The sequence below is a fragment of the Schistocerca americana genome, chromosome 3 (assembly GCF_021461395.2).
Source record: "Schistocerca americana isolate TAMUIC-IGC-003095 chromosome 3, iqSchAmer2.1, whole genome shotgun sequence".
In the NCBI taxonomy this organism is placed as follows: Eukaryota; Metazoa; Arthropoda; class Insecta; order Orthoptera; family Acrididae; genus Schistocerca; species Schistocerca americana.
In genome coordinates, this window is record NC_060121.1 from 363914875 (window position 1) to 364059053 (window position 144179).

Below are 144179 nucleotides of genomic sequence, written 5' to 3' on the forward strand. Positions count from 1 at the left end.
GACTGAGCAGTGGAACGTGTTACTTTTACACATAAACAAGAACGATCTGTCACACTACTACACCTTAAAACACAGTTTATATGTAATTCATGTCACACAGTCTCATACGGAACCTACATCCACCTTCTTTTATTTACTGTATATGATAAGATACTGACATCCCCCTTCCCTTCTGTGTGAGAGGATGAATGAGCAAATCTATTTCTAGTTGCATGCTTGATAGTAGCAGACAAACCTGTCTGCTAGAGAACAGTAGGACCAACGTCGGTACAGGTAGCTACGCTTTCTAAAAGCAGAGAGGTTTATATTCTTAGTATGGTCCTGTCCGTCCCTTGTCATGTTGGTATAGGAAGCTGCCTCTCTGGTCACTTTCATTTGTATCTGTTAAGCACGCTCGGTAGGGGTCCAGGTCAGTCTGTCCGCGGCGAGCGTCTGAAGTGGTAAGATCTCCAGCTAAGTGTGTGTTTGCTAAGTCCGTAGGAGAATGGATTTCTTAAGTTCAGCCTAACTGAAAATTTAATCACCTTTATTTTAGGTTTAGCTCTAAAATATCTAATGTTATCTTAAATTGCAACACAGTATAATTCGAGTGTGAAGTTCAAAATATCTTCCGGTAGTTGCTTTGTCACTACTTTGTGAGTAAAGTGGAACCACGTGTTGATCAGTAACTCTAACTAAGATCATCAATCTTAAATGCGAATGTGCGTGAGATTATAACGTCTCGTCTTGACAATATTTTTCAATATAGCAACTTTTCTTTATGTTCAACCCACGTGGGGTGTACTTTTTGAGACCAGTACCAAGTGCTTATACAATTGTTTGACCCATCAGGTTAATAGTAAGACGATAGTAACCAGTTTGAGGTTTATTTTAATTATCAAATTTATTGTGGAGTTACACTCTTTGTGTAAACCAAGTTGACCACGTGAAGCATGTGGTGTAGGCATCAAAGTAGCCCTCAGCTATTCTTTTCGGGAAGATTTCACAGAGAGTTACCATGAATTTAGTATACCAGTGAGTGGTAATTTCATGACGGACAGGATTGCGCTATGAACGTAACTTCTTTGGGTGAAAATTGAATCAGTTGGTTGTGGTTAATTTCCTCTTGCATATGTTTCAACGTTCTTCGTGTGTTATTTTATGAATGCAGTGTTGTATGTAGTCTCCCAATCTTGGCTCCCTATTTGATGTGTTCCGTAAGATTACAAACTCACATTTACACAATCCTAAATAAGGCACCAGTTTAGTTATGAATCAAGTTTGATATGCTGAAATTTTAACGGAACAATGATCAATGTTAAAATAAATGTCCAAATATAAACTGATGTATTTCTTTTTATTTAAATTGTCTTTTTATATATATATATCACCGGTTATCGTAAGATGAGTACTAAAAGATTATAATTAATGTTAGTCTGGTTGGGAATTTTGTAAGCTAGACTGGATACCTGGTGAAACAGTTGCGCAGTAATGCAAGGTTAACTTCCTCAGATAGCTGACAGCTTTTAACCCACTTTTATGGTCTTGAATATCAGCACCGCTTTCAGAACAAATTAAAGCAACAACATTACAATAGGTCTCTTAATACAACCTTTCTGCCCATGCGGATGACCTGGCCATTTTTGCTAACAACATAGAGTCAGCAGTCAACAAGATCAATAGGCTGTCAGAAATTGCTGAAAAAGTTGGCCTCCACATCTCTATTCAAAAGACAAAATATATTACCAACATCTGCGATGGACCTGAATGGATGATCACCAATCTGGGAAAAATCGGACGAGTTAAGAATTTCAGTTATCTCGGTGAAGTCATCCAGCAGAATGGATTAGAAGAAGAAGTAATTAATGTCAGGATGAGGAAGTTAGACCAAGCATACCAACTACGAAGATTACCTACAGCAAAAAGTCTATGAGTATAGGAGCCAATTTCCGACATTACAATACAGTTGTAAAACCTGATGGCTTATATGTGTCCTAAACTTTGACCATGAATAGACAAGATCAAGCTGAGTGGCTGGAAAGCGAGAGCGTAGGATATTAAGGAAAATCCTAGGTAATAGATGGGTTGGTTGACAATGGCGAATGAGAGCAAGTGAGGAATTGTACAGCAAGACAGAGCCTGTCACAGCATCCATTAAGAAGAGGCGATTGTTATTTTGCGGTCATCTCATGAGGATGGACGGTGACCGACTAACAAAAAGAATATGGAGGTTCATCCAAACTAAGAAAACAAGGCCAAGATGGTTCGAAGAATGAGAAAAAGATCATAGGCAGATTGGTAACTCAGAGAGAAAAATTCCTGACAGGAACAAATTTGGAAGATTGGTGAACAACTACCAAGGTTTTAAAATCGCACCAACGTTCAAAGGACGGATCCGAAAAGCATAACAGGCACTTCTTGGTGGGCCCAGAAGATACTGGTAGGAAGTCAAAGCTGGAACAAGAACAAGATCTAGACACTAAAACGAAAGTGGTTGTTACCACGCAGTCCATAGAGGCTCAACTCCATAACAAACACACAAAGAAAATAAAAAAAGACAAGGTGTACAGCAGTAGCCCCAAAACCATTGCCGAAATGAAAACAACCTTTCAAGAAGTTACCGACAGCATCGATGTTCCGACACTTCATCGGGTCATGCAGAATTTCGCTATTCGTCTGCGTCACATAATAGCCAATGATGACTCGAACATGTCATAACCTAAATACGAACATCTGAGATAAAACAAAAACGACGCACCACGAAGGAATTATCCGAATGGGAGGGAAATCCGTAAATGTGATCTACATGAACAGACAAACAAATGATTATTTTAGAAAAAAATGATGATTTATTCAAGAAAAAGAGATTCACAAACTGAACACGTCGTCCACTTCCGGCCTATGTGCAAGCAGTTATTCGGGTTTGTACTGATTGACAAAGTTTTTGGATGTCCTCCTGACCTCCTATGGGATATCGTGCCAAATTCCGTCCAACTGGCGCTCTGAAACATTAAAATCCCGAGATGACCTGAGAGCCCTGCCCATAATGATCCAAACGTCCTCAATTGGAGAGACATCCGGCGACCTTGCTGGCCAAGCACGAAGACTAGCAGTAGAAACTAGACGTGTGCGGGCGGGCATTATCTTGCTGAAATGTAAGCCCAGGGTGGCTTGCCATGAAGAGCAACAAAACGTGGCGACCCAGAATCTCACTGACTGAAATATAAATGTCGTCAGTTATGGTCCCGCTTCGAACTGATGCTTGGTAACCCGCGAAGGCGTGTCTGGAGACACCCTGGACAACGGTGGGACACCAACCTGATTGTCGTCCGCCATAGGGCCCAACCACCAGGAGTGATAGTCTGAGATACCATTTCTTTTCATAGCAGAGCTCCTTTGGTTGTCCTCCGCGGCATTCTTACCCCCTTTCGTTGTTCTTCCTGGCAAGCCGTCCTGAGCTTACATCTCAACAAGATAATGCCGGCCCGCACACGGCGAGTCTCTATTGCTCATGTTTGTGCTTGTCAAACATCATCTTGGTCAGCAACGTCACCGGATCTCTATCCAACTGAGAGCGTTTGGATCATTATGGGAAAGGCACTCCAACCGTCCCAGGATTTTGACGATCTACGGAGCCAGTTGGACAGAATTTGACACGATATCGCTCAGTAGGAGGTCCAGAAACTCTATTAATCAATGCCAAGCCGAATAACTACTTGCATAAGGACAAGAGCTGGACCGAAGCGTTACTGACTCGCTCAGTTTGTAAAGCTCTTTCTCTTGAATATCTCATCCAATTCTTTTGGGCTGTAATCAGTTGTCTGCCCATACATGTACATAACATCTACCGATACCCGATAATTCGCTTATATACACACATATATATATATATATATATATATATATATTTATATATATTTATATATATATATTGTATCCCGCCTGGGAGGCGGCGCGTGGGTAAGGAACAGGAACTGGAAAAGGTACTAATCTCTCGGTACTGCAGATACAGTTAAGGCACCTTTACTAGCGGATAACATATGCAAACATACACTCCTGGAAATTGAAATAAGAACGCCGTGAATTCATTGTCCCAGGAAGGGGAAACTTTATTGACACATTCCTGGGGTCAGATACATCACATGATCACACTGACAGAACCACAGGCACATAGACACAGGCAACAGAGCATGCACAATGTCGGCACTAGTACAGTGTATATCCACCTTTCGCAGCAATGCAGGCTCCTATTCTCCCATGGAGACGATCGTAGAGATGCTGGATGTAGTCCTGTTGCTTGCCATGCCATTTCCACCTGGCGCCTCAGTTGGACCAGCGTTCGTGCTGGACGTGCAGACCGCGTGAGACGACGCTTCATCCAGTCCCAAACATGCTCAATGGGGGACAGATCCGGAGATCTTGCTGGCCAGGGTAGTTGACTTACACCTTCTAGAGCACGTTGGGTGGCACGGGATACATGCGGACGTGCATTGTCCTGTTGGAACAGCAAGTTCCCTTGCCGGTCTAGGAATGGTAGAACGATGGGTTCGATGACGGTTTGGATGTGCCGTGCACTATTCAGTGTCCCCTCGACGATCACCAGTGGTGTACGGCCAGTGTAGGAGATCGCTCCCCACACCATGATGCCGGGTGTTGGCCCTGTATGCCTCGGTCGTATGCAGTCCTGATTGTGGCGCTCACCTGCACGGCGCCAAACACGCATACGACCATCATTGGCACCAAGGCAGAAGCGACTCTCATCGCTGAAGACGACACGTCTCCATTCGTCCCTCCATTCACGCCTGTCGCGACACCACTGGAGGCGGGCTGCACGATGTTGGGGCGTGAGCGGAAGACGGCCTAACGGTGTGCGGGACCGTAGCCCAGCTTCATGGAGACGGTTGCGAATGGTCCTCGCCGATACCCCAGGAGCAACAGTGTCCCTAATTTGCTGGCAAGTGGCGGTGCGGTCCCCTACGGCACTGCGTAGGATCCTACGGTCTTGGCGTGCATCCGTGCGTCGCTGCGGTTCGGTCCCAGGTCGACGGGCACGTGCACCTTCCGCCGACCACTGGCGACAACATCGATGTACTGTGGAGACCTCACGCCTCACGTGTTGAGCAATTCGGCGGTACGTCCACCCGGCCTCCCGCATGCCCACTATACGCCCTCGGTCAAAGTCCGTCAACTGCACATACGGTTCACGTCCACGCTGTCGCGGCATGCTACCAGTGTTAAAGACTGCGATGGAGCTCCGTAAGCCACGGCAAACTGGCTGACACTGACGGCGGCGGTGCACAAATGCTGCGCAGCTAGCGCCATTCGACGGCCAACACCGCGGTTCCTGGTGTGTCTGCTGTGCCGTGAGTGTGATCATTGCTTGTACAGCCCTCTCGCAGTGTCCGGAGCAAGTATGGTGGGTCTGACACACCGGTGTCAATGTGTTCTTTTTTCCATTTCCAGGAGTGTATTACACAACTTTTCAAGGTGGTGCGATGCTGAAGCGAAGTGTCCTGGCTGGCTGCACCTGATCAAATGGGCTGAAGCAGTTGCGGAGCTCGTAGACCTCGACAGCGCCGGCTAGAGGCCGGTGTCGTCTGTGTCTCTCTTAGTGCCAACCTAGCAGAGCGGACCTACGTTGTGGCATCGTAGCTATCGATACGACAATATACCGCACACATGCCATTTGGTAGCCGTAATATTAAGGATATGACTAGAGAGTTTACCATTCTTGACATGTACTCCCAAGTGTTGAGCCACTCTTCACCCAGTTCACCCATTATCATCCCACATCGTATTCTCAAGAGTCGGAAAGGTAAGTGTCTCAGGAATCTTTCACGAGCTCATCTACGAACACATTGGCATCGACCTCGCCGTCACAGACAGTTGCGATAACAATGGCTCAATCTCTCTTCTGACAGCCCTATCAAAAATTTTTGAGAAAGTAATGTATTCAAGAGTAGCCTCCCATATTTGTAAAAATAAAGTACTAACAAAATCTCAGTTTGGTTTTCAGAAAGGCTTTTCAACAGAAAATGCTATATACGCTTTCACTGATCGAATATCAAATGCTCTGAATAACCGGACATCACCCATTGGTATTTTTTGTGACCTCTCAAAGGCCTTTGATTGTGTAAATCATGGAATTCTTTTAGATAAGCTAAATCATTATGGTTTGAGGGGGGCAGTGCACAAATGGTTTAATTCATACTTAACTGGAAGAATGCAGAAAGTTGAAATAAGTGGTTCATGTAATGTTAAAACAACAGCTGATTCCTCAAACTGGGTGGGGGGGGGGGGGGCTATCAGGTACGGGGTCCCACAGGGTTCGGTCTTAGGACCTCTACTGTTCTTGATGTACTTTAATGACTTACCATTCCACATTGATGAAGATGCAAAGTTAGTTCTTTTTGCTGATGATACAAGTATAGTAATAACATCCAAAAACCAAGAACTAAGTGATGTATTTGTAAATGATGTTTTTCACAAAATTATTAAGTGGTTCTCAGCAAACGGACTCTCTTTAAATATTGATAAAACACAGTATATACAGTTCCATAAATGGCACAACTCCAGTAATAAATATAGACTTTGAACAGAAGTCTGTACCTAAGGTAGAATTTTCAAAAATTTTAGGTGTGTCCATTGATGAGAGGTTAAACTGGAAGCAACACATTGATGGTCTGCTGAAACGTCTGAGTTCAGCTACGTATGCTATTAGGGTTATTGCAAATTTTAGTGATAAGAATCTCAGTAAATTAGCTTACTATACCTACTTTCATTCACTGCTTTCGCATGGCATCATATTCTGGGGTAATTCAACGTTGAGTAGAAAAGTATTCATTTCTCAAAAACGTGTAATCAGAATAATTCATGGTGCCCACCCACGGTCATTCAGCAGACATTTATTTAAGGATCTAGGGATCCTCACAGTAACCTCACCTACCAAATAGCATCAAAAGCCTGACAGATAGCCAACCTACATTTAAAAATAAATTAAAAGAATTTCTAGATGACAACTCCTTCTACCCATTGGCTGAATTTTTAGATATAAATTAAGGGAGGGGAAAAAAAAAAAACTTAAACATTAGTGTCATGCAATATTTTGTGTAATGTAATATCTTGTACAGACATCTTTTATTAACCTGACACGTTCCACATCATTACGAAGTGTCGTATTCATGATCTATGGAACAAGTATTAATCTAATCTAATCAACACCACAGAATTTTAATCAATGTGCAAGCTGTCTCTGGCTCTATACCATGGTTTTTCAGAATTTACGGTACGGCTTTCCTAGGGGCATCGCTACTTTTCAGTAGTGGCGCCGCGGTGGCTTCATAAAGATAATATTTTAGTTTATTCCCTTTCTGAGCAAAGGAACAACGTGTGCGCTAGTAGTAAGTCTAGCGGGACGGCAGGTGAGTGTTGTCTCTCTAGCAGCGTGGCAGATGCGGCAGTCCAATCATACTAGGTGATATACTCGCTTTTATTCAGTAAGAGTCGGTTTGAAGGTAAGTTTTGTCGAATGGAGATCGTTTTTAATAGTCGTTTGTCTTCTGCGATTTGTTTTAGGCCTTATACAAAGATAGCGACTTGAGTCGAGGCGTTTTTAAGAAACCTGTGTTGATAAGGGATCTGAGTACATATCCCTAAGTGATTACTGTAACCCTCGCTGGCTGTCACATAGGAATATGTTGAACTCAGGAACGAACTTTACTCTCATCTTATTCAAGAGAAAAATTTAATTTCCGAAAAGTCGTAGAGATTCACTTTGTTTTGAAACTACATCTCTGAAAAACTCAGTTCATTGAATGTATGTATCTTTTCAAATTAATCGGGCCAACAGTCTGAAACTGTCATACAAAATTGTGGTCTTTAGAAAGAAACTACTGTTTTAGAAGAAAAAGTGGTATGTAGCGTACATTACGTTTTCCCTACGTCTCACATGGTTTCAGTGAAGAACTGAAGTCTATGTTTGCGGATCATTTAACTAAATTCTGTGACTACTTTCCGAGGTACTTTCCAGACAAGTTGGTCGACACAACTGGATCGAAAATACTTGCAGTGCATAATGAGGTGTCAGGTCAGAGGGGTGTTCTGAACACAATTTCGACACAAAGCAGCTCAATAGGCTGTGGAGTGGAAGGGGTAGGCTAGCGATAGAACAGTGCATCACCATTGACTAGACACTCATTTATTCAACACATAAGTCAGATAATACCCAAAAGGAACAATCAGTACAAATTACAAAATAATAGTCTTTTCCTTTAAGTCACTCAAACATTTAAACAGGCAAATAGCAATCATTTAAATGAAAGCCTCTTAAGAAAGCAAGCCTAGAAAATTTGAATGATGAGCTAAAATCATATTTAAATAGGCTCGGACCGACCACATATTTTAAAACTAAATACTTCCTTTAAGGAACCAGCGATCAAAATTAATTACATAATCCTCAACAATCATATTACATTCAAGACATTAAAGATAAAACAATAATATATAACATCAGAGAGCTGCAGTTCCAAGTTGTAAGCAGCACGTTTCAGATGGACTGCACTGCAACAGTACAATACAAGTCCCTCAGAGGATCTCCCCACACAGGAAGTTATTACCGCAATCGACAAAATATCAGCATCATTTCATGTACAGATCTAAAACAAACTAAAAGCTCCCTTAAGTTTGGTACAGTTAATTCCCTTTCAGCATAACATACATCACAAGTCTAGCCCTAGGACGGCACCGACACCCCGCAATTTAGCACGCGAAAAACTACAGCGATGCACTCGTCACGTATCCTTACAAAATCCAAGAACAGAGAGCTGGCTCCCCAATAGCGGAACATTTAACCACGCGCAGCGTGCGGGTTTGCGGGATGCTGATCTCGCCCTTAACCTCAACACCTGTTCAAATACTTGTCAGCCTACAATCCTGAACCACCATACACATTCCTTTAGTTACTGCATAGAAAGCCAATGTGATAGGCAAACAGACCAGCATGTGATAAAAGCTTAAGCAATTTCATACTAGACAACCCTTATGAATAGTAGCCGTAATTGTTTTTTCTTTTAAACGTGAGCACACCCACAATCAAAAGACCAACAACGGCAGTCATAAGGACAGTAGCACATGAGCAAGTAGCAATGGTAATTTCTGCTTAGATTGGCTACAAATCAGCGCGTGATTTAACACACCAGCGAACAGTCTTTAACAACATAACCATCAATACAATAGCAAATTACTCACACGTGTATTCCCCCACGATTTCGATTCGCAAAGCCATAGACAAAACGTGGAGAACGTATCACTTAGACCAACATAATGGTGCTCCCTCAGTTACCCCAAAAAACTGACTCCCTTAGTTGCACAGCAAAGAACCAGACCTAATGAAACCACCTCAGTTTTCGCCTCTAAATTGTCACAGTACACGTGAGACTCAATCACAAATGTAATTTTACATCACCAGTTCCCGTATGGTCAATACAAGCGCCTGATTTTCACCCGTTTATAACGACAGGCAGCAACATCGTACGGAAAATAGCGTAGACACAAGTTCTTACCAATTCTCTTCTCCGAAAACAGCCACCGCAACTCTCGGGAATCACTGGGACATCCAATGCAAAAATCGTTACTCCTTCACACAAATTACAGGACGCCCGCTTCCCGCTGCTTGCTATGGCGCCTTCCGTTCAGAGCCAACTTGTATATCTCCATGCGATAGGTTCGGTCCCACACTCGCTGCGTCAACCCGACAACCGTCTTCCACCACGTCCCGGAGCACACGCCCCCAGGACCTCGCCTCGTTACTCCTGGCATAGGCCCCAGAGGGCGCTGCTTACCGCCCTGACCGTGGCAGGAAAGATAAACCACCAGAGTGGCACTATCGATATGAGCCGCCACGGCTGACGTTACTTCCAGTGAATATGACCACTGAAGGACACGAGCAATTTCTTGATATTTCTTCAGACTTCACATTGCGGCCGAAGTTAGTTTCCACATAACTGCTTGGATTTTTGAGCTTCGTGAAGCAGGAGTATTCACAATTAGGTAACAAGGCCGTACCAGTTTTGATATACTTTGCAACATCCTACACACGTGAGGTAGCATCTCACCATTGGCAGTCATCAACACGAAATATAGATCGCGAATGAACGTGGAGAAAGAGTTGCGAGTCACAACTTCCTATCATGTACCGAGATTTGAACTAGTGATGAAGAAGCAAGCTCATCACTGATTTCATTGCAAGAATAAGACGTAATAACATTAAAAGTTGATTAAAATGTTAACAGTTAATGAGCAAACAGTTACTCTTTTTAATATTTTTTAAATCTTAAATTTATTTACACTGTACTTCGGGTCGAGTGACACTTTTCTCCAAGTCTGGAAGATGACGTAAGCTGCACGTTCACGTTATCAGATGATGATGTATTGCTATATCCAACTGATAATTTCTAGTAACGTTAGATTCACTCGATAGCCATAATGTAATCACACATGTCTTCATCTGTAAGAACAGTTTCTTTCTGTGTTGTAAGTGCCAAAAATAAGCTCACATACACACTGCCTATCGAAAAAATGTGAAGCATCCACAAGGGAAGGAGGAAACAAAACTTCATGGGTTTAGAGGTTATGTGATGTTATTTCAATGGTTATAAATCACGCCAAATGCATAAAGAAACTAGCTGTTTGAGTCCAGTTACCAGTGTCACGTTGCAACCCTTCTGCCTGTACATATGCACGGATCCCGTTAGAAAGCATGTCGTAAAGCTGTTCCGTCGTTCCCTGAGGCAACCTAGCCCACACCTGTTCTAACTGGCCCTTGATAGCCTGGGCACTGTACCAGGACGGAGTGGACGTCGGAGCTAGTCCAACGTATGTTCTACCATGGACAGGTCTGGGGGTCATGCTGGCGACGGGACTACCTCGGCAACACACAGACAATTCGTTGAGCCACGTCCCGTCTGTGGACGATCATTGTCCGACTGAAAAATGCCACCACAATACCCTCAGGCGAGACGTAGCACACAGGATGTCCGCGAAGTACTGCTGTGCAGTCAGAGTTCAAAAAATCACTATCAGCTGTGACTTGGTGACTCCACACAGCGTGACAGTATGAATAACAGCACAGTCTCGCCAAAATACTAGAAGGATGGGACCGTTCTACATGTGACCACAATAGTAGCTGTCGGTGGTTATCGTTGGTAACGCAGAACCGTGATTCATTACGGAACGCAATGAAAAGCCATTTATCAGCAGTCCATGCTCCCTTGTCATGGCACAAGTCCAAACGCCGGATGAAAAAAAAACACCATTTCTATTTTGGTGTTAACGGCAGCCTACACACGGTCCTAATCTCTGACCGTCGTGTGGGGTTACACAGAATATTGATATTGTTGGGTCGTTACTTGTTTTCGTATGGCGGGTACAGATGTGAAGGGGTTACGTGTGATGTTCTTGGTGAACAACACTGCGATCCTCCCTTGTGAAGGCCAGACGTAGTGGACCGCTATCTTGATGAGTATTCCTGCTCTCACATTTCATGCAGTCGAACATGAGGCTGTTGTCACATCCAAATGACACACGAATCTGGACATGGCACAATTCAATCAGCTCACCAAATGGAGACTCAAAATGAGGCCCCTTTCACATCCTGTCAAGTGCTGTGTCACATGAGCACACGGCATCTCCGTCTCCTTCACAGCGATCACTTCACATCTAACGCTGTTCAAATCTCTTATACAGCCGAAAGAAAAATTCAGTATCTTAGATAAATTGTATGCGCAGCAACATACTATGTAATAAGCGTGAACCGTGAATTTACTTTCAAACACTTTTTTTTAAGAAGTTGCTTTATTTACTAGCGGTTCATCAAGAACATTAACACATTTAATCACACTATGTGAGCGTGGAAGTAGTTTCCAGTGGGTAACTGATTAAAACAAATCCAATTTCTTTCAACAAATGGAAATTTTATTCCTGAAAACATTTTTTTTAAACAGATTTAAAATTATAATCAGAAAGCGCCCTCTAAATATTAAGTCACAATTTAGTCAGAGGCAGAAAGAAATTTCTGACTGTATGAGCTTTCGGGCTGAGAACCTTGCCGCTCCCTTTTCACGAACGCTCACAACAACCTCTGAAAGACTACACTGGTGCAAATCTGCAACACACCAGATTACTTTAAACTAAAAGATTTAACAACTCACGCAAGCACATAAACTATGCACCCCGTAGGGGGGATGGAACTGGTACAAAACACTAACATTGAAAGATCAACTTGCCACCGAAGGTACAACTTGATTAAAAAAAAAAAAACACTTACAGCGGAAGTGTGACAACTTTATATACCAAAATGACCATTTAAATAAAAACCCATGAAATGCAGTCTTGCATAAAATATACAAGGTTGGCGAAACATGCCCTACATTACACATATACCGCCTCTCAAGATGATAGGCAAGATAAAAACATATTTCAGAAATTCGGCCGTTACACTTCAAGCAATAAATTCGTTAACACCGAATCCGACAAACATGACAGAGGCAGCTATTAACGTATGGCAGATTTACAGGGAGATTACTGAACAACCCGAACCGCAGGTTGCTCTAACCCGCCCCTGCTCCACAAGGGAAAAACGAGCCACCCAATTCATAAATAACCACCTCCCCGCGGGTGGGCAAACGGAGAAGAATTGTGGGACGACCCCATAACAAAGCGGCTGGTAACCTCACCAAGAAACAAGTAGAATTTAACAAGTAAATGAAACAGCATATCTCCAATCACTTAACTTGTAATAAACTGCGATTTCTGGCGAAGACCTGGCGCAGCACCCCCAAAGCGCTCTCCCGAACCGTCCCCTGCCAGCCGCTTCAACGGACGCAGGAAGGCGCGCCGATCTCCCGTCTCACGGCGTCGCAGCTCGCACCGGCCAGACCGATGTCGTGGATTGACTCCTGTTGCTCTCGTGTCGACCGGGAAGCCACTACCGCTCGCTATGCGGCGCGGCCCACTGGACTCACGTGGCGACCTCACATGCGCCGACGCTCAAGGCAGACAAGTCATCTGGTGTCTCAGTGCGCCACCGACCAACCGATCGATCCAACCGCCAATGACCGTTGCCCGAGCAACTCGAGCAGACTGGCGGCCTAACGCGCAGACTCAGATGCAGGAACTCAGCCCCGACCGGGCGACCACTAGCTGAGTTCTGTTACTGGCGGAGTGGCAAGACTCTCATTTTTCCGGCTTTAAAGTTTGATCCACACGGCAGACATACTAGCACTCCGAACGACAGACAGACACTAACTGCCGCACAAATGCGAACGAGAGACAGACCAGCAACTGGTGACGAGTGACTGACCCAGACTCACTCCGCCTGACCAACTGACCGACTGGCGAGCTTATAGCCCGCCTTAAAATGCACGTGAATAGGCAACCTTCCCCTTTCCCACCAGAGGGAGACACCAAAGCTGCGATTGCCACAGCGGCGCAATCGCCAGAAACGGAGGGCGACTGCTTCACACAACGCGCTGCGGCGCGCTCTTCAAAACAGCAATTTTTTTCCACGGCTCAATGCGCCAGGTAGAAAATCATAGCGCCCCTACTGTCCATAGTAAACTTTTTCGAATTTCTCACAGTATCTTATTTAAAGGCAAATATCACAATAACTGTAACCACTAAAGAAATGATGGGAACTTGATCATGAAAGTGACATATAAAGCTGTAGGTAACTGAAAAAAGAAATTTTTTATCGAATAATCTTTGTAAAATCGCTTGAGAAAGATTTAGTGCATGTGACTCGATTCCGTCATCGCAATGCAAGACCTGGTAACAACAGTAAACACAGACACACACTGGTAGCCATTCTACCTCTCATAGAGAATTGTTACTCTAATGATTTTAGCACCAATCATTGGTATATATATTGACAAAGTTACATTGGCATCCGACCAGTATTCTGGGTGCATCATTTTTCTTTTGTCAGACAGTGCAGGTGAACTTTAACCTTCTTGTCGAAGAGGCTTGGAAATACTGAAGTATCAGTTCGTTAGCGTTCGGTCAAGGTTTTCCTTGGCCTTTGATGTACGAGGGTCACTCCAAAAGAAATGCAAACGTTTTTTTTAATCCATCTTTTACAGAGTGTAGATATATCCTTTAGCAACAATATTTTCATTTCTCCATACAGTTCCCATCCCTCTCACCTGCCTCACGCCATCTTAGAACCAGCGCCTGTATACCAGCATGGTAAAATTCTGGACCAACCTGTTGGAGCCACTGTTTGGCAACGTGCACAAAGGAGTCATAATCTTCAAACCTTGTTCCACGAAGAGTCTTTCAGTTTCCCAAAGAGATGATAGTCACATGGAACCAGGTCAGGACTGTAAGGCTGGCGTTTCAGTGTTGTCCATCAGATTTTTGTGACCGCTTCCATGGTTTTTTGACTGACATGTGGCCGTGCATTGTCGTGCAACAGGAAAACATCCTGCTTTTGCCGATGTGATCGAACTCTATAATATTTGATGAGAGCTTAAATACGACAGTTCGTTCACTGTGATGCGTTCATCAGCAGTCACCAATTCGTTAACTCTCTGCACATTGTCTGGAGTGTGTGCAGTACGAGGCCTGCCGCTGCGAGGACAATCCTGAATATTGCCGTGCCCGCTTTCATCACGTAACCTGCTTGCCCACCGAGTAACTGTTTTGCGATCGACAGATACACCTTTTTCCACCTCTTGTGGATGTTTCCCGCTGTCTCGTTTTGACAGCACAGGAATTCTATGACAGCACGTTGCTTCTGACGAACGTCAAGTGTAGCAGCCATCTTGAAGACATGCTGCGACGGCGCCACTCACGGTAACAGGTTGAACTAAGTTTGAATGTATCTACACACTGTAAAACTTTCACACATGCAGAAAGAAAACTATTTTTTACAAAAATAGTGTGCATTTCTTTTGGAGTGACCGTCGTATTTAAAGATGAAAAAAATAAAGACGAAAAAATATTTAGCACGAAATAGGAAAAGGAGAAGATCCGGAGGAACCCAATGGAAAAGTGGGGCTTTAATTACGAGTAAGCCGGACTTTTTTTGTCACCGAGGAGACGCAGAGAAACGCCACATCATTTAGGACGTTGTTAGTAAGTCGAATAACCATTAAAGCATGTAGAAGTCTCCGACGAAGCGCAGCTGGTACTCGTTGGGTCTGTCGCAAAATGCCTCTGGCTCTCAGGCCGTACGTCAATTACGGCTGACGCTCCTCTTTTATGTGGCGGCGACTTATCCGCCGGCACACTGACGCAAATCGTCGCCATGTGGCAGCGGACAGACAGCGCAGAGCGCGCCGGACCACACGCAAGCTGCAGCGGCGGCGGCGGCGGCGGCGGCGGCGGCCATTAGCACAGCGCCTGTCCCGTGCCGGACGCCGTGGAATCAGTAACGAGGAGACGCGGCACTTGATTTATTGGGCAGCCCCTATCTGCCCCAGGGGTCAGCCGCCACACTCGTGGCAGGCGCTTCTTCCGCTCTGGTCACGTAAGCAGTGAAGGTCGCATTCCTAATTGTCGCACAGTAGCTATTCTCGTAAACTACAAATACGGAGTTATTATGTACTGGAGAGGAAAGAATGACGTCTGTCCGTGTACCAGCGACGTGCTCACGTCTTCTCATTTTAGACAAGAAGTTTCACAGGTGATCTGCGACCATCATTAGCGGTGAATGATAATACACTTGCCTTGGTCAAGATTATAATTTTTATTTATCATCATTTCGTGATAACCCCATCGTCAGATATGTGGAATGAAAAATACAATTTTAGACAAGTTGTTTAAAGACAAACATTACAATAACGACGTGAAGTTAACAAACATACTTGTCAAAATCAATACATAGTATACTTTCGCCTCCATTATCAGTGCCCAGACTGACAGAAGCATTTCAACGTGGTACAAAGTAAACAATTTTGCCAGCAGGTGGCATCAGTGACAGTACGCCTATGATAAAAGGTAACAACTGTTACATGACAACGCTTATTAAAACGGGAATTACATAACTGAAATAAATATATATAAATTTTAATTAATAAAAGAATAAAATTATAACACGGTCACGTCACAGCTATAACATTCCAAGCTGCTAGACTTTGAATATAACAAGTAAATAGGCCAACACACGCCCAGTGTGTGTTGTTCAATAGTGAGGATTGCGCAATATTGACCGTCTGAGAGCAGTATTGGTACTTTGTGTAATATATTTTAGGAGACTGAGAGCTTTATAAATACAGATGCTCTCAGGGTAGTATTTTGCAGCACACAACCGTTCCTGACGAGACTTCGATTTGTGGATGTATTAACAACTGATCCAGCGACGCCATGTGAATACGACTATACCAGGAAACACAGATGAAAGGTATGATTTGTTGAAGTTCATTCAGGCGCATTAGTTTGTTTACATACTTAATCCTTATACACCAGTTAGGTGTAGGAACATTCGACAAAGTGTTTCACCTGGAAAAAAACATTGGAACTGCGTCTTTATTTCGTTTCAGAAACTTGAATTATTTATTGTAGAAATGCATAGTAGCATTAGCTACAAACCGATTCTCTACAATAGCGTAACTTAATCTTTTCAGTATTGTAGATCACTGCCAGCAATGTGGAAAGTGAAATCAGAAGAGTATTTGAACAGGGGCTTTCAAAATTAGACCTGCAGCGACCTCCTGAACGTCTATGAAGCAGGGTACCCATCATCTACGAAGGAAGATGTTGGGTAGAAAAGAAATACAATTGGCTACTAACAAAGTTTCGGAAATAAGTGAAAAAAATCAACGACACAAAATCAGGAAGCATTTGAGGAAACTAAGTTCCTTATTGACAAGGAAACGCCCGATTCCGTGTTGTCCGCAACTACAAAGGAAAGTGAAGAACATAGCGTCATGACGGTAAGCAGAAACGTTTATTTTACTTGTAGCGGTTTTCAGATTTGGCTAATAAGACCACGTCAGTTGTCCATTGAACGTATATGTTTATTTTTCTTGCATATGTTAGCTTTCAGTCAGCATCATTGGTTTATTTCGTTTGCAACAGTAGTTACAGTGAAGACATACGTTGAAAACAGCGAATATACACGATTAATTGTACGGTTAACATGCTTAATTTGTAGTAAGTTGTTTTTATGTTTTACTGAAAATGTTGTCGTTTTTGACAGTCATACGAATCTCCAATGAAAAGTTAGAATTAGCCCTTCTAAGCCGTCACTTGAAGTGCTTTATCCTAGCAATACTGCTGATTAATAATATCACTTAACTGGACACTTTCTGTTGATAACTCGTCTTAATGTTTCACTATGATTTAGTCACACTCACCCCCGTCAGCACCAGATTTCTTTGATTTTGGGATTATTATATTTTTACTGAAGTTTGACAGTATTTTCCTAAGTTGCGACATGGTCGCGGATTAAAACAGTGATCCAGGAAGTGTAGAATGAATTTCTTTTATTCCCGCCAATTGTCACTAAATTTTTGGTCCATATTAGTTTAGGACATGTTATAAAACAGATCTCAAGATGATGGTCACTGCCGACCGAAACCAGTAGTCTTTGTCCGAAAAGTTTTGTGATCATTGGCAGAAATAAAAGAAATTCATTTGAAAATATTTAGCCTGTATCATACAACCCTCATACCAAATTGAACAGTTTGTTAACCTGAATAAACGTTCGACAGTGTGAAATGGTGCAAGATGTTAGAAATTCTGAGAAAAATAGGAGTAAGCTATAGGGAGGTACATGTAATATATAATATATATAAAACCCAAGAGGGAAATAAGACCAAGAACGAAGTGCTAGAGGGTTAAAAAGGTGTGATGGAACTAAAAGGAATATTCATTAATGGAATTAAAATTCAAGGTGATATCAACGATACCATTTGCTGATGACATTGCTATCCTGAGTGAAAGTGCCGAATGAAATGAACAACCTATTGAGTACAGAATATGGATTGAGAGGAAATCGAAGAAAGACGAAAGTACTGCAAAGTAGTAGAAATTAGAACAGCGAAGAACTTAACATCAGGATTACTGGCCAGGAAGTAGATGAAGTTACAGAAATCTGCTACCTAGGTAGCAAAATAACCAATGACGGACAGAGAAAGGAGGACATCAAAAGCAGACAAGCACTGGTAAAAAGGGCATGCCTTGGCAAGAGAAGCCTATTAGTATCAAGCATAGGCTTTAATTTGAGGAAGAAATTTCTGAGAATGTACGTTTGGAGTACAGCATTGTATGGTAGCGATACAGGGACTGTGTGAAAACCTGAACAGAAGAGAGTCGAAGCATTTGAGATTTGGTGCTACAGACGTACGTTGAAAATTACGGGAACTGATAAGGTAGGGAATGAGGTCCCGCGCAGAATCGGAGAGGAAAGGAATATGTAGAAAACACTGACAAGGGGAAGGGACAAGATGATAGGACATCTGTTAAGACATGAGGAATGACTTCCATGGTTCTAGAGGGAGGCTGTAGAGGGTAAAAACTGTAGAGGAAGACAGAGATTGGAATACGTCAAGCAAATAATTGAGGACAGAGGTTGCAAGTGCTACTCAGAGATGAAGAGATTGGCACAGGAGAGAAATTCGTAGCGGGCCACATCAAGCCAGTCAGAAGACTGATGGAACTAATCTATGTCTGTGATTGCATCGTAAAATGATAGCAATTATTATTAACGTATTTGCCTCGCCGCTTCCTGCAGTGTCAGTCTGAGCATATTACTGCGCATCATGCGAAGTTGGGTGTAGTAGTCAGCTCAAAATAACTCTCGGCAACGTAAGTATGAAAAAGTTGCACACATGTCTTATCTGCTGTTCTTGGGCTGAGAAGAATGAGCGAGACAGGAATGCATCTGTGAGTTAGCGACGCGCGCTAGAGAGGGAAGTGCTCGCCGCTCTATAAATATTGTCGCAAATTTCATTACGTGGAGATTGTAACTGTGACTGACGAAGAATTCCAAGCGACGTAAATACATCAAATCGTCTCACCTCTGCAGTGCACTGATACTTCCGGAACAACATTAGTTAAATTCTTGATTTGCGTATACGTGATATCGTGACTGGTGTATCATTGGTTTGTTAAAACTGGTATTGTGTGCGCAACATTTGAACTAACGAAATCGCGATGTAAATTCCAGTTTATTCGCCGATTTTTTCGTTCGTTTCTTGGTTACCGTCTGGATGTGACGTCTACATTTCAGTAGACCTTTCATCTGTCTCACTGGCGCATCAAAAATAAAAGAAAATGGGAGACCAGAAATGGCGAACACTTAAACACAAGAAGGCTGGCAATATGCAGTTCCATGAAAGCACGGAACATTTTCGTTGCGCGTTCATTGTTAGTAATCTTCATTATTCCAAAAGTCATATAAATAATTTCAACAATTTACAGCGTGCAATTAATTGTTGATAGCTATCTGAATTTGCCAGTGTGTTGAATACGATTGAAAATACGGAAAAGTGAGTTTCGTGCTGTTATTAAACATTTTCATTTGAAGGGCTGGACTGCCGCACAGATCAAAACAGAACTGGATGAAATTCGCGTCGGCTCTGCATCGTCATTGAAGACCATTTACTTTTGGATTAATGAATTAAAACATGATCGGACGAACCCGAAAGACGAAGCGCGCTACGGGGTCCAGGCAAGGTGGCCACAAAGGAAACCATTGACTAAATCCATCATATGGTAATTTAAGACTGCCGAAAAAAATTCGTGAGACTGCTGAGACTGTAGATATCTCAGCTGAGCAAGTGCATAATCTTCTGCACGGAGGATTGGCTATGAAGAAGCTGTGTGAGATGGGTGCTGCGACTGCCCACAGTCGACCAAAAAAGCACATCGGGCACAACATTTTAACACAATGGCTGGCGATGTTTAATCTGTCTAGAAGACTTTTTGTGCCGATCCGTGACTGTTAATGAAACCTGGACCCACCATTACACACCAGAGTCACACGGCAGTCAGAACAAAGGATAAAGCCTGGTGCAAGTGCACCAAAGCAGGCAAAGGCTAGCTGGTAAGGTGGTGGCCACTGTTTTTTGGTGTTCCCAAGGAATAATTCTCATAGATAACTTGTAAAAAGGCAGAATCATATCTGGACTCTACTATGCTTCATTGTGAGATCGTTTGAAACCTGCGTAGGCTGAAAAATGATCAATTTTGGAACGCTGATAGGTGCCCTTTCATCTGGATAATGCACCATCCCACACATGAGCGATAACAATAGTGAAAGTGCATGAACAGGGCTTTGAATTGGTTGACTTCTTCCTGTTCCCTGACTTCAAACTTTGACGTGATGGGAATAAATTTTTATCAAATAAATATATTCAGTCAGCGAGTATTTTACAGAGTTTGACAGAACCTATTTTTCTGACGGAAAGGAAAACCTGGAGGATCGCTGGACCAGGTATATATCTCTTAAAAGGAGACTGTGTAGACTTGCTGGGTAGAAATTTTTATCAGATAAGTTATAGCTGCAGTCAACAAAAATTATACGGAGTTTGACAGAACCTATTTTTTTGATGGGATGAAAAACCTGAAGGATCGTTGGATCAAATGTAACTCTATCAACGGAGACTATATCAAGAAGTACCGTGAGTTGTTAAAAACACTTTTTTTTTTGCTTTTTTGCCAGACTTACCAAACTATCCCCGCAGCGTACCGGTAAGGCAATATTTTTCTAACGGCTAAGTAAGCTAAGTGTAAGTTTTCTATCCATTCTGCATTTTCCCTTCATTTTTAGGGTTCCTTAATCGGTAAAGATGGAATCCTTATAGCTTCACTTCGTTGTCCATCTATCTGTCTGTCCGATTGTTAGAAACCGTTTTTCTCCGGAACGAGTTTAAGATCTAGAGTGCCTTAGCTTCTAAGTCAATGAAATCAAAAGATACGGCCATTTATGTCACATGCTCGCTGATCAAAATCTGTAGGGTATTTCTCGTTCACAGTAAACTAAAAGAAAAAGCCGAATATTGCTAATTTGTAATTGTATCACACAAAAAATGTCCTGTGGTTTATTATCCGACTGTCAACCTGTCAACCTGTTAAGACCCCCATTTTCTTAGGTAACATAAATTAGAGGTTGATACGTCTACGGTCTCTCGACGGTGTAATAAATTTAAGCTTTCAAGTCAATGAAATTAAAAAATACGGCTATGTACGTGAATTATTTTGATACTCAAAAGAAATCCTATAAGGTGCTCCCCGTTGTCCTAGAATCATGAAATTCGGCAATAAGCAAGGTTTTACACTATGAAATCGTTAATTTGTGGTTATCTCAAACGAAAAAAAATATTCTTTGTCATTTGTTATCCGACTGTCTGTCCATCGGTCTGTTAAAGCCCCTCTTATCAGGAACAAGTAGACAAAAAATGGTTCAGATGGCTCTGAGCACAATGGGACTTATCTGAGGTCATCAGTCCCCTAGAACTTAGATCTACTTAAAGCTAACTAATCTAAGGACATCCTACACATCCATGCCCGAGGCAGGATTCGAACCTGCGACCGTAGCGGTCGCGCGGTTCCAGACTAAAGCGCCTAGAACCGCTCGGCCACTCTGGCCGGCACATGAATAGTCAAACCACAGTCTTACAAGTGCCTTAACGACACCGAACGCGACTATTCCACCAAGTTAATAATAACACAGTAAAAAAAATACGGAACATACCACTAAATGCTGTTACACAACCAAACTGACGAGATCGTGTTGTTCAGGTCCCAGAAGACCACATATACCAAGCAGCAGTAATTCACTATGTATATACTGTACAAAACCGCCCTTCTTAGGCAGACTTTACCTAACACATCGACTGCCGAATGTACCATACATGAACGCAATTCCGGGCAGGACTCCAGTTGAACAAATAAACTAGTACCAACAAATATCGTAACGAACCACAAACACAGCAAAAAGTTCCAACAACACCGTCCCACATCAGAAAAGTTCAGAAACCGCTGCTGGAGTTTCCAGGGGAAAATCTGAAGAGCCAACCGAGCCCACACCCTAACCTGGCAGACGACTCCAAAATTCAGCAACTATTTGTCCCCGGGCCAGAGTATCACAGGACCCCCACTGGACCTCCACATCAGAAAGGCAGACAGAACAAGTATGCCGACTCCAATTAATCACCACCGCACGGCCAGCACAGCGGCGAGTCGCCTCCGCCCCAGACCATTCTGCTCATATTGCGAGGAACAACAACCTTAAGCCGTCGGCACACGGACCGTCCATCAGAACGTTGAGCGTCGAGCGTGCCGAGTTTTTGACGTCATAGCGTTGAATAGCACGTTCGGGAGTCTTTCCGAACGTGTAGAGCAATATCTGGCATGTCAGATACTCTGAGCGTACGTCTGAGCGTTGACCAATGAGATGGCACAACGCCACCTACGTCACACGCACGCCATTTCCCTTCAGTACAGAGTTGTGAGGCGCCATATTGGCATTCATTTCAAGCCAATATGTATATATGCGGTTTCTGAGCATCCGCAAATTGAGAATCACTGGAAAACCCGTTGTTAGTTGTATTACTCGTTCCAATAAAATAATGAGAAACATCACATTCGTGGCAAAAGAATTTTTGTAACTTGCGTATTATGAGAGTAGGCTATTTGAAGGCAGCGACACACTGAAGATCCAACCAAAACGCATTGTTCTTGGTACAATTTGTTATAATTAAATTTCAATTAGTAACATAATTATCTACGATTAACGTTTTTAGCAAGTGGTAACACCATGTGGCTAAGAATAACGAGTGTGTTGTTGGTTTAGCGTGATGAGAAACGTCTCTGTTCAATAATGTTAGCTCAGCGTGTTCGGTCAGAGGGTTAGCTCCCTCTGTAATAAAAAAACTGAGTTAATCGATCAACAACGAACTTAAACGGATGTCTTACGACATCCGCCCCTAGCAGATGCAACGAACAAAATCGAACAAAATGAGATAGCGCGCACGGTAGTAATAAAAAAGCTGTGTCAATCGATCAACAATGAACATAAATGGATGTCTTACGACGTCCGCCCCAAGCAGATGCAACGAACAAAAGCGACCAAAATGAGACTTTTTTTTAAAAAAAAAAAAAAAAAAGGTTGCATCTCTGTTCAGTAATGTGTTTAGGTTGCAGCGGTGGTTCGCGTTGAACATTTCCTAATTTTTTTCCTAACATTCGCGTTTTTATTAGGTTCTAATACTTTATTAATAGTTTAATATAAGTATATGTCATAATATTTGATGTTATGAAAATATAAGCTCACCTTTTTTTGATGGGTGGCTTTGTTCGATTGGCTTAATTACAGGACAGCTTGGGCTACTTTTATAAAGATATTTTGCTCCTTTTTCTTTTACGCTCCGTAATTCACATGTTGCAAAGATTCTGCTACTGGGTAGGAACAGCGATCAAGTAAGACTGACCTTGGGATTTTACTAAAATGTGGGAATGATGCAATAACGTTTATCTTATGCGGAGAAGTATTCCAAATTTGTACCTCACTGTTTGTAGTGGAACTTTTATAAGCCTGTGTCCTTATTGATTGGACATGATACTTTCCTTTTCCTGGACGATGAAGGAAATGTGCATTTTAATAGAGCTAACGTGCGAATTTTACACGCGCCCGTTGAGTAAACAGTGTGACTTACGAACTAGAAGCATCCCTCAACTGCCGCTGGAGTGCGTTGCGATCGCTTATACCGCGTCGGGGTCCACGTATCATATGCACGAGTCGCATCACTCCTGAGCGTCCAACAGCACGTTGAACTTGGCACGCTCAACGTTGACGTTCGACAGCACGGTCCGTGTGCCGACGGCTTTAGTGCTAGTCACTCGCAGGTCAGGCAGAGCGAACTTCACGTTCCGTGCAATCCCCGGAAAACCAACCACCCTCTCGCTTCCCGCCGGCCACCGCAAACACACGCCAGCGACGTCATAGCAAATCGCCACCGGAGCGCCACCCGCACAAGGACAGCGAACTACAATCGATTACAGTGCGCGCTCTGAACAAGATCTCAGGATAACGGCGCGCGCCATATCACACACATTCACGCAGTAGTATCTCACACACCCATGAGCGCTGTCTCTGGTTGCCATGGTAGAGAAACATCGGTGTGCGAGTCCTACGCCCTCTTGGTCAATTTTTCATTTATCTAAGACCTCTCTTCTACATCTACATTTACACCTACATGATTACTCTGTAATTGACATTTAAGTGCTTGGCAGAGGGTTCATCGAACCACAATCATACTATCTCTCTACCATTCCACTCCCGAACAGCGCGCGGGAAAAACGAACACCTAAACCTTTCGGTTCGAGATCTGATTTCTCTTATTTTATTTTGATGATCATTCCTACCTATGTAGGTTGGGCTCAACAAAGTATTTTCGCATTCGGAAGAGAAAGTTGGTGACTGAAATTTCGTAAATAGATCTGGCCGCGACGAAAAACGTCTTTGCTTTAATGACTTCCATCCCAACTCGCGTATCATATCTGCCACACTCTCTCCCCTATTACGTGATAATACAAAACGAGCTGCCCTTTTTTTGCACCTTTTCGATGTCCTCCGTCAATCCCACCTGGTAAGGTTCCCACACCGCGCAGCAATATTCTAACAGAGGACGAACGAGTGTAGTGTAAGCTGTCTCTTTAGTGGACTTGTTGCATCTTCTAAGTGTCCTGCCAATGAAACGCAACCTTTCCTTCGCCTTCCCCACAATATTATCTATGTGGTCTTTCCAACTGAAGTTGTTCGTAATTTTAACACCTAGGTACTTCGTTGAATTGACAGCCTTGAGAATTGTACTATTTATCGAGTAATCGAATTTCAACGGATTTCTTTTGGAACTCATGTGGATCACCTCACACTTATCGTTATTCAGCGTCAACTGCCTCCTGCCACACCATGCAGACATATTTTCTAAATCGCTTTGCAACTGATACTGGTCCTCGGATGACCTTACTAGACGGTAAATTACAGCATCATCTGCGAACAACGTAAGAGAACTGCTCAGATTGTCACCCAGGTCATTTACATAGATCAGGAACAGCAGAGGGCCCAGAACGCTTCCCTGGGGAACACCTGATATCACATCAGTATTCCTCGATGATTTGCCGTCTATTACTACGAACTGCGACCTTCCTGACAGGAAATCACGAATCCAGTCGCACAACTGAGACGATACCTCATAGGCCCGCAGCTTGATTAGAAGTCGCTTGTGAGGAACGGTGTAAAAAGCTTTCCGGAAATCTAGAAATACGGAATCAACTTGAGATCCCCTGTCGATAGCGGCCATTACTTCGTGCGAATAAAGAGCTAGCCGCGTTGCACAAGAACGATGTTTTCTGAAGCCATGCTGATTATGTATCAATAGATCGTTGCCTTCGAGGTGATTCATAATGTTTGAATACAGTATATGCTCCAAAAACCTACTGCAAACCGACGTCAATGACAGGGGTCTATAGTTCGATGGATTACTCCTACTACCCTTCATAAACACTGGTGCGACCTGCGCAATTTTCCAATCTGTAGGTACAGATCTATCGGTGAGCGAGAGGTTGTATATGATTGCTAACAAGGGAACCTCCCCATCACACCCCCCTCAGATTTAGTTATAAGTTGGCATAGTCGGCAGGCCTTGACAAACTGAACACAGATCAATCGAGAAAACAGGAAGAAGTTGTGTGTAACTATGAAAAAAAAGCAAAATATACAAACTGAGTAGTCCATAAGCAAGATAGGTAACATCAAGGTTAATGTTAGCTCAGGGGCGCCGTGGTCCTGTCGTTAGCGTGAGCAGCTGCGAAACGAGAGGTCTTTGGTTCAAGTATTCCCTCGAGTGAAAAGTTTAATTTTTTTTTATTTCAGACAATTATTATCTGTCCGTCCGTCCGTCCGATGCGAGGTAACTGCGCCGTAGTATGGGGACGCTACACCTAAACAAACATCGAAACAAAACATATGTTTTGACAGAACACAGGGAAAATTGTGCTACTGTGAAACTGTTGCATTCATTTGTTGCAATTTATGTGACAAACTCTTATGTTTTCATCACTTTTTTGGGAGTGATTATCACATCCACAAGAAAACCTAAATCGGGCAAGGTAGAAGAATCTTTTTACCCATTCGCCAAGTGTACAAGTTAGGTGGGTCGACAACATATTCCTGTCATGCGACGCACATGCTGTCACCAGTGTCGTATGGAATATATCAGACGTGTTTTCCTGTGGAGGAGTCGGTTGACCTATGACCTTGCGATCAAATGTTTTCGGCTCCCATTGGAGCACGGTTTTGCGGTGCAGTCGCAAAACGCAGACACTAAACGTATTACAGTGAACAGAGACGTCAATGAACGAAAGGACAGATCATAACTTTGCGAAAATAAAGAAAACTTTTCACTTGAGGGAAGACTTGAACCAAAGACCTCTCACTCCGCAGCTGCTCACGCTAACTACGGGACCACGGCGCTCCTGAGTAATGCTGTCCTTGATGTTTCTTATCTTGCGTATAGACTACTCAGTTTGTATATTTTGCTTATTTTTTACGTAGTTCCACACAACTTCTTCCTGTTTTCTCGATTGATCTGTGTTCAGTTTTTCAAGGCCTATCCACTGTGCCAACTTACTACTAAATCTGAGGGGGGTGCGATGGGGAGGTTCCCTTGTAAGTAGGGAGTTATTGTATCAGCGTAATCTGGAAGGAACCTAATCGGTATACAATCTGAACCTGAAGACTTGCCCTTATCAATCGATCTGAGTTGCTTCGCAACCCCTAAGGTATCTACTTCCAAGATACTCATGCTAGAACGTGTTCGTGTTTCAAATTCTGGAATATTCCATTCGTCTTCCCTGGTGAAGGAATTTCGGAAAACTGCGTTCAATAACTCCGCTTTAGCGGCACAGTCGTCGGTAATAGTACCATCGGCACTGCGCAGCGAAGGTATTGACTGCGTCTTGCCGCCTGTGTGCTTTACATACGACCAGAATTTCTTCGGATTTTCTACCAAATTTTGATGTGATTCCTGTTCTTTGGTAGAAGTCGAGCGTTTTTTGTACGAGGAAGTCGCCTCGGGAAACTTGTCGGAAACTAGTGCGGAGGTCTAGCTAGCCGCGCTTCCTGGGCCAGGCCCGGCCGGTCCGTTTATTAATAAGCCGCGGCCTCGTGGGGAGCCCCGGGCGAGGGGCGGCAGGGCGCGGTCAGCCCGTTATGGCCGGCGGCGCGGCCCGTGACCCAGCGGCGGCCGCCGCCGGCCCACATACGGCGTTCCCTGCTGCCCGGGACCGCGCATCACTCGCCCGCAGCGCGGCGCACATCTGCATGCCGACAGCGACGTCTGCCGCCGCCCGCATCAACCGCAGAGGGGGATTCCCCACACCTGCGGACTGCTGCCCCCAGCTGAGCTGGGAATCCTCGTCACACGAGACACTGTTGCACCAGAACTGCTACAGATCCCAGGTGATAGCTGATAAAAAGTACCTAAACATCTACTATTGGACACTAATAGGGGCTGTGTCCAGCCTTCGCCTTTATGACGGCTTAACTCTCAAATGGTTCAAATGCCTCTGAGCACCATGGGACTTAACATCTGAGGTCATCAATTCCCTAGAACTTAGCCGTCCGGTGTGGCCGAGCGGTTCTAGGCGCTTCAGTCTGGAACCGCGCGACCGCTACGGTCGCAGGTTCGAATCCTGCCTCGGGCATGGATGTGTGTGATGTCCTTAGGTTAGTTAGGTTTAAGTAGTTCTAAGTTCTAGGGGACTGATGACCTCTGATCTTAAGTCCCATAGTGCTCAGACCCATTTTTTGAACCCTAGAACTTACAAGTGAACCTACCCATCGCTCCCCCCTCAGATTTAGTTATAAGTTGGCACAGTGGATAGGCCTTGAAAAACTGAACACACATCAATCGAGAAAACAGGAAGAAGTTGTGTGGAACTATGAAAAAAATAAGCAAAATATACAAACTTAGTAGTCCATGTGGAAGATAGGAAACATCAAGGATAGCGTGAGCTCAGCAGCGCCGTGGTCCCGTTGTTATCGTGAGCAGCTGCGGAACGCGAAGTCCTTGGTTCAGGTCTTCCCTCGAGTGACAAGTTTAATTTTTTATTTTCAGACAATGATCTAAGCTCAGGCACTCACACATAATCAACTTCGCTCTCCAAAATTCCAGGACATGTTCAGATTTGCTTGGACATATGCAGGATTTGACGGTCTACACACGGAAAAATTTGAAAACGTTAAAAACATGTTTTGACAGAGCACAGAGAAAACTGTGCGACTGTGAAACTGTTGCATTCATTTGTTGCAGTTTATGTGACAAACTCTTATGTTTTCATCACTTTTTTGGGAGTGATTATCACATCCACGAGAAAACCTAAGTCGGGCAAGGTAGAAGAGTCTTTTTACCCATTCGCCAAGTGTACAAGTTAGATGGGTCGACAACATATTCCTGTCATGTGACGCACATGCCGTCACCAGTGTCGTATAGAATATAACAGACGTGTTTTCCTGTGGAGGAATCGGTTGACCTATGACCTTTCGATCAAATGTTTTCGGTTCCCATTGGAGAGGCACGTCCTTTCGTCTACTAATCGCACGGTTTTGCGGTGCGGTCGCAAAACACAGACACTAAACTTATTACAGTGAACAGAGACGTCACTGAACGAACGACAGATCATAACTTCGCGAAAATAAAGAAAGTAAAATTTACACTCCAGGGAAGACTTGAACCAAGGACCTCTCATTCCACAGCTGCTCACGTTAACCACGGGACCACGGTGCTCCTATACTTATACTGTCTTTGATGTTGCGTATCTTGCGCATGGACTACTAAGTTTGTATATTTTGCTTATTTTTTTCATAGTTCCATACAACTTCTTCCTGTTTTCTCGATTGATGTGTGTTCAGTTTTTCAAGGCCTATCCGCTGTGCCAACTTATAACTAAATCTGAGGGGGGTGCGATGGGGAGGTTCCCTTGTTAGAACTACTTAAACCTAACTAACCTAAGAACATCACACACTTCCATTCCCGAGGCAGGATTCGAACCTGCGACCGTAGCAGTCGCGCTGTTCCGGACTGAAGCGCCTAGAACCGCTCGGCCACAGAGACTGGCGGCTGAACACTGCTGGGGTCACTTTCACTTAGGCGTCTGATTCTCAGTGGCAGAATGTAAGCCCGTTCGCCCTCAAGACCCAATCCCTGACAAGATATTGATGAACACTGGGGTACGAAGCGAAGTCGACGTGTTCCCTCAATTGGCCTGAGAATCCTGTGACACGAGAGACACTGTTACATCGTAACTGCTACACGTAGCATGTGCTAGCGATCTGATCAGAAATATCCGGACATCTATTATTGGACAGTAATAGGAGAGTTTAGCCTTTGCCTTTATGACGGCTTCAACTCCACTCGGGTCGCTTTCAATTGGGTGTGTGAATCTCGGTGCGGGAATGGCAGCCTATTCTTCCTCAAGAGCCGAGACCACAGATAGTAGATACGAAAGATGCTGGGCTACGAAGCGAAGTAGACGATTTCACTCATATCGAAAGTAAGCCAGTTTATTTGCAAGATGAACTAAATCATTTGCGAACAGCTTTTAAGGAAAATGGATACGCTGACAAAGAGATAGATCGATCACTTCATCCCAGAAGAAAAGTATCTGACAACATTCAGCAACAACAACTGTCGGCTCGAAAAGTTTTTCTTCCATTTACTCGCAATATTACGCACCGTTTTCGGAAATAGCTGGCCAAGTTTCAAGTTCAAACCATCTTTAGACCCACCAAGAGGATTAGTGAGTCTTTAAGATCAGCGAAAGACGCACAACACCCCTTAGCAACCCCTGGTGTGTATAAAATTCCGTGTAACCGTGGGATGGTTTATATTGGAACAACGAAAAGAAGTGTCAGTACCAGCTTAACCGTACACAAAAGGAACTGTCGACTGCAACATACCGATAAATCATCTGTAGCGAAACATGTTTTTAAAGACGGTGATCAAGAAATAAAATTTAGTGAGATGAGCGTGCTAGCCAGGACATCGCATTATTATGCACGTATGTATAGAGAAGCTATAGAGATTCAGAAACACCACAATAATTTTAATAGAAAAGAGGAAGGCTTAAAGTTAGACAAGATATGACGGTCGACTTTGCACCAACGATGTGACAGTCGATTACCTTCAATCGATAATAAAGGCGTTAATCAGCTACAGACTTACAGTCGGCCCTACGTGACGTATGGTGGTGCTCTCTATGCGCTCTATACAGTGTGTTATAAAAAGGTACGGCCAAACTTTCAGGAAACATTCCTCACACACAAATAAAGAAAAGATGTTATGTGGACATGTGTCCTGAAACTCTTAATTTCCATGTTAGAGCTCATTTTAGTTTCGTCAGTATGTACTGTACCTCCTAGATTCACCGCCAGTTGGCCCAATTGAAGGAAGGTAATGTTGACTTCGGTGCTTGTGTTGACATGCGACTCATTGCTCTACAGTACTAGCATCAAGCACATCAGTAAGTAGCATCAACAGGTTAGTGTTCATCACGAACGTGGTTTTGCAGTCAGTGCAATGTTTACAAATGCGGAGTTGGCAGATGCCCATTTGATGTATGGATTAGCACGGGGCAATAGACGTGGCGCGGTACGTTTGCATCGAGACAGATTTCCAGAACGAAGGTGTCCCGACAGGAAGACGTTCGAAGCAATTGATCGGCGTCTTAGGGAGCACGGAACATTCCAGCCTATGACTCGCGACTGGGGAAGACCTATAACGACGAGGACATCTGCAATGGACGAGGCAATTCTTCGTGCAGTTGACGATAACCCTAATGTCAGCGTCAGAGAAGTTGCTGCTGTACAAGGTAACGTTGACCACGCCACTGTATGGAGAGTGCTACGGGAGAACCAGTTGTTTCCGTACCATGTACAGCGTGTGCAGGCACTATCAGCAGCTGATTGGCCTCCACGGGTACACTTCTGCGAATGGTTCATCCAACAATGTGTCAATCCTCATTTCAGTTCAAATGTTCTCTTTACGGATGAGGCTTCATTCCAACGTGGTCAAATTGCAAATTTTCACGATCAACATGTGTGGGCTGACGAGAATCCTCACGCAATTGTGCAATCACGTCATCAACACAGATTTTCTGTGAACGTTTGGGCAGGCATTGTTGAAGATGTCTTGATTGGGCCTCATGTTCTTCCACCTACGCACAATGGAGCACGTTATCATGATTTCATACGGGATACTCTACCAGTGCTGCTAGAACATGTGCCTTTACAAGTACGACACAACATGTGGTTCATGCACGATGGAGCTCCTGCACATTTCAGTCGAAGTGTTCGTACGCTTCTCAACAACAGATTCGGTGACCGATGGATTGGTAGAGGCGGACCAATTCCATGGCCTCCACGCTCTCCTGACCTCAACCCTCTTGACTTTCATTTATGGGGGCATTTGAAAGCTCTTGTCTACGCAACCCCGGTAACAAATGTAGATACTCTTCGTGCTCGTATTGTGGACGGCTGTGATACAATACGCCATTCTCCAGGGCTACATCAGCGCATCAGGGGTTCCATGCGACGGAGGGTGGATGCATGTGTCCTCGCTAACGGAGGACATTTTGAACATTTCCTGTAACAAAGTGTTTGAAGTCACGCTGGTAGGTTCTGTTGCTGTGTGTTTCCATTGCATGATTAATGTGATTTGAAGAGAAGTAATGAAATGAGCTCTAACATGGAAAGTAAGCGTTTCCGGACACATGATCACATAACATATTTTCTTTCTTTGTGTGTGAGGAATGTTTCCTGAAAGATTGGCCGTACTTTTTTGTAACACCCTGTATAAAAGGGACCTTTACGGCCTGGCAGCCAATCGTTGACTTACCTCGGAAGATGTTCGCCGCAGTTGACAACGAAACATCGGGAAGAAGTAGTTTCATAGATCGAATACGGCCTCTCAGCCCTGAAGTTTTAACTAATGAAAGTGTATTTTACCCACGTGTGCGTTTTGTGTTGTAGTGAGAGGAAACCGGCCACCCACCTATCATACCACCCTTTCCTCATCCAGCCAGGAACCGCAAAACATTACAAGAGGGCACAGCCACAACATAAAGTATTTACAAGAACCAACAGAGAACAATAAGACTGGACGCCGAAGACCGAAGTGCTCGGATTAGAAAGTATGTAATACAAATATGTAGTCTTCCATCCTTATTACCTAACCTGTAAATAGAAGAAGTAATGAGGCAAATAAAAGAAAGGTTCAAGCTGGAATTAAAATTCGGGGTGAGAGTTTATCGATGATACGATTCGCTGATGACACTGTTGCACTTAATGAAAGTGAAGGAGAATTACAGGGTCTGCTGAATGGAATGAACAGTCTAATCAGTACATAGTATAGACAGAGAGTAAACCAGTAAAAGGACAAGAGTAATGGCAAGCAGCAGAAATGAGAATAGCGAGAAACAACACTGAACTGGGTTAATGAATTCTGTTACCTTGGAAGCAATAAATGACGAAAGAAATAAGAAAGACATAAAATGCAGACTAGCACTAGCAAAGAGAGCATTTCTGGCCGAGAGAGGTCTACTGGTGACAAACATGGGCCTTAATTTGAGGAAGAAACTTCTGAGAACGCACGTTTGGAGTAGATCAGAACGTAAATCGCCTGAGATGTGGCGTTGCCGAAGAATGTTGAAAATCAGGTAGATTGATAAGATAAGGAATGAGGAGGTTCTTTGCAGAATCGGCGAGGACAGGGAACACTGACAAGAAAAAGGGCAGATGACAGAAAATGCGTTAAGGTGTCAGCGAATCTCCTCCACGGTACTCGAGGAAACTGTAGGGGGTAAAAACCGTAGGGAAAGACAGAGACTGGTATACATCCCGCATATAATTGAAGACGTAGAATACAAGTGCTACTCCGATATGAAGAGATTGGCGCAGGTGTGAAATTCGTGGCGGACCGCATCAAACAAATCGAATACCGATGTCTCAAGGAAAAAGAAGAGTTGAAATTTTCATGATGAATTTCTTAAGTGGCGCCCAACGACTAGTCCATCTTCAAAGTCCCCGAGTTCTCCTGTCCGGCCCATTCCGTCGCTACTGGTTCTCTACTACTATTCCAGGCCCCTTGTTATACTGGCGAGTTGTCTCACGTAACATATAGTGCTCTGTTTCGCATTACATAGCGGTGTGTGAATACTTTTGGACAGATAGTGGCAAAACATAAAGAACAACACATTTTTTTTATTTCCTAGGTACAGTGTCTCTGTCCCGTCCTGCGGACACATCTTCAGATGCGGGCGTCATCAGTTAGCGTACCGTAATTTACGTCTATGTTCAGTTAATTTGCTGGGTGTATTTACAATGCCTGGTAAGCAATAGTGTGCCGAAACCAACACAGCTAGAATTAGTGACGCCAAGACGTAAATAATAATTGCTTCTACTTTACGATGCAGTAGGGGAGCAAGGGAACAATACTTTGAGCTAAGTGTTGTGATTCGTTTTATTGAAAAGCCAAATATTTTAAATGTAACGTTTAAAAGGAACTGCCAATATTGTTCCGTGTGTAATGGGAGTACATTAGCTAACTATGTAAAGATCTATTTGAGTTTAGACGCTTGCCGCTGTGGCCGAGCGGTTGTAGGCGCTGCAGTCCGGAACCGCACTGCTGCTACGGTCGAGGGTTGGAATCCTGCCTCGGGCATGGATGTGTTTGATGTCCTTAGGTTAGTTAGGTTTAAGTAGTTCTAAGTCTGGGGGACTGATGACCTCAGATGTTAAGTCCCATAGTGCTTAGAGCCATTTGAACCATTTTTGAGTTTAGAGACAACAGAGTAAATATGGAAGCAGTGTTATCTATAGAACTGATTATGATGTGAAAAAGAAATGAATTTTAACAAAATGTATAGCGTCTGTACCTAGTGAAAAAAGTGTGTGGCAGCACTCAATTGGACAGAGCGTTGCAAATACTGAAAGCAGTACTCATGAATCTCACCTATTGTCTGTCAAAGTAGAATCGGAACAGAAAAGTCGATTCTTTATTGGCTAAGAAACTAATGAAATGGAGGTGGATCTGTGTTAATTAGTCTGCCGCTGTGGACGAGCGGTTCTATGTTTAATTTCTACCGAGAGGAAGTTTTACTTGCTGTCAGAAAAGTTGTCCAAATAACACTTTATAGTAAAAGAAAAGATGTGCCAATTGCACTGCTGTTGCCCAAAGGCCTATATCCGTTGTCCCCAAAACCTCAGTTGCTAAGAGGGTTCGTTCAGCCATGGGTACTTTCGACTAAGGGGAAGAACCTACATCCATGGTTTTTGTATTTCCATCCTTTTGACAGAAGGTCTTGGAGACGACGGCCATTTACTATTGTGAGAAAATGAAACGCCTACAGCCGTCATTATGATTTTATTTATTTTGTAGCTACCAGTTTCGGCTCTTGAATGCGCCATCTTCAGGCTGTAGTTGACGCTGAAGGGGTGTCAGCACTCCTACTATCAATGGTTGAATCACTGGGACCACAATTAACGCTGACAGATACTGTGAGACTTCGGAAAAACTCAAACGGGCAATTCAGAACCGGAGAAAAGGAATGTTGAACAAGGGCGTACACATTCTCCATGACAACGGTCGGCAAACCGTTGCTCTCCTGCCGGCCGGGGTGGCCGAGCGGTTCTAGGCGCTACAGTCTGGAACCGCGCGACCGCTACAGTCGGAGGTTCGAATCCTGCCTCGGGCATGGATGTGTGTGATGTCCTTAGGTTAGTTAGGTTTAAGTAGTTCTAAGTTCTAGGAGACTGGTGACCTCAGAAGTTAAGTCACATAGTGCTCAGAGCCATTTGAACCATTTCGTTGCTCTCCTGCAACAGTTTCAGTGGAACATAATCACCCACTCACCCTATAGTCCTGACTTGGCACCCATTAACCATCACCTGTTCCCTAGGTTAAAAGAACATTTGGCCGGAAAGCGATTCAGCTCCGACGAGGAGACGAAAGAAGAGCTTCATAACTTTCTGAACAGCATGGCGGCGAGCTGGTATGGCATGGGCATAGAAAAACTGCCACAGCGTCTACAAAAATGCATCGACAGAAATGGTGATTATGTCGAAAAATAGCTAAATGTTCAAGTTGTAAATTGATGTAAACTATTGTAGAAATAAACAGGTCAATATACTTATAAAAATAGAAGACCTAACTTTTGGGATTACCCTCGCAAATAAAATCTTAAGGACGGTTGTAGACGTTTCTCTTGTTGACAAGAACGTCCCAGTTTCATCCATGTCACTGCAACGAATGCAGTCTTCTTTCACTGTATGAATGTCACTCAGTCACTCCCTGTACAAGAACTGACTCCATCCCGCCTACAGCCCACTCGGCGTTCTGTACATACACTGATGACCAACTGCTTCGTGGCGAGTTGGTGATTCTGCGCGACATGGATTCAACAGGTCCTGGGTAGGTTTCCGGAAGTACGTGGTAGCAGATGTCTACCCACAGGTCACGCAATTCCAGTAAATTGCGGGTCGCTGGTTTGCGGTCGCGAAGCTGCCACGCTCCTGAAACCCATGCAGCACGATTCTAGCCTTGTGACAGTTATACCGCAGAATCATGTTGTCACAACCGGGCAAGAAATAAACAATGAAAATATGCAGGTGGTCTGCAGTATTCTTCACGTAGTCGACAGGTTTCATGTTTGCTTCGATTATTACCGTAGCTCCCACGAAAGCCAAAAAGAACGTTCCCCACATTATAATACGAGAGGCGTTGAATAAGTAGCGCAACACTTTTTTTTCGCGCAGTTTTAGGTCGTAAAAATGGGGAATTTCTTATGGGACATCGTGGAATATTCGCGCTTCAGCCGCTATAGTGTCATAAAGTTATGATGTGTGGCGGCGCATTTGAGATGTGGTGCTATAGACGAATGTTGAAAATTAGGTGCCGGCCGAAGTGGCCGTGCGGTTAAAGGCGCTGCAGTCTGGAACCGCAAGACCGCTACGGTCGCAGGTTCGAATCCTGCCTCGGGCATGGATGTTTGTGATGTCCTTAGGTTAGTTAGGTTTAACTAGTTCTAAGTTCTAGGGGACTAATGACCTCAGCAGTTGAGTCCCATAGTGCTCAGAGCCATTTGAACCATTTGTGGCGGCGCAATACGTAACCTTCAAAATGGTGAATGTAACCGAAGTGTGTTCCAAGTAGAGAGCTGTCACTGAGTTTCTTTAGGCGGAAAACCAGAGCGTCGCAGATATTCATGGGCGCTTGGAGATTGTTTATTAAATTGATTGGCGCCTCCATGGAGTGCTGTGTGCACCACGACAATATACGTGAAATTAGAAGGAAGGTCAACGTTGGCCGTAATATTGATGGTTTATTGACAACAAAATCGATTTTCAATCACATAGTGATCATCTTCAGTGCTGTGGTGTACAAATTAAACTCATAGGCACTGGTATCAAGTTATTATCAGTAACCAAAGCTAAGAAGCGATAACCATAACAAGTTATTGTCATCGTTTCTTAGCTTTGGTTACTGATAATAGCTAAAACCAGCAATACATGTGCAGCCGATATTTTTGTAAGCCGCTTCGTCGATATTTTCTCCGTCTTTAAATCGATACTTATTTGCGACATATCGACGCGCGATCTCGACATCTATTAAAATATCGATTTATCGCATTCCCCATATTTTTAAAAATATGAACAGTCCTAATGACTATGGAGACCTAGCAGTTGAAACCTTCCCGTCTCCTCTATATCTCTTTTGTCAATGATAACCTTCCCTCTTACAATAACCTATAAACCTTCCATTAGGATTTCTATCTCTTGCTTAATAATAACAAATGAAATCTTCCCTTTGAAATTTATTCTCTTTGTCAATCTTCGCATACAAAATTAATTGCTGCGTTTTAAAAGTTATTTTCGGATTATCTCGACGAAACATAGAATGTGTCGTTGTCGTGTGGCCCTCAGTCGTTATCTGCAGTAACCCAAAACTGTTTCTTACCTTTTTTACTGTTACTGGATCGCCTTCTGACTGCTACATCGAACTGCGACATGAATATACTTACTCTGTTTTACTTTACTGTATTAGCTGCTTGTGGGCTTTCATAATAAGTGGCTGTAGTTATTACCAAAGCTGACGTTTTTCTTTAATTAATTTGACTGAAGTTACGTAATTCATAGTTAAACTTTTTATTGACAACAATAAAATTTTGCAAAGTTTTACGTTGATGGTTTTTGGGATGGATTATAATTAGAAATCCAATATTGCTCGCAAAAGTAAATTATATTCTGAATGAAATGATTTTACAAACGTTCAAATGGGACTTACATTTTGCAATAATCTTACAACTAGCATTGCGCAAACATACCTGTAGTCTCGAGTTTCGCAAAGAAAGTAATTCAACAATATTAGTTCCTCTTATGATAATAGTTAGTTAATGTCTCTGTACATCCGTTTATAATCTCTTGTAAATCATAGCTGGTGGCTGGCAGGCACACTACTACTCTCAACCTCTCGCTTCAGACCTGCTACCAACTCGCTTCACATCTCGCTTACTACTGACTTCCTACGAACGTTGAAGTGCGGTCTCTCCTGCCAACAATGCTTTCTGGTGCAGACAATCCCTGCTACCATTACAAAATGATCAATGCGCGGTCTTTCCCGCTCTTTTTTTAAAATGTATCCATACGCGGTCTCTCCCGCCCTTTTTAAAATTATAACAATTTGCGGTCTCTCTTTCCAACAATACTTTGGTGCAGACGTTACCTGCTACCACAATTATTTCCAACATGACAAATATTAATTATTCCTACTTAATCCTATCAATAAAATATAAACATCTTGCATACACTGTCGTTTGACAACAGACAATAGAAATATACACGTCTTACACAGTGAAAAAAAAAAAAAAACCATGCCGGCCGGTGTGGCCGTGCGGTTAAAGGCGCTTCAGTCTGGAACCGCGTGACCGCTACGGTCGCAGGTTCGAATCCTGCCTCGGGCATGGATGTGTGTGATGTCCTTAGGTTAGTTAGGTTTAATTAGTTCTAAGTTCTAGGCGACTGATGACCTCAGAAGTTAAGTCGCATAGTGCTCAGAACCATTTGAACCATTTTGAAAAAAAAACACGGTGAGTTGTCGGGCGACGCAGCTGTCAACATCGCAACGAGGTCGCGCAAATCCGTCCGATCTCCCGCGTGCCGGTCGGGCGTGCACAGCTGTGACTCCTGCAGTGTTGGAGTGTGCGGACTCCGTCAGTTCTCACTTGACGTCATCTATGCACACAATCAAAGAACTCGCTGCACAATTTGATGTCTCTGTTGGCAGAGGTGATACACTCGTCCGCCAATTGGGCTACTCAAAGATGTGTGCTCGCTGGATTGCTCGCCACCTAAAGAAGATCGTAAACAGTAACGAAGGACCATCTGCGCTTTACGAGGCTCATCGTGATAATTTCTTTTCGAACATCGTCATAGGCGTTGAAACATTGGTTCCTCACTTCAAACCGGAAACAAAATGGCAATCCATGGCGCGACACCTCTCCTCCGAAGAAAAGTTCAAAGGCGCACCGTCAGGCAGCAAAGTTACTGCGACTTTCTTGGACTCTGAAGGGGTTTATTCTGTTTGATGTCCTTCCTCATGGTACAACGATCAACTCTAAAGTCTATTGTGCTACCCTCAGGAAACTGAAGAAGCGACTGCAGCATGTTCATCGCCACAAAAATGCAAACGAACTTCTCCTTCTCCATGACAACAGAAGACTCCACACAAGTCTGTGCACCAGAAATGAGCTTACAAACCTTCATTGGACTGTTTTTCCTCATACACCCTACAGCCTGGACCTCATACCTTCCGTCTGTTTGGCCCAATTAACGATGCATTCACAGGGGAGAATATTGATTCAGTAAGACGTTTGTTCTGAAGTCAACCAGCAGAGTGCTATCATGTGGGCTAACAGCCCTGCCAGTAAGGTTGCGTAAAGTCCTCGCATTGGATGGAAATTATCTTGAAAAATAAGGTTTTGTTCCATGGCTTGCACCACACGGTATATATGGGTCCCTCATTATTGCAATTATCTTGTAAACTATTATCTGCACCGAAAATTAAATTAGGATTTTCTGCAGAATTCTTGTGTAGCTGTTTGGAATTGTGATCATATTTTATTTTCGCAATTTGACATTTTTTTACAACAATAAAATTTCCCCAAGTAATATTTTTTTCGCGAAATGTTGCAGAACTGTTTAAATTTTGTACAGAGAACTGGATTGTGGCATATTTGAGGAAAAACATCGAACTCATGTCACAAGAAATGTGATTCATCCCAAGAGGTCAATGGGTTTATGTGGGAAAATGTAGAACTTCTCTGTTGCAGATCCCCATTTTTAACCATGTTACTGAACAGTGTACTCTAAAACACTTGTGCCTGCACCAGCATTGCACTCTGTCATCAGATCTGCCACAGACCATCGCCTATCCCACTATACAGAGCTGGAAAATCTCCACAATTGGCCAGCAGCTATCGTCCATTTTTGTTTTCTTTTGTGACAGATTTTACTTCGTCTCTTCCTGGCTGTGATGAGGAGTGGACGCCATACACCCTACCGCCCACCCGTAGTTTTACCATTCTTCATCCGCTTTCTATAGATACTCATGGCTGTAGCACGTGAAGAGGCGACCATTTTCGCCTTTCCCCAGGTGCTTGTTTCCTGGCGCAGCACAGTGGGCCAAATCGCTTCAAACCCAAAGAGAACAGAAAAAAAGTTGCGCGTTCCGACTTAAGTCCCGCGAAGTCTCGTGTATATTTCACTGGTGCATACTTTCCCAGTGCTGCGGTATCATTCCAGTCTCAAATCAGTAAGACACGAGCCGTGACTGTTGGCTGTAAACAGTGAATCAGACGACACGTTTTTCAGACATTGTTTAAAATATGATAGCGATCCTGCCTTGTTTTAAGGATGACGTAAGATGGGTAGTACTCCAGAAGGTACGTTTGTGACATTTTTAACCGGTGTAATGACGTATATCGACTTTAAACCGATATTATACGAAATTATTCAAAATAATTGCACTGAGCACTATGGAGCTTAACATCTGAGGTCTTCAGTCCCCTAGAACTTAGAACTACCTAAACCTAACTAACCTAAGGACATCACAGACATCCATGCCCGAGGCAGGATTCGAACCTGCGACCGTAGCGGTCACGCGGTTCCAGACTGAAGTACCTAGAACCGCTCGGCCACTCAGGCCAGCTGCGAAATTATTCGCTAAAAAATTTCCTCAGCGTGGCTCCACTTTTGTAAATACCTCTCCTGCTGTCTTAATAGTATATTTAACGGGTTCAAATGCATTTGCGTGCACATATTTGCACGTGTTTCGTGGATGATCATGTTTGTGCCGTGCGGCAGCGCCACACGGCATTTACACCACTGGCCATGAGAATAGTAACACCACGAAGATGACGTGCTACAGGCGCGAAATTTAACAGACAGGAAGAAGATGCCGTGATATGCAAATGATTAGATTTTCAGAGCATTCACACAACGTGCTGAGCGATTTCTCATACACAAACAGCAGTTGACCGCCGTTGCCTGGTGAAACGTTGTTGTCATGCCTCGTGTAAGGAGAAGGAAATGCGTACCATCACGTTTCCGACTTTGATAAAGGTCGGATTGTAGCCTGTCACGATTGCGGTTTATCGTATCGCGACATTGCTGCTCGCGTTGGTCGAGATCCAATGACTGTTAGCAGAATATGGAATCGGTGGGTTCAGGAGGGTAATACGGAAAGCTGTGCTGCAACCCAACGGCATCGTATTACTAGCAGTCGAGATGACAGGCATCTTATCCACATGGATGTAGCGGATCGTGCAGCCATGTCTCGATCCCTGACTCAACAGATGGGGACGTTTGCAAGACAACAACCATCTGCACGAACAGTTCGACGACGTTTGCAGCAGCATGGACTATCAGCTCGGAGACCATGGCTGCGATTACCCTTGACGCTGCATCACAGACTCGAGCGCCTACGATGGTGTACTCAACGACGAACCTGGCTGCACGAATGACAAAACGTAATTTTTTCGGATGAATCCATGTTCTGTTTACAGCATCATGACGGTCGTATCCGTGTTTGGCGACATCGCGGTGAACGCAGATTGGAAGCATGTATTCGTCATCGCCATACTGCCGTATCACGCGGCGTCACGGTCACCTCTTGTTCGCATTGACGGCACTTTGAACAGTGGACGTTACATTTCATATGTGTTACTACCAGTGGCTCTACCCTCCATTCGATACCTGCGAAACCCTACATTTCAACAAGATAACGCACGACCGCATGTTGCAGGTCCTGTATGGGTCTTTCTGGATACAGAAAATGTTCGACAGCTGCCCTGGCAAGCACATACTTCAGATCTCTCACCAATTGAAAACGTCTGGTCAGTGGTGGCCGAGCAACTGGCTCGTCACAATACGCCAGTCACTACTCTTGATGAAGTGTGGTATCATGTTGAAGCTGCATGGGCAGCTGTACCTGTACATGCCATCCAAGCTGTGTTTGACTCAATGCCCAGGCGTATCAAGGCCGTTATTACGGCCAGAGGTGGTTGTTCTGGGTACTGATTTCATTGGATCTATGCGTCCAAATTGCGTGTATATGTAATCATATGTCAGTTCTAGTATAATATTTTTGTCCAATGAATACCCGTTTATCATCTGCATTTCTTCCTGGTGTAGCAATTTTAATGGCCAGTAGTGTATATGGGTCCCTCATTATTGCAACTATTTCGTAAACTATTATCTGCACCGAAAATGAAATTAGTGTTTCTGTAGAATTCTTGTGGAGCTGTTCAGAATTGTGATCATAATTTTTTTCGCAAACTGAATTTTTTTACAACGATAAAATTTCCCCGAGTAATATTTTTACTCACGAAATGTTGCAGAACTGTTTATATGTTGTACAGAGAACTATAGAACTAAAACATATCCGTCAAGAACTCTAAAAAAAGGTTCATATTTCTCTAAAGTCCGGTGGCAACGTCACTGGACTCAAAAAATTCTGCAATAATATCAGTGCACGTAGTTCTGATGCACGAATAAGCCACAATGGAATCGCTCCCTTGCCAATTGTTCTGCTATCGGAAGATGCGCAGGAAGTCTGAAATAAGGATCTCCGACGTTACAGAGTAGATTTTACACGAAAATATTTGCTTGAGTAAATGAAGCACGTCGTATCCCATCCACTTCTGACATCTTCGGATCCATTCATCACGAGAGTACAAAAAATGACAATCGGAGAAGATTAAACAGTTGCCACTGTTCGAAAAATCTCCCAGTGGGGAACCCGACAGCGACCCTTCTGAAATCAATAATGATACTAGCAACGAATGTGACTATGATTTCTATAGAAAAAATATTGAATAAAACCGCTCATTGCAGCTGTTTCGACTGTTAATTCATTATCCACGGCCTCACAAAACTGTATACCCAAAGTTTTTTCTCGAATTCGCTAAATTTATAATTTTTTATTCGCCAAATTTTCTCCACCATTTCATGTTTTGTAATTCCGACATTTTACTCTTAATCAGCGACGCAAAGAATCTAAAAAGAATCCAGTTTTTTTAGGATTTTATATCCGCCTTTTTTATTATGTCCAGGTTTTAAAGCGAGTTGGACCACTGTGCGACGGTTATCAATAGCCTCCCTTTGTCAAGGACGCTTTTTTTTTTTTTTTTTGTCATCAGTCTACTGACTGGTTTGATGCGGCCCGCCACGAATTCCTTTCCTGTGCTAACCTCTTGATCTCAGAGTAGCACTTGCAACCTACGTCCTCAATTATTTGCTTGACGTATTCCAATCTCTGTCTTCCTCTACAGCTTTTGCCCTCTACAGCTCCCTCTAGTACCATGGAAGTCATTCCCTCATGTCTTAGCAGATGTCCTATCATCCTGTCCCTTCTCCTTGTCAGTGTTTTCCACATATTCCTTTCCTCTCCGATTCTGCGTAGAACCTCCTCATTCCTTACCTTATCAGTCCACCTAATTTTCAACATTCGTCTATAGCACCACATCTCAAATGCTTCGATTCTTTTCTGTTCCGGTTTTCCCACAGTCCATGTTTCACTACCATACAATGCTGTACTCCAGACGTACACCGAGCGAGGTGGCGCAGTGGTTAGACACTGGACTCGCATTCGGGAGGACGACGGTTCAATCCCGCGTCCGGCCATCCTGATTTAGGTTTTCCGTGATTTCCCTAAATCGCTCCAGGCAAATGCCGGGATGGTTCATTTCAAAGGGCACGGCCGACTTCCTTCCCCGTCCTTCCCTAATCCGATGAGACCGATGACCTCGCTGTCTGGTCTCCTTCCCCGAAACAACCAACCATCCAGACGTACATCCTCAGAAATTTCTTCCTCCAATTAAGGCCGGTATTTGATATTAGTAGACTTCTCTTGGCCAGAAATGTCTTTTTTGCCATAGCGAGTCTGCTTTTGATGTCCTCCTTGCTCCGTCCGTCATTGGTTATTTTACTGCCTAGGTAGCAGAATTCCTTAACTTCACTGACTTCGTGACCATCAATCCTGATGTTAAGTTTCTCACTGTTCTCATTTCTACTACTTCTCATTACCTTCGTCTTTTTCCGATTTACTCTCAAACCATACTGTGTACTCATTAGACTGTTCATTCCGTTCAGCAGATCATTTAATTCTTCTTCACTTTCATTCAGGATAGCAATGTCATCAGCGAATCGTATATTGATATCCTTTCACCCTGTATTTTAATTCCACTCCTGAACCTTTCTTTTATTTCCATCATTGCTTCCTCGATGTACAGATTGAAGAGTAGGGGCGAAAGGCTACAGCCTTGTCTTACACCCTTCTTAATACGAGCACTTCGTTCTTGACCGTCCACTCTTATTATTCCCTCTTGGTTGTTATACATATTGTATATGACCCGTCTCTCCCTATAGCTTACCCCTACTTTTTCCAGAATCTCGAACAGCTTGCACCATTTTATATTGTCGAACGCTTTTTCCAGGTCGACAAATCCTATGAAAGTGTCTTGATTTTTCTTTAGTCTTGCTTCCATTATTAGCCGTAACGTCAGAATTGCCTCTCTCGTCCCTTTACTTTTCCTAAAGCCAAACTGATCGTCACCTAGCGCATTCTCAATTTTCTTTTCCATTCTTCTGTATATTATTCTTGTAAGCAGCTTCGATGCATGAGCTGTTAAGCTGATTGTGCGATACTTCTCGCACTTGTCAGCTCTTGCCGTCTTCGGAATTATGTGGATGATGCTTTTCCGAAAGTCAGATGGTGTATCGCCAGACTCATATATTCTACACACCAACGTGAATAGTCGTTTTGTTGCCACTTCCCCCAATGATTTTAGAAATTCTGATGGAATGTTATCTATCCCTTCTGCCTTATTTGACCGTAAGCCCTCCAAAGCTCTTTTAAATTCCGATTCTAATACTGGATCCTCTATCTCTTCTAAATCGACTCCTGTTTCTTCTTCTATCACATCAGACAAATCTTCACCCTCATAGAGGCTTTCAATGTATTCTTTCCACCTATCTGCTCTCTCCTCTGCATTTAACAGTGGAATTTCCGTTGCACTCTTAATGTTACCACCGTTGCTTTTAGTGTCACCGAAGGTTGTTTTGACTTTCCTGTATGCTGAATGTGTCCTTCCGACAATCATATCTTTGTCGATGTCTTCACATTTTTCCTGCAGCCATTTCGTCTTAGCTTCCCTGCACTTCCTATTTATTTCATTCCTCAGCGACGTGTATTTCTGTATTCCTGATTTTCCCGGAACGTGTTTATACTTCCTCCTTTCATCTATCAACTGAAGTATTTCTTCTGTTACCCATGGTTTCTTCGCAGCTACCTTCTTTGTACCTATGTTTTCCTTCCCAACTTCTGTGATGGCCCTTTTTGGAGATGTCCATTCCTCTTCAACTGTACTGCCTACTGTGCTATTCCTTACTGCTGTATCTATAGCGTTAGAGAACTTCAAACGTATCTCGTCATTCCTTAGTACTTCCGTATCCCTTTTCCAAGTATATCTCCTCCTCTTGTGATTCTTGAACAGGGTATTCGCTATTACTAGCTGAAACTTGTTACAGAACTCAACTAGTCTTTCTCCTCTTTCATTCCTTGTCCCAAGCCCATATTCTCCTGTAACCTTTTCTTCTACTCCTTCCCCTACAACTGCATTCCAGTCGCCCATGACTATTAGATTTTCGTCCCCCTTTACATACTGCATTACCCTTTCAATATCCACATACACTTTCTCTATCTGTTCATCTTCAGCTTGCGACGTCGGCATGTATACCTGAACTATCGTTGTCGGTGTTGGTCTGCTGTCGATTCTGATTAGAACAACCCGGTCACTGAACAGTTCACAGTAACACACCCTCTGCCCTACCTTCCTATTCATAATGAATCCTACACTTGTTATACCATTTTCTGCTGCTGTTGATATTACCCGATACTCATCTGACCAGAAATCCTTGTCTTCCTTCCACTTCACTTCACTGACCCCTACTATATCTAGATTGAGCCTTTGCATTTCCCTTTTCAGATTTTCTAATTTCCCTACCACGTTCAAGCCTCTGAAATTCCACGCCCCGACTCGTAGAACGTTATCCTTTCGTTGATTATTCAGTCTTTTTCTCATGGGCCGTCCCCTCCCGGAGATCCGAATGGGGGACTATTCCGGAATCTTTTGCCAATGAAGAGATCATCATGTCACTTCTTCAATTACAGGCCACATGTCCTGTGGATACACGTTACGTGTCTTTAATGCAGTGGTTTCCATTGCCTTCTGCATCCTCATGTCGTTGATCATTGCTGATTCTTCCGCCTTTAGGGGCAATTTCCCACCCCTAGGACAAGAGAGTGCCCTGAACCTCTATCCGCTCCTCCGCCCTCTTTGACAAGGCCGTTGGCAGAATGAATGGTGCTGACTTCTTATACCGGAAGTCTTCGGCCCCCAATGCTGATTATTTATCAAAATTTAGGCAGTGGCGAGGATCGAACCCGGGACCGAAGACGTTTTGATTATGAATCAAAGACGCTACCCCTTTTTTGTTTTTTTTATTATTTATTATCTTTTTTATTTACTTTTTTTTGAAAATTTTTTTGACCACTTTTTTCCCTTAAAAAGCCCCTCAGGAAAATTGAACTAAAAAAAACACCAAAGTGCCACCGCCACCTCTACACCACTCTTTTTTTTTTTAACTAATGACCCGCTGCAGGAGCAGGACGACGGGTATGGCAGGGGTCGACACCCGAAGCCTGGCCATCCCGCCGCCACGCCCAAGCAACGTGTTCGAGTTCGAGGATCGAAGGATCAGGATGAGGATGTAGTGGGTTTGTCGATGTTGTTTTATTTCTTTAATTTTTATAACATTTTTTTTGTATTATAAATTTATTTTTGTTTCATTACAAAGAAAGATCCTACAACTGCCGTAGCCGAGCGTCCGAGTCGTCTTCTCGTCTGTTGGGAGGGATCCCCTCTATTCCGTCCGTAGAGGATCAATATGCTCCAGGATTCTTCTTCATTTTCAGCGTCTCATACCCGGAACGCCCCAGTGAGCTGGAGGATCCGCAAATAATGAACCTAAATAGTTTGCGAAACGAGTTCTGTACTTCGGGTGGCGGCTGAAAGCTGCATGTGTCGTCATCAATAGGGACCAGAAGTCGAGTGTGCCTTTGGGAGCATCGCAAAATATGTAGTAAATGGCCACGCCTTTATCCAGTTAACGGCGTTCGTTCAGGTTGATGGAAAGTATACACCGTCGGGGCGCAATACGTCATCAGGGGAGATAGACTCCGGCAATCGCCGCAAGAGTAATGCCAGCATGCGCTGCGTCAGTAGCCAGCACTCGCTGGTCGCGGCACACGTCAGACGGTGTGCATCCGAGTCAGCGACTGAGCATGTCGGACACAAGGGGTCGTCCGTCAGATGTATGTAATGTAGCCTCTGACGAGTAGCGAACTTCCCATTCACAACCACATACCACAATGAACGCGCCGTCGTAGGTGGAAAAGGCGTGTGTACCACTCGCCACACCGTGTTCCAGGCAACTTCAGGATGTCTGTGGATGACCGTATTTACAGGTTGCCGCTGTTGATAGAGGCGATAATAGTCTTCTATGCTGGGCTTCCGTGTCGTCGGAAGTTCTGACCGTAAGTAGCTGAAGTCAATCAAGAACTCTCTGATGTGGGTGAGTGCCGATGAAATGTGTCCTACAGAAACCGGGGGATGCAGAGAGTGTGGTGCCACTTTCGCTATCAGGGTGTCCGTCAGAGTGGCGTGGGCAGAGGTCCACTTGCGACGCAAAGTGTTGAGATAAAGCGATCGCGCACGGTTATATACATGAATTAAACCGATACCGTCCGCTCGCTGCGGCAGTGTCAGAGTGGCGTATCGGACTTTAAAAACCAGACCGGTGCTTACGAAATGTCCATATGCTGCTTGAAATCTGTCGGCCATCGTAGCCGTCAAGGGAAGGATATGCGCAAAATAGTTCAGTTTTGAGACAAGATAGGTGTTCCCATAACGTGTTCTGAGGAGCATTTCCAAGCGACGCAGTTTGTTGTCCTGCAGCAGAGCACATGTCTGGTGTAGGAGCCGGCGGTACGTAGCCGCCGCCGTGCGGCGGACATTGCTATAGAATTGCACTCCTAAACACTTGAGTACGGGCACCTTGTCAAAGGGCACCGCCGTTGTGTGGGAAAGCCCCCCTCCGACATCCATGTATTTTGTCTTCTTCACGTTGATGACGCTTCCAGCGACCGCCCCGTACTGGCGTAGCCACTGCAGCGCCATATGCATTTCATCCTCTGATCTGGCCAGGAACACCACGTCATCGGCGAATGCACCACAACAAAAGGTCACGTCCCGCAAGGAGATACCAATTAATCGCTGCCGTAGACAATGTAAAGCTGGTTCAAGCGCTGCAGCAAATAATATATCCGACAGGGGGCACCCTTGTCGCACTGACCGTCCAACAACAATGTCACCAGACTGATAACCGTTGACCATCATGCGGGAGCGCGCTCCGTGGATCAGTCGAAGGACCACCTGTGCAGACTCCGGAGAGAGGCCCATGTGTTGCAAAACTGCGCGTAAGAAGCCGTGGTCGACGCGCTCGAATGCGTGGTCAAAATCTACGGCGACAAGGGCGCCTCGTATTTTGCAGGCCGCCGTCAAAGCAATTACGTCGCGGTATGCTCCTAACGCCGTATGAATGTTGCTGACACCACCTAAACATGTCTGATCGGTGTGGATGGCTCTCCCGATAGCGGTGTGGAGACGCGCGCGGAGGATACGGGCGAAGATCTTGTAGTCGTTGTTGAGGAGTGTGAGTGGGCGAAAATCCTGCCACCTACAACTACCATTCGGTTTCGGTACTCGGATCAAGATGCCTTCTGTGAATTCTGTGAGGACAGTGAAATCAGGGTGGATCAGGTCTTGAAACATTTGGAGCCACTTGTCACCCATAAGGTGGTAAAAAGTGCGGTAGAATTCCAGGGGTAAACCGTCCGGTCCAGGCGACGTGTTCGGTGCCCCACGTGCCGAGGCCGATGCCAGCTCGTCGGGTGTAATGGGCAACAGCAGACTATCATCGGGTGCCACGTCCCGAGGGGCGGGAAAATCGTGCAATAGCTCGTCATAATCACGTACATATCGCGGATCTCCCACGTACAAGGTCCCATAGTGTCTGGCGAACGTGTGCGCGATGTCCGTTTGTGTCACTGCGCGGCCGCCGTCCTCCGTGTTTACCGCCGTAATGAGCTGACGTTTGCGGTGGCGCCTCTCGCGCACAATGTGATACACTGACGCTGTTTCGTTGGGGATACAGTCTTGCACTCGCGCACGGATGCGGACACCTTCTAGCTGCTCTGTCCTGATGCGAAGTAGACGAGCTTTGATGCGTTGTACGGACATCTGACGTTCGGGAGACGGCGGTTGCGTCGTCAGCTCACGTAACGCTGTATAGTAAAATTCCGATGTTGCCTTTTGCCAGTTCGATCTGTCACGCCCGTAGGCCATCAAGGTCTTTCGGAGTGCAGGTTTGACACATCCCAGCCACGACAGCAACGTGGAAGCATACATGGGCAGGCGCCTGATACATCGACGCCACGTGTCAGTGACTGCTCGCCGACAGGCTTCCTCGCGAAGGAGGGAGACGTTCAGCGACCACGGGCCCCTGCTGCGTCTTGTGAGTTGTCGGGGCAAGGTGACAGCGCAGATGTACGCGAGATGGTCCGTGAAGGCCGTCGGCCAGAGTTCTGCATCACGGGTTGCTGTGCGGAGGGCACGCGAGACGTATATCCGGTCCAGACGACTGGCAGAATGGCTGGTAAAGTGCGTATATCCACTCTGGGTCTTATGATGTAAGAGCCATGTGTCGTGGAGCGCGAGGTCACGTATCAATGCTTGTAGCGCCGGGCATGGGACGTAATGCTGTATCTGGTCCTCGGGCCACAGAACACTGTTAAAATCGCCGCCCATTATGTAATGGTCCATTTTTCCTTGCAAAAGTGGGGCTACCTCCTCCGAATAGAAGACATGCCTGTCACCACGGTGCGAATTACCGGAGGTAGCGTAGACGTTAATGAGGCGGACTGCGCCAAATGTGAGTGCGATGCCTCGCCCGTTCGGCAAGTACGTCGCGTCCGTCGCGTCTATGCCATCTCGGAGAAGGATGGCCGTTCCTCCTGCGGCATCACCTACGGGTAGGCTGTACGTGGTGTAGCCATATAGGTCTAAACGCAGCTCGGGACGGACCTCCTGGAGAAGGGCAATGTCCAAGTCTGCCGCTCTGATCATATCGTGTAACATGCGGGTCTTGACAGTGGAGTGGACACCATTTACATTGACTGTTCCCGCACGGTATGACTGAGACATATCAAGTGCCGGAGGCAGTGTGCCGGTGCAAGCCCACAGTGATCTCACACACCACACAGCCATCCATCTGCATGCAGTGCATTACTGTGCCGTATGAGTCCCTGACTGGCAGAGCCCTGACTGGCATGGGCTCTGGTGGAGATATCGATGTTTGCTGTGCATCATCTGCCTCCATATCGTCTGCCCAATCACCAAGAGACGATTGTGATGTCATTGGGGGCTGGTCGCTTTCACAGGAGCCCACATTTTGGGAGTCGACGCAATGCGCCTCGTTTTCTGGGCCACCAGATTTAGGAGAGTGTTCCTTGTCTTCAGGCACCTTCTGGTGAATGATGCCACTGGAGTCCGTTGCAATTGTGGGCGAGTCAACGAAGTCGATGTCTTCCGCTGGCTTCACATCCCTGCCCTGTTCTTCAGCTGACAATCGCCTCGTCTTGTGTCGCTTGGGTGATTTTTGTTTTCGGGTCCGAGATTCGACATCCACTGGAGGGCGGGGCTCGACACAGTCTCGGTCGCTAGGAACCCCTGTGTCTGATCCCGACAGTGACGATGGCTGGGTGCCCACGACGCTGCGGTGGGCAGAGGCTGTAGGAACCTCTGCACCGTTGGGCTGCGACGTCGTCGACGGCGCTGACTCTCCAACGGAGCTGGCAGCGGCTTGAGGAGGTAGCAGGTTTTGATCATCCATCACATCATGTCGTGCCACCTCCACATATGTTAGCGGGAGAGAGGTCATAGTGGATCGTTGGGGAAGGTCATTGCGGGGCACCTGAACTAGGCGGCGCTGCATACACTCAGTTCTAACATGGCCCTCCTGGCCGCAGCCCGAGCAGGTCCTCGGTTGTCCATCATATATAACAATTGCGCGGCAGCCACCAACGAAAACATACGATGGAACGTGCTTCTTAAGTTCTATGCGCACTTGTCGTACCCCGTAAAGGACAGGGTACGTTTCGAATGTGTTCCATTTCTCCTCTGTGTGGCTCAGAACTGTGCCGTATGGCCGCAGCGCATCAACGACTAGGTTGTCAGGAACTTTGAACGGTAGTTCAAAGATGCGCACGGTACACACCCCCAGACCAGCATAGTCAACTCCTACCACGCTCACGTTACCGTCTGCGTGACAGAAGCGAAAGCCGTTTGCAGATCTTTGGAGTAATCTGTCGCAAGCCGCTTCGTCAATCAGTTTGAGGTACACTGTGCTGGTTACAATAGGCAGATGAATTCCTATCAGTTCTTGTGGTTCTATGTGCATGGTGTCTCGTAGAAACCGTTCAATTTCATGGGCCTTCGGTCTCCTGTACGATGCGTTGAACGTTAGTTTGATTGTAGCTTTTCGATATGAGAACGCCATGTCGGGTCGGTACAGGTACTATACGGCAATACAACGACGCGACCGCGCGCTAGCGGGTAAACAACAACACCTGCGGAGCACTGCCCGGCGCGCTGAGCCCGTCCGCACGGTAACACGGCTGAAAGCCGACTGTCAGTGTATTTTCCCATTTTGTGGCCTGAACCGTCGCTAAATTGATTCCCCATTCATCTCTGCCCCGTTTATATACTTTCCATACCGCGTCGCGTCCTCGCATGGCTATCAGACGGCATTCGGCCTTGCAGTGGAAAGTTGTCGTAGTCTTTTGGCTCCTCATTGTATGTTTCTGCAGTTGCGTTAAAATCAGATGGACTGAAAGGATGAGAAATGGTGAGATTCTTGAGGAGCAAACGAGAAGGGAAGTCTGTAAATCCACCCCAATCAGTCGACTGTGACTTTTTGGCCATTTACTGAGGCACGAAAGATTGTGCCGCAAATAAAAGAGGTAGCGACATGGAGGTATAGGGATTACTACGATCGCACAAAATATATCCGTTTACAGAATACGCAGGATTTCACAGCTATGAACAGACAAAACAAAATCTGTCACACCAAGGGAATGGGCAACTGCTGCTGGCCAATCGTGTGGCTGATTTCTAATAAATGAAGCGCACGAGACGTTCAAACATTCTAGGGACGAAGCTGACTTTTGTGCTTTTGGTATGGTAGGTAGGCATGTACTTACGAACAAAGGACGAAAGCAGAATAAAAAGTAATGAGACAAAGTTGATGTGTCGATCAGAAGGCTATACAAAATAGGATAGAAAAAAAAATTTGAGGTCTGACATGAACATGAACTGCAACCATTATCAGGGCATGTACATCAGTACTAAGAAAAATGGTTATAATGTGCAAGATTGAGGCCGACGCAAGATTTAAAAAACAGACTTAAACTACCGACTTGTCAGTGAACTGTATCCTTGAGTACTGCGTACTTCAGAGTACGTTAAAAGGCTTTGATCAGCCCTGGAAACAATGGAACACTGTTTCTGTAATGTTCTACTTGGTTTGTGATCTGACAAGTGAGTCTACTATCATGATATAAGGACAAGGGTGAGGTAAATCAGATAAGCTGTCCAGTTGTGTGATTGGACTGAAGAGTTTCTAGCAAACAGAACATGTCATTTTCAACGGAGAGAAAGTGCTGTAGTACCATTACTTGCAACGCAGGTGCGGTTTAGCGGGATGGCTTGGATACAGGGATCCTTGGGCGACAAGCCAGCAGACTTTTCCCTTAAGATTTCCGCTAATAATCATTTATTAGATGTCATACAAAATAATTGCGTACATTGGTATTTTAACAACACAAACAATTTGACCAAATCTGTAAAACAAATGCAGTAATCTTGACTTAATAAACTAGTAAAATTCCTCGTAAATCTTCGAACAGGTGATACCGGTAAAGTTTTCAATTTAGGTAGAACAAATGAGCTTCTGAATCTTTCCCAGCAACAAATATTTTAAGACCAAAGCACAAATGAATTAAAAAGCACTTAGCACTAACCGTAGACTTTTAAATGAATTAATTAAAACTTGAGCACACCATTGACAATTACAGAGTAAAAAAGTAGCAGCAGCTGACATGGTTAGAAATGTTTTATCAAACTTTAATTTCAATAACTGACAAACTTACTCAATTCGAAAACGACTGATAGTTTACCCAGGTCGTTGCCAAAAATGCAGCGTCGTAACCTTAATGATCTGGCGGGATCCAAATACCTTTACTCAAATACAGGATTTACAATTACCACATTATTTTAGCAACCACTAATGAAAACGGAGGGTGACCGATTGCTCACGGCGGTGGCGTACTAGAATGAAGTCACACGCTCAGGAACATACGCCGTGAGCCCCGTTCTGTGCAAGGGTGTCTTACAATACACACACACAAAAGCTAACCTCTACAACAGAGAATAAGGCAATCGTACCAAAAAGCTTTCTATTTTCTTTCACGAGGGTCGCAACGACAGGCGAATGAACCGTAAATTAATTCAGCGGTATCAGCTTGGAAAACAGTAATGCACAGTTTAATACCGAGATAACTGACGGCCGCAATGACCGGCCGCATAATCGTGAAACTCGAAAATCAGTCATTAAGTCGCTACAATTTAAACGCTAGCTGAGTTCCTTCTTTGCTTAGGCAAATTTGAACTTCAGTAACAGTAAGGTCGACCGCGCAGCTTTCGATCAAAGTTTTCGCAACACAATCGTCAAAGACCTGAATTAGTCTGTCTTGGAAATGCAACTAAATAGGGTGTATCAACACTATCTTCGTAGGAACCGGAAAACCTAGCTGATGTTCACCTGTTACGGGGCAACAGAAAGACTGCGGCGCTCGGGTTGGCGCGGCAACCACTCCCAGGACTACGCCTTTTTTCGTCCGGGCGTCGGTTGCTGTGTACTACGGTGCACTTCCCTGACTACGACGGCGACAGCTCCTTCCTTCTCGGCCGACGACTCCAACTCTCGCTGCCCTGTCCCAGGAAGCTCACGTGCCCGTCATGCATGCTGCTCTGCACACATCAGTCACGCACTCCCTCTCTCTCTCTATCTCTCTCTGCAGGCCTCTGCTGTAACCCACACCCTTGCTACGCGCTTGTGCACGACTTAAGAAGGCATTTTCATACCGCGCGCGCGCCCTCTGACCACAATTAGCCGCTCCAAAGACTCTCAGCCAAGTTGACAATCGTTAGGTCGGCTACGACCATATGACCCAATGGGTAAAATCGGACTGTTCCGTAAGGCTTTTCGCGTATGCTGTTGCAACGCTATAAATAGTAATAAAATGCAGGGAGACCTGCAGAGGATCAATGGTTGGTGCAGTGACTGGGAATTGATCATCAATGTACCAAATTTAATATACTACACATAAATATACAGAAAGAGACATCATTATACACTCCTGGAAATTGAAATAAGAACACCGTGAATTCGTTGTCCCAGGAAGGGGAAACTTTATTGACACATTCCTGGGGTCAGATACATCACATGATCACACTGACAGAACCACAGGCACATAGACACAGGCAACAGAGCATGCACAATGTCGGCACTAGTACAGTGTATATCCACCTTTCGCAGCAATGCAGGCTGCTATTCTCCCATGGAGACGATCGTAGAGATGCTGGATGTAGTCCTGTGGAACGGCTTGCCATGCCATTTCCACCTGGCGCCTCAGTTGGACCAGCGTTCGTGCTGGACGTGCAGACCGCGTGAGACGACGCTTCATCCAGTCCCAAACATGCTCAATGGGGGACAGATCCGGAGATCTTGCTGGCCAGGGTAGTTGACTTACACCTTCTAGAGCACGTTGGGTGGCACGGGATACATGCGGACGTGCATTGTCCTGTTGGAACAGCAGGTTCCCTTGCCGGTCTAGGAATGGTAGAACGATGGGTTCGATGACGGTTTGGATGTACCGTGCACTATTCAGTGTCCCCTCGACGATCACCAGTGGTGTACGGCCAGTGTAGGAGATCGCTCCCCACACCATGATGCCGGGTGTTGGCCCTGTGTGCCTCGGTCGTATGCAGTCCTGATTGTGGCGCTCACCTGCACGGCGCCAAACACGCATACGACCATCATTGGCACCAAGGCAGAAGCGACTCTCATCGCTGAAGACGACACGTCTCCATTCGTCCCTCCATTCACGCCTGTCGCGACACCACTGGAGGCGGGCTGCACGATGTTGGGGCGTGAGCGGAAGACGGCCTAACGGTGTGCGGGACCGTAGCCCAGCTTCATGGAGACGGTTGCGAATGGTCTTCGCCGATACCCCAGGAGCAACAGTGTCCCTAATTTGCTGGGAAGTGGCGGTGCGGTCCCCTACGGCACTGCGTAGGATCCTACGGTCTTGGCGTGCATCCGTGCGTCGCTGCGGTCCGGTCCCAGGTAGACGGGCACGTGCACCTTCCGCCGACCACTGGCGACAACATCGATGTACTGTGGAGACCTCACGCCCCACGTGTTGAGCAATTCGGCGGTACGTCCACCCGGCCTCCCGCATGCCCACTATACGCCCTCGCTCAAAGTCCGTCAACTGCACATACGGTTCACGTCCACGCTGTCGCGGCATGCTACCAGTGTTAAAGACTGCGATGGAGCTCCGTATGCCACGGCAAACTGGCTGACACTGACGGCGGCGGTGCACAAATGCTGCGCAGCTAGCGCCATTCGACGGCCAACACCGCGGTTCCTGGTGTGTCCGCTGTGGCGTGCGTGTGACCATTGCTTGTACAGCCCTCTCGCAGTGTCCGGAGCAAGTATGGTGGGTCTGACACACCGGTGTCAATGTGTTCTTTTTTCCATTTCCAGGAGTGTATGATTACACTATAGCAGGACAATCACAAGAAGCAGTTACATTCATAAAATACCTAGGAGCGATTTAAAATGGAATGACCGCACAGAACTTATTGCGTAAGGAGGATGCCAGACTGAGATTGACTGGAAGAATTCTCAAGAAGTGTAGTGCAGCCACAAAGGAGATAACTTACACAACCCTCGTTCGACCAATAGTTGAATATTGCTCGTCAGTCTGGGATCTTTACGAAAAAGGATCAATAGAAGAAATAAAGATCCAAAGAAGAGCAGCGCGTTTCGTTATAACTTCATTTAGTCAATGCGAAAGGGGCGCGGAGATGATCAACCACCTGCAGTGGCAGATGTTGCAAGAGAGGTGTTCTGCATCACGGTGTGGTCTACAGTTAAAGTTCCGAGAGCATACGTTCCTAGAAGTTGCTACAAATATATTGCCTCCCCCTACGATTCGAGCCCACAGGAAGGCTTACCAGCAATCGTTCTACCCTCGAACGATTCGCGAGTGGGACAGGAAAAGGAGGGAAGTGTCACCGGTTCATAAAGAGCCCTCCGCCACACACCTTAGGATGGCTGGCGAAGTTTATTTGTAGATGTGCTTTTCCCACGATAGCAAGTGTCTTCCAGAAAGCGTTGAAAATGAACTTCTGAAGAGCCTTGGCAGGACGCAACATGTTGCAGACGAGTGTCGTTTATGTGAGCGGGAAATGGCGAATGGAACATCCATATAATTTTTTTATTTTCATTATTTTTTATTTTTTTATTTATTTTATTTGTTCCCATTTACAAATGACCTGCCACATTATTACTAAGAACGTTTTCAAGTCATCAGTGATGTATGCTTTTCCGGTTAAATAGCATGTATAACATGTGAAGTTGTGGCATCAGAAATTTTACATACTTTTCCACTGTGAAGATGGTGCATGATCGAGGCCGGTAGTACGTAAATATATTGTAAGACAGTACAGTGAGTGTCATGCATTTGTCCAATGTCATGCATTTGTCCAAGTATATCAATGCTGTTGACAGTCGCCTGAAAAAAAATTAGTCTTATATATTTGTTACAGGTCACATGTGCTTCACACGGGGCATAAATGGTACATTATTTGTGCACCTTTGCCTTCCTTATTTCTGAATGTTGCGAGCATGGTGCTTGTGTTGTCTGTAGGTTAAAATATATGTAAGCTTGATAACCAATTACAACATTTTCATTACATTTCCAACAAAGGTATCACACAGCCAAGCGGTTGCAAATAACTATTTACTACATTGATCTAGGTTTGACACCTCTAAGGACGTCTTCATCAGAATGAAATTTTAAGAAATCAATGGTCAAACTAAAAGTTTAGATCAGACATGCTCAAGTCAAAAATGAAAATTAAACACTTCCAGCCTTTGGCACGTATGCCTTGTTGCTCCTGCTCTAAACTTTGATCGTCGCCTTCTCGCAATATACTTTTACGATTTCTTAAAATTTCATTCTGATGAAGACTACCTTACAGGTGTCGAAAACTAGGTCAATGTACAAAATAGTTATCTTTAACCGTTTGGCTGTGTGATTCTTATGTTTAAAGCTGTAAAATTTTCATTACAGATACTACTTTACCCAAGCTTAATAAACAATTGCATCTTTTAAATTACACCTATTACCCAAGTCGTTTCTACACATATTTAGCCGGCCGCTGTGACAGAGCGGTTCTAGGCGCTTCAGTCTGGAACCGCGCGACCGCTACGGTCGCAGATTAGAATCTTGCCTCGGGCATGGATGTGTGTGATGTCCTTAGGTTAGTTAGGTTTAAGTCGTTCTAAGTTCTAGGGGACTGATGACCTCAGATGTTAAGTCCCATGGTGCTACCAGCCATTTGAACCATTTGAACATATATTTAAATATTTTAAGGCAATTGATCCATTTCTGTGCTTAATTCAGTCTTATCTCACATCTAGGTCTGTATATTTATCTCACTAAGTGTATCTGTTTCAGGTGTTTGTGTCTGTATCATTCCAAGAATCCTGTTCCCGTGCTCGTGTGTTTGGCTTACTTGTACATGTGATTTTTCTTGTTTGTATACTTCGTGTAAGGTATGTGACACATTATCGGTTATGTCATTAAGTATGAACCAATCTTCCGGCTATCGTAAAATTTGCCCTACGTTGTCACACTTAGTTTGGGGTCGTAAATGTGTGAGCCTGTCACACGGTGAAGTGACATGTTCAGGATCTCCTAGTTCTCCACAAGAGCGCGTGGGTGTTCGGCTGAGATCAAACCGATGGAGATGTTATGGGTTGTTACTTTTAATTTGTCTTGATTGCAAAAATGTTTATTCACATGACCGGTTTCCGTTCCTCTAAAACCATCTTCAGATCTGAGATGGCAAGATACTAATTTACTAGGGGAACACACCTATTCTCAAAAGAAAACAGCGTTTGGGGCGCATATGGTTGCCTTAAAGCACTCAGTCACGAACATTGAAAAAACTTAGACATACTACAGAGAGTTCATAAGGGACGGTTTCTTAAAATTTTAGAAGAAATTGAAATATACATCCACAAAAAGAAAGACGCGGATTTAATCCTCAACGAGCTAAGCGAGTTCAATCATAATACCTATTTTAGTATTTATGACGACTTACTGAAATGATCACTGTTGCGTATAGAAGTCCAAGCCGAAGGATGAGAGAAGGTGCACGGTGAAACAGCTGGAGGATGCGTGCAGTGCCTGGCGTCATTGACGGGGCCCTCCTTCACGGCCCCTTACCCACGGCGATGGACATCAGACGACTGAATGGCTCGCGGCACAACACAGAAATAGCGGGAACCACGGAAGCAGACCATGGAGGAAAACAAGTCTACACCAGCGCCATGGATATAGAAATTGCCCCTTGCTTTCGATCGTACAAAAACGATACTTTTATTGTGTATTTTAATTTTGACAAGTACAGATTTTAACCGTGACAACTACAGATTTTAACTAAGTATTTTTAGAGATAAAAGCAAATTAGAAAAATTTACTTAATACAGTAAGTGTATATGTAATGTAACAAATGTACGAGACGCCACCTGTCGGTAAGAGTTTTATAATTAATATAAATGACGTGCATTCTGCCAACCAATTTAATGTGACGCAGCATGTGAAGGTTGCAGTGTGTGGACGGGTTACTCCTGTAACCGAAATTGCAGGTACGTCCAGGTACATTTTATATTGATCGAATAGGAGGAAATAGGTTTGCATTAGTGAAATAGTAAATTAGTATCTTTGCCATTTCAGATCTGAAGATGGTTCTAGAGGAACCGAAACCGGTCATGTGAATAAGCAATTTTTGCGATCAAGACGGATTATAAGTAACATTGTGTAACCAGTGAGTGCGGTATCACTTTAGACATTATGTCTGTTTTTGCAAAACGATGATATGGGTATGAACCATGGCCTTTGAATGAAACTGTTGGCATTCTGCTTCTGACTGTGAACGGTCTGTAGGAAAAATTACTTTTTCGTGCTGCTTGCAGTTCGCAAAATGTAGAAGTCAGCCATCAGCCCTCGCTGGGTACAGGTGGTAAGTCTTGGGTCTACTGGAGCGGAAGTGGTATTTCGAGGAGTACTTTTTTGGAAGTCGATAGTCAGTGACCAGCCAAGCTATTTTTCAAAAACGGCGAGTTACGTAATTGTATTGGCAATGCGGACACGATTATTAGCCAGGATGATCGCTTCTGTCCCAGAATGACGTGTGCAGGAACGATGGGTTGGATTCTACCGCTACCAGAGCGAATGAAGTGTCACTAGTGCTCAATTAGCAATAACGTTCTTTATTGTGCAAGACATCCGTATAGAGGCAGATGACAGGTCTCGGTGGCGTACGCGGTCATCCACGCAGCGGTTGCTACCTCAGCATAATTCCCAGCGGCTTACTCAGCTCTACTCGAGGCAGTGGCGCTGCCTCAGCGGAAGGCCGTGTCTGGTCAAGGCAGCTTTGCTGAATTAGGTCAGACGCTTCTGCTAGTCAGCGGGCTTACGCTGCAGTGGCCGTGAGTAGCAGACCAGAGACACAGAGGCTTTTCGTCGAACCGGGACCCTTGGAGTCGCTGGAAATGCCAGACGAATACACCCCAGACGAGGTCTTCGCTTGGTGGCAGCGACTCGAGACATGGAGCCATCTGGTCTATCGGCACCTTATAGACCAGTGGCTAGCTGATGGCGCAGCTTGGAGAAGTTCGAACTGCTTGACCCCACACTGGATCAACGGCTGCCGGGGAGAATTGTTATGTCATTATTCGGAAGTCCCGTTACTAGTCTAGTACAAATACACTGAGGTGTCAAAAGTCATGGGATACTGTTATAGCCGGCCGCGGTGGCCGAGCGCTACTAGGCGCTTCAGTCCGAAACCACGCGACTGCTACGGTCGCAGGTTCGAATCCTGCCTCGGGCATGGATGTGTGTGATGTCCTTAGGTTAGTTAGGTTAAAGTAGTTCTAAGTTCTAGGGGACTGATGACCTCAGATGTTAAGTCCCATACTGCTCAGAGCCATTTGAACCATTTTTGATACTGTTATGCACATATACAGACGGCGGTAGTGTCATGTACGCAGGGTATCAAAGGGCAATGCAACGGCAGAGCTGTGATTTGTACTCAGTTGGTTCACGTGAAAATGTTTCCGACGTGATAAGTCCACACGACAAAAGTTAACAGACTTTGAACGCGGAGTAATAGTTGAAGCCAGACACCCAGCACATTTCATCATTAGAGAATTCAATATTCTAAGATTCAAAGTTTTTGTATCCCGCCTGGAAGGCGGCGCGTGGGTAGGAGTAGGAGCAGGAAAAGGTACTACTGTCTTGGTACCGCAAATGCATTTAAAGCACATTTACTAGCGGATAAACATATGCAAACATGTTACATAACTTGCAAGGTGGTGCGAAGTTGAAGCGAAGTTTCCTGGCTGGCTGCACCTGATAAATGGGTTGAAGTAGTCGCGTAGCTCGTAGATCTTGACAGCACCAGCCAGAGGGCGCTGTCGTCGGTGTCTCTCGTAGTGCCAACCTAGCAGAGCGGACCTATGCTGTGGCATCGTAGCTATCGATACCACAACAGTCTCAATAGCGTGTCAAGAATACCAAATTTCAGGCATACCTCTCTCCACGACCGAGAGCAGCGCCGATTGCGTAGAGTTGCAAGTGCTAACAGACAAGCAACACTGCGTGAAATACCTGCATAAACCAATGTGGGACGTACGACAAACATATCTGTTAGGTCAGTGAGGCGAAATCTGGCGTTAATGGCTACGGCAGCAGACGATCGATCCGAGTTCCTTTGCTAACAGCACGACATCGCGTGAAGCGCCTCTCCTGGACTCGTGACCACATCGGTTTGATCCTAGGCTACTGGACAACCGTGGTCCCGATTTCATTTGGTAAGAGCTGATGGTAGGCTTCTTCGAGTGTGGGGTGGACTCCATGAAGCCGTGGGCCCTAGTTGTCAACAAGGTACTGTGGAAGCTGGTCGTGGGCTGTGTTTACATGGAATGGACGGAGTCAGCTACTTGAAGAGCATTTGCAGCCATTCGCGAAAGTCTTTACCAAACAATGATGGAATTTTCATGGAAGACAATGGGCCGCAACAGTTGTTAGCGTTTGGTTTGAAGAACATTCTGTTACAATTCGAGCGAATGATTTGACCGCCTGGATAGCCCGACATAAATCGCATCGAACATTTACGGGACATAATCGAGAGGTCAGTTCGTGCACTACATACTTCACTGGCAACACTTCCGCAATTATGGACGGCTGTTTAGGTGGCAAGCCTCAATATTTCTGCAGGTGGCGACTTGTTGAGTCCATGCCACGTCGAGTTGCCTCAATACGTCGGGCAAAAGGAGATCCGACACGATATTAGGAGGTATTCCACGACTAATGTCACCTCAGTGTACAAGTGCTCAGCGGCGAGTCATTATAGTCGTCCTGCCCAAATATCTTCCGACAGCCCCCCCCCCCCCCGCCCCTCTCCGGTCACGAAGGTGACCACGGAGGGGCTGCGTTGTGCCACGGCATGTGGAAATACAGCTCCACCCCTCCAAGGCAGATTTGCTATGTTGGCATCCGGCCGAAGGATTTCGTAGGCAGCACGCCTGCACGCCTGTCAACGGATTGTGGGGTCTGGACTGCAGATGTTGCCGCAACAACGTGCAGGAATGCAAAAAGGTGTTGCTGCCTATCGGTATTGGACTTTAGTTGAGGCATTTCAGGTTTTCTGGGTGCGTGGTGCGACTGCTCGAACGAGAAAAGTGGTCGGTAGTCAGAAATCTCATACCAGATCGTGGAACCCGTAGCTAGATGGGTTGATGTGACCTGAGGATAAGTTTCAATTGAAGCCAATAAATTTTATTGATTTCAGTGGAAACTTGAAGTGCAGCATGTTTGTGTTACTCTTCCCATTTTCTTTTGAACTGTATTCCAATTTTAAGGAGTGCAGATCATCAGCGTAAGGCGCTAGGAACCAGTAGGACGTAGTGAATGAACTTTCAGCAGTAAACATCTTACAATTCAAAGATTGGATCTCGGAGATAAGAAAGATTCATCCAGCTACAGAGCGATAAATTTACTGAGTTCACTTCTTAAATTCATAACAAAAATAATAAGAAATAAAATAACGTATTACAAGCCTTACCGAGGAGCAATATGGGTTTAGATCCGATGGATCTTGCACAGATGCAGTATTGATTCTTAGACAGGTTGTAGAGAAGTCCACTGAATACAACTGACTAGCTTATGTTTGTTTCATTGATTTACAGAAGAAGCCTTTCGATAGGATTCAGTTAACAGCTGTGCTAAAACTGCACTACAATCGTGGTATACCTTCCAACTTAATAAAAATTGATGAAGGCATTTGGCCGACAAATACATCCAGCTGGTCCTAGCTTAATTAGCTGCATAACAGTTAATAGTGATGTTAGACAAGGTGACTCTTGGAGCCCACTTCTTTTCATCACAGTCATGGATGAAGTGATAAAGAAGGCACTGGCTGGTAGTGGTTATAGAATGGGGAAGAAAGAAATAAAAATCATTTGTTATGCAGACGATGCAGTTCTATTGCCAAACAGTGAAGGTAACCTGCCGAAATTTTTACATATATTTAATGTGGCAGCCAAAAACGTGAATATGGTTATTCATCTCTAAAAACCAAATGTAGTACCACATCTCTGGAACCAAATACATCCAAAGTGGAAGTGGATGGAAAAATTATTCAACATGTAATGATGACATTCAAATGTCTTGGTATTGAACTGTCAAACAGTGACAATGTCGAAGGAACTTAGAGCACAAGTAGCGGAAACTAATAAAGTGGCGCGGTGTTTAAATTGTACTATTTGGAAAAACAAGCACATATGAAAAGATGCAAAGGCAAGAATATACAAAACAATAGGGAGACAAGTTATGCCATACACAGCTGAGACAAGACAGTGAACATCAAAAACGAAACAAAAATGATTTTTGGAAACCACGGAAATGAAAATTCTGCCAAGGATTACAAGGAAGACACTACGTTCAAATGGTTCACATGGCTCTAAGCACTATGGGACTTAACATCTGAGGTCATCAGTCCCCTAGACTTACAACTACTTAAACCTAACTAAGGATAACACACACATCCATGCCAGAGGCAGGATTCGAACCTGGGACCGTAGCAGCAGCGCGGTTCCGGACTGAAGCACCTAGAACCGCTTGGCCACAGCGGCCGGCAGACACTACGTGATAGAGAAGTGAAAGTGTTAGAAAAGGGTGTAAAGTGGACCCCATTAAAGAGTGGGTACACAAGACACATTATCAATGGAACGAACACAAAGACAAGATGGATCAACGGAAGATTGTGTAAATCGTAAGGAAACAGGGTTTAGCCTAGGAAGAAAGTAAAAAGAAGAAGAAGAAGAAGAAGAGATCTCGGAGAATGTTTCAGAAAGTACTTGGAATGCTACAGAGCATGAATGGAATGGGAACAGTGACAATATTAACTCAATTTCGATTTTCAAAGCGAAGCTGACAACCCTTATTTTAGACTGATTGTACAAGCGCAGCAGTGATGAGGATAATCCGGGCCCAGTTCCGAGTAAATCTGCTGTGAAACACGTCGCCTAATTTGTCTCGCGCGCTGTGCGTCGATGAGTAGATTCTTGCAGCGGCCGCGAGAGGAAGAGACAGAGAGCGTCTCATCCTAACGGCAGAAAGAATCTGGGACTTCCGACGGAGATATGAAAGGAAAGATTTCTTTTTAGTGTTCATAGAACTGAAACATCAGGTTGTTGTTATTTATGAAGATATTGTCAAATTATTTGAGCAGAGGGTAAGTGCCGATACTTTTTCTTACCTTTTCGACTGTAGAGAAAAGTCGAGAATGATGTCGGTACCTCGGGAGGAGGTAATAGGGCGGAACTAGCTGAGATCTCGTCACTTTTCTGTCGCTCAGGACCTCACCTCACAGATTCAGGGAAACCAGAGAAAACGTATGTAAGAATGATTTGGCAACGCGGAGCGATCTCTGCGTCAGTACTGATGTGGCAGAAGTCTGTGGCCGTTGCAGTTTCTTCACGTACGTCACTTCACGCGTAATGTGGCTCGGCGCCAGCTGCTATGCGTGATCCCAATACGCAATCCTTGCAACGCACAGCCAAAATTCATTGCCGCACTGTGGAAAACCGTTGCTTTACAGTAGACGAAGCGGTGTCCGCTGAGGACTACGAAGCTTGGTGCCTACAAACCACAAGAAGGGTTACGACCACGACGAAACCGTAATGTCTCGATGACCTGCAGGTGAATCGGTGAAACTGAAGAGCTAAGAAGGTGGGCAATGTAAATTCCACCTTCAGTGGCTAATAAGTGGCTTTTCTCTCATACACATTAATATCTCGGATCTTAATGAGTCCCACATCATGCATATGCGTCCTCTCATATCATTCATGGTACTAGTGTAAAAAATATTAAATAATACAATTCGTGAAATGTAGTATCATGTTTCAAAAATAACCAAATTTAAACTAGGAACTTAGTTTTAGAAGCATGGCGGGGAAATGTAGTTTATTACGCAGAAACGTTGGATTCGCGTGTAGATTTTACTGTAAGTAATAAAACTAGAAGCAGTGTTATAGAATGAAAAATAGTGAAGAAAACTCATTTAGAACAGCTAGAATTATTCTAAAAATTAACAAAAGCTATTTCATGTTTATTCACCAATCTACTAAGCCAATTATGAGAAGGTAGAAGATCTGTAGGAAGAATTACAGGGATTGATAATTGCCAGCAAAACGCACTACAAACTGATAATGGATGATTTTAATGCAAAATTAGAACAAAAATTAAAAAATGGTTCTTTATTGGGAAACGTCTGGAATATTAGCAGAAGCTATAGATATCACATGTGAGTACAGTGTGCCGCAAAAGTTACATGGAACCAGGTGTAAGCAGTGAATTTATCGTCAGCAGTGTCAGCCGTCCAATCCAGAGAAGATATCTCTGAATCTCCAACATTTCAGTTCGATTGCTTCAGGGAATTCGTCTTTGGCATTGGGATGCAACCAGTTTAAACTCTGAAGAATGGATGAAACTAAGACAGGTGAACCCTTTTAAGATAACTGAGGAATGATAATGCCAAATGTTCTGTGACCTTTTTTCGGAAGACGTGTTTACAGTGCTATAGTGTTCACAGTATTCTGTTACATCTCCCAAGACTTGTTCCAAACGTCAAATCACGGAGAAAATGTTTCACACTTTCATTAAGGGATGGCGCATGGTCTTTCTACCAAGCAGCGCTTCCCTCTGGAGTCGCAAATGCCGTGCGTCAATGTCGCCTCCATTTCGCCTGGGATGGTTTCAACAGATAAGATACAAGTTTTTAATGATTTAGCGCAGCTTTTTGGACTGCAACAATTTTGTAAAATGTATTTGAAAGATTGTTGTCAATGCAGGCGTGTAAGGCAGCGACAATACCTGCGGTTACTGCTGAGTAGTTGCTCTTCCAATCAGCAGTCCATACGAGCAAACCAGTTGCGTCTTTACCTGTGGTTACTCATACTTGAGGTACTCGGGCATGCACTGCTCTGTTTAAAAAGAATAGCTCGATGTAGCCATAGAGTCGAACAGTGCACGTCTGCTTTCATGTCCTGCAGTTAATTCGCTGCAGATAATAACCTGTAGCTTTGATCCTGCGCTCAAGTAGTCTGTGCGTTGGCTAGAATTGAATTAATAAAATACACAGAAATTTAAAATAAAAGACAAAAGGATAATTTAATAAAATTATTCTATTCTAATATCTGTAATGGACGATCATGATAAAGAATTATGTTCAATAATGTTTATTCTTACGTTGAGAGCGTTACGAGAATGGTAGCATAATCCCCAAACTAGATTGTAATCAAAGACACGCAAAAACTAAGTCCATTTCGTATTCATAGTACACGAAATATTCAACAGCTCAAAATAGTTAAGAGTTCAACATGGTGATTCACAAATTAACACACGTGTTACAAGGAACAGTAACTCAAACTCTTTCTATGCACAGTTCCGTATTACAAACAGAAAAAGTTAAAAGTCCTACTGTCAAGTCATAAAGTCCCTTCAGAAGTAAGATAGCGGCCGTTCACCATTCAGAATCAAAGTCCTCCATGACATAATCACTCACGTTACCGCAGGCAGGTCTGCCTTCTATAAGAAATCGACATGAAGTTTCCAGAATCACTCCCCTGAGTTCTTCACTCGGAAAGTCCCATTGTTTACTTTACTCCTGTAGTGTTCCACTGCTATTTGTTTTTCCATTGGCTGAAGGCAATCCCCACAAACATACAACGCCCTTCAGCTCTACAGACATGCTCTGATTCTAGTTGACTATTTCCCGGACTAAACTATTACAACAATATCTAATATTTAAACAAGGAAATGTCGTACACATTTGGTTACACTCAGATCATTTACAATAATTATAAATAAAGGTTTGTCCGTAAATAAATAAGCCAGTATTTTTGTTGAGGTGTACTCATGATAAATGACAACAGATGTCTTTATATATTATTTAAGCTCTCATTTACAGCAAATCTTGTCGACGCATCGATAACTTGAGAGGGCTGGATATGCTTCCAGCAAAGAAGGGCTGTGAGACAAACTGATAGATGGCTTCTTGTAGCTCTCTGCTAACCTATAATGATTTACTATCAAATATTAATGCAAAGGCTCTTGACAGAAGCATTTTTTTTTTTGTTCTCTTTTCAACTGTGGTATCCACTAACCATTCGTCTGACCTCTATCAAGTTAGCGCAGTTTTTTAACAGCACTTCTGATCAACATTTAAATAAAGTTACTGGAAAAATAGTAAACTGTTCATTAAATAATTACACAAGTATGATACGTGCGGTATTCACGCTGCATTCATTACCTGTGTTAATGTGGAGAATACGATGTTCTGACAAACATGTGTGTCATAAAAAAGACATAAAAATGTAGTAAATCAAGGAATAATATACATACAGATACGTACCTTTCAGCAATCATAACTATAGTGCTACGCTATCATCTGAGATATTATTCGTTGAAAACGCAGAAAGCGATTAATGTTGTTAATTCAGAGGTTCATTGTATAAGTGTTTATTCAGTATGAAATATTAACTTCTGTAGTTTTAAAGATATTGAAATATTTTTGTGTTATTGGATGCACCTCATTTATCTGAGGTCACCAGTGTATTCAGATTTGCATTAATATTTGATAGTAAATCATTATAGGTTAGCAGAGAGCTACAAGAAGCCATCTTTCAGTTTGTCTCACAGCCCTTCTTTACTGGAAGCATATCCAGCCCTCTCAAGTTATCGATGCGTCGACAAGATTTGCTGTACTGGAATTTTCCGGTTTACAGCCAGGTGCCCCTTCTCTCTTCCCTGGAGCGTCCGCTGCAGCCTGCCCCGAGCCCCTGGCCCCTAGCATTCAGCCGTACATCAAACACACATTACCTCGTAGCAATTGTAGGTGGCCGATTAGCTTGCCTAAAAAGGCGTAGCGTTACAAGATCTCCAAATGCAGTACGATGAAAGTGCGTCAGACTCGCCCATCTCAAATAACTATGAAAATTCTTACTCTGAAACAAAAGGGTGGAAAAATGCCTTTGTTTTAAAAAGAGGAAGGATTATGGCTGTTGTCATGTGAAAGACCACCCATGCTTTTCAGTTGCAAAACAGAAAGACCTATTACGACGTTGTCATTTCTTCCTCAACAGCACAGAGAGTTTTACGATAACCTCTGCAACACCACAGTCTAAGAATAGAGTTGTATAACAAACGAAAGTCAGTACTGAGATACTTTTTCTTGAATTTATTTTTGTTATTGTCTTGCAATAAATTTTAAGATACGAGAAATGATTTTCCATGTTTACACTTCTACCAGTTAAAATTTACAGATGCACTTTATTTTTATAGCCACAAATAAAACTTAGTGTCTCAGAACTAAAGGCACTTGAAAAAAAAAAACTACCCTATTGGCAATTGGAGCCAGTTTCCAGGAGTAGCACTAAGAACGTTCTTACTAAACTGTTTAAAATTGGCCTCTTTATTGTTTGAGCCGGCCGCGGTGGCAGAGCGGTTCTAGGCGCTTCAGTGCGGAAACGCGCGGCTGCTATGTCGCAGGTTCGAATCCCGTCTCGGGCATGGATGTGTGTGATGTCCTTAGGTTAGTTAGGTTTAAGTAGTTCTAAGTCTAGGGGACGTTTCAAAGGCAAGCAGTCAAAGTGCTGGCAGATCGAAAAGACTCTAACCGGGTTGGGATCCAACGACAGTTATTCACTCCTTTTGTTTTGATTAATTCGCTTTTACACGTTATCAGAGAAAAGATTTCACAGTTCAGGGCAGATAAACTGTCAACAGTATTGTTCTTACACAGCTTAGCCAGTACAATGTTGCCGCAGAGCTGTATTAACGAAAGCGGAAAGAAAGATTTATTGCAACGATAATAATGCATACGCCGTGCCGTTTTGATATCGCTGTCTCACAAAAGCTACGTAGTTCCCTAGTCAAAGCAGGCTGCCTGCTGTTGCATCAGCCCGCCTGCTGTCAGCACACGCTGAGGCCCGTACGTCAGACAAAGAGCTCGCGAACTACCTTGACGTAGCTCACGCCACTTTCGCCAAAACTCGGCAGTCGCGCTGCGCCGTTTGTAAACTCTCTACTCTCTTTCAGGAGGTTGTGCAACGTCAGATCTGCGCTCACTGTGCGATACTGTAAACAGCCTGACGCTAGCGGCGGAGGAAATATCTCTCGCGAGAATGTGCTTTGAACGGGAGGATGCTCACAGTTAGACGGTGTCACTTCCTCACTAACACGGACTCTTCACTAAACACGGTTTACCAAATAGCTCAGGACCGTATACACACGGGCAGAATATCAATGTAGTTTCCCATGAATTATCCATACCACAGACGGCAAACATGGAAGTCTTACATGATCGCTTTGTTGTCCGTTTGTCGTGTCTGTCTGTCAGTCCGTCTGTCAAAAATCATTAAGTCTGGCAGAAAGAAATGTTTCATAGTACACTACCGGCCATTAAAATTGCTACACCAAGAAGAAATGCAGATGATAAACGGGTATTCATTGGACAAATATATTATACTAGAACTGACATGTGATTACATTTTCACGCAATTTGGGTGCATAGATCCGGAGAAATCAGTACCCAGAACAACCACCTCTGGCCGTAATAACAGCCTTGATACGCCTGGGCATTGAGTCAAACAGAGCTTGGATGGCGTGTACAGGTACAGCTGCCCAAGCAGCTTCAACACGATACCACAGTTCATCAAGAATAGGGACTGGCGTATTGTGACGAGCGAGTTTCTCACCATTGACCAGACGTTTTCAGTTGGTGAGAGATCTGGAGAATGTGCTGGCCAGGGCAGCAGTCGGACATTTTCTGCATCCAGAAAGGCCCGTACAGGACCTGCAACATGCGGTCTTGCATTATCCTGCTGAAATGTAGGGTTTCGCAGGGATCGAATGAAGGTCAATGCAGTCAAAAGATACGCCTATTTATGTCACATATTTTAAGACTCGTAAACTCAGCCAAATCTATAGGGTATTTCCCATAGGCTAACAATCATTAATTCTGGCAGGAAGGAAGGTTTCACAGCACAATCAAAAGCGAAAACGCCTAAAAGAGTAAATATGCAATTACATCACACGAAAATTTTTTTTTCTTTCCTTATCTGATTCTCTGTCTGTTCGTAGCTGTGTTAAGACCCCCTTTTTCTCAGGAACTACTAGACGTATCAGACTGAAATCTGTGTCACGTACAAAGGTCGATAGGTTCTTCGCAGCGTACAAAATTGAAGCTTCTTAGTCAATGCAGTCAAAAGATACGGCCATGTATGTCACAAATGTTAAAACTCGCAGACCCCCTCATCAAAACCTATATATAGGGTACTTCCCATTGGCAGAAAGGAAAGTTTCACGATACAAGTAAAGGGAAAAGGGAAAAAATCCGAAAATATTTAATTTGTAATTATATTATCCGGAAAAAATATTTGTTTTATCATTGTTATCCGGCGTCAAAGTTGAAATGAAAACAATCAATAGTTCTCCATTCAGGCTGATTGGATCGCAGCGGTGAAAGTCATGCATCAGGCAAGAAATGACTTTTTTGCTCGTATGACGCGTTTCGGAATCTATCCATCATCTGATATCCAGGAGCGATTACTGCACACAGATATGGCGTTTCAAGTGTTTGTGAAAGAAGTAATTGCAGACTAGTCTCCTCGATATCTGATGATGGATAAATTCCGAAACGCGTCATATGAGCAGTAAAATCATTCCTTGCCTGATGTTTCATTTTCACCATTGCGACCCAGTCAACTTGAACGTAGAACTGCTTATTATTATAATAACGGTCGCCTGACTCCTGCATGGCTTTATGCCACATTTATATTATTAAAATGAAAACATTCTCGAGACTCTTGGAGTCCCTGGGACCAATATCTTTCCAGTATGAACGTCGATAACGGGTAAAAATTGTGGAGAGTCTCGATTCCAGTAATGGATGAACAAACTGTCTACATACATAATTAAGTTTTTACGGAACCCTCAGTGCGTCTGTCCTACTGCCACCTGGCCATTTTTTTTTTACTAATATACTAACAAATTTGCACAATATTTCTGAAGGCTGTATCAGTGACTATATGAACTGTTAAAGTAACAAAAACACATCAGTTACTGAAATTTACATTTATAGTCACGGTGCGTTGGGGAGAATTAGTTGTACCTTCATCTGACACTCATGGGTCATGGCACTTGCGAAAGCGACAACGTTAGATGTTCTACAGTTTTCTCCCATTTCCACTATGTGTTATTTTGGTCAGCTCTACAAGCAAACTTCATGTTTTTGAGTTAAGACCGTATGCAGTGTGCTCCAGGAAAAAACATTGCAAATGGGGTTAACTGTAGTGCTTCTAAAGAAGTTATTTTCAGGGGAGCAAAGCTGATGTTTCAGATGCTCATATTGTGATTTGAACGTACAGAAGTCAACAAAACGCGCCTTAGCATATGAAGATAAATTTTAGGGATTGATAATGCTGTGGTCTTATTGTTTTAACATTTTTACACTGTTTAGAGCTACTAGTGAATTCACCATTTAGCATGACAGGAAATAACTTACAAAAGATTTCTTCTTACGTTCTTGACGTAGGACCATGTATGCGAAGGACACGAGGAATACAGCAAGACAGAAGGGAATCCTTTAATTTCTTCGGCACCATTTCGTTCCAGGGCGTCATAGCGTTGATAGGTTGCTGAAGGATTTCTCTTGAATCGCTATAAATGAGGCGAAAAATGAAGGCTGTTATAGAAAAAGGCAAGATTATCCTGTGCCTTACCGAAAGAGGAAAAATTTCTTTCGAAATTACGCAGAGTTATAGAAATATAACGAGCAGAGCACAGAATCATTTTCTCGTAATAAGATATACACGCGAAACTTGTTCCAAAGAAGACGAGTAAAACTCATTAACAGGTATGCATGTATTGGCCTCACTGTTCATTTTCGGAGGATCGGGGTGCGGTACCGTTACTTCGGACGTCGAAAGAGAATTCGAACGAGCGGAACAGAGTTGTAAGGTGACCACATGAATAGAGAGAGGGAGAGACTTAAAGAAATTATGTACAGAAGAAAGTCATCAATAATTTGAGCCATGCTGCGGCTCACGTTGTGCTGTTTATAGGTTTCCGCCCTCTGTTGGAGGCCAAACGGTATCGTTTAGTTGGCATGGTTGCGGTTGTTTTCTTCTCGTGTTGACTGGTGCCACTTGGTTTCGCAAGCGTTGCCTGTCCGCTAGTGACAGCAGCAGCGGTTATCGATATGTAGTAACTGTTACCCTATCTTTGGGGCGACGTCGTTGTTTTTCCGGGTAGTGTGAGTGGGCCATTTCCCTTGGGGACTCAGGAGGAGCCAGGTCCGCACAGTGCCAGAACACGCCGGGACCGTTGGCGGTACGCATGGTAGTGATTCCTTTCTCGTTCTGGGCGCTCTAAGCACGGTATTCTGGGGACGTAGTGCAGACCGCCGGTTCCGGCTTGGGCGTATTAATCCATTGTTGCATTTGGTTTATCGGACGTCTGGTAGCTTCAGCAAGATTACCATTAGTCATTCGTTAGACTGCCACTAGTCTGAGTTACCATCTTGTGAAGTGAATGCAACTCTTGGCTGTCTATCTCATCGCGCATGAAAGTGTTTGTTGAGAGACCTTCTCAGAGGTCGATTCCTGGAGAATCATCTGTGGCCCCTTGATTCTTTTAAGGTGTGTGTTCTAAAACGAGGTCTCATGGCCAGTAGTTCAATGTAACGCTCCTTCAGTCCACGCCTTCTGTGAGTATAATCTGCTTCAGTATCTTTTAAGGAACTTACGTACTTGTCATCGTGTTTTATTATCGTATCGTTTATTACAGGTCCCAGAAGTAGACAGCATTCCATTAGAACTACCGATAGCCTTGGGAGAGCCAGCCCTGACAAAATTCTACCATCTGGTGAGCGAGATGTATGAGACAGGCGAAATGCCCTCAGACTTCAAAAAGAATATAATAATTCCAATCCCAAAGAAAACAGGGGTTGACATGTGAAAATTACCGAACTATCAGTTTAATAAGTCACAGCTGCAAAATACTAAGGCGAATTCTTTACAGACGAATGGAAAAACTGGTAGAAGCCGACCTGGGGAAGATCAGTTTGGATTCCGTAGAAATGTTGGAACATGTGAGGCAATACTGACCCTACGACTTATCTTAGAAGAAAGATTAAGGAAAGGCAAACCTACGTTTCTAGCATTTGTAGACTTAGAGAAAGCTTTTGACAATGTTGACTGGAATACTCTCTTCCAAATTCTGATGGTGGCAGCAGTAAAATACAGGGAGCGAAAAGCTATTCACAATTTGTACAGAAACCAGATGGCAGTTATAAGAGTCGAGGGGCATGAAGGGGAAGCAGTGGTTGGGAAGGGAGTGAGACAAGGTTGTAGCCTGTCCCCGATGTTATTCAATCTGTATATTAAGCAAGCAGTAAACGAAACAAAACAAAAATTCGGAGTAGGAATTAAAATCCATGGAGAAGAAATTAGAACTTCGAGGTTCGCCGATGACATTGTAATTCTGTCAGAGACAGCAAAGGACCTGGAAGAGCAGCTGAACGGTATGGACAGTGTCTTGAAAGGAGGAGATAAGATGAACACAACAAAAGCAAAACGCACCGAGTAGATCGAGACTGCAGTACCACTTCTCCTGGCACTGTAATCGGTGATACACGCAGGACGGCTCAGCAGATAGGGAAACAATCACAGTAAATGGATTAAATTCCATTTGCTTGTTCTCCGAGATCTTTACTATCAGTACCAGTCATGATGTAGGTCTTCTGTTTCTCAGAGCTACTCAGTATCACCCATCTAATGAAAGTGGGTGCAATTTTGCGGAGAGTAACAAATGTTCTCCCTATGTCAAAACTGTATTAAGAGTAGGATTTACCATCCTCTATTGAATTCATAATTTTGCCTTTTTTCTGTTGTTCGAAAAAAAATACTTTGACGGAATCCTGTTGTATTGATTCTAACAGGATATATCGTCAACAGTATCGACCTCATAATTAAACTCTGTTCGAACAGGCCTCGCAAGGCCCAATATCCCGTTGACCGCAGTGTGATCCTCATCTGATAGGCGACATTGGATGTAAATGTGGCGGGGCATGTAGTCAGCACACTGCTCTCACGGTCATTGTCAGTTTTCGTGGCCGGGCCACACTTCTTAGGCAAGTAGCTCCTCAATTGGCCTCACAAGGGCTGAGTGCACCCCGCTTGCCGACAGTGCTCGGCAGACCTGGACGGTCACCCACCCAGGTGCTAGCCAAGCCCGATAGGTCTTACTTCGGTGATCTTACGGAACCGGTGTTACCACTGCCTTAGCGGCTTACTAATTAAGCTAGAGCAGAACATCATCACCACTACACACCTCATCTAGAGTATACCTCTAGATGTAGGCTGTGAAGTCACAGCTGTTTAATTGGTTTATAGGCTTCAAATGGTTCAAATGGCTCTAACCTCTATGAGACTTAACATCTGAGGTCATCAGTCCCCTACACTTAGAACTACTTAAACCTAACTAACCTAAGGACAGCTCACAGATCCATGCCCGAGGCAGGACTCGAACCTGCGACCGTAGCAGTAGCGCGGTTCCGGACTGAAGCGCCTAGAACCACTCGGCCACAGAGGCCGCCTGGTTTTAGGCATGATACTTCCACTGCGGACACAACATTAGGCAGTCACACGTACACACGCCATGTGCACACTACAACACCTTCGCGTTTACACTGAATCTCCTAATATTTGCGCCAAACGTCAATTCCAGCATTTATTGACAGACAAATTATTGGCCGTCTTTCAACGGCGTCGAATTGAGGTAAGTATGAAGACTAGATGAGGTATTTGTCTCCTGAGGGTTTTTTTTGTCCAATGTGATTATGTAGCTGCCAATGTCGTCATTGTAACCTTTTTTCTAACTAGGAAAATGGCTTTGGTGTTCTGACACGCTTGCGACCGAGCGAGGTGACGCAGTGGTAGTACACTGGTCTCGCATTCGGGAGGACGACGGTTCAAACCCGCGTCCTGCCATCCACATTTAGGTTTACCGTGATTTCCCTAAATCGCTTCAAGTAAATTTCCTTCTCCATCCTCCTCTAACCTGAGCTTCTGCTCCTTAACGACATCGTTGTCGACGCTAAACACTAATCTTCTCCTTCACACGCTTACGGTGTTGTCCTTCCTGGGACTATTTGTTCACAACGGAGAGCAGGGCGCTTGCCTACTCTCCCACGTTCCCGCACACTCCTCCTCACTCAACCCCGTGCCTTGCTGGCACGCGGGAATTATACAGATCGGCCAGCAAGGCGTATTACGTTCCGCCCGCGCCCGTTGGCCGGGACTCATCAATTAGCCGGCGCTGGCCACATCAATTACGTAATTAGGGGACCGCCTGCCCCGCAGCGCGGCTCGCGGCGTGTAATCTGCAGCTATCGGCGCCATCGGCGCAGCCGCTCCGCATCCGCCTAAATAATGTCGGCGGCAGCAGCAGCCAGTATGAGCAGAGTATATACTGCGCGGCCGCCCCTGCGCTCTACGCCCAAGCTGCCACTCCGTCATTACGCCGGGTCTGCCCCATCTGTGGAGCGCTGCTTTCGCGACGTAGGCCACTTGATCATACCGTAGCTAAAACAGCACCCTGAGAACGGCAGCGATCTTTCACCTCGTGTACGCAATATACAGGCTCTTCGTCTACGTCTCTATTTCACAAATCACGGCTATGTGGCACCGGGAACGTCCTACTCTAGTATTACATGCCTTGGCGGGGGACGTTCATGAAAAAAAACATACACTATTTAAAAGACGCACAAAATCCACAATTTTGAAGATACAACAGTGAAATTTTGTACCGCGCTTTACATGAAACTAACACATTTACTGTTAGGTTCCTTGGATATTTACGAGGCGTGTTTTTTAAGTAAGTCTATCTATCTATACCCGAATCCCGCTCCAGCTACTGCCGGGTCTGGGTGCTGATGAGTCCTCTCCATTTGGCTCAGTCCTCCCACCACTTTTCTTCCTCCACTTGCTGCCAGGTCACACCTCTCCTTTCTACAGATATTCTCACTCCCATTTTCCACCGTGTTCTTGGGCGCCCTCTAGGTCTTTTCCCATCCATCTTTAGTTCTTCCATAATTTTGGAGAGTCTCTGCCCATGCATCCTCTTAACATGCCCGTACTATCTTAACCTCTTTCTTTCAATTTCTTCTCTCATACTTTCTTGTTTAAGGTCCTTTCTAATCTCTACATTCCCTACTCTATCCATTCTTGTTTTTCCCTTAACTGCCCTGAGAAATTTCATTTCCCCTGCTTGCAGTCTGCTCCAGTCCCTTTCTGTCATTGCCCATGTTTTTCCACCATAAGTGACAATAGGGATGTAATAATTCTTATACATAAGAAGTTTTGCTCTTTCTTGAAACTTCATTATTCCAAATCAGGTGTTTTATTGTTTGGTAGAAATTGCCTACCTTCTGTAACCTATTAATTTCGCTAGTTATTCTTCCATCCCTAGATATTTCACTCCCTAAATAAGTGAAACTTTCTACCACTTTGAGGGGTTCTCCATTCAGGGTAATATTTCCATTTGATCCCTTTCTCTCTTCCAAAATACCATTACTTCACTCTTATCTTTATTTATTTTAATCCATACCTTTTCATTATTTCCTTCCACGCATCAAGCTGTAACTGTACATCTAACTCTTTATCACCCCATATTACCATATCATCTGCAAAAATCACCTTTTTGTCTTTTTCTTTTGCTATATCTTTAACTGCCCTATTCATTCCCTCCATCACAACATTAAAAAGTGCAGGAGATAAAATACTTCCTTGCTTAAGTCCTTGTCTTATTTCGAAGTATTCAGAGTTCCCCAATGGTGTTCTAATTCTACAATTGTGTCCTCTGTACATTGTCTTTGTAACATTAATGTATCCATCTTCTATATCTATCTTCTTCATTTCTTCCCAGAGTCTTTCCCTGTCAACTGAGTCATATGCCTTTTCTATGTCTATAAAAACCATTATCACCCTTTTGTTATACTCCCAACTTTTTTCCATCAGTTGACGGATAGAAAATATAAGGTCGATCGTGCTTCTTCCTTTCCTAAACCCATGCTGTTCTTCACTCAGCTCCTTTTCTATCTTTTCACTTATTCGATTTAGTAAAATTCTTTCAAAAATCTTGGCTGTATGACTAATAAGGGTTATTCCTCTGTATTTTTTACAAGGTCTTTTATTGCCTTTCTGGAAGATAAGAACAATGTCTCCCGTTCTCCAGTCATCAGATATTGTACTATTCCTCCACACGCTTGATAGTACTCTATACAGCCACTGCATTCCCACTGGACCTGCTGCTCTTATCATGTCCACTGATACTTCATCAGGTCCTGGGGCTTCCCCCATTCATCTTCTTCACAGCTTTTTCCATTTCTTCCCGTGTAATTTGTCCTAATTCTGCTTCCCAACTTCTCTCAATTTCTCCATTATTTGTTGTTTCCTCATGTACCTGCTCCTCAGCGTTTAACAGCTTCTTAAAATGTTCTTTCCAGAGATCTTTTATATTCCCTGGATCTTCAATAATGGTACCGTCCTCTGTTTCCATCTTTAAGTAAGTACCGTTTTGAAATTTAAAAAAGACGTGCTAAGATATCTCAATAATTTTATATTTACTTGAAAGCCTGTACCTTAATCTACTTTCATACATAATTTCCGTCAATATTGAGGCACTTGTCATAACGTTGTACCAGTTTTTGAATACCCTCCTCATAGAAGTCTGCCGCCTGACTTGTTAACCACTGCATCACAACTGTTTTGACTTCATCATCGTCTTTAAGACGCTGACCGCCCAGGTGTTTCTTCAAGTGCTGGGCGCAAGATCGGGGCTGTACGGAGGATAGTCTAGAGTTTCCCATCGAAAAGATGTGATGAGATATTTGGTCTGATTCGCCATATGCGGACGGGCATTGTCTTGCCACGTCTTTTGTTCTTAATCGAACGGCGCAGATTGTCCAATGTCTTACAGTAAGCTGTTGCATTGATTGTCTCATTACGAAGCAGAAATTCCACAAGCAATACTCCTTTTCTGTCCCAAAAAACTGTGCACATGACTTTCAGGGCAGATATTGTTTGCTTAAACTTCACTTTTCTGGGTGAATCTGAATGCCGCCATTCCATGGACTGTTGCTTTGATTCTGGTGTGACGTAGGCCACCCATGTTTCATCGCCCGTAACAATTTGGCTTAAGAAAACATCACCGTCGTTGTGGTACGGCTCAAGGTAAGTCAATGCACTGTCTAAACGTTTGGTTTTGTGCACATCCGTCAACATTTTCGGCACCCAACATGCGCACAATTTTCGGTAACTCAAGTGCTCTGTCACAATACCATACAAAACACTACGAGAAACATTAGGAAAGTCATCCCGCAAGGAGGAAATCGTAAAGCGTCTGTTTCCTCTCACCTTATTGTCCACTTCCTGTAAACTTTTATTAACGACTGAAGGACGCCCACACCGTTGTTCATCATTCACATTTGTGCGGCCGTCTTTAAATGCTTTCACCCACTTTCTTACCATTCCATCACTCATAATGCTTTCGCCTTAAACTGCACGGATATCACGATGAATATCGATCGCTTTTAGGCCTTTAGCACTAAGAAATCTTCTAACAGCCCGTACTTCACAGCCGGCGGGACTCACGATTATCGGAGGCATCTTAAACAATCAGTACACAACGTAAACAAGGAAGAATCAGACTTTAATGGCGTCAGTGCGTAGACAACAGATGTAAGTACCCAGCGCACATGCGCAGAACGCCGACCGCAGCTCTGCAACCGCGGTGTGGCAAAACGGTACTTACTTAAAAAACACGCCTCGTATATTTAACTTTTTAATGAAAATTAAAAATTTTGTTTTCAAAAAATAATTTAGGAGTGATCGGGTGGAACTGTCCTCCTAACGTGGAGCAAACTTCGGAGGTCTCAATGACGAAAAAAAAATTTTAGAGAAATTGGGAACCGTTTATTCAAACATTTTTCAAATGAAAATATCGTTTGTTATGTCAATGAGCTAAATAAATGTATTTAAATTTACCTTCTTCGATGGAATTGGACTTCATCGTCCTCAATATCTATGTCATCAGAAGAGTTATGAGCCCCATGCTTGCACTGCTTAGTGAAACTTAAGTCAAGATGGCGAGCCAGAAATCCAAGGACCCAATTTCTCCAGCCATCTTCTTTTCGTTGTTAAATGGTTGCGGGCATCGATATCTGACAAATTCTAACTCTTGCTCCTTATTTAAAACACACTGATATTTTCCGCAGGTTTTGTTAGTTTATGAAAAGGGATTGCCTTTTTCATTTTTATGTATCGCTTAAAAGTAGTTAAAGGCACGACAAATTGTTTCGACGTTTTCCCGTGGGTCTTCGTTTCATTAATTAGCGATTCAACAGTTGTTCCATGTTTTCGTGGACCGATTTCGTCTCTCCGTTTTCCAGACTTAATGACGTACCCCCTCCAAACGAAAAAGGAAAACCACGTGGTAGAATTTGTCAAATGAAGAATAAAAGGCAACTGGGATGGAGTGGACTATACCAATAGACCATTTCGTCCCAAACGCATATCTATTGAGAAAATATGCAGTTATACAATTTTTTCCCATCTGCATTGTATACAAAGGTAGCTAAGAACATCATGATTTAGGTGGACTAAACGTTAATTGTGAAGGAAACAATATGACAGGTTTACCTTAGTTGGAAATGGTCCGGAAAGTAATAACAGAACAGTGAATTCCCTCAGTTTTACAGGCAGACTACGCAACTCAAGCGCGACAACGATTGCAGTCTTACTAAACAATAACATTGGTTTGTTAAACACTTGTAAGTCTGAGCGAACCCTAGCGCCTCTAGACGAAATTTGACGATCGAAGCATATCTGCCCCGGTAGTCCATTCCGCCCCGATCTCCTCTAACGCGCCTTTTCCTCAGAAACCATTCACGAGATTTTTTACAAAATTTTCCCTTTTTAATATCTGTGCATATTGAGGTTTTCTTGAATATATCGAACGGCAAAATTATAGTTTTTTATTATAATTCTGTAAGTATAAAATCCATCCAAAATTCCACGCACTTTGCCCCCATATCTCAGTCTACGCTCAGCATTCCAAAATTTGCTCTTGAGACAACGTGTATTGGTTTCGTAGAAATAAGTGCGTCTTCCTTCTCGTGAATGACAACCGTAGTGTGCAATGTTAAAGGGAAGTGTGCTATCAGTTACGGTGCTCTGTACGTGTAGCATCAATTGTATGTTGATCAAAATTTATAGAATAACATTTTTCTTTCATTTTGCACCAAATTATAAAAACCAACTTTTACGTGCTCTTTGCCATAAGATACAAATTCTGTACTTGTTGTTCGCATTCTTCAGATTATTATGAAATGAGCACCAGCTGATAAAGTCGAATGTGTACCAGTCCTTGTCAATAATCATAAGGAAAAGGGCGTCAACAAACTTATATTGTGTATTTTTTTAATTTAATCTATTCTTTCGTAATAAATTTCTGTCTCTGCGTCTTACATGCAGTTTACTTGTTACTGGTTGTCATCAGTCTTTACAATCTGTCTCTCCCTAATTTAAGTTGACTACTGGGACAGTTATGCAAAATGACCACTACCTGTTTCCTCCCCATCCATGTCCCATCTGAGTTTGTAATCGATCTCCTTTGAAATTTAAATGAGGTTAAATCCAATCTTCCTTCACTTGTTCTTCCTATTGCTGATAACTTACTTTCCCAGTGGTCATCCAATTAGACCCATCAATTACAGTTGTGACGTAGGCCAATACTGCTTCTCTCGTTCCTTTCCCTGGTCTGAAATCAAATTGGTCATTGACTAAATTTCAATCTATTTTCTTTTTAATTTTCTTTTAATTTAATTATTGACAGTAATATTTTCGATACATTTGACAAAAGAGCTGGCGTCCTTTGCATTTGTCGCCTGATGTAATGCAGCACTTATACTTTTTGTGAAATCAGGTGGTATGATACCTTCCTCGTAACATTTACATACCACAGTTACCAATTAATTTTTGGTGCTGTAACTACCTTTTTGCAGGAGCTATACTGGTATGTTATCTATATCCTTTGCTTTATTTGATTTTAACCTGTTTAGTGCAAGTAAAAATTCTTTTCCTATCGGCAGTCCGTTATTGCTTTCATCAATTAGTTTTTCCATCTTCCACATACTCATTTAAACGTCCATTTTCAGTGCAACTGTACATGACTTTGATATACTCTTCTCATCTCTGCCGGCCGAAGTCGCCGAGCGTTTTTAGGCGCTGAAGTCTGGAACCGAGCGACCGCTACGGTCGCAGGTTCGAATAATGCCTCGGGCATGGATGTATGTGATGTCCTTAGGTTAGTTAGGTTTAAGTAGTATTAAGTTCTAGGGGACTGATGACCTCAAAAGATAAGTCCCATAGCATTTGAACCATTTTCTTCTCATCTGTCACTTACAGCTTATGTGTCAAATGGCAGCTTCCCATTTTTATTTTTTGATTCATAATATTTTATTTTATATTTATTTGCGAGGAAACGCTCAGCAACTACTGACCAACGCTGTTATTGGCTCTGAGCACTATGGGACTCAACATCTGAGGCCATCAGTCCCCTAGAACTTAGAACTATTTAAACCTAACTAACGTAAGGACATCACACACATCCATGCCCGAGGCAGGATTCGAACCTGCGACCATAGCGGTCGCGCTGTTCCAGACTGAAGCGCCTAGAACCACACGGCCACACCGGCCGCCCAACGCTGTTATTATTATATCATTCATACGTGACACTGTCAAAATTTTAGGCAATTTTGTAAATTGATATGTCTCATTTACCACAGTAATTTTGTAGCCAAGTTCTGTTTAAACTGTGATATTATTAGTTCACCCGTAATATACAGGGCGATTATAATACTTGTTAACAAATTTAAACTTTTTTTCTGTATCTGGTTTGTAAATGGGTGGATTTACGTAATTTTTGGGTGCTGAATACACTGGTAAAATCAGTTTTTCTCTATAACGTCTCATTTCCTAGATACACGACAGAATAAAAAAAAATGTTAATAGCGAAAATTGACAGAATTAAGTCAAACAAAAAGACACATTCAGAACGTTTGAAATCAATACTGTTTTGTATGTATATTTGGGCATGATGCCAATAAAAGGTCCAAATTAGTTCAGGAAGATATTTTCACTTTTAATCGTCTTTGGTTTTTGAAAAATGCGACGACGGAGCTCTTATTTTGTTTGCCGTTTCATCACTCTCTCTAACAAGACCCCAGCAGTAGTCACCCATCATCGAAGGGTTCCAATGGCCTTGGTAACGGTGGTCCATGATAAGAATGTCTTGGAGAAAGCGTTCACCATGCTCAACGCTTACGGCTCCCAAATTTTCCGGGAAGAAATCAAGGTGAGAATGTAAAAAGTGAATTTTAAGCGAAATTCTACACCCGATGTTCTTATAGTTATCCAACAGATCGTTCACAATGGTAACATAGTTTTTGTCTTTTCTGTTACCCAAAAAGCCCTCCACAATTGCTTTAAAAGAAGACCAAGCAGCTAATTGGATATCTGTGAGTTTGGTATCAAAGGTTCGATCTTTCGGAAATTTTCTTATTTGTGGTCCCACAAATATACCCTCTTTCAGCTTTGCCTCCCTTAATTTCTTTTAAGTGATTGAAAGGTGAGGCCTCACCTTCTTTATCCAGAGCTTTTACAAAAGTTCTTAATAAGGCCCCACTTGATGTGAAGGGGAGGCAAAATGATTTTATCGGGCTCAGCAATGGGGTTTCCAGGAACATATGACTTCCTTATAGGCCATTCCTTGACTGTACAGTGGTTCTTGGTGTCACAGCTGTCCCAAATCCACAAAAAGCAGCAGTATTTCCTGAATCCAGCCTGTAAACCTGTAAGGAGTGCAACAACTTTTAAATCACAGCAAAGCTGCCATTCATGATCCTTATAATTGATTGCATCTAGCAGCAACGCCATGGTTTCATAAGTTTCTTTCATGTCTACTGCGTAAGCCAAAGGTACCGATGGAAATGCATTGCCATTATGCAGTAGTATTGCTTTCAAGCTGGTTTTACTGGAGTCAATAAATAGCCGCCCACTCCTGTGGATTATGTTGTATATCTAGCTGCCATGTCAGACCATTATCTCTACATACACACACTGAATTCTGCATATCGAAATATTGAGCGAAGGAAGCACCTCTCGATGTGAAACAGGAAATGTTTTCCCCTGGAGATAGAAGGTTGCAGTCTCGACCGCAAGAGTTTTAGATCGCGAAACAAATCGTTCAATTCCTTTTGATTAAAGGGCTGAAGCGAAGTGTCATGATATTTAGGGTAGTACTCTTTTATATGTTCAGTCCTTTCTGATTCACTTGACATGATGTCTGGTTCAGTGGCTTTCAAGTTACAGACAGGAACAGGCAATCCCTCATCACGGGGCACAGGCAAAATCGCTGAAGATACTTTATTTTATGCCTAGGTTTGCTTGAATGTCCGGAAATATTTGTAAGACAGTAGTAACAGTCTGAATAATGGTCATTAGGCTCACACCATACCATTGGAACAGGGAATGGCATGGCTCGGCTTTATCCTTTCAACCACTCGGTTAAGGTGTAATACAGGTTACGCAGGCAATATGATATACAAAATTTTTATCCTGATCACCAACAGGACAATCAAAATACAATTTATATGCTTTCTTAACTAGATCAGTGACTGATTTTCTTTGGGGTCTTGGAGTGAATTTCCAACACACATAACAAAAGCTGTCGGGGTGGTTTAGACAAAGAGATTTCCTAGTTGCATAGTCCTTAGTGTAAATTTCAAACACAAAGAGTTTGCACTATCTTTCACAGGAATCACTCACAGAGCATCTGTTTCACACCACTGGATTACCACACCAACCATTTACTGACGATTTGTAGATCTTCTAGCTCTCCTCTGCAAATCAAAAACAATTAAACTTCAAAACAGAAGAACAGCGGAAAGCGAAATACTGCATACGAAAAATAAAAAACCCTTAAAAACTCAAAAATGGTACGTGCTAGAACATTTTGAAAGGTACATTCGGTTTCTGCACACCAAAATACATGCTAGTTGATGTATCACATCGCAGATGCAAAATGGCTGTTGACTAGTGTAATTAAAGTTAAACTTTCAAACCGCTGTACAAGTAACACCACTGGTCAGAATCACGTCAAATTGCAACGTAATATTATCGGAGAAGGGAGAAAACGTATGGCAGAACAAAAATAAATAGTTACAAAATGTAGCAATAGATGACGGTATAAGCATCATAATTTAATAGAGGTGGACAACAAATGACAAATGAATCATACAAAAATGCCTAAATTTACGTTTGACGTTAAACAATCTTGACTATTCAGCGTGCATGGGTGTACAGGTGTGATACTGTTAGTTACGTAAGCCCTTCCACCACGGCAAGGTCATATCATATGGGATGGAAAAAATCAGTTTTTAACTGTCCTGAAGCCAAAAAACACATAAAAAGCATCACTCACAACGGTTTTTAACTATCCTGAAGCCAAAAACCGCATAAAAAGTATCAATCACATCGGTTTTTGATTGTTCTGAGGCCAAAAACCGCATAAAAAGCATCAATCAAAATCATATCGGATTATTAATTTCCGTGTGACTGGCGCAAAACATGTTCAGTATACTGTCCAGCGTTTTCTGAAATAAGTTGAAATTGAGAAACAGCATGTTCCACAACTGATCGAAGTGTTTCCGGGGTCACGTTCATCTACATCTACATCTACATTTACACTCTGCAAGCCACCCAACGGTGTGTGGCGGAGGGCACTTTACGTGACACTGTCATTACCTCCCTTTCCTGTTCCAGTCGCGTATGGTTCGCGGAAAGAACGACTGTCTGAAAGCCTCCGTGCGCGCTCTAATCTCTCTAATTTTACATTCGTGATCTCCTCGGGCGGTATAAGTAGGGGGAAGCAATATATTCGATACCTCATCCAGAAACGCACCCTCTCGAAACCTGGCGTGCAAGCTACACCGCGATGCAGAGCGCCTCTCTTGCAGAGTCTGCCACTTGAGTTTGTGAAACATCTCCGTAACGCTATCACGGTTACCAAATAACCCTGTGACGAAACGCGCCGCTCTTCTTTGGATCTTCTCTATCTCCTCCGTCAAACCGATCTGGTACGGATCCCACACTGATGAGCAATACTCAAGTATAGGTCGAACGAGTGTTTTGTAAGCCACCTCCTTTGTTGATGGACTACATTTTCTAAGCACTCTCCCAATGAATCTCAACCTGGTACCCGCCTTACCAACAATTAATTTTATATGATCATTCCACTTCAAATCGTTCCGCACGCATACTCCCAGATATTTTACAGAAGTAACTGCTACCAGTGTTTGTTCCGCTATCATATAATCATACAATAAAGGATCCTTCTTTCTATGTATTCGCAATACATTACATTTGTCTATGTTAAGGGACATTTGCCACTCCCTGCACCAATTGCCTATCCGCTGCAGATCTTCCTGCATTTCGCTACAATTTTCTAATGCTGCAACTTCTCTGTATAATACAGCATCATCCGCGAAAAGCCGCATGGAACTTCCGACACTATCTACTAGGTCATTTATATATATTGTGAAAATCAATGGCCCCATAACACTCCACTGTGGCACGCCAGAGGTTACTTAAACGTCTGTAGACGTCTCTCCATTGGTAACAACATGCTGCGTTCTGTTTGCTAAAAACTCTTCAATCCAGCCACACAGCTGGTCTGATATTCCGTAGGCTCTTACTTTGTTTATCAGGCGACAGTGCGGAACTGTATCGAACGCCTTCCGGAAGTCAAGAAAAATAGCATCTACCTGGGAGCCTGTATCTAATATTTTCTGGGTCTCATGAACAAATAAGGCGAGTTGGGTCTCACACGATCGCTGTTTCCGGAATCCATGTTGATTCCTACATAGTAGATTCTGGGTTTCCAAAAACGACATGATACTCGAGCAAAAAACATGTTCTAAAATTCTACAACAGATAGACGTCAGAGATATAGGTCTATAGTTTTGCGCATCTGCTCGACGACCCTTCTTGAAGACTGGGACTACCTGTGCTCTTTTCCAATCATTTGGAACCCTCCGTTCCTCTAGAGACTTGCGGTACACGGCTGTTAGAAGGGGGGCAAGTTCTTTCGCGTACTCTGTGTAGAATCGAATTGGTATCCCGTCAGGTCCAGTGGACTTTCCTCTATTGAGTGATTCCAGTTGCTTTTCTATTCCTTGGACACTTATTTCGATGTCAGCCATTTTTTCGTTTGTGCGAGGATTTAGAGAAGGACGTTCAGAACGTGTTGTGAAATACTTGCCTTCAATTCTGGTAGGTTTGCAGTCGTAACACTGAACATAACATCTTTCAGATAGCCCCACAACCAGAAGTCACACGGATTACTATCAGGTGATCGAGACGGCCAGACTGTAGGGAAATGGCGGCTACTAGTTCTAGAATTTCCGAAATGGCGCTTCAGCAGCTGCTTCAATGGATTTGCAATGTGCGGAGGTGCGCCACTTGCATAAAAATGATCCCATCCACACATCCACGCTGTTGGAGAGCTGGAATGACGCGGTTGCGCAAAAGACACTCATAGCACTTACCAGTAACGGCACAGGTAACAGGACCGGAAGCACCTGCCTCTTCGTAAAAATATGGCCCTGTGATAAACGATGCCGTAAACCCGCACCACACAGTGACCCATATTCGACAAATCTGTGTATTGCCATATCGTGTCATATGGAAGTGAGCTTCGCCTGTCCACAGTATCTTCCACGGCCAATCATTGTCCATTTCCATGAGAGCAAGCAATTCTAAAGCAAGTGTCTCTTTTGCTTGCAGGTCTACAGGAAGCAACTCGTGCACGTGGGTATTTTGAATGGATAGCAGAGAAGGATGTTTCGTAGGATTTTGCGCATCGTGCTCACGGGTATGTCCAGTGTTCGGGCAATTCCCCGTGCACTACACGTTTACACACCACCACTCGTCTCCTCCCGCATTGTTGTGTCCACTGCTTCCACTGACGTCGAATCAGTTCGTTTTCTCCCTCTACCAGGTTGAACACTAAAAGAACCCGTCTTTTCGAATTTCCGAATCTTTTCTCCAGACCCACGGCAATCATCGGACCAACACTTTTTTTAAAACCCTTCAGTTTCCGCAACTTCTGCGGAGCGAAGTGTGCACAGTCATCATTCTTGTAATACAGCTTTACAAGCGGAGCGCGATCCTGCACTGAGACAGTCATGGTGAACGTCACAGACGCGGAAGGACGAAAATCCGTGTATCCGGCGTGTTTATACCAACTCCAATGGGTCGTGTGCATGACAGGTGTTTTCATTTACGTATGACACATACAGCGCCACCTATTGATCAATTTTCACATTATTTTTTTTTCCTCTGCCATACGTTTTCCCCCTTCTCAGATAATATACCTTTGCAATTTGATGTCATTCTGGCCAGTGGTGTTATTTCTACAGCGTTTTGAAAGTTTAGCTTAAATTATAATCATCATATAAATTTAAATATGCTAGCGACCCGCCCCGACATCGTACGAGTACCACTAAGTATCAACAGCCGAACTAATTACTCGGCGTGGCGATAATAAATCACAACAAAACAGCTGTCACCTGGTACCTTTGTTTATGATCAAGAACAAGAAGATGGCGCAATGTTCTTGATGATAAACACAAAGTGTGAAAGTTTTTGTTTTTCTGTGTACAGAATCAGCTGCATGCAGTTCAACGAACTTGCAGATGACATGATGTACACTGAGAAAAAACGGCAACAGAAAAAAGCACAGTAAATACGCCGCAAACAGCGAGAATAATTCTTAAAAACATGCCGTAATATACAAGATTTTAAAACCCAATGATGATGGTGATATCTGTCCCCGAAAATAGTTTGGTTAAATAAATAAGTAAACAAATAACAAGGTGTTTCGTATCAACGAGGACTCGAATTGTGATAGTTTTTCTATGCAAACATGGACCAGATGGAAGAGTTCCAAGATAAAGTTATTGTTTCCTTGATTTATTTTCTCTGATATTCCCTATAACGGAACAATAGGTACCCTGCCATCAGTGGCCGATGTTTTCAAGTGTGCTGCCTTACCCGACAGATTAATTTTTCGTGCCTGGGGGTTCACAATCAGGTAATTTTTTTAAACAACATCAAGGTCGATTTTGAGCGTAAAATCATTTATTCAAATAATCTATCACTGCAATTTTAGCAGTATGGCCGTTAGCAAGCGGAGTATTTTGAAGACTGTGACTCAGCATACGGCCCTGTGGCAGAAATAACAATATTGAGTCTTATAAATAGGTTGAAGTACCCACCAGTTCTTGCTGTTGCCAGGCAGTTAACTGCACTGACGACGACTCTCTCAGTAGAACAAGAGATTCAAGACTTTTCGTGATACGCAGTTTCTCGTTAAACTCGCCGATTACCAATCTCGTCTATCCAGTAAGGCTAAATTCATAAACGTGACAACTTGACGTAAACTGAGCCTAAACACGACAGAGGTTAACAATCCAATTGCGCGTCAATACCCTCTGCATCTAAGCCAATAGCAGCGGTCCGCAAACGGTAGCTAAAGCCCAGCAAGGTCACTTCACTTGGTCATTCTCGCCATTGACCCCCGTGAAACATTTGGGATTCTAAATATTGTCCGTCTGTTTTCAAGTCTAATTGTATCGCATGAGACATTTGTGACTATGACAAGAATATATAGCGTATGTCATTATTTACTTAGAGTCTGCAGCACTTGGTATAGTGGTTGCCGGCACGGTAGCACAGCGTGTTCGGTTGTCCCACCATCTGTAATGAAAAAATTGAGTGAAGATCTCATCAATGCAATGTGAGAGAGGTCTTACGACATCCGCACAGGACTGCAGAAGAAAAATAACGAAGAAACAGATACAAATAAAAGATAAAAAATAGTTAGAGCCCTGGGTAGAGGTTAAAAACTATTAGCCTTCCTGCCTGTAAAAGTCGTGGGGTCTCGTGTTCTACACTGAAGAGCCAAAGAAACTAGTACACCTGTCTAATATCGTGTAGGGCCGCCACGAGTACGCAGAAGTGCTGCAACACGACGTGGCGTGGTCTCGACCAACGTCTGAACTAGTGCTGCACGAAACTGACACCATGAATCCTGCAGTGTTGTCCATAAATCCGTAAAAGTAGGAAGGGGGGGGGGGGGGGGGTGGGGATCTCTTCTGAACAGCGGGTTGCAAGGCATCCCAGATGTGCTCAATAATGTTCATGTGTGGGGTGTTTGGTGGCCAGCGGTAGTGCTTAAATTCAGAAGAGTGTTCCTGTAGCCACTCTATAGCAATTCTGGATGCGTGGGTGTCGCATTGTCCTGTAACCGCCCAAGTCCGACGGAATGCACAACGGGCATGAATGGATACAGGTGATCACACAGGATGCTTACGTACCTGTAAGCAGTCAGAGTCGTATCTAGACGAATCAGGGGCGCCATATCACTCAAACTGCACACGCCCCACACAATTACAAAACAATCCACCACTTTCAACAGTCCCTGCCGACATGCAGGGTCCATGGATTCATGAGGTTGTCTCCATACCCGAACACGTCCATCAGCTAGATACAATTTGAGACGCGACACGTCCCCCCAGGCAACATGTTACCAGTCATCAATAGTCCAATGTCGGTGCTGACACGCCCAGGTGAGGCGTAAAGCTTTGTGTCGTGCAGTCATCAGGGGTACACGAGAGGGCCTTCGGCTCCGAAAGCCCATGTCGATGATGTTTCGTTGAATGGTTCGATGACACTTGTTGATGCTCCCGCATTGAAATCTGCAGCAATTTGAGGAAGGATTGGCCATCTGTCACTTCAACGACTGATCTCGTTCTTTCAGCATCTCTCTCCGACCGCAGCGACGTCGGAGGTTTGATGTTTTACCGTATTCCTGATATTCATGGTACACTCGTGAAATAGTCGTACGGGGAAATCTCCACTTCATCAATATCTCGACCATGCTACACTACCGGCCATTGCCGGCCGGAGTGACCGAGCGGTTCTAGGCGCCACAGTATGGAACCGCGCGACCGCTAGGGTCGCAGGTTCGAATCCTGCCTCGGGCATGGATGTGTGTGATGTCCTTAGGTTAGTAACGCTTAAGTAGTTCTAAGTTCTAGGGGACTGATGACAGAAGTCCCATAGTTCTCGGACCCCATTTTGAACTACTGGCCATTAAAATTGCTACACCTCGAAGATGACGTGCTACAGACGCTAAATTTAACAGACAGGAAGAAGATGCTGTGATATGCAAATGATTAGCTTTTCGGAGCGTTCACACAAGGTTGCCGCGCGGTGGCGACATCTACAACGTGCTGATATGGGGAAAGTTTCCAACTGATTTCTCATACAGAAACAGCAGTTCACCGGCGTTGCCTGGTGAAATGCTGTTGTGATCCCTCTTGTAAGGAGGAGAAATGCGTACCATCACGTTTCCGACTTTGATAAAGGTCGAATTGTAGCCTATCGCGATTGCGGTTTATCGTATCGCGACATTGCAGCTCCCGTTGGTTGTGATTGTTAGGAGAATATGCAATCGGTGGGTTCAGGAGGGTAATACGGAACGCCGTGCTGGATCCCAACGGCCTCGTATCACTAACAGTCGAGATCACAGGCATCTTATCCCCATGGCTGTAACGGATCGTGCAGCCACGTCTCGATCCCTGAGTCAACAGATGTGGACGTTTGCAAGACAACAACCATCTGCACGAACAGTTGGACGACGTTTGCAGCAGCATGGACTGTCACCTCGGAGACCATGGCTGCGGTTATCCTTGACGCTGCAGCACAGACAGGTGCGCTTGAGATGGTGTACTCAACGACGAACCTGGGTGCACGAATGGCAAAACCTCATTTTTTTCGGATAAATCCAGGTTCTGTTTACAGCATCATGACGGTCGCATCCGTGTTTGGCGACATCGCGGTGACTGCACATTGGAAGCGTGTACTCGTCATCGCCATACTGGCGTATCACCCGACGTGATGGTATGGGGTGCCATTGGGTACACGTCTCGGTCACCTGTAGTTCGCATTGACGGCACTTTGAACAGTGGACGTTACATTTCAGATGTGTTACGACCCGTGGCTCTACCCTTCATTCGATCCCTGCGAAACCCTACATTTCAGCAGGATAATGCACGAACGCATGTTGCAAGTCCTGTTCGCACCTTTCTGGATACAGAAAATGTTCGACTGCTGCCCTGGCCAGAACATTCTCCAGATCTCTCACCAATTGAAAACGTCTGGTCAATGGTGACCGAGCAACTGGCTCGTCACAATACGCCAGTCACTACTCTTGATGAACTGTGGTATCGTGTTGATGCTGCGTGGGCAGCTGTACCTGTACACGCCATCTAAGCTCTGTTTGACTCATTGCCCAAGCGTATCAAGGCAGTTATTATGGCCAGAGGTGGTTGCTCTGGGTACTGATTTCTCAGGATCTATGCACCCAAATTGCGTGAAAATGTAATCACATGTCAGTTCTAGTATAATATATTTGTCCAATGAATACTCCGACTTCGTCGAGCGTCTCATGCTAGATATTTATCTCGAAAATAGGAACAGCTTCATCTTCAGAACTTCTGCTGGTCACTGAGTGACCTTCATTTCGATATAAAAGGTTCGTAAATATTTAGCTCAAACACCAGATAAAGCTGTTCTTGGTAGTTAGCGAATAAAATGCGCTACAACAAAATAAGAGTATAAATTTTTTACTGTCATTTGCGTTCGTCATTGGCTGGAATTGACAAGAAAAGTGAGTAAAACCATCCGCGAAGGATTAGCCGAGCGCCGGCCAGGGTGGCCGAGCGGTTCTAGGCGCTATAGTCTGGAACCGTGCGACCGCTACGATCGCAGGCTCGAATCCTGCCTCGGGCATGGATGTGTGTGATGTCCTTAGGTTAGTTAGGTTTAAGTAGTTCTAAGTTGTAGGGGACTGATGACCTCCGACGTTAAGTCCCATAGTGCTCATGGCCATTTGAACCATTTGTGTCTACAGGGGCTGGACAAAAATATGGAAACACGACGAGAAATGCATGCTTGAACATAAATGCAGCTGCTAGCGAAGCCTGAAGATTGCGCACTTCTATTCAACCACGAACGGCATCTGTGCAGTTACCTCAATATGTTGCTAGTGTCGGTCGTGGTCGGAATAGTGTTCTGCGTAGTTGTGAGTACAGCGTGACGGAGCTAACACCCAAGCCTCCATATGTTGTACCAAACGTTGTTTGTATATAGAGTATCAACCAAAACACTGATTTCGTTTGTGTTATGTGCTACCACCCAGTAGAACACGGGTAAACGGTAATTAAAAGTAAAACCAGAACTACGGAGAACAGAAAATGCGTATCTGTGAATGAGTTGTAGCGCGTGTGGTCATCGTGCCAAAGATCCCGCGTTCAAACCACACTAATGCGAATTTCTTTTAACTGTCTGCGCGTCGCGTGAAACTGTTATATGGGAGAACATTTTCCTGACATGTAAACGGGCTTTTCATAGTTTGCAGCAAAGTTCTTTTGGCAGTCTGCTTTTGCCTCGTTAATTGAAAGTAGTAAACCTACAGAGCACATTTGTATAGATAGGTGTTGTGTTCGTCGGGCATGTGCGACGGAACAGACAGCACTCACGCATTTGCAGTTTCTCAGAATAAACAATCGGAACGGTAAGATAACGAAACAACTGCATAACACATGCGGAAGTCTTAATAGTCCCGTATAAGACTTCACGCATAATACAGTAAAAAAAAAATTGTCATCATTGGTGTATGAACCCAGGATCCTGGGAACGACGATCCAACGCTCTGACAAATTCTCCATGGAAACTACACGTATTGCTTACTCATAGTTATGCTTTTCCTGTGCTCCGTAGTTCTCTTGTTACTAAATGTTCAAATGTGTGTGAATTCCTAAGGGACCTAACTGCTAAGGTCATCGGTCCCTAGTCTTACACACTACTTAAACTAACTTAGACTAATTTATGCTATGAAGAACACACACACCCATGCCCGAGGGAGGACTCGAACCTCCGACGTCGGGAGCCGCACGAACCGTGGCAAGATGCCTAGACCGCGCGGCTACCCTGCGCGTCTGTTGTTACTTTTAATTAACGTTTACAGCTGGTCTGCGGGACGGCAGCACAGAGTACGAACAAAATCGGAGTTTTGGTTGATACACTGTCATCATACAACGTTTGGTACCGGTCTAAGTATTTCACATCTGGAGCTTTGGGTGAATTCGAACGTCTGCAAATTTTTGGTACCGTATGGTGTGTGTTTCCGTAATCAAGCTAGCCAGAGTGTCTGATGTTTCAACAGGCACCATATCGAAGATTTATACCATATACAGGAAAAGCGAAAAAACATCATCCGCTGAAGTCATAGTGCGGCCGAAAGTGCGTGTTGAGTGACCATGACGACGGTCATTCGAGAGGATTGTGACGGAAAACAACAGGACGACAGCTGCAAAAGTCACTGCAGAACTGAATGTCGCACTCGCCAGTTCAGTCAGCAACAAAACAGCATGAAGAGAGCTCCATAAGCAGGTAGAGCTGGGTTCCAAAATCACTCATCTGTGATACAAATGTCTGAACAGGAAAAGTGGTGCCAAAGCCATAAAATCTGAGCTGTGGAGCAATGGAAGAAAGTCATTTGGCTGGATGAGTCTTGTTTCACACTTTTTATAACTTCTGGCCGACTTTACGACCGAAGATAGAAATATGGCGGGATTCGGTGATGATTAGGGCATCCATATCGTTGTACACCATGGGCCTCATGGTTACTCTGCAAGGTTACTTTATTGACTTTTATTCCTCCACTTAGAGACGTCGTCCAGGATAACTATCACAAAGCGAAAAAAGTGGTCTAACTAAAACATTCATATTACTTTACATACTACACGAACATGTAATGAAAAATGGGGGTTCCTAATAAAAAACGCAGTTGACATCCGTTTGATTCCTGGCAGCGCCATCTAGTGGGCCAGCCATAGCACCATCTGGTTTCCCCCATCAAGCTAGACAAGTTTAGGTCTTTGTAGTTTATTCGTTTGACGCTTATTTCGTGAGATATTTGGCCTGGTCACGATCAATGGACCGCCCTGTATATTAGCATAGTACCTTCTTCATGTCTCTGAAAACAGTGCTTTAGAGCGTGTGGTTCGTGACATCGAAAACGGTGTCAATAAAAAAGTCAACTTGAAGTGTTGCTGCCCTTCTCAGACCATTCAATAGCTGTGTGATTTAGTCTGTTAGGGTTGGTAGACAGACTCATCTCGTTCAATGAAACAAGTTCACAATGAGCATTTAAACAATAAAGTTCTATGATAACTAGCAGTCTTTTTCACGGCGTCAGAATGGATGTGGACAGTTAGGACCTCACCTACACACTCCGAAAGGGCATTATCCGTTCTGCATGTGCTCTGTAGGAGAGCAGTTTAGGAAGAATAACTAGTTACGTTTCGGTAAAGAGAACTGTTTCTTTGCCGTGCAGGGGGTATATCGATGGTTTCTTGGGTATCGATATACCCGTGGTTACAAGATACGGAAGTCTTTGGTGCCTGGTTGAGGCAACAGCGTGAGGTGCCGGGCACTGCCGTTGATGCTGTTGGATTAAACTGGACTGGTGAGTGCTGGCGTAGCAGCCATCGGCACAGAGTGGAGGCACGCGTAGTTCTGTTAGTACTCACAGAGCCTGGGGCAAGTCTGGGTTATTCACTACTGACTGCGTTTGTGGAACTCCAAGCCTTATGAATAGTTCACTTTTGTAAATACATTAGTTTCAAGTCCATGGGTTTCCTCGTGTTCCTGATTACTGTCGGTATCACAGTAGTGAGGGCTGCCTATAGTCGAGCCGGCTTAACACGGTCCCTGACAGTTCGCAGCGTTGTTGCCACCCTTCGACTGCGAATCGCTAACGACTGTAGGCGAAAAAAGTGCCGCCTACAGAGCTGTCACAGCACTGAGGCGTTGCCATAGACACGTTTACCAAATCGCGTTACGTTATTGGTTGAGGTAGGGCCTCAAAGATGACGCGCCCAGCCCACTGCAATTGTCAGGGATCAATTTACGCAGACTCAGCTATAGTGTAGGTGCGTCTGCCAGTGTGGTTACTGTATCTTTATTGCTTGAGAGTGTATGGTCAGATATTCTGAGACACGATTCTGTGCAACTAATACTACACTACTGGCCATCAAAATTGCTACACCAAGAAGAAATGCAGATGATAAAGGGGTATTCATTGGACAAATATATTATACTAGAAATGACATGTGATTACATTTTGACGCAATTTGGGTGCATAGATCCTGAGAAATCAGTACCCAGATCAACCACCTCTGGCCGTAATAACGGCCTGGATACGCCTGGGCATTGAGTCAAACAGAGCTTGGATGGCGTGTACACTTACAGCTGCCCTTGCAGCTTCAACAGGATACCGCAGTTCATCAAGAGTAGTGAGTGCCGTATTGTGACGAGCCAGTTGTTCGGCCACGATTGGCCAGACGTTTTCAATTGGTGAGAGATCTGGAGAATTTGCTGGCCAGGGCAGCAGTCGAACATTTTCTGCATCCAGAAAGGCCCGTACAGGACCTGCAACATGCGGTCGTGCATTATCCTGCTGAAATGTAGGGTTTCGCAGGGATCGAATGAAGGATAGAGCCACGGGTCGCAACACATCTGAAATGTAACGTCCACTGTTCAAAGTGCCGTCAATGTGAACTACAGGTGACCGAGACGTGTAACCAATGGTGCCCCCTACCATCACGCCGGGTGATACGCCAGTATGGCGATGACGAATACACACTTCTAATGTGCGTTCACCGCGATGTCGCCAAACACAAATGCGACCATCGTGATGCTGTAAACAGAACCTGGATTCATCCGAAAAAGTGACGTTTTGCCATTCGTGCACCCAGGTTCGTCGTTGAGTACACCATCTCAGGCGCTCCTGTCTGTGCTGCAGCGTCAAGGATAACCGCAGCCATGGTCTCCGAGCTGACAGTCCATGCTGCTGCAAACGTCGTCCAACTGTTCGTGCCGATGGTTGTTGACTAAGGGATCGAGACGTGGCTGCACGATCCGTTACAACCATGCGGATAGGATGCCTGTCATCTCGACTGTTAGTGATAAGAGGCCGTTGGGATCCAGCACGGCGTTCCGTATTACCCTCCTGAACCCACACACAGATTCCATAGCCGGCCGAAGTGGCCGTGCGGTTAAAGGCGCTGCAGTCTGGAACCGCAAGACCGCTACGGTCGCAGGTTCGAATCCTGCCTCGGGCATGGATGTTTGTGATGTCCTTAGGTTAGTTAGGATTAACTAGTTCTAAGTTCTAGGGGACTAATGACCACAGCAGTTGAGTCCCATAGTGCTCAGAGCCATTTGAACCATTTGAACAGATTCCATATTTTCCTAGCAGTCATTGGATCTCGTCCAACGCGAGCAGCAGTGTCGCGATACGATAAACCGCAATCGCGATAGGCTACAATTCGACCTTTATCAAAGTCGGAAACGTGATGGTACGCATTTCTCCTTATACGAGACATCACAACAACGCTTCACCAGGCAACGCCGGTCAACTGCTGTTTGTGTATGAGAAATCGGTTGCAAACTTTCCTCATGTCAGCCGCCGGCGCCAATCTTGTGTGAACGCTCTGAAAAGCTAATCATTTGCATATCACAGCATCTTCTTCCTGTCGGTTAAATTTCCCGTCTGTAGCACGTCATCTTCGTGGTGTAGCAATTTTAATGGCCAGTAGTGTAATTAACGTAGATGAGCAGAATCGTAGCTCGTGCATAGTACCAGTCATTTGCAATACCTGAATTTGTTTCTTATAGAGGTTTCTTCTTTACGGTTTAGTGTTAAAATATTTATTTGCTGTATTTAATTGTCGTTGTAAGTGTCACGTGATGTTAGTTTAATTTGGTCCGAAACCGCACGAGTCACTCATCTGTACTAGGTTTATGAACCTGTTGCTCGCACCAAGTTTATTATTGTTCAGACGCACTTGCAATGACTGTATTAGCATAGCACTGTGTCCATTGATGTCAATGTTTCGTGCTAAGGTGATTGTATTCTGTCCTTGTATTTTACTTGATTACCGTAATTTGCTGTGTACTCCAGTTTACGTGCGAAAACACAGCTGTAAGTTAACAAGTGTCAGTTGAAATTAGGCGACGGTTGGTTCAAATTTGTCTATCGTCCACGTCATTTTGCCTTGCAGTACGACATCTCTCGTTTCTGGTATTGATAACTGTAAATAGCATTACCTTGAGGATTTAATATCTTGTTTTGAGGTTAACCACAGCATTTCAGCAACAGGCGTTATCCCATCTCAGTTAAAACTTACGCCTTGATCAAAACCTGTTCTGAAATTTGATTACGTCACTGAAGTGATTGGCGTTAAGCCTTTAATGCTAAAGCTGCGTTGTGGAATTGTGATTATTCCGAAATTGTGATAGATTGCTTAAATGTTTGCCCTGTATTTGACATTTGGCGTTGCGTGTCCCACAAATAGCTTTAGCTGTTAAAGGTTTCCCGTTCTATCATACTGAGGCGCGAGAGGTGTTAAATTATTTTCCACTCCTGACATGGGAGGGAAGACTTACTCCCTTCAATGACATCGCACCTCACGGCCAATTATTGTATAATTTGAGATCATTTTAATTACACTGCCGTGTTTCTATAAACCATGGAATGACGTATGTCACGTCTAAGCTATATTATAATTCCGTTTAAGCAAATTTCTCTTTCCTTAAAAGTGACGTGCGTCACGCTCACCCACATTGTCTCTCTCGATTCTGTTTGAGCAATTCTCATTTCTTAAAAGTGATGTATCTCACTTTTGGCTATTTGGTACCTTTGATTCAGTTAAATTTCCTTATTTTTGTACAAGGTGACTTACGGCATGTTTTGATAAATTGTTCTTTTATGCTGTTAAAGTAAACGCACATTTTGTTTAGGGACTTTCACACTGTTAGTGTAAATGCCCATTTTGTGTAAGGGGCAAACGCGTCCGTCTGTACTTTGGATTATTTGTGTATAGAAATGGTTCAAATGGCTCTGAGCACTATGGGACTTAACATCTGAGGTCATCAGGCCCCTAGAACTTAGAACTACTTAAATCTAACTAACCTAAGGACATCACACACATCCATGCCCGAGGCAGGATTCGGAACTGCGACTGTAGCGGTCGCGCGGTTCCAGACTGTAGCGCCTAGAACCGCTCGGCCTGTGTATAGTAATCCTTGATGGATTTAGGCCTATGATCTGGGTTATTACGACTAATGTTTTGGATAAAGACAACTTTTAGTGGTTTCATAACGACTGTTTCTACCGAAGAAAATATTATTGAAAGGTGGCTACACTGAGTCACAGCGCCAGAGATTGCGCCAAAGAGTTTTATTCCACCGCCTCCACTGGCAGTGCTTGTTCAGAAGTTGTGGTGGTTAGTGCTTTGCTGAGAGGATGTTGATAGCTGTACTATTTGAGGCCATGTCGCGTGCAGTTGTTTTGATGGGCTAGGCAGCAGATGTTGTTCGAATGGAGATGTTGTAATGATTAGAGTGTATTTTTAGTCAATGTATATGAAGGTAACAAACATTTTTTTATTTTTTTAAAATTTCCTAACTAACAATGCCTCTTGGTCACAGGTTCAGTCAACAAAGCATCTGGCTTGTGTTCATGTATTAGACTGTAATTCGGGTTTCTATGTGCAATTATAGTATTTCAGTTTTATTTAATTAATTCAGTGTAAATGGCATTTAAATCATCTTGTCTTATTGAGGAAGAACCGTGCCAGATGTGTACGTTGAATCACACTTCCACACACAGAACAGTTACACTTGTGCTTTGTTGTTCGTAGTTGTTGTTTCGTAGCTTTTGTAGTTGCTGGGGACTTAATTAATTAATTGTGGTAACGGAAATTTCCTTTCATTCTTTGTTGTTATTCTATGCAGTCAGATTGCGTACTAATACCAGTCAGGGCCAACCGGTACGAGACTTCGTAATCGGACAGTCAGCTACTAAAATTAAAATTATTTGCATTGTATTTAATTAAGCCCCCATGCATTATACAGAAGCAAAATTTTTAGAAACTTTTCGAAATTGCTTAAAAAAATATTGTTGATATGTTTTTAATTGTTCGTTCTCCCAGAACTTTACCACTCCCCTCACCCGCTGCCCTGACGTTTTAGTTTCCTGAACAAACTTGTCTCCACCGCGACGTTAATCAGGCAGCTCAAGTGATTTATGACACCCGCCGTTCTCGTATAAGGAAACAGCGCACCCAGAAGTGTTTGCCTACTGCTTGATTGTTTCGATAACGCTGTTGGCTCAGAAGGTCGGGCAATGAAGCTTCATACGTGCTCACGTGCATGCCCATACCTACAGGCCAACTGATAAGCATTGCGAGGTCTGGCTTAGCGAAGTCAACGCTGCGCTAACTCATCTGCAGCACACTCACTGAAAATATCTGCACTGTCAACAAGTGTTTCGCACTCACAGAACATGTCTGTGTTGGCTGATGCACTAGAGAAAGTTTCGCGTACGGGAAGGAGAAGTACTTGCCTAAGAAACCAATGACACGTGTTGTCAGTGATCTGACGGATGCGTGGCGTGCATAAACCGCAATGGCTGGATTGTCTTTCGAGACAGTAAGGGCAATGTTCTACAACTTGGCAGCGTTGCGGAGTGAACAAAGAAACGCATATCGCGTATTTGAGAAGGAGGGCATCTGGCGCTCCGGAGGTCAGATAGAGCACCTACTTTTAGTATTTAGTCGGCTGCAATATCTGTGCACATTACTGAATGAAATATCCCAAGAGAAAGGCGACATGCAAGAATACTAACTATAGAGGATTTAAACAGGCGTCACCCAACATTAAAGTCTGAGAAAACAATATCGGTGGAAGAAACGGATCAGGTACGGAATATCAGCAGTAGAGCAACAGTGTGGAAAAGGAAAAACACACGCGAGCTTCACATTCCGCCAGCTTATCGATAAACACTGCAAGAGGAACTAGGAACTACATATACTGTTCAGAGGCCAAGAGAAAGTACACGACAGAGTCCCACGACAGGAAATTTGCAGACGCAGGAGAAAGAAGATAGCGGCAGAGAAGTACGCATCATACAGGACATCTACTACAATTCAAGACGTAGAATAAGAAGCAGGATAAGTCTGACAGAATGGATAGCAGTGAGTTGGGTCGCCCCATAAATCTACACTTAGCGCTTGCATCCTTGATTTACTTGATTTAGTGACATCAGAGAAAGTTAGAGACCAAGCACAGAGTTGCATGCTGTTTCCATACGATGTCGTTTGGTGTAGGTTCAGCTAACAAGATGTAGAGTGACAGGCAGAAAACTACATAAGAGCATTGAATGGCAGAGTGCTTAAAATTAGTAAAACAAACCCGAACACATATGCTTGGTAAGTGATGATAGTAAAACAGTCCTAATAAATGGGGGAAAGTTTAATGAGAGTGAATTGCTTTAAGGACCTTGCATCAACTGTGGCAAGTAATGTAAATCTGGGTCCTTAGATAGATCACAGGGTGAACGCTGAACGGAGGAATTGCTGAAACAATTTTTGCACTTCTCTCTGACAAAAAAATAAACATTAAAACCAAAGAAAGACAGTCGTGAGACCAGTATTGTTGTACGTGACACAGACAATGCAAGAGGCCTGATAATGCTCAGTGGCGGAGTCATCAGAATGAACAGGATTATAAACGAAAAACAAATCGGGGAAAGTTATTAAGTTGTCCACCAGAGTCCCGAACAAAAGACTTAAGTGGTAAGGACGTGCCATGATAATAGACCAAACACGCACTGGATGAAGGGTGATGTAGAGGCCAGTAGAAGGCCCGAGGGCAAGTGGAAGACCAAAGAAGAAGCCGATAGACTATGTTAGAAACTACCGGAGGACCAACGACTGATAGGATTAGCTGGCAGAAACCCATCAAAAAATCGACCCTGCAAAGGAAAGAAAATGGGTCATTAGTAGAAGACAAAGTAAATAAAGGGCGTTCCTATGTCAGCTTTCTCCGTTATTCTTGGAATTATACTGACATGTAACCATAGAATAGCTCTTGTACCAGTAAACCGATTCTTTAAAGAGTCTAACTTCCTTGCATGAAACAGATTCAGACTTTTGGAAGTCGCTAAGTGTCCTCTTTATCAATCATTAGATGGGTGTAGCATGGGAAATTTTTGCTCCGTTAGAAAAATAAAATAAAAAATGAAAAAGCTAGTTTTTCACGGAGCTCAACGTTAACGACGTCATATCTCTTGAACTATGAGTTGTAGGACAACGTAAGTTTGCAAGCACGTTCTGTCCTATTTCAGTGGTATACGTGGGTAGTCTCTGTGAAATGTATTGCGAATAGATTTAGTACTCTGTAGTACGCTTCATGTTGAAGTCTTACTGCATGAACAGCGAAAATATAGTAAGGGATAAACATTTTTCCTTCCATCAGCAGAAAAGGTTTCGTAGAAGTTTGCTGGAAGTCGGTAAGTGATCTCATTCTCAATTACTTAATCGAAATAATCAGGGTATTTGCGCATAGTGAGTTAATGCTGCCTCAATACATATAAACAGTTTCTACCTACAGTACTTGTCTCACTGTGTTATAGCTTTAACATAACATTGTACCTCTTAATGAGTAGCTTATGACAGCACACTAAATTTTTTAAATTTGCTCTTTGTTTATATGAAATACTGAAAATCAAATTTTTGTTGCCATGGAAGCCATTAGATTGACAACCTGCAACTGAGACTGGGTGTCACGAACTCAGAACAGTGCCCAGTGGCTTTAGGTGTGACTCGGTCTTTTGAAACTCGCTTGGAGACCCACTTTAGAATTCCTTATTCAGTTATACGAGGCGTGTTTTGTTGTAGACACTAGTAGTTCGCGCGCATACCGCAACGAGCGCGTATGTGGTGTACCGGCATGCCTCGGGAACAACAGTGCTCAGTTCCAGCTCTGTAGCTAACCTGTACGTTTCTGTTCTGTGCTTTCAAAATGTTTAAGACTATCAAGTCGCCCACTGTGTGTGGGGGTTCGCTCAGTGATACGGTTTTTGTAAGCAAGGAACCTATCTGCTCCAGAAATTCATCGACAGATTTGCAAAGTCTATGGTGACACTGTTATGAGTGAAAGCAAAGTGAGTAAGTGGGTAAGAGAATTCAAAGATGGCTGTGACAACGTCCATGATGAGCACCGCTCCGGCCGCCCTTCTTTGATTACAGACGATTTGGTGGCTTCAGTTGAAGTGAGCATTCGCGAGATCAGGCTTTTCACAATAACAGGTCTCTCAAACGAATTTCCTGACGTGTCGAGATCAGTGCGTTACACCGTTTCTGATCACCTAAAGTTTAGGAAACTGTGATCCCATTGGGTCCCGAAACTCCTAAAAGAAGACCACAAAAACCAAAGATTTGAGTGTGTGATGAAGTTCTTGACTCGTTGTCACGAAGAAGGTAACGGCTTCATGAGTCAGATCGTAACTGGAGACAAAACATGGGTTTCGCATATCACGCCCAAATCGAAACAACAGAGCATGGAATGGAGACACACACACTCGCCTGTACAGGTGAAGGCCAAATAGACTCTGTCCCAGCGCATAATCATGGCGTCGGTGTTTTGGGATAGGTGCGGTGTTTTGTTGGTCGACTTCATGTAATGAGGAATCACTATCAATGCAGAAGCGTACTGCAAAACCCTGTGAAAGCTACGCAGAGCGATTCAAAACAAAAGATGCGGCATGTTGACAGAGGGAATTGTCCTTCTGCATGACAATGAAAGACCTCACACTGCAGGTCAGACCCGCGATTTATTGGACAGTTTTGGCTGGGAAGTTTTAGAGCACCCACCCTACACTCCTGATCTTGCGCCGAGCGATTACCATCTGTTCCTCCACCTCAAACAACCGTTACAATGATGACGACGTGAAAACGGTAGTGAACTCTTGGTTATCGGAGCAGGTGGCAAGGTTTTATGAAGAGGGTATTTTAAAATTAGTTGAGAGGTGTGATTTGTGTTTGAACAAACTTAGCAACTATGTCGAAAAATAGAGTGAAGTATGTACTTTCTGAAAACAAATTTACTTTTTTGAAATAATCTTTCGTTGTGTACTTATGTTCAAATGGACCTTACTTAAAAAACATACCTCGTACTTGTGCAGCCATTGCTCTCATTATCAGAGGAATACCAATAAGATGACTGAATCAAAAGTAACACTGATTGTAGCTACAGCGAAGAAATGGCGCACAGATCAACAGTTCACCGGTTTCTTTGAAAAACGTGAACTGGGTGTAACGTTAAGCATAGTTAGACGAGCTAAGCGGCCGCACAGTACCGGTACGAGCTAAAATGAACTTGTACAGCTGAATGCTAGCGGACCCAAGGGCTCAGGACACACCGCAGCAGATCCAGCTAAGTGACAGGTCCTGGCAAGTCCAGGTGCATAGACAACTGAATATAGCATCTGAATACATTGGCGCTCCCTGAAAAACGAGGCACATTCAATGACATAAAAATAATTTGAATCACTGTAAGCCGCCCGGTGTGGCCGAGCAGTTCTAGGCGCTACAGTCTGGAGCCGCGCGACCGCTACGGTCGCAGGTTCGAATCCTGCTTCGGGCATGGATGTGTGTGGTGTCCTTAGGTTAGTTAGGTTTAAATAGTTCTAAGTTCTAGGGGACTGATGACCTCAGAAGTTAAGTCCCATCGTGCTCAGAGCCATTTGAACCATTTTTTGAATCACTGTAAAACAACAATAGTTAACATTTCACAGAGAGTAAACATTTTCAAAATGAAGCCATAAATTAACAACTTTTAAACACTTCACGCAATTTACGCTTGTGGTATCACAGATGATAGCATTCGACAATGCAATCATCTCTGACAGCTGCACATCTGTGTCTATTTTATTTCCTGATTTACTATGTCTTTTTATATCTTTTTATTATGCAAATGTCTGTCAGAACATAGTATTCTCCACATTTACACAGCAAATGAACACAGCGTCAGCACCTCGTAACTTGTTATACTTGTGTAGTCGTTTAATCAACAATTTACTACTTTACCAGCAAGTGCTATTAAAACCTGAGCCAATTTAAAAGTGGTCAGCGCATATGTTAGCGGACACCACAACTGAAATGAGAACCAAAAGACGCTTCTGTCAAGAAGGCATAAATAATTATTTAAACAATATTTAACGACAGGCTGGTGTCATTTATCCCAAGCACAACTGTGCAACAATACTGTCTTATTTATTTATGAATTTATATTTATTGTAAACGATCTGAATGTACCCGAATATTTACAACATTTCTTTATTGAAATATTGTTGTAATACATTAGTTTAGTCCGGAGAGTAGTCAAGTTGAAACAGATCATGACTGTAGAGCTTAAGAACCATGGATTTTTGGTGGGGACAGCCTTCAGCCAGTGGAAAAGCAAAAGTGGTGAAACACTACAGGAGTCAAGTGGAGTCTGGGAAGAGCTCAAGGGACCGATTCTGGACACTTTATGTAGAGTGCTGGAAGAAGACAGACGTGCTTACGGTAATGTGCGTGATTCAGTTGTGTAGGTAATTAATTCTGAGTGGTGAATGACCGCCACCATACTTCAACTTCTGAAGGCACTTTATACTGCGAGAGGCCTGAATCTTCTCCTGAGTAAGACGATTATATTTTCCTCTTGTGTTATGGAACTGAGGATGGAGAGAGTATGACTGTTATTTCTGCTGCATGCGATAATTTGTAAATCATCGTGTTGAACTCTGAACTGTTTTGAGCTGGTGAATTTTTCGTGTATTGTGATCACGAAATGGACCTAGTTTTCGAGTATCTTTGATGACTATGTAGTTTGGGGATTTTGCTAGCATTTCTACAGTGCTCTCAACGTATCTTTACAGTATCTGATAAGGGCATTTTCTGTCTGTATTTTAAATGAATATCGTCGGTCCACTTCCCATTTATTCGAGACTTCACTTCTTCAATAAACGTTGTTCAACATAATTCTTTGTCGTCTACATCAATTCATCTACATCTACATCTACATTGATACTCCGCAAGCCACCCAACGGTGTGTGGCGGAGGGCACTTTACGTGCCACTGTCATTACCTCCCTTTCCTGTTCCAGTCGCGTATGGTTCGCGGGAAGAACGACTGTCTGAAAGCCTCCGTGCGCGCTCTAATCTCTCTAATTTTACATTCGTGATCTCCTCGGGAGGTATAAGTAGGGGGAAGCAATATATTCGATACCTCATCCAGAAACGCACCCTCTCGAAACCTGGCGAGCAAGCTACACCGCGATGCAGAGCGCCTCTCTTGCAGAGTCTGCCACTTGAGTTTGTTAAACATCTCCGTAACGCTATCACGGTTACCAAATAACCCAGTGACGAAACGCGCCGCTCTTCTTTGGATCTTCTCTATCTCCTCCGTCAACCCGACCTGGTACGGATCCCACACTGATGAGCAATACTCAAGTATAGGTCGAACGAGTGTTTTGTAAGCCACCTCCTTTGTTGATGGACTACATTTTCTAAGGACTCTCCCAATGAATCTCAACCTGGTACCCGCCTTACCAACAATTAATTTTATATGATCATTCCACTTCAAATCGTTCCGCACGCATACTCCCAGATATTTTACAGAAGTAACTGCTACCAGTGTTTGTTCCGCTATCATATAATCATACAATAAAGGATCCTTCTTTCTATGTATTCGCAATACATTACATTTGTCTATGTTAAGGGTCAGTTGCCACTCCCTGCACCAAGTGCCTATCCGCTGCAGATCTTCCTGTATTTCGCTACAATTTTCTAATGCAGCAACTTCTCTGTATACTACAGCATCATCCGCGAAAAGCCGCATGGAACTTCCGACACTATCTACTAAGTCATTTATATATATTGTGAAAAGCAATGGTCCCATAACACTCCCCTGTGGCACGCCAGAGGTTACTTTAACGTCTGTAGACGTCTCTCCATTGATAACAACATGCTGTGTTCTGTTTGCTAAAAACTCTTCAATCCAGCCACACAGCTGGTCTGATATTCCGTAGGCTCTTACTTTGTTTATCAGGCGACAGTGCGGAACTGTATCGAACGCCTTCCGGACGTTACGCTTGTTTTTAAATTATTCATTTAACTTTTATTTTGTATTTCCACGTATTTTATTAACTCCCAACTGTAGCCAATGCATAGACTATGAGTGCAGGATCATAGCTACAGGTTATTATTTGTAGCGAACTAATTACGGGGCATGATAGCAGATATAAGCGGCTCCACCCCATGACTACACCGAACTATTCTTTTTAAACAGAGCGGTGCTTAGCACAAGAACCTAAAGCACGAGTAGCTGTAGGTAAAGACGCAATTCGCTTGCTCGGATGGCCTCTATTCAGCAGTAACCGTTAGGTACCATAGCACTGGAGACACTTTAAAGTGGACGCAATTTGTCCCTATGAAGCCAATTTAAAAAGCTTCAATAACCAGCTTTAAGTGAGGAGTTTAGGAATATACTTTTTTTTTGGTCATCAACCTTCTGAGTGTTTTGATGCGGCCTACCACAAATTCCTATCCTGTGCCAACCTCTTCATCTCAGAGTAGCACTTGCAACCTACGTCCTCGATTGTTTGCCGGATATATTCCAGTCTCTGTCTTCCTCTACAGTTTTCATCCTGTATAGCTTTCTCTAGTACCATCGAAGTTATTCCCTGATGTCTTAACAGATATCCTATCATCCAGTTCCTTCTTCTTGTCAGTGTTTTCCATACATTCCTTTCCTCTCAGATTCTGTGCAGAAACTCCTCATTCCTTACTAAATCAGTTTATATAATTTTCAACATTCGTCTGTAGCACCACATTTCAAATGATTCGTTTTTCTTCTGTACCGGTTTTCCCGTAATCCATGTTTAATAAACATATAATGCTGTACACTGAACGTACATACTCAGAAATTTCTTCCTCAGATTAAGGCCTGCGTTTGATACTAGTAGACTGTTCTTGGCCAGGAATACCCTCTTTGCCAATGTTAGTCTGCTTTTTACGTTCTCCTTGCTCTGTCCAACATGTGTTATTTTGCTGCCTAGGTAGAAGAATTCCTTAACTCCATCTACTTCGTGAGCACCAATCCTGGTGTTTCTCGTTTTTCTCATTCCTGCTACTTCATTAGTTTCTTCTTTCTTCGATTTAATCTCAATCCATATTCTGTACGCATTAGACCCTTCATTCCATTCAGCAGATCCTGTAATTCTTCTTCACTTTCACTCACTATAGCAATGTCATAAGCGATTCTTATTATTGATATCCTATCACCTTTAATTTTAATTCCACTCTTGAACCTTTCTTTTATTTCCGTCATTGTCTCTTCGATGTGCAGATTGAACAAAAGGAGCGGAAGGCTACATCCCTGTCTTATACCCTTTCTAATCCGGGCACTTAATTCTATGTCTTCCACTACTCTTGTTATGCCCCATCGTTCTTGTACCTGTTGTAAATTATCTGTTCCTCCCTACAACTTACCCCTATTTTCTCAGAGTTTCGAACATCTTGCACCTTTTTACATTGTCTAAAGCTTTTTCCAGGTCGGCAAAACCTAGAAACGTGTCTTGATTTTTCCTTAGTCTTGCTTCCAGCTGTAACATCATTACTGCATCTCTGGTGCCTTTACCTTTCCTAAAGCCAAACTGATTTTCATCCAATATATGCTTAGTTTTCTATCCCATTCTTGTGTTTAATATTCTTGTCAGCAACTAGGACGCGTGAGCTGTTAAGCCGATTGAGTGATAATTCTCCCATTTTTCGACTCTTGCAATCTTCGGAGTTGTGTGGATGATATGTTTCCCGAAAGTCAGATGGTATGTCGCCAGACTCATACATTCTACACGCCAACGTAAATAGTCGTTTTGTTGCCATTTCCTCAAACGATTTTGGAAATGCTGATGGATATTATCTACCCCTTCTGCCGTATTTCCTTGCCGCAGTGGTAACACCGGTTCTCGTCACGTCACCGACTTTAAGCGCTGTCGGGCTGGCTAGCATTTGGATGGTTGGCCATCCGGTCTGATGGGCGCTGTCGGCAAGCAGGGTGCACTCAGTCCTTGTAAGGCAAACTGAAGAGCTACTTGACTAAGAAGTAGCAGCTCCGGTCTCGTAAACTGACATACGGCCGGGAGAGCGGTGTACTGACCACATGCCCCTCAATATCCACATCCAGTGATCCCTCTGGGTTGAGGATATCACGGCGGCCGGTAAGTATCGTTGGGCCTTCATGCCCTGTTCGGGAGGAGTTTAATTTTTCTGCCTCATTTGCCCTTAAATCTTCCAAAGTTCTTTTAAATTCTGATTCAAATACTGTATCTCCTATCTCTTCTAAATTGACTCATCTTTTTTCCTCTATATCATCAGACAAATCTTCCCCCTCAGAGAGGCATTCGATTTACTCTTCCCACCTATCCGCTCTTTCCTCTGCACTTAACACTGGAATTCCCGTTGCACTCGTACTGTTACTACCCTTGCTTTTAATTTTACCGAAAGCTGTTTTGACTTTCCTATATTCTGAGTCAGTCCTTCCGACAACCTTTCCTTTTACGAATTCGTCACATTTTTCATACAGCCATTTCGCTTTAGTTTCCTTCGCCTATTTAATTCATTCCTAAGTGACTTTTATTTCTGTATACCTGAATTTCCCTTAATATTGTTGCCCTTTTTTCTTTCATCGATCAAGTTATGTATTCCAGAATGAGATTTTCACTCTACAGCGGAGTGTGCGCTGATATGAAACTTCCTGGCAGATTAAAACTGTGTGCCGGACCAAGACTCGAACTCGGGACTTTTGCCTTTCACGGGCAATGCTCTACCGTCTGAGCTACCCAAGCACGACTCACGCCCCGTCCTCACAGCTTTACTTCTGCCAGTATCTCGTCTCCTACCTTCCAAACTTTACAGGAGCTCACCTGCGAACCTTGCAGAACTAGCACTCCTGAAAGAAAGGATATTGCGGAGACATGGCTTAGCCACATCCCTGGGGGACGTTTCCAGAATGAGATTTCCACTCTGCAGCGGAGTGTGCGCTGATATGAAACTTCCTGGCAGATTAAAACTGTGTGCCGGACCAAGACTCGAACTCGGGACCTTTGCCTTTCACGGACACCATAAGACCACCGTCTCCGAATTGTACTGTTGGCACTACACACGCTGGCAGGTGACGTTCACCGGGTATTCGCCATACCCACACCCTGGCATCGAATCGCCACATTGTGTACCGTGTTCCGTCCTCACAGCTTTACTTCTGCCAGTATCTCGTCTCCTACCTTCCAAACTGCTCGCAGGAGAGCTTCTGTAAAAAAAAACGTCACGGAACACGGTGCACAATGTGGCGATTCGATGCCAGGGTGTGGGTATGGCGAATACCCGGTGAACGTCACCTGCCAGCGTGTGTAGTGCCAACAGTACAATTCGGAGACGGTGGTCTTATGGTGTGGTCTTGTTTTTCATGGAGGGTGCTTGCACACCTTGTTGTTTTGCGCGGCACTATCACAGCACAGGCCTTCACTGATGTTTTAAACACCTTCTTGCTTGCCAGTGTTGGAGAGCAATTCGGGGATGGCGACTGCGTCTTTCAACACGATCGAGCTCCTGTTTATAATGCACGGCCCGTGGCGGAGTGGTTACACGACAATGACTGGCCTGCACAGAGTCCTGACCTGAATCCTACAGAACACCTTTGGGATGTTTTGGAACGCCGACTTCGGCCAGGTCTCACCGACCGACATCGATACCTCTCGTCAGTGCAGCACTCCGTGAAGAAAGGGCTGCCATTCCCCAAGAAACCTTCCAGCACCTCGTTGACGTATGCCTGCCGGAGTGGAAGCTGCATCAAGGCTAAGGATGGGACAACACCATACTGAATTCCAGCATTACCGATGGAGGGAGCCACGAACTTGTAAGTCATTTTCAGCCAGGTGTCCGGATACTTTTGATCACATAGTGTATTATCTGACGCTCTTATAGATTTAGCAGCATATCACGCCGTCATGCACATTGTCTCTCAAGTAGCATTCTGCTACTGGAGATTGGTGAGTACACTTTCGCTCTTACTAAACGAGCGTACGGTGAAACGCGCTGCACTTCTCTGTATTTCGTCCGTCAATCCTATCTGGCAATGATCCGACCAATACTCAAGTATCGGCCGAACGATAATTTTGTAAGCTACCTCGTTCGTGGGTGGACTACATTGCAGATTATTCTTCGAATGAATCTCAGTCTGGCATATGCTTTTCCTACATTTCATTTTATATGAACGTTCTACTTTAAAATGGCTCCCTCGCATACTCTCAAATGATACATAATGGATGTGACTGCTCCCAGTGATTATTCAACAATAGATCGTATAGTGGCAGGTCTATCCTCCGATTTACACGCAGTACGTTAAATCTGCTCATGTTGAGTTGCAGCTGCCAATCCCTGCACCAAGCGTCGACCCTGTGCAGCCCTTTCTCCACTTACCTACAATTTTCTAGCGGGTTGACTTCTCTGTATGTTAATAAATACGTAAACAAGTACAGGGAAACTCTTTACGCCTTGCAACGAAGCATTGCTCTCACCTCTGGTGAGATCTGGGACAAGCGCATAAGCGCATAGAGTGAAGGATGCAAGGCCTCCTTTGGATTGACAAAAGACGCAATGCCAGGTGCTCAGCAGTCTCACAGGAGCCCCCGTGAGCAACACTTCCGTGATGCCAGAATGAGATTTTCACTCTGCAGCGGAGTGTGCGCTGATATGAAACTTCCTGGCAGATTAAAACTGTGTGCCGGACCGAGACTCGAACTCGGGACCTTTGCTTTTCGCGGGCAACTGCTCTACCGTCTGAGCTACCCAAGCACAACTCACGCCCCGTCCTCACAGCTTTACTTCTGCCAGTATCTCGTCTCCTACCTTCTAAACTTTACAGAAGCTTTGGGTAGCTCAGTTGGTAGAGCACTTGCCTGCGAAAGGCAAAGGTCCCGTGTTCGAGTCTCGGTCCGGCACACAGTTTTAATCTGCCAGGAAGTTTCATATCAGAGCACACTCCGTTGCAGAGTGAAAATATCATTCTGGAAACATCCGCCGCCCGGAGTGGCCGAGCGGTTCTAGGCGCTACAGTGTGGAACGGCGCGACCGCTGTTTCGAATCCTGTCTCGGGCATGGATGTGTGTGATGTACTTAGGTTAGTTAGGTTTAAGTAGTTCTAAGTTTTAGGGGACTGATGACCTCAGAAGTTAAGTCCCATCGTGCTCAGAGCCATTTGAACCATTTTGGAAACATCCCCCAGGCTGTGGCTAAGCCATGTCTCCGCAATATCCTTTCTTTCATGAGTGCTAGTTCTCCAAGATTCGCAGGAGAGCTTCTGTAAAGTTTGTAAGGTAGGAGACGAGGTACTGGCAGAAGTATAGCTGTGAGGACGGGGCGTGAGTCGCGGTTGGGTAGCTCAGTTGATAGAGCACTTGCCCGCGAAAGGCAAAGGTCCTGAGTTCGAGTCTTGGTCCGGCACACAGTTTCAATCTGCCAGGAAGTTTCACTTCCGTCATAACCCAACAGTGGGGCGAGCACTCACTGCTATCACAGTTCTCGTTAACAAACTTTTCAACACTACTTGAAGTAGTCGAGGGGCATGAAAGGGAAGCAGTGGTTGGGAAAGGAGTGAGACAGGGTGGTAGCCTCTCCCCGATGTTATTCAATCTGTATATTGAGCAAGCAGTGAAGGAAACAAAAGAAAAATTCGGAGTAGGTATTAAAATTCATGGAGAAGAAGTAAAAACTTTGAGGTTCGCCGATGACATTGTAATTCTGTCAGAGACAGCAAAGGACTTGGAAGAGCAGTTGAACGGAATGGACAGTGTCTTGAAAGGAGGATATAAGATGAACATCAACAAAAGCAAAACGAGGATAATGGAATGTAGTCGAATTAAGTTGGGTGATGCTCAGGGAATTAGATTAGGAAATGAGACACTTAAAGTAGTAAAGGAGTTTTGCTATTTGGGGAGCAAAATAACTGATGATGGTCGAAGTAGAGAGGATATAAAATGTAGACTGGCAATGGCAAGGAAAGCGTTTCTCACGAAGAGAAATTTGTTAACATCGAGTATAGATTTAAGTGTCAGGAAGTCGTTTCTGAAAGTATTTGTATGGAGTGTAGCCATGTATGGAAGTGAAACATGGACGATAACTAGTTTGGACAAGAAGAGAATAGAAGCTTTCGAAATGTGGTGCTACAGAAGAATGCTGAAGATAAGGTGGGTAGATCGCGTAATTAATGAGGAGGTATTGAATAGCATTGGGGAGAAGAGAAGTTTGTGGCACAACTTGACAAGAAGAAGGGATCGGTTGGTAGGACATGTTTTGAGGCATCAAGGGATCACAAATTTAGCATTGGAGGGCACCGTGGAGGGTAAAAATCGTAGAGGGAGACCAAGAGATGAATACACTAAGCAGATTCAGAAGGTTGTAGGTTGCAGTAGGTACTGGGAGATGAAGAAGCTTGCACAGGATAGAGTAGCATGGAGAGCTGCATCAAACCAGTCTCAGGACTGAAGACCACAACAACAACACTACTTGAAAATTTGAAGGCACCAAGTAACTGCTATTTCCAGAAGTTATTGAGCGAGAGAGTGACAGAGAGCTATCGAAAGGCACATACATTTCACATTTCGTTGTCTGCTTCCAGTATCTTCAGACACCGAGGAGATGAAGTCTCTACTTGCAGCTCATATAAAACTCATTTCCTCTCGAAAATTGGCTCAACTCCGCACATGGTAACACTAGCCAAATAATCCGTCTGTTGCCATCAAAACGTGGATTACTCTCAGAGTGCAGTGAGGACGTAGGGGATGGAGGCGCATCCCGTGAAATCAGACTTCAAAGAAATAACATAAATGTGATTTACAGTACCACCTACAATTTACCATGTGTACAATTATACACCTCGATCCTCGCAAGTAACTCAAAATAACACTAATTTATCTCATAGCTTGACGTTCGCACAACATGAATATGTGCTAAAACAAAACGATATTTGTAAATTATTGTTGCGCAGGTATGAGATGATGGTAATCGATTGAAGGAGGCAGCTATGTACGCCAGTGTTCGTAAGAAATACTACACTACTATGCAGTCACCTAAAATGAATTAAATTAGCATCTCATAATCTTTTGCAAATTCGGTACTTGGTAAAAATCGCCATTAGATCCTTTACATGTCATGGCAGTGAATCCAGCAGACTTCCAAGGCGTGCTTGAGGAAGAGCATACTATTTATCTTTTTTCTGATACCAGGTAGTCTCTTCGATGGCCCCTGGAGGATGGTCATAAAAAGGTTGATTTGAATATTTCTGTGCTCTACTGGCCATTGTCGTATTGGAAGTGGAATGCCTTGATCTTTGGTTCAAAAATGGTTCAAATGGCTCTGAGCACTATGGGTCTTAACTACTGAGGTCATCAGTTCCCTAGAACTAGAACTACTTAAACCTAACTAACCTAAGGATATCACACACATCAATGCCCGAGGCAGGATTCGAACCTGCGACCGTAGCAGCCCCGCGGTTCCAGACTGTAGCGCCTAGAACCGCTCGGCCACCTCGGCCGGTCCTTGATCTTTCTCCAACGTTCTGTAACTACCGCATTTGCCACACCAAAAGATCATTGCCGCAGCTGGAAGAGGTAAGTCAGACAAAGAAACTGGAGATCGAACCCCAGACGTGCTGCTTATGCACTTAGCCACTGAGCCAAGTAATAAAATACACGGACGAATTTTCTCTGAAGATCTACCAGCTGTTTAAGACAGGGCTCATCAGAGTAAAACAGTTCAGGAGGAACTTGAAATAGAGCTCCGTGAACTCAGCTTTGTTTACAAAAGGTATCGTCATCGCTCAGCTAACGGGAACATCGTGATCTACATGTGTCCCGCAGTCGTACGACGGGGAAGTAAGAAATGGGAGAAGGGGAGACACGCCTAAGTAATCCTCTGGCAGGACGACGTGTCAGCTACATTTGCTGGCATCTGTGGACAATTTCTACTGTCGTGAACTGTAAATAACGTTTCACTATTTAATGACTGCTGCCAAACCGTCTCGTTCTGCAAAAAACTGACCAGGTCTCTTTCTTGATGTAAGTTCCACGAATATTTGGTATAACAATGCGGAAATTCTTTTCATGAAGTCATGAACCTAAAACATCCGTTGTCCTTAAAAAATTCAGATCCAAAAAAAATTCAGTTCATTCTGTGTAAATGACCGGAGTTTCACCCTCCATACTGGCCGGATGGTACGTCTTATCACTTGTATCATAGTTTGGATCGGGGTCTGTTGGGGGCTTTACAGTGGACGGAGTACTATGGGATACTGATCATAAGGCAAATGCGGCAGTGACATAAACGACACTACGCTTACTGGTACTGGTATGGCCCATAATCTTCGCTGCGTTTCCTTAGTTACTTGTCGGCTCACTCGGCACCATGGATACGCCGAACGGCATTTTCCACTTTTCAAAGTCTTCAGCTGTTCCACGTACGCAGTCGTGAGCACGGACAGATATAGGCTCGGAAACTAGTTTATGACCATAAATGTTTCGTTAGTCGCAGTTATCTGGTTCAAATGGCTCTGAGCACTATGCGACTTAACTTCTGAGGTCATCAGTCGCCTAGAACTTAGAACTAATTAAACCGAACTAACCTAAGGACAGCACACACAACCATGCCCGAGGCAGGATTCGAACCTGCGATCGTAGCAGTCCCGCGGTTCCGGACTGAGCGCCTAGAAACGCTAGACCACCGCGGCCGGCTCCGCAGTTATCTGAATTTATATTTAATTACTATTCAATGACAGTGTTCTACAGTCTAAAAGATAAGCTTAGTAAGATACGTAAATGTTTCATTACCGCTGTCTGGCAGACAGTTTTGAGCTGTCAAAAGTTTCACTCCAATGTTCATACACGGTAGAATGAAAGGCACGTTCTTCACAGAATATAACTTTCGTTCAGGGTGCACAATGCGAAAATAACGGGAAGTGAATGAACGTAAGATATTTCGAGCCTCCTGTAACACGTTTTGACAACAACAGAACGGCCGACATGATATGTCATGGAGCGACAGAAAAGACGTGGGTGGTTACGACGCGAGCTAAGTGAATAGCGCTGTATGGGCGCTCCTTTATTTCCTTTTTCTGCTGTCTCACATGACGAAGTCAGGCTGGTACCTGTCCAAGTGGAGTGGTGGGTGCAGCGCATAACAGCACAGCACGGGTATTTCCGACGGTATGACGCGTCAGCGACCGCCAACTCAGCCTTCCGCTGGTGGCTGCCTGATGGCCGATTGGCCATGAAGAGGCCATCTGGCTCAGTTGTGAAGGAACGCTCTACATTTACAGCTCGTTTTTTTTTTTTTAATTTATAAGCTTTTCGAATTTTTGATGCTAATAGTAACTCCAGATTTTCTGCAGATGTTGCAGTTATCTGGAATGAAGTACTGTCTGATTTTGCAAAGATTTTAAAGTAGGGCAAAGATGGGCATCATCCATTCGATGTTCAAGAAAGAAAGATCTTGAACTTCAAAAAGCATAAAACCTCGTGTGCTTTGACTATAATACCAATGAGTCGCAACTGGAATCAGTCAACATACACAAATACCTGCGCGTTATAATCTGAGTATGAAATGAAATTATCACATAGGCTCATTCATATGTACAGCAGGAGGAAGATTCCAGTCCATTACTCGATTAACGGGAATGAATCAACCGAGCAGACTGCTCACAGAACATCCTAGAAAATTATTCATACACTATCCCATCAAAATTGTAGGTAGGAGTAGTGCGTCAGAACTCTCCATTACATTGATTAATATTACATTGAGAATCGAAAACAATATAGTAGCCAACTTAAAGCTATTCTTTGCATTTTGTATGGCTGGAAATAAATAAGCACTCAGATATCGATAGTAACAATCTGAGGGCGAAACATGGGAGCGCGATTCTAAGCATTGTTGTGAGACGAGTCAGTAGTATTGGTCGAGAGCTCGGAGGCAGAAGATGTTTCATGCTGCCCTCACGTCGGTGATGGCAGATCTTACCACACTCAAGCCCAGCTTTAATTTATATGGCCAGGAGAGATTTAGGTGGCTTAACTACGCTTGAAGACGGAATTCAAGGTAAAATTCGCAAGCATAGCGTTAAGAGCAATTGCAGGGTTAGGCTCGTGATTGTTAGTCCGTTGTTGTTGTTGTTGTTGTTGTGGTCTTCAGTCCTGAGACTGGTCTGATGCAGCTCACCATGCCACTCTATCCTGTGCAAGCTCCTTCATCTCCCAGTAACTACTGCAACCTACATTCTTCTGAATCTGCTTAGTGTATTCATCTCTTTGTCTCCCTCTACGATTTTTACCCTCCACGCTGCCCTCCAATACTAAATTGGTGATCCCTTGATGCCTCAGAACATGTCCTACCAACCGATCCCTTCTTCTAGTCAAGTTGCGCCACAAATTTCTCTTCTCCCCAATCCTATTCAATACTTCCTCATTAGTTATGTGATCTACCCATCTAATCTTCAGCATTCTTCTGTAGCACAACATTTCAAAAGCTTCTATTCTCTTCTTGTCCAAACTATTTATCGTCCATGTTTCACTTCCATACATGGCTACACTCCATACAAATACTTTCGGAAACGACTTCCTGACACTTAAATCTATACTCGATGTTAACAAATTTCTCTTCTTCAGAAACGCTTTCCTTGCCATTGCCAGTCTACATTTTATATCCTCTCTACTTCCACCATCATCAGTTATTTTGCTCCCCAAATAGCAAAACTCCTTTTCTACTTTAAGTGTCTCATTTCCTAATCTAATTCCCTCAGCATCACCCGACTTAATTCGACTACATTCCATTATCCTCGTTTTACTTTTGTTGATGTTCATCTTATATCCTCCTTTCAAGACACTATCCATTCCGTTCAACTGCTCTTCCAAGTCCTCTCCTGTCTCTGACAGAATTACAATGTCATCGGCAAACCTCAAAGTTTTTATTTCTTCTCCATGGATTTTAATACCTACTCCGAATTTTTCCGTTGTTTCCTTCACTGCTTGCTCAATATACAGATGGAATAACATCGGGGAGAGGCTACATCCCTGTCTCACTCCCTTCCCAACCACTGCTTCCCTTTCATGTCCCTCGACTCTTAGAACTGCCGTCTTGTTTCTGTGCAAATTGTAAATAGCCTTTCGCTCCCTGTATTTTACCCCTGCCACCTTCAGAATTTGAAAGAGAGTATTCCAGTCAACATTGTCAAAAGCGTCTCTAAGTCTACAAATGCTAGAAACGTAGGTTTGCCTTTCCTTAATCTAGCGTCTAAGATAAGTCGTAGGGTCAGTATTGCCTCACGTGTTCCAGTATACTGAATCCAAACTGATCTTCCCCGAGGTCCGCTTCTACCAGTTTTTCCATTCGTCTGTAAAGAATTCGCGTTAGTATTTTGCTGCTGTGACTTATTAATCTGATAGTTCGGTAATTTTCACATCTGTCAACACCTGCTTTCTTTGGGATTGGAATTATTATGTTCTTCTTGAAGTCTGAGGGTATTTCGCCTGTCTCATATATCTTGCTCACCAGATGGTAGAGTTTTGTCAGGACTGGCTCTCCCAAAGTTGTCAGTAGTTCTAATGGAATGTTGTCTACTCCCGGGGCCTTGTTTCGACTCAGGTCTTTCAGTGCTCTGTCAAACTCTTCACGCAGTATCATATCTCCCATTTCATCTTCATCTACATCCTCTTCCATTTCCATAACATTGTCCTCAAGTGCATCGCCCTTGTATAGATCCTCTATATACTCCTTCCACCTTTCTGCTTTCCCTTCTTTGCTTAGAACTGGGTTTCCATCTGAGCTCTTGATATTCATACAAGTGGTTATCTTTTCTCCAAAGGTCTCTTTAATCTTCCTGTAGGCAGTATCTATCTTACCCCTAGTGAGATAAGTCTCTACAACCTTACATTTGTCCTCTAGCCATCCCTGCTTAGCCATTTTGCACTTCCTGTCGATCTCATTTTTGAGACGTTTGTATTCCTTTTTGCCTGCTTCATTTACTGCATTTTTATATTTTCTCCTTTCATCAATTAAGTTCAATATTTCTTCTGTTACCCAAGGATTTCTAGCAGCCCTCGTCTTTTCACCTACTTTATCCTCTGCTGCCTTCACTACTTCGACCCGCAAAGCTACCCATTCTGCTTCTACTGTATTTCTTTCCCCCATCCCTGTCAGTTGTTCCCTTATGCTCTCCTTGAAACTCTGTACAACCTCTAGTTCCTTCGTTTATCCAGGTCCCATCTCCTTAAATTTCCACCTTTTTGCAGTTTCTACAGTTCATAAGCAATAGATTGCAGTCAGAGTCCACATCTACACCTGGAAATGTCTTACAGTTTAAAAACTGGTTCCTAAATCTCTGTCTTACCATTATATAATCTATCTGAAACATTCCAGTATCTCCAGGCCTCTTCCACGTATACAACCTTCTTTCATGATTCTTGAACCAATTGTTAGCTATGATTAAGCTTTGCTCCGTGCAAAATTCTACCAGGCAGCTTCCTCTTTCATTTCTTACACCCATTCCATATTCACCTACTACGTTTCCTTCTCTTCCGTTTCCTACTCTTCGAATTCCAGTCACCCATGACTATTAAATTTTCGTCTCCCTTCACTATCTGAATAATTTCTTTTATCTCATCACACATTTCTTCAATTTCTTCGTCATCTGCAGAGCTAGTTGGCATATAAATTTGTACTACTGTGGTAGGCATGGGCTTCGTGTCTATCTTGGCCACAATAATGCTGTTTGTAGTAGCTTACCCGCACTCTTATTTTTTTATTCATTATTAAACCTACTCCTGCATTACCCCTATTTGATTTTGTATTTATAACGCTGTATTCACCTGACCAAAAGTCTTGTTCCTTCTGCCACCGAACTTCACTAATTCCCACTACATCTAACTTCAACCTATCCCATTTCCCTTTTTAAATTTTCTAACCTACCTGCCCGATTAAGGGATCTGACATTCCACGCTCCGATCCGTAGAACGCCAGTTTTCTTTCTCGTGATAACGACGTCCTCCTGAGTAGCCCCCGCCCGGAGATCCGAATGGGGGACTATTTTACCACCGGAATATTTTATCCAATGTTAGTCCGAGTTTGCAATAATTCCATGTTTTGCTTGTCAGTTGAAGAAGCGTCCTTATCCTCCAAATAATAATTATTATTCTCCACATTTAATTCATAAGTATTCTGTGGTTATTAAATGTTAATACAACTTTCACATTCAAATAATTTGTTAATCTGGCACTCAACCGTTATTGATAATTATAAAGTCATTGTAAGGCATTTCGCCTTTATTAATACTTGTCAAACTATTATTGGCCGTGGTGATTTCTAGAGTTTGAAAGAGACTTAATTCATGAAATCACTTCTTACAAGTTATTTAGAAGTTAATGAGACCCAAGCGCACTCCTTTTTATTAAATCTATTCTTAGTAACAATAAGCTGTAGCCACTGCTGCTTCATGCTGCCGCGAATTGCTCTAAACCACTTGGAAAAAGGCAGTCATCTAAAGAGGTGAATGCAAAACTGAGGGCCAAAACAGACACTGATACACCACAACATGCCATGTCACTCTAATCCAGTAAATTCCGTTACAAAACCAGAGTCTGTATTGCTTGTAAATTCTTATTCAAATATGCAGTCAGATAGCTTATCCCCTTCAGTCTGGAACCGCGCGACCGCTACTGTCGCAGGTTCGAATCCTGCCTCGTGCATGGATGTGTGTGATGTCCTTAGGTTAGTTAGGTTTAAGTAGTTCTAAGTTCTAGGGGACTGATGACCTGAGATGTTGAGTCCCATAGTGCTCAGAGCCATTTGAACCATAGCCAGATAGCTTATCCAAATGTTAGTTTTAACGTTTTCATGTAACGGTCTGTTGAGGGCTTAAATGACAGTGAAACTGACAGTCATACGACACGCACATAGTGTTAGGCACGTTAGATTCCGATTACTGAGAGCTCGGGTTCATTATCGAGTCCATTTTCACAGACGAACATGGGCTACATTTGTTGTAGGTACGATATTTGTTGCAGGTAAGTTACAACACTCTATGTAATGCAGAATTGACTGCTAGATGTAACGAGAGGCCGACCCTCCAGTTACAAGGAGATGAGGAGTATTGTGTTGTCCATAGAGAAGCACTAGCGGTAGAGAATGGGTCGAGTCATGAGAGCTCAGTTACTTCGAACGTGGACTGGTCAATGGATGACACTTAACAAATCCGTCAGGGAATTTCAACCATCCTGAAGCTGCCCAAGTCGCCTGTTGTTGATTTGCAGACCTCATTTACTGACGCACAGGAACCGTCGAGCATTGTGGAGTTGTAAAAAATCGCGTCAAATCAGTTTAAGGTATCACTCCTGAGTTCGAAAGAGCTATCAGCAGTCTAGCTAGCACAAAAAGTACGCTTAAGAAGCTAAAAAGAATGGTGTATAATGACCGAGCAGCTCCTCATATGCCACAGACTTCTGTAGACACTGCTTAGCAACACTTGACACCCTGCAAAGAGCTACACCACTGGACAGTGGATGACTGGAAACGACTGACTTGCAGTGACGAATCACGCTGTACTCTGTCACAATCTAATGGAATGGTTTAGTTTTGGTGAATGTCTGGAGAACGTTATCTGCCCTCTTGTGTAGTGCTAACAGTGAAGTACAGAGGAGTTACAGTATGAGGATGGGTAATTCGCAATTGGGGTGAAGTCCCTTTATTATGCTCATTAAAACACTAAATGACGTAAGACATGAATACATTTTACTACATTGTGTACTGTGAACAGTAGAGGAACAGTTCGGAAACGATAAATTCACCCTTTCGTAAACAGCATGTGTGAGATAATGTTTTGTGGAGAGTAGCATTTCTGAAATGGATAGCCTTGCGCAGAGTCCCAACTTGAGCCTAAAGAAACACCTTTGGCATTAGTTAGAACGTCACGCCAGACACCAGCGTCCAACATCACTATCTTGTGTCGTTTCAGCTCTTGGGGAAGATTGTGTTGCTGTTTCTCTACGGACATTCAGACACCTCACTGAAAACGGCCGCAGCAGAATTCAATCCGTCACAAAGGCGAAGGGTGACACACACGTCAACTAATAAATGTCCGAATATTTTTGATAGTGTATGCATGGCACTCATACTATATAGGGCTCGCAGGGGATATTAAACCTATACAAAGGACAGCAGAGCGGTCACAGTTTTGGTTCAGCCATGGGAGAGCGTCTCTGAAATGCTGAAAAACCTAAAGTGGTAGACGCTTGAAGATAGAGCCTAACTATTTATAAAGATCCAAGAAACAGTATTAATAAGGACTCTACGCATCACTACCGTAGGGAGTGACTAATTACAACGCACAAATCGATTTAAGCAGCCATTCTTCTGGCGCACCACAGGCTACTGCAACAGGAAGAAACCTTAAAATGTGATCAACCTCGTGCCTCACGTTTGAAACCCAGGTAACAGTTGCAGGATAGGAATGGATCAAACATCAAACCGTAGAAGGGAGACCCGTCTTTTTTACCAAATTAACATTTATTTAAGAAAAACATACTGATCAATTAAATGTCAGATTAATAACAACATGAAAACCATCAGAATTATAGTGACATGTGAAGTGACAAACTATTGAAATTTACCAATATAAGCAAAGGAAACAGTATTCAATAAACACAAAGCACCTGAGTTTATGGACAGTAAGAATGAAATTTGAATCGTTCATTAAAGGGAAACTACATTTACCAAATACAGAGCACATCCGATTTTTTGCAGAACAGTTAGTAGAAAATTTGAACAATCTTCTTTTATGGACAGTAAGAGGATCAACAGCTTGATTATAATTTACAAGAGTTCATGAGTTACTCCCGCTAAACTCTACAGCCAACAACCCCGGCGGCAGTCGTTCAACCCAGGTATAGCTCCGAGGAACAAGACAACTACCTAACTTTTGCTAGGTATGACAGACGACGCGGCAAAGCGCTGCCATGGCAATAACTTAGACCTCGGGAGTTGAGCCGGGTGCCGCCAAGGTAGCGGCCCAGAAGTCGCGGCTGCAAACACCAAGGTAGACTCGCGTGTTCACAGTCAACTGTGAACATAAATCACTCTCAGACAGTAAAAAAAATGGAAATGTCGTGTGGCTAGGGTCTCCCGTCGGGTAGACCGTTCGCCTGGTGCAGGTCTTTCGATTTGACGCCACTTCGGCGACCTGCGCGTCGATGGGAATGATATGATGATGATTAGAACAACACAACACCCAGTCCCTGGGCGGAGAAAAATCTCCGACCCATCCGGGAATCGAACCCGGGCCCTTAGGATTGACAGTCTGTCACGCTGACCACTCAGCTACCGGGGCGGACACTCCCAGACAGTAACAGGATACACACTAACAAATAATGAGACTCGCTTTAGCAAGATAAATACAATTCGTAACCTTAGATAAAACAAAGAGTTAAAGCCAAACTTAAATAGATAAAGTTAAACCCCCTGAGGCATGAATAAGTATTGCTAAAATGTCTTAAGAAACATTAGTTAAGGTGAGCTTAAGCAAAGCAGAAAATTTCACTGAATAATAGTCCTACGTAATTCAATTATGACTAAGACACACCATCGCACGTTAGAATAATACACCTTACTAAATCACAATTAGATTTCAAATTCATACCCAATACCAGATACAATACCGTGATATTGCCACTGGGCACAGTGCCGCTCACCCGTGTTACCACTTCAATCCATAATATCGGACGCCAAGCGGGTGCACACAAGCGGTATACCAATTAACATAATCACGTGACTTCAAAGAAGAAGCACCAACAACCAATGGCCACTCTCAAGCCATACTGCAGAACAAACAAATACATATTACTCACTGAACAAGACACAATAATATTGCTCCAATTTTCCCTTAAACAATAAAACCACAGGGCCAGAATATCAATAGGCAGTATGTTACGGTGCACTCTCCCCACCGTCAATTATCCCTTTAACTCCTTTTCAGATAACAGAAGAAGGCCCCCGCCACCAGAGCTCCGGAGCACGACCTTCGTCACCCGCTTCAGAGGCTGCCCAACATTCGACAAGTCACTCGGCGATCCGGCTGGGTACATGCGTTGTCAAACCCAAATCGGCCCAACCAGACCCCGCTGCCAGGCACTGCTGTTCCATCTCTCCTCCTTCCGACACGTGCCGTTCACAACTCTCAGCCGCCGCACCGAACCTCCTCACCTCAACCAGGAAGACGAGAGAGAAGTCACAAGGGTGATGACTATCGATACCGGTGCCAGGGGTAGTTACGGCAGCAAACCGAACCACCATGGCTCAACATTTTAGTGATGTTCAGAGCTATATTTCAATATCCTGTGTGGTTTTTTTTTTTTTTCACCTCTACGTAACTACTACACCCAGTAGCTTCCGTAATCCGCTTTTCATATTGTAGCCTTGCGGTAGCTCCACTATCCCCCACCTCCCCGCTACTACTTCCAACACCATGTTATCTATTTCCGATTTCTGTAGAAAATCTCTCAGTAACCTATCCATACTTCTCTTGAGCGTTTTTACTCTTCACTATACATTTCTCCATTTAGCACTTGATTTGTTCACTTACTTTTAACATTCTTCTTTCGCAACACATTTCAGATGTTTTTAGTCTATTCTTCTTTTATTTCAGATGGCCCGCGTTTAGCTTTCATACCGAGGGCTTATTTCAATAGTGGTACAAGTCCATTTTTGTTCATTTTGAGATACAGAGTCGTAAAGTTAAATGAGTGCTGAAAAATCTGCAGTTCAAATACCAGAAATATTCAAGCATATGGCTTCTTGCTAGAGATGAACCTTTCTTTCTGTTTCTTTGGATCATTAATTTCACAAGCATTATAGTCAGAAAAGTGGAGGTAATAGACTTGTACCACTATTGAAATAAGTCCTTCATATAATGCTTTGAATTACGTGCACGCTTACAGAAACTTCTTCCTCAGTTTCTTACCGACGTCGCAGATCAATTGAGCACTTCTGTTGAATAATGCTTTCGTCGCCTGTGCCAATCTACTTCTGACAACTTCCTTGGTTCGGCTCTCCTATGTAATCTTGCACCTGAGATAAAGAAATTCTTTCATTTCTTTCGCTACTGCGTCGTTATTAATTTTGATGTTAAGCAAGTAGTTATTCTCCTTTCTATTACTCTTCATCACCCTGGTCTTAGTTTATCCTTCCTTCCGTTCCGGCGCCCTTTATGCAGGCAAATGCCGGATCTGGACTGGTGTGGCCCTCCAAACTCGAGGAGTAAATAGATAGTGTACCGACAGCATTGTCACCCGCAAAGGCAGTTTACAGCTATTGCCCCCGCCTCCCTTGTTATTCAATCTGCACTCGGAGAAAACAGTTAACAAAATTAAGGAGAAATTTTGAAAAGAAATTAAAGATCAGGGAGGAGAAATAAAACTTTTGAGATTTAGTGGTGAGACTGGAATTCCGTCACAGAAGCAAAGGACTTGGGACAGTAGTCAAACAAAATGGACACATTTTAGAAAAGAGGTTATAAGACGAATATCAAAAAAATAAATAAAACAAGAGTAGTGGTATGTAATAAAATTAAGTTAGGTGATGCTAAAGGAATTAGATTAAGTAATGAGACAGTAAAAGTAGGAGCTAGGTTTTACTGTTTGTGCAATGAAATAACTGATCATGATTCAGATAAAGCGGGTATAAAATGTTGATTGAAAATAAAAAGGTTTCCTGAAAAAGAGAAAGGTGTTAACTTCTGTCTGCACGAACAATAAAACTATAAAGCCGTCATGTCTGTCTTTTTGAACTCGCTAATCTCCAAAACTACGTGATGAATTTTCATGGGGCAACATATAGGCTTTATTTCATCAAAATCGGATCACGAAAAGAAAAAGATGTCCTAATTTCAAATTTTATATATGCAAAATTGTGTTTGTCTTTTATCCTTCCTCGACTAAACCGCTGAACCTGTTTCGATGAAATTTGTTATGGCGCTAGCTTGAATCCTGGGAAAGATTGCGGGTTACTTTAGAAAAGCAAGAAAAGAAAAATCGACACTTAAATATTGTGACGTAGCGGAGGAAACATTTCTTTTTTACATCAGTGAACATGAACTTTGTTAATAACTTATTGAATTTGCTGAACATACGCACGTTGTGTAAAGTATAGTTGCTTCAATAGCACAATGCAAAGATGGACACACCTGCCCACACCCATCCGCATGCACCGCTCGGTAGTAACGCTGTATGCATGCCACGCCGTCGCATGTTGGGGTAGACGAGGAGGATGAGGTGCATGTATGCATCGTGCTACACTTACCCGAACAGGCAGACACGTAACAGCAGCTGACTTTATTGCACATACAATAGCTTACTTACTGCCATCACTCATCATAACGAAACTACTGATATGCGAGCATAGCCATTGGTAACAGATGGTCAAAAATAAATTGAAATGTTAGAGAGTATTCCATAAATCGTTTGTTTTGGGTGTAGCCTTACATGGAAGTGAATCATTGGTGGTATATAGTACTGACAGACAGAGTATAGGCGCATGTGAATGCTTAACATCAAATTATTATACTACGAAATAATGGGAAGGTACTGAATCGAAATGTGGAACAAACATATTTACGGCACAGCTTGGTTAAAGAAGGCCCAGATTGATAGGTAACATCTCCAGGCCTGAAGAAGTGAAGTGTAGAGGGAGAACTACAGAAATCAGGTTTGAGTGGGTGTAAGTTGCAGTAGCTATGCAGAGACGAACACAGGATAGACGACCATGGAGAGGTACAGCAAACAAGTCTTCAGACTGAAGGCCACAACAACAACAACAACAGCATCAGTATGAGCTAACTTCTGGCACACATTGTGCATCAGACAGTGAAGGAGAAGGTACCGACTCACAAAAATCTATGCCTATACAATCCGCGTAGTCTTCCGCAAGGGAGGGAAGGGGTCAATAGCGTGCACATGCCCCTCCTTCCTCTGGAGTTGTAATACAGTGTTCTATTCATATACCGAGTAGATAACCTTCAATTCTCTGGGATATAATAAGTTTTTCGAGTCACCTATAACATTTAGTTCTTATGGCACGACACGTCTCGAAACTGGACAACTCATTTATATAAAAAAAGGCAATTTTAGTGTCCAGCCCTGCACCCATGAATTCATCTTTTTCTGCTTATTATCTCTCGAGCAAAAATTTTTTTTCAGGCGACTGTCAACAGCATCGATATATTTGGAGAAATGCGTGATAGATACTGCGCTATCTTACAATATATTTATTCATAACCGGTTTCGATCATTGATCATTTTCAAGCGGAAAAATATAATTACAACTTTCCGTGTCATGCACACTATTTAACCAGAAAATACATCATAGCTGACTTGAAAATGTCAGAAAAAGATGCCACAATACCCACTGAAGCAAGCAGAAACTATTGGAAACATGTTGTGCCTCAGCAATGGTGCTCTGTGCTTACTGCTGCTACATGGTTTCATGTTTTCTGCTTGTTTAAGCCGGCATTGTGGTGTGGAGTATTTTTTATGACGTTTAAAAGTCAGCTATGGTATCTTTTCTGGTTAAATAGCATATATGACATATGAAGTTGTCGCAATTCTTTTCCGCTGTGAAGATAATCAATGATCGGTTGCGAATAAATAGTGAAATTGTAAGACCATGCATTTCTCCAAGTATTATCTCTAGGCCACCCCCGGCAACACACACAAATTTGATACACAAATTTGCCCACTCATTCCACCCTCGAGAGCATGGCATCACACGTCCATGAAACGAACATTTCTTACATCTTCATCCGCGCATGTACTCTGCAAGTCGTTGTACACTACATGGGGGATATAATGCCACTGTGGACTTTCTTTCCTGTTCCATTCGAGTAATTAACGAGGGAAAAATGACTATCTCTGTGCCTCTGTATATTCTCTATCTTATCTCTTTCTCGTGATTCCTATGCGTGATACAAAGAGGTGACAAAGGCCGTGGGAAACCTCCTAATATCGTGTCCTATGTCCTTTTGCCGTGAGTAGTGCAACAGCTCTATGTAGCATGGACTCGACAATTCGTTGGGAGCCCTCTGCGGAAATATTGAAACATCCTGCCTCCATAGCTGTCCATAATTGCGAACATGTTGTTGGTGCTGGATTTTGTGCACGAACTGACCTCTCGATTATGTCCCATAAGTGTTCGATGGGATTCAGGCCGGGCGCTCTGGATGGTCCAATCATTCGTTCGAATTGTCCAAAATGCTCTTCAAACCAATCGCGAACAAATGTGTCCCCGTGACGTGGCGGACTGTCACCTAAAAAAATAAAAATAAAAATTGCATCGTTGTTTAAGAACATGTAGCCGAGTATAATCATATCCAGTCAATGAGCGGCTCAGTTGGACCAGATCACCCAGTCCACTCCATGTAAACACAGCTCGTACCGCTATGAAGCCACCACCAGCTTTTACAGTGGTTTGTTGACAGCGTTGGTCTATGATCTCGTAGGGTCTAACCCTACCAACAACTCTTACGAACGGATATCGGGACTTACTGACCAGGCCACGGTTTTCCAGTTGTCTAGGGTCCAACCGACATGCTCACCAGCCCAGGAGAGGCGCCGCAGGCGATGTCGCACTGTTAGCTACGGTCATCGCCTGGAATATCCTATTAACGCCAAATCTCGCCGCACTGTCCTGACGGATATGCTCGTCGTATGTCCCACACTGATCTGAGTTTATTTCATGCAGTGTCGCTTGTCTGTTAGTACTGACAACTCTACGCGAATGACGCCACTGCCGTAGACCACTGCGTTGTCCATGGTGAGAGGTAATGCTTGAAATTTGGTATTTTCGGCACACTCTCGGACTATTGAATTCCCTAACGATATCCGAAATGGAATGTCCGAGGGATCTAGCTCCAACTACCAATCAGATGAATTACCTGAGTACGAATGACAGCACTGCCAATGCAGTGCCCTTTTATATCTAGTGTGCGCGATACTACCGCTGTCTATACAGGGTGGTCCATTGATGGTGACTGGGCCAAATATCTCACGAAATAAGCATCAAACGAAAAAACTACAAAGAACGAAACTCGTCTAGCTTGAAGGGGGAAACCAGATGGCGCTATGGTTGGCCCGCTAGATGGCGCTGCCATGGGTCAAACGGATATCAACTGCGTTTTTTTTTTTTTAAATAGGAACATCCATTTTTTATTACATATTGGTGTAGTACGTGAAGAAATATGGATGTTTTAGTTGGACCACTTTTTTCGCTTTGTGATAGATGGCACTGTAATAGTCACAAACGTATAAGTACGTGGTATCACGTAACATTCACCCAGTGCGGACGGTATTTCCTTCGTGATACATTGCCTGTGTTAAAATGGACCATTTACCAATTGCGGAAAAGGTCTATATCGTGTTGCTGTATGGCTATTATGATCAAAATGCCCAAAGGGCGTGTGCTATGTATGCTGCTCGGTATCCTGGAAACAGGAAGTGTTCAGCCACAAGTGAAACGTCAAGCACGACCTGCAACAAATGATGATGCCCAAGTAGGTGTTTTAGCTGCTGTTGCGGCTAATTCGCACATGTGTAGCAGACAAATTGCGCGTGAATCGGGAATCTCAAAAACAGCGGTGTGGAGAATGCTACATCAACATCGATTGCACCCGTATCATATTTCTATGCACCAGGAATTGCATGGCGACGACTCTGAACGTCATGTACAGTTCTGCCACTGGGCACAAGTGAAATTACGGGACGATGACATATTTTGCACGCATTCTGTTTAGCGACGAAGGGTCATTCACAAACAGCGGTAACGTAAACCGGCATAATATGCACTATTGGGCAACGGAAAATCCACGATGACTGCGACAAGTGGAATATCAGGGACCTTGGCGGGTGCGGCAGTATGGGTGGAAGGATAATTGGCCCCCTTTTATCGGTGGCAATCTAAATGGTGCAATGTATGCTGATTTTCTACGTAATGTTCTGCCGATGTTACTACAAGATGTTTCACTGCATGACAGAATGGCGATACATTTCCGACATGATGGATGTCCGGCACATAGATAGCTAGCGTGCGGTTGAAGCGGTATTGAATACCATATTTTATTACAGGTGGATTGGTCGTCGAAGCACCATACCATGGCCCGCACGTTCACCAGATCTGACGTCCCCGGATTTCTTTCTGTGGGGAAAGTTGAAGGATATTTGCTATCGGGATCCACCGACAACGCCTGACAACATGCGTCAGCGCATTGTCAATTCATGTGCGAACATTACGGAAGGCGAACTACTCGCTGTTGAGAGGAATGTCGTTACACGTATTGCCAAATGCACTGAGGTTGACGGACATCATTTTGAACATTTATTGCATTAATGTGGTATTTACAGATAATCACGCCGCAACAGCATGTGTTCTCCGAAATGATAAGTTCACAAAGGTACATGTATCACATTGGAACAACCGAAATAAAATGTTCAAACGTACCTCCGTTCTGTATTTTAATGTAAACAACCTACCCGTTACCAACTGTTCGTCTAAAATTGTGAGCTATATGTTTGTGACTATTACAGCGCCATCTATCACGAAGCGAAAAAAGTGGTCCAACTAAAATATTCATATTTCTTTACATACTACACGAATATGTAATAAAAATGAGGGTTCCTATTTTAAAAAAACCAGTTGATATCCGTTTGACCTATGGCAGCGCCATCTAGCGGGCCAACCATAGCGCCATCTGGTTTCCCCCTTCAGGCTAGACGAGTTTCGTTCTTTGTAGTTTTTTCGTTTGACGCTTATTTCGTGAGATATTTGGCCCGGTCACCATCAATGGACCACCCTGTATATGTGGCTATCGCTATCCAATGACTTTTGTCACCTCAGTATGTACACTGGTGCCATCATAACCGTCTCAGGTTCCCTAGGCTTACCCAGCAGCGTTTCGCGAGAACTAAGTCATCGTTCCATTTATTCATTTTTAAAAGGATTTTCATTGAAGTCCGCAGAGCATTTCTACTACATTTTCGTACTGGCTGTGCCGACCTGTTATGACCCTGGTAGCTAGTCTCTGAATTAATCTGCTGCCTTTCGTGACGCCTACTTGATAAGGACTCCAAACAGTGGAAACTCGTCGCACTACCGCCTCGTAGGGGATTGCCTTTACAGACACAGCGCACTCCCCCTGGAACCTTCCGACAAATTTAAGTCTATACTGCGTCGCATGTACCAACATAACTGAAACAACATTGATTTCTGCGTAATGTCTGTCCTTTTCACTTTACTGTTGCAATTCAGCTGCTCATTGCTTTGGTGCGGATGTGTAATTGAGGAACTAACATTTCTTTTCTTCTTATTATTATTTTGAAAGGTTCGACGCTTGTGATTGGAAGGGTGTAGGTATGCCAGTTGTTCTTAAACAGCTTCTGTGACTTTGAGGACGACAGCAGTAAAAAGTTTGCAATGCTGAGGCGCGGCGCGGCTCCACACAAAGGCGGCATCGGCTGGAGCACGTGCAGCGTGGCGGAAGCATTAAAGGCCGGGGGGCCTGCTGAACGACAGACAGGTAGCGGCTGCACCGCCTCTCTATTAAGCCGCTCACCACCAAAAGCGTGTCGGCACGATCACACTGAAGCGTTAAAGACGAGCCTTACGATGCAGAAGCAACCCACATTGGCGGAGCGCGTAGTAACATAATGCAAGCGGCTTTACTGATTTCACACTGGGACGCCACCGATACGACATCGCCCGGCTTAACACGGAGTGCCGGTCGCTCCACGCATGGCATCCGATTTGTCTAAAAACATCGTATTTTGAAGGTGAAGCAAAGCTACATCCGACTCTGCAGTTACTTTGGCAGTAAAGATTTTATTTCTCGCGAAAGAAAATAAAATCCACTGTTTTGTGATTCGCGGTGATACGGCGCGCGCCGCTAACCTGTGATCTTGTTCAGAGCGCGCACTGTAATTGATTATAGTTCGCTGTTCTGGTGCGGGTGGCGCTCCCATGGCGATTTGCTATGACGTCGCTGGCGTGTGTTTGCGGTGGCCGGCGGAAAGCGAGAGGGTAGTTGGTTTTCCGGGGATTCGACGGAACGTGAAGTTCGCTCTGCCTGACCTGGTAGTAACTAGCGCTAAGGTGGTTGTGCCTCGCAGTATGAGCAAAGTGGTATGGTGCGAGGGCGACTCGCCGCTGTGCTGGCCATGCGATGGTGATTAATTGGAGTCGGCGTACTTGTTCTTTCTGCCTGTCTGATGCTGAGGTCCAGTGGGGTCCTGTGATACTGTTGCCCGGAGACAACTAGTTACTGAATTTTGGAGTCGTCTGCCAGGTTAGGGTGTGGGCTCTGTTGGCTCTTCAGATTTTTCCCTGGAAGCTCCAGCAGCGGTTTCTGAACTTTTCTGATGTGGGACGGTGTTGGAACTTTTTGCTGTGTGTGTAGCTCGTTACGATATTTGTTGGTACTAATTTATTTGCTCAACTGGAGTCCTGCCCGGAGTTGCGTTCATGTATAGCACATTTGGCAGCCTAAGAAGGGCGGTTTCGTTCAGTATATACATAGTGAATTACTGCTGCTTGGTATATGTGGTCTTCTGGGACCTAAACAACACGATCTAGTCAATTTGGTTGTGTAAAAGCATTTAGTGGTATGTTCTGTATTTTTTTATTGTGTTATCGTTAACTTGGTGGAATAGTCGCGTTTGGTGTCGTTAAGGCACTTATAAGACTGTGGTTTGACTACTCATTTGCGCTTGGCTTTTATTGTTTCGTTTTAGGAAGCGAGAATTGTTTATTGAGATTTGTGTGTGTTGGCTTCCGTCACTTGTTAAGAGCGCCCGAGTTAACGGCGCCGTGGCTATCATGTGCTGTTGGGATGTTATACTGTATTTTGAATTTTATCTTGTGTTGGTATTATCTGTCGTGTGTTACAGAACATAACCAAATTGCGTAAGTGATGGGCAGTTCTGGGAGCTCTTAGCGGTTTATTTCGGGGACCGTTTCTAGTAGGAAGGCTACGAAGTGTTGAGAGCTCGCTCTTCTGTGATTATGTTGGGAGTTGCCCGCGCCCTTTGGTTGTATCAAATAATTTTGTTATTATATTTATTGGTTGTGTGTTGCGCTTCTTTCATTTTATGGTGCCAAGCGCCATTATCCTTCTCAAAGTTTTTTATATAAATCATTTTAAATTGTAATGCCAAGTTAACTTATTATTGGATTCTGTCTTTTGGATAAACTCTAAAACCACTATTGTAAAAGGTTCCTGATTTTATGGTGGCAAGCTGCCGTTATTGTTTTTTAAAGCTCACTCTTTAACCATTTGTTAAGTTTTGTAAGTTACATGAATTTGTTGTTATTTAAAGGAGTTTAGTATTGGTAATTTAATAAATTATGTGCAGAGTCTGCTGTTTGGATATTATTGGGTGGAACTCCTTGGATAGTTGTCCTATAAGAATGCACATTTCACACGCGTGTTTTCCACAACGCACTCTTTTTGAGAAATGTGTGTATGATTGGGTAACCGATAGTAACCGGACTAATTTTTTGGTGGGCAGAGCTTTTGTAGTAACGCGTTTCGTCGCTAGCAACGCATGGAACGAACATTGCAGTCAGTAAGCCGAGTGGCGTCGCTGAACAAGGTCAGGACTAGTTTCGGCAGATATTATAGCGACAACTGATCTGTGTGATTGTCGTTTTTGCAATGGCTGATTTTCGTGAGCGGCACCGACCGGCCGCCGTGTCATCCTCATGCCTTAGACGTCACCAGATGTGGATACGGAGAGGCATGTTCTCCCGGCCGTACCGTCGATACCGCTGGGCCTTCAGGCCTGTTCGGACGGTGTTTGAGTTTTGTGAACGGCGTGCGGCGGTGAAATTTTGTTTTTAAAAGCTCTTGAAACGTTAAAACCGGCGCACAAGGACGATCCTATGGGAAAAACTCAAGTTTTTGATCAGTTTTCCCGTTTCAAAAATGGTGAAATATCAACTGGTGACAAACCTAATTTCTGGTCATCAATCCAAATGTTGAAAACTTTCCTGCAGTCATCAACGAAGATCGACGAAGGACCATTGAAGAAACTGTAGAGCTGTCGGGAATGACTTGCATTTCAGTGCTGCCAATTGTGACGAAAGATTGGGGAACGAAAAGAATGGCTGTTGAATTCGTGCCATGACTGCTGACTACTGAACAAAAACAAGATCTCGAAGAAGCATGTTGTGCTTTGAAAGAAGCTCGCAATTATCTAAACTTTTTTTCAACAAGTATCACAGCTGACGACACTTGGTACTGTGCTTTTCATTCTCAATCAAAGCAACAATCAGGAAATTTCCTCGGGTGAAATCAAAGATAAAGAGAATGCTGATCTGCTTTTTCGATGTGAGAAGAGTCGGCTATTCGCAGTTTGTTTCACAGGGTCAGACAGTTAAACAGGCTTTCTACTTGGAAGTTTTGAAAATATTGCGCAACAGCGTGCGGCGGAAGCGGCCCGATTTGTGGCAGTCAGCTGATTGGCAATCCCTGCTCACACAGCCCTGTCTGTTCGATAGTTCTTGACCAAAAATGGTATGACCTCTGTTCCTGACCCTCCACCCCTCCCCCACCCCATACTCAATCGACCCTGCCTTTTGCGACTTTTTGCTTTCTAGAACGAAAAAAGACATGAAAGGAAAGCGTCTTGCTGATGTTCCTAAGTAAAGAAAAAAAACGACGGAGGCATTGTCAAGCATCATGAAAGGTGAATTTAAATAATGTTTTTGAAAACTTGAATATAAGATTAAATGGCTCTGAGCACTATGCGACTTAACTTCTGCGGTCATCAGTCGCCTAGAACCCTTTTCAATTCCTTCACATTCCTTTGTTTCATATACACAGCACTCTTTCTCATTCGATTTTGAAGAAACTGTTCGCTAAAAAGAAAAATCATTTGTGTGCCATCTTACAGCCACACATCAGAGCTTGATGATGAACTGGATTTATTTTCGTTATTGCCTTAGTTATTGGGACACTTCTAAGGAAAGTAAAACACGGCGCATTTTTTGAAAAGCTTTCAATGAGAAATGTAGACGCTGGCCAGTTTATGTTTGGTGCTTTTTACGACGTACATTAATGCGTATGAAATACAGTTAACATGAGGAAACTGAAAATACCTGAGACATACTGGAGGCTGTCCGCGACGACGTTAGCAGCTGGGCGCCACAAGCGAGGCTGTTGCCCTCTGCTACGCGGGATGCGGAGCTAAGTGTCTTTGTTTTGCTTATGCTGCCGATACAAGCCGAACGTTGAAATGGAAAAATACTGAAATGTAAACACACTGGGAGTCATCAGCTGATGGCGCTGGCTGGATGCTTTTTTCATTCTGCCCTCCCTGATACAGGAATCTTTGTGACGGGTCCGAAAGAGATCTGAAAGATGAATTCCTGTTACTTCTGAACGAGCAGCTAGACGAATCCAAGGACACGTCGGGATTTTCCTCATCATCACGGACTTCGGCCATTTCTTCAAATACATTGTCTACCCCTATGCAGAATTCACCACCCACTGGTACGCCATTGATGGTTGATTTAGCTTCAGTTGTTACAACATTTCTTCTCAGTACTCCTCAAGCTGAATTGTAAACTAATTTGCTAAGTTGAACAGCTGTACAAATACAGTTATACCCTTATTAATTTGTTACCATTATTTGTGTATGAAACAAACTGACTAAAGTACCATACTAGGTGGTCTCACTAAAAATAAATTTTTCATAGTGGCATTTTCAAAGTCACTCAAATACTTCCACAAACCTATATTTTGCAATCAGTAGCTTCTCAACAGAAGACGTGACAACTCGAAAATTTGTGTCCTGCTTTGTCATAGTAGCAGATATCAGTCATCCAAAATGTGGAAACTGTCTGGACGCATTCTACAGAATGTGAGGAATTTATGTTCGTGCTTGGAGAGCTCATGAGAAACCACAGCCAAACTATGTTTGATAGTAATAGCATTTTATGGGTGCATGCTGTACTTGATTTTCTTTTTCAGTTGTTTGAGCTTTAAACATTGATAAGCCACAATAGCGTTCTCTTAAGAGGAGCTTATGATTGCAGTTGAGCCAAAGACGTGATTTTTGCTGTCTTGTTTGTCGTAATGCAGATCGCATAGCATATCGTACAGCCTCAGTGGGAACGCGAATGACGCACCGATAAGCGTCACATCGTGCGACCTTTATTACAACGAATCGTATCGCCTCAGTGTGAACCACGCCTTACAGCTAATGCACGGCTGCCTTCTCAGGGACTGCTACGATAGATGATGGAACCATCGCAAAACGAAAAACTAACATTACTGATCAATCCCTTATCATGATCGCCTGCCCGCACCTGCATATCTCATGACGTTATGTCTTGCACTGAACACTCGCGATTTACGCACACAGGACTCCCTGGGCGACGTCACACTAAAAAACGTTTCTTCCAGTATGACATGTCCAGTTGAAGCCATTCATTATTATTAAAATCCTGCAGTGCTACCAAATTGTGGGGATGCTGATCATTACTTCCACTAGGTGTTCCATACATGTAACATAGTTCTACAGGATTGAGCTGGGGTGATTTAGCGAGCTAGTCGATGTGTAGCAGAGTGGCTGAGTGTTCGTGAAACCATCAACTCATGCATCCTTGGGAATACGGCTGTTGTCATTCTTGGGAGTATGCCCTGCATACTCGTCATGAAGATGGGCAAGAAAGAGCAGCACCTGGTCGCCGAGAATATTGAACCCCACACATAGGTTCATGTTCAAGGCAACCAGAATGACTGGGCCCAAGGCATGTTACGTAAAACACCCTAAAAACATCGTTACAGAAGCACCTCTGGGGGTTTAATACCTCGTTGGACCCACGGTTCTCACACGTCTTACATCTTTTGGGAAAAAAGGCAAAACCGCGACTCGTGGGAGCACGCTACCTGTTAATGTCCAGTTGCTGTGATGTGTGGTGCACTGAAGACATGCAGCCTTACGTGCAACTGTGAACACTGGCCTTCCGCGAGTTACTCCAGAAGATCGTTAAAAGCGGATTCCTTAGCAAAGTTGCCTCTGAAACTTGTTGAGATGGACATTCATTCACAGACATCAGCAATTCCCGTCGAGCATGGAACAGATTGTCAGTTGCAACGCGTGACACTCGTGTTAGTCCCTGTCGGTCAGGGTCTTCTCATGACGCTTGTTCTTACGCTGTGTTACATGGTTGCGAGTTGAGAAGTTGGACAGTTCGTGTTGACGCACCAGTAAATCGGTCAGCTTCGTCTACAGTTCTGTTATGGACGCGTCCAAACAAAATATCTCATGTCTACCATTCTGTCCTAACACGTCACCATCTTACCATGCCGATTCCGTACAACCGACTGGCACGTACCCCTTCATTGCCACGACTTAGGTGAGCCGTGAAGTCTGAGATAACTGGCTGGTACCCAGTTCAACACTATCCACAGTGCTCCAAAGAGACTGATCAGTCTTTTAATGTGTAGTCTAATATTCTGTTTGGTGTGCTTAGATACACATGGTACTTCAATAAACACTGCAAAATTTAGAATAGATATAACGAAAATCAAACACTATTACATACACTCAACATGAGCACCATGCATTGCTCGAGAAACATCGAATCGGTGGCTCCGTCTGAACGCATCTCGGATACGCTCGACATTTTCAACTGACGAGTGCTCTTCCCGTTGCATGTGAACCAATTTCCGAGAAGTGTGTATGTCAGTCATAAGTCTTCTTGTGCAGAGGCGGCTTCTTGCTGAATCGGTGGCGGAACGCACGTTGAACTTCAACAGTGGACTGACTTCGCGCAGATTCCAACACACAAAATGATTTCTCTTGTGGTGTAGTCGCCATGTTGCCACAAACAAACAACAGTGCAGCTGTGTCAAAACTTTTAAGCTTCCTCTGTCCAGTGAAATGCGCAGCGTGTTTCTGTCTTTTACAGTTTGTGTGTATTAAACAAATGATCTCTTCTTTTCTTTTGAATCACCCCGGAGTTTTGTTCAGTATCACTTTAACAATAACACGGGAATTTTTTTTTTAATTTTGTCATGCGGTTTATGCAAAAACTGGAGGGAATTTCAGATTAATTTTCTGCAGCTATCTGTTTTCGCGATGAAATGAAATAAAATGTACCGTGACTGTCAAAACTCCGAACTTTGACCAAGTAAGTGTTTTAGTACCTCTGATTTAACAGTAATAAATAATGAATCACCAGAAACCATAACAGCGTAAAGTATGGTACATAAACACTACCGGCTCAAAGTAGCTGATAGCAATACATAAGGCCGAATAATAAACAAAAAGCCACTGAAGATGGCACATACAGTGCCGAAACATGAATTTAAAATAAGCAGTCTTGCGTAAGCTGGTAATTCTGGTCAATTACTCTTCGCCAGCACGGAAAGTGCAAAGAGCTGCAATACTCAAAAGATCACCCTCAGGACAAAAACTATCACCTTAGCATCCCTATGTGAAAGCAATCATGACGCCGAAAATATCTACAGTATTTTGCGCCGAATTGTTATTTTAAGGTAAAATTGACTTCAAGAAACTTTTCTCTTGATGACAATATTTAGTGTTTTTATCTACTGTAGTATCATTCTCTCTTTTGACTAGCATATTAGTGTAGTACCGAATCGCACGGCCTTAAGCGCCAGTGTCAGTTGTTCCAAGATGGAAATTTCCACTAAATCGAAACGCGCATGTCATGTATTTCGATTATGTGACGGCAGCGCTACTCTGACATACATAAGTAGACAAAAGTGTCAACTTACGTCATACATCAAGTCAAATCGACCCGACATGTGTCTCATGAGTTGAAAATTCTACATGTCGTGCTTTGCGATGTGTTAAGCAAACGTTGGCATGTTAAACCATACAGATTTACAATATTGTGCAAGAATTAAAGTAAATAAATATAATGGCTTTTAACAGTTCCGGTGCCGAAATGTTGAACTGTTTGGATTAAGAGAAAGAGTTTATTATAAACATCATCTCGATTGAAGAATCTACTTTCTAAGTGACAATTGCATACACGCAAGTCTCAAAGTACTGGCAGCGAAATTTATCAGTATAGCTCAGAACGGATTCGTGATAGCTGTCAATTTAAAGGATTTTGCGACATAAGCAAGAACAACATTTCATCGTCCTTTCTTTTTCTGTTGAGAACAGTACACGGATCAGTGTACCTTGACATTTTGAAAGACTGTTAATTCTGCGAAATAATGATCAAATACCAGGCTTCATTAAGATAGTTCAATAGCGTGCAGTCTTGTTGGAAGTGTATTTGCATACTGATTGAATTCTAGGCAAGTGGCTGTTCCATATAGGGTCCACAGCACGTCCAGTCAGTTCGCCAAAGCTGGAACCTATTGATATTTACTGCTGGACTGGCTGAAAAATAGATATTGCACATCATCTTAAATGGCTGATCTCGTCAAACTCATAACAAGAAGTCGGCGCTGTATATGAAGAACACCCGACACGCTACAGTGGATTTAGCAAGAAAACGAATTCTAATGGGATACCTGGCATATTGCAAATGGAGATCGTAAAGAAACTTAAAAACAAGGCACAAAGACGATGTATATACAGAGTCCAACGTAGGACGATTTAATTTATTTTTGATAACTGCCCCCTACAAATTTTAGCATTGACATCATTCTACTGAGGCTGCAGTCCGTTAGGGATCCGCCGTTAGATCTTAACGCATCGGAGAAGATCGCAGAGTTCTTAAAGTAGTACTAACCTGGCTTTCTTCACTCCAAATAGTTTGTCCCAGTGCAGTGTCAGGCGAGATGTCGCTTCTTGAGCAGGTACTGTAGTCTGAAATGGATTGCTGCTATAAGTGACTACGATATTCTGGCTTCGGCAAGGCATTAAATGACATAGTTTAAAGTACACTAGGGATTCCAGATGTTTTATTCACGCCATTGGCGTTTGCTAAAGTAATAAATTCATAAGCACAAAGTCGTGCGCTCACAACGAGCAAAGATCCGTAATCCACACGCAAGATAAAGGAATGCTTTACACGCACAATGAGTAATAAATGACTTTGCTAATGAGTAGCTGGTTTGCACTGCTAGCACACTCGCACCGGCATGCAACCGCGATGCTGCCGGGAGGGAATGTGCCCCACGATCCACTGACACCGTGGATCACCTCCTGGGACACTGTTAATCACAGCCCGGCGAAGCATAAAGCGATCCGGACTATTCATATCTTTTCTTATTTTTTAAATGTTACAGTTCTATTACAATAATTTAATAAGTTGGTTGGTTGGTTTGTGGGGATTGAAGGGACCAGACTACAAAGGCCATCGGTCCCTAATTTAATAGGTACGTCAAAAAAAAAAAAAGGTTCATGTGATGTCACCGTCAGACACCACACTTGCTAGGTGGTAGCCTTTAAATCGGCCGCGGTCCGTTAGTATACGTCGGACCCGCGTGTCGCCACTATCAGTGATTGCAGACCGAGCGCCGCCACACGGTAGGTCTAGAGAGACTTCCTAGCACTCGCCCCAGTTGTACAGCCGACTTTGCTAGCGATGGTTCACTGACAAAATACGCTCTCATTTGCCGAGACGATAGTTAGCATAGCCTTCAGCTACGTCATTTGCTACGACCTAGCAAGGCGCCATTACCAGTTACTATTGATGCTGTAAAACATGTACCGTCAAGAGCTATGTTCACCAATTATGGATTAAAGTTAAGTATTCCAGCAGCTACGTACGTTTTTTGTTAGTCTCATTTCCTTGACCTGCTCCAGACCTCACGCCAGCCTGTGTGAGCTAAAACGCGTGCCTTTCGGCTTCCTCTCATAGTGGGTTGGCTGTCTTGCCAATCCACAACAGTTCATATGGCTCTGAGCACTATGGGACTTAACATCTGTGGTCAAAGTCCCCTAGAACTTAGAACTACCTAAATCTAACTAACCTAAGGACATCACACACATCCATACCCGAGGCAGGATTCGAACCTGCGACCGTAGAGGTCACGCGGTTCCAGACTGAAGCGCCTAGAACCGCACGGCCACACCGGCTGGCAATAGGTATGTCCTCACGAGTTCACTGAAGGGATAACTTTTAGCCTTTTTGCAAATTCTTACATAATTAATGAAATGTATTGAATCTATTGGTTTTGGCGCGCAAGCCACACTGCAGTGGCCAATCAGGACACAGCATGCTCCGTAAGTTCCTCATCAGCTAACAGCAGGAGCTCAGTTAACTTTAGTGCCGTGTGCAAACAGACGTGTGGCAGCTTTCCTTGGTTACAAGACACAGATCAACCCTTTTTTGTGACGACAGTTGCACGCTGCAACTCACAAGACTCTTTCGATGGCAACAAAGCAATAACGGCTGCAAGAGTTAAAAACGTTACAAACGTAACAAATTTGTACTAACAGAGAAATCTGTCAATTCCTCATTGAAGTACCATTTTTATGGGAGCTGACGCACTACTCTATTACACGTTTTCCTCTCTGCTCTTATGTTAAAAACATCTGGATGTTTTCCAGGATCGCTCAGTTCCCACTCAAAGTTCACTGTGATTGGCCGGAGCAGCGTGCAAGATACCACACACATGTCGCTCGTAGACATCCAATATGTGCTGAAAGTGATTGGGATCTGGCGTATGGGAAGCGAAACGACCACCTCTGTGTAAGTCTGCAAGCTTTCGTGGCCGTTGTCAATGAAGCTAAAATCTTCTAGGTTGTTAGGCCGCGTCATGTTTCTTCTAAAATGAACCCATTTCACCGGTTGCAGCCGACGTTTTTATGGAACATTTTGAGCAACAGGCGTTAGGTAGTGCTCCTTTGAAGCCTTCTTGCTCGCTCCGCTACGTGGACGATACATTTGTTATATGGCCACACGGCGAAGAAGAACTTCATGAGTTCCTCAATTTCTTAAATGGAATTCATCCTAAAATCAAATTTACCTTGGAGGTTTAGAGTGAGGTTGGTCTCCCGTTCCTAGATGTGTATACAGAAGATCTAATAACACTCTACGTCACAGAGTGTACAGAAAGCCGACTAACACGAACAGGTATTTAGATGCCACCTCGCACCACCACCCAGCCCAGAAGCAAGCAGTACTCAACACACTCTCTTCACGTGTCTTCCGTATCAGCGATGACGACAACTTGCAATCGGAGTTGAATTTTTTAAAGACGACATTGAAAGCAAATGGGTATGACAGTTATTCAATCGACAGTGCTTTAAGGCGGAATATTTATATCGTTAATAAGAATGACGAGGAACCGCCTTCTCACTCCGTCAGGTTACCGTTCGTTTCCGGGGTCACTGGCCGCATATAAGCAGAATTTTAAAGAAAAATTGTATTCAGACATCTTTCTTTAGTCTAAACAAAATAAAAGATTTTTTCCGATGGGAAACGGATGCACCTGATTGCCTCCACAATGCAGGCGTCTATCAAGTGACATGTGGCTGCGGCAAAGTGTATATAAGTGAAACGGGAAGAACTAATAAAGAACGCATTAAGGAACATGAACGACAAATGCAGCTAAAACAAAGTGCAAAATCGGCAGTAGCGGAACATCATGAGAACTGTGGCTCTGACATCGATTTTGATAATGTACGTGTACTGGCTGAAGAAACAAACATTTATCGAAGAAAGGTCCAAGAAGCGGTTGAAATTCCTAGGAATGCATTTAATTTCAATAAAGAGGACGGCTATAGGCTTCCGGCATCGTGGCTCCCCGCCATCAAGGAAGTACAGGGTGTTTCAAAAATGACCGGTATATTTGAAACGGCAATAAAAACTAAACGAGCAGCGATAGAAATACACCGTTTGTTGCAATATGCTTGGGACAACAGTACATTTTCAGGCGGACAAACTTTCGAAATTACAGTAGTTACAATTTTCAACAACAGATGGCGCTGCAAGTGATGTGAAAGATATAGAAGACAACGCAGTCTGTGGGTGCGCCATTCTGTACGTCGTCTTTCTGCTGTAAGCGTGTGCTGTTCACAACGTGCAAGTGTGCTGTAGACAACATGGTTTATTCCTTAGAACAGAGGATTTTTCTGGTGTTGGAATTCCACCGCATAGAACACAGTGTTGTTGCAACAAGACGAAGTTTTCAACGGAGGTTTAATGTAACCAAAGGACCGAAAAGCGATACAATAAAGGATCTGTTTGAAAAATTTCAACGGACTGGGAAAGTGACGGATGAACGTGCTGGAAAGGTAGGGCGACCGCGTACGGCAACCACAGAGGGCAACGCGCAGCTAGTGCAGCAGGTGATCCAACAGCGGCCTCGGGTTTCCGTTCGCCGTGTTGCAGCTGTGGTCCAAATGACGCCTATGTCCACGTATCGTCTCATGCACCAGAGTTTTCACCTCTATCCATACAAAATTCAAACGCGGCAACCCCTCAGCGTCGCTACCATTGCTGCACGAGAGACATTCGCTAACGATATAGTGCACAGGATTGATGACGGCGATATGCATGTGGGCAGCATTTGGTTTACTGACGAAGCTTATTTTTACCTGGACGGCTTCGCCAATAAACATAACTGGCGCATATGGGGAACCGAAAAGCCCCATGTTGCAGTCCCATCGTCCCTGCATCCTCAAAAAGTACTGGTCTGGGCCGCCATTTCTTCCAAAGGAATCATTGGCCCATTTTTCAGATCCGAAACGATTACTGCATCACGCTATCTGGACATTCTTCGTGAATTTGTGGCAGTACAAACTGCCTTAGACGACACTGCGAACAATCGTGGTTTATGCAAGATGGTGCCCGGCCACATCGCACGGCCGACGTCTTTAATTTCCTGAATGAATATTTCGATGATCGTGTGATTGCTTTGGGCTATCCGAAACATACAGGAGGCAGCGTGGATTGGCCTCCCTATTCGCCAGACATGAACCCCTGTGACTTCTTTCTGTGGGGACACTTGAAAGACCAGGTGTACCGCCAGAATCCAGAAACAATTGAACAGCTGAAGCAGTACATCTCATCTGCATGTGAAGCCATTCCGCCAGACACGTTGTCAAAGGTTTCGGGTAATTTCATTCAGAGACTACGCCATATTATTGCTACGCATGGTGGATATGTGGAAAATATCGTACTATAGAGTTTCCCAGACCACAGCGCCATCTGTTGTTGAAAATTGTAACTACTGTAATTTCGAAAGTTTGTCTGCCTGAAAATGTACTGTTGTCCCAAGCATATTGCAACAAACGGTGTATTTCTATCGCTGCTCGTTTAGTTTTTATTGCCGTTTCAAATATACCGGTCATTTTTGAAACACCCTGTAAATACTCGGCCGCGCTGTGTGAAAGGCATAAACAACGCGCTGCAAGTCACCTCGGCGGATAATAATATTTTGGGTGAACATTCCCCCTCTGTTGCTCCGTCCGCTTCGAATCTAGCCAATGACGACGACCAACCAATAGCGGTAGCAAGAATTTCAACCAATAAGCCTTCTCCAGTGTAAGTGTGGAATAGTACCTTTCTATCCAATGACGATGGGCCGCCAATGGTATCCACACGATTTTAGCTAACAATGCCCCTTCTTCTGCACCAGTGCGGGAATATTAGCCTATGACTATGGCCCACCTATTGTAGCCATATGAATTTTAACCAATACTATCACTTCTCCAGCACGAACGCGTGAAAACTCCCTGTTTATAAGAAGACAAAACACTCTGACGGTGTTCTAGCAGTAGTGGACACCAGAAGATCCTGAGGAAGGTCCCAGCAGAGGGATCGAAACGTAGATCATTTCAGAAGAAACATGACGCAGCCTCGTAACCCAGTAGATTTTAACTTCGTCAACCACCTCTGTGTTGACACCTTTCGAGAATGATCGAGTGCTGCACCGTCTTTCTGAATGGACAAGTCTTCTGCAGGGAGCTGTAGACAAACAAATGGAGACATATAACTGCACAGGTGTGTGCCATTTCACTCGCTGCTGAGAGGCTATAGCAGATGTGACAGGGATCCTTTTTAATCCTACGTACAAAACCCAACACGAGAAAACTTCCTCTATCAGCCTGTTGTCAAATGGAATGAATTACCTAATTTGTTTTTCGAGGCACCTGTATGAAGTGTCGGATTAGTTTGGCCTGCCCCTCCCATTTTAATTTCAAATTCATGTAAAATGAATTCAGTTTTACACGACTACGTTTCCCTTTTTTAATT